Raw genomic sequence first — 144179 nt, 5'->3', positions numbered from 1 at the left:
GATTGGAAAGCTGCTGTGGTCATCCCCCTCTTCAAAGGGGGAGACACTCTAGACTCAAACTGTTACAGACCTATATCTATCCTAACCTGCCTTTCTAAGGTCTTCGAAAGCCAAGTTAACAAACAGATTACCGACCATTTCGAATCCCACCGTACCTTCTCCGCTATGCAAACTGGTTTCCGAGCTGGTCATGGGTGAACCTCAGCCACGCTCAAGGTCCTAAACGATATCATAACCGCCATCGATAAGAGACAATACTGTGCAGCTGTATTCATGGAATTGGCCAAGGCTTTCGACTCTGTCAATCACCACATACTTATCGGCAGACTCAACAGCCTTGGTTTCTCAAATGACTGCCTCGCTTGGTTCATCAACTACTTCTTAGACAGAGTTTAGTGTGTCAGATCGGAGGGCCTGTTGTCCGGACCTCTGTCAGTCTCTATGGGTGTGCCACAGGCTTCAATTCTCGGGCTAACTCTTTTCTCTGTATACATCAATGATGTCACTCTCGCTGCTGGTGATTCTCTGATCCACCACTACGCAGACAACACCATTCTGTACACTTCTGGCCCTTCTTTGGACACTGTGTTAACTAACATCCAGACAAGCTTCAATGCCATACAACTCTCCTTCCACGGCCTCCAACTGCTCTTAAATGCAAGAAAAACTAAATGCATGCTCTTCAACCGATTGCTGCCCGCATCTGCCCGCCTGTCCAGCATCACTACTCTGGACGGTTCTGACTTAGAATATGTGGACAACTACAAATACCTAGGTGTCTGGTTAGATTGTAACTCTCCTTCCAGACTCACATTAAGCATCTCCAATCCAAAATTAAATCTAGAATCGTCTTCCTATTTTGCAACAAAGCTTCCTTCACTCCTGCTGCCAAACATACCCTCGTAAAATTAACTATCCTACCGATCCTTAACTTCGGCGATGTCATTTGCAAAATAGCCTCCAAAACTCTACTCAGCAAATTGGATGCAGTCTATCACAGTGCCATCCGTTTTGTCACCAAAGCCCCATATCCTACCCACCACTGTGACCTGTATGCTCTCGTTGGCTGGCCCTGGCTTTATATTTGTAGCCAAACCCACTGGCTCCAGGTCATCTATAAGTCTTTGCTAGGTAAAGCCCCGCCTTATCTCAGCTCACTGGTCACCATAGCAGCACCCACTCGTAGCACGCACTCCAGCAGGTATATTTCACTGGTCACCGCCAAAGCCAATTCCTCATTTGGCCACCTTTCCTTCCAGTTCTCTGCTGCCAATGACTGGAACGAATTCGAACATTCCTGACGCTGGAGACTCATATCTCCCTCCCCAGCTTTAAGCACCAGCTGTCAGAGCAGCTCACAGATCACTGCACCTGTACATAGCCCATCTGTAAATAGCCCATCCAACTACCTCATCCCCATACTGTTCTTTTTTTCTCCTTTGCACCCCAGTATCTCTACTTGCACATTCATCTTCTGCACATCTATCACTCCAGTGTTTAATTGCTAAATTGTAAATATTTCGCCACTATGGCCTATTTATTGCCTTACCTCTCTTATCTTACCTCATTTGCACACACTGTATATAGACTTTTCTATTGTGTTATTGACTGTATGTTTGTTTATTCCATGTGTAACTCTGTACTGTTGTTTGTGTCACACTGCTTTGCTTTATCTTGGCCAGGTCGCAGTTGTAAATGAGAACTTGTTCTCAACTGGCCTACCTGGTTAAATAAAGGTGAAATAAAAAATAAAATATTAAGGTGTTTGGCCTGCTGTTGGGACTCTGCTGTTTGGACAACTTTATGTAGGCTCAGTTTGTGGGCACTGTTTGTCACCATTATAGTCCAATTCATGTATTGTTTAGTGTTGTGTTGTGGATTGTTGGCATGCATCTAAAAAACATTATTTTAGTTTTCCCCACCAAGATTTACATGCTAAATTATGGTGCAGTTTGGACAAAAAACTCGCGACTCATCATCCAACGGCCCTAAATGGCAGGTTGCCACTGTTCCTACTTAGACTGTGGGCTACCATTAGACCACGCACTTCACACGAGACTTCCCACACAGCAGGAATATGGTGCGGTTTGAACAGAAGTTGGATTCATATGTTTATTTGATAGCGAGGGACACATTTCACTTTATGTCTGGTACGTAGAGTTCCTAGAGATTATATATATGCTTTTGTTGACACAAATCATTTTTTGGGGTGAAGGAGGCTACAGTTATTTTCCATGGCCAACCACCAGAACAATGACCAACTTGTGTTTGTTGGTTTAGTTGGTTTAGTATTATAGTAATGATAACATGATCATGATAGCCCATATCCCGTGTTGATTTGTATTTGCATCAGATTGACGTAAACATTATGTGTATTGCAAGCTGTTTTTTACTTCCGATAAACACAACTTGTAGTTTCTCAGTACCTTACATTAGTGTTATGAAATATTTTCCAATTTTCCTTCTAGGCTTTGGAGAATGGTCCAATTACAAGGGTGTAAAAAGGAGAAGCTGCCATAGTCTGCAATTGTGTTGTTAAGAAAACCTAAACAAAAGGATTAGAATGTGAGAAGTGTTCCCAACATCTCAGGTGGGTAGAGAGAGAGAGAGAGAGAGAGAGAGAACAGTGGCAGAATACTTGACCACTGTGACTGGCCCAAACTTACGGAAAGCTTTGACTATGTACAGACACAGTGAGCATAGCCTTGCTATTAAATAAGTCCACTGTAGGCAGACCTGGCTCTAAAGAGAAGACAGGCTACAGTTGAAGTTGGAAGTTTACATACACTTAGGTTGGAGTCATTAAAACTAGTTTTTCAACCACTCCACAAATGACTTGTTAACAAACTATAGTTTTGGCAAGTCGATAAGGACATCTAATTTGTGCATGACACAAGTCATTTTTCCAACAATTGTTTACAGACAGATTATTTCACTTAGAATTTACTGTATCACAATTCCAGTGGGTCAGAAGTTTACATACACTAAGTTGACTGTGCCTTTAAACATCTTGGAAAATTCCAGAAAATGATGTCATGTCTTTAGAACTTCTGATAGGCTAATTTACAAATAATTTTGTCAATTGGAGTTGTACCTGTGGATGTACTTCAAGGCCTACCTTCAAACTCAGTACCTCTTTGCTTTACATCATGGGAAAATCAAAAGAAATCAGCCAAGACCTCCGAAAAAGAGCAATTTCCAAATGCCTGAAGGTACCACGTTCATCTGTACAAACAACAGTTTGCAAGTATAAACACCATGGGACCACACAGCCGTCATACCGCTCAGGAAGGAGACTCGTTCTGTCTCCTAGGGATGAACGTACTTTGGTGCGGAAAGTGCAAATCAATCCCAGAACAACAGCAAAGGACCTTGTGAAGATTCTGGAGGAAACAGTTACAAAAGTATCTATATCCACAGTGAAACGAGTCCTATATCAACATAACCTGAAAGGCCGCTCAGCAAGGAAGTAGCCACTGCTCCAAACCACCATAAAAAAGCCAGACTACAGTTTGCAACTGCACATAAGGACAACGACCATACTTTTTGGAGAAATGTCCTCTGGTCTGATGAAACAAAAATAGAACTGTTTTGCTATAATGACCATCGTTATGTTTGAAGGAAAAAGGGGGATGCTTGAAAGTCGAAGAACACCATCCCAACCGTGAAGCACGGGGGTGTCAGCATAATGTTGTGGGAGGGACTGGTGCACTTCACAAAATAGATGGCATCATGAGGAATGAAAATGATGTGGATATATTGAAGCATCATCTCAAGACATCAGTCAGGAACTTAATGCTTGGTCGCAAATGGGTCTTCCAAATGGACAATGACCCCAAGCATAGTTCCAAAGTTGTGGCAAAATGACTTAAGGACAACAAAGTCAAGGTATTGGAGTGGCCATCACAAAGCCCTGTCCTCAATCCTATAGAACATTTTTGGGCAGAACTAAAAAAGTGTGTGCGAGCAAGGTGGGCTACAAACCTGACTCAGTTACACCAGCTGTGTCAGGAGGAATGGGTCAAAATTCACCCAACTTATTGTTGGAAGCTTGTGGAAGGCTACCCGAAACGTTTGACCCAAGTTAAACAATTTAAAGGCAATTCTACCAAATACTAATTGAGTGAATGTAAACTTCTAACCCACTGGGAATGTGATGAAAGAAATAAAAGCTGAAATAAATCATTTTTTCTACTATTATTCTGACATTTCACATTCTTAAAATAAAGTGGTGATCCAGTGGTGATCCTGAATGATGTAAGACAGGGAATTTTTACTAGGATTAAATGTCAGGAATTGTGAAAAACTGAGTTAAATGTATTTGGCTAAGGTGTATGTAAACTTCCGACTTCATCTGTAGTGCACACTGCCCTCAAAATTAGGTGGAAACTGAGCTGCACTTCGTACCCTCTCGCCAAATGTATGAACATATCAGAGACACATATTTCCCTCAGATTACACAGATCCACAAAGAATTCAAAAGAAACCCAATTTTGATAAACTCCCATATCTACTGGGTGAAGTACCACAGTGTGCCATCACTGCAGCAATATTTGTGACCTGTTGCCACAAGAAATGGGCAACCAGTGAAGAAAAAACACCATACAACCCATATTTATGTTTATTTATTTTCCCTTTTGTACTTTAACTCTTTGCACATCATTACAACACTGTATATAGACATAATATGACATTTGAAATGTCTATTCTTTTGGAACTTCTGCGAGTGTAATGTTTACTGTTCATTTGTATTGTTTATTTCACTTTTGTTTAATATCTATTTCACTTGCTTTGGCAATGTAAACATTTGTTTCTCATGCCAATAAAGCCCTTGAATTGAATTGCATTGAGAGAGAGAGAGCAAGAGAGAAAGAGGGAAAGGGAGAAAGAGAGAGAGAGAGAGAAAGAGAAACAGAGAGAGAGAGCATGTGTGCCTGAGGCGTCAGGCAGTTTGATATAATGGGAATTTCAGTCGTGTCTTGTTTGTCTGTGAGCTGAGCAGCATCTCTTCCAGAGCTCTGCCTGTGTGTGCTCTAATTACAGTCGAGATTAGAGCGGAGCAGGCACATTAAACTGCTACCAGCCACTGTTTGTAATTGCTACAAGCAAATGTTTGTAATTATTAACAGATTGCTTTACTGTTGATAATTAAAACCACAACAGAACTTACTTAATGACTGTCTGGAGATGGCACTCTCAAATTGACAAAGTAAGCCACAGAAAATATGTTTTTATATTCTCCCTTTCTATCTGGTGTTTTTTCTTGTTCTCTCTCTATTCTATCTCTTCTTTCTACCCAGTTTTCTTGTTCCTGATTTCCCTTGCTTCCTCATTGAAGATCAAGCGATCCTCCTCCAATCAAAAACAAAGGAAGCAAAGACTGTTGGACATAGTACTCCAGTGTTGATAGGAAGACTAGTGACTGAAGAAGCTAAATGAATAACAATATGTACAAACAATGCATTGTTTGCTAAGACAGCTATTAATTTAGCTTCTTCAGTCAGTAGTCTTCCTATCAACACTTGAGTACTATGTCCACTATGTCCACTATGTCCCCCATAGCAATGTTTGGCCATTATCCATGAGGAAAACGATACATTGAGTCCTTGGTATTATTAGCTGCAGAGCCATGTTGGTAATCCAGCCACCTGTTGTTGGGTATTTAGAATGAGTTCTATAATATACAGTTACAGTTTATAAAGTACTGGTACGGTAGTCTATAAGCAGGATGTGGGATCTGTTGGACCATTCAAATCAAATCAAATCAAAGTTTACAGTGAAATGCTTACTTACAGGCTCTAACCAATAGTGTGAAAAAAAAGGTATGTGTGTGTGTGTGTAGGTAAGTAAAGAAATAAAACAACAGTAAAAAGACATTTAAAAATAGGAGTAGTGAGGCTATATACAGACACCGGTTAGTCAGGCTTATTGAGGTAGTATGTACATATAGGTATGGTTAAAGTGACTATGCATATATGAATGACAGAGAGTAGCAGTAGCGTAAAAAGAGGGGTTGGTGGGTGGTGGGACACAATGCAGATAGCCCGGTTAGCCAATGTGTGGGAGCACTGGTTGGTCGGGCCAACTGAGGTAGTATGTACATGAATATATAGTTAAAGTGACTATGCATATAAGATAAACAGAGAGTAGGGGGGGGGGGGGGGGGGCAGGGGGAGGCTAGAGCGTCCGTCTCAGATGCCAGACAGGGATTTATTGTAAATAAATAAACACCTCCCCATCACAGTCAGTAGAGAATGGCTGTATCACCATCATGGCCTGAGGTGGGTCTGGATGTAAACAACTCACTATGGGCTAGGGCCAAGAAAACACTAAGAACAAAACCTAATTTTGGTATTAAAATCAGTATATTGTGTGGGAATACCACATTTCTTGTGCTGATGTGTCATGAATGATGTTAGAGTTTTATTTGAGATTCTACACTTTCACCACTCAATCTCCTCAAATAAAATCCCTTCCATAAAATCCGTTAATAGCCAAATAAACTGGATCAATATACATTTCCAAACGGTATCGCTGACAGTGACAGCATGACAGTGAACATTGCGGTGCACAGTGGAAAGGTGGGGTGTGGTATTATGTCTGAACTGGGAAGGAGCCATGATCTCACACTGTTCAAGCCTATCCTCTGATCACATTCCATTACCTATTGTATTCATTATCCTTGTTGTCATCACAGTGTCTGTTGGATTTTATGTTCTAATAAGGCAGTCTTGATGTGATAACAGATGGTGTTTCATTTCGCCAGGCCCCCACAGCACAAACGCCATGAGTTGTGTGTGTTTGATTTGATTAGAGATTTGATTTAACACATACATGGTACATTACTGCAACAGCACCCCCATTTCTCATCTGCAGGAGAAAATGAAACTGTGATGAAATGTAATATAGTCCACCTCAGGCGAAACTGGAGGGACTGGGAATTGCAGCACAATAAATCGAATGGATATTACTGCACTCAGCCAGCCCTCTGTGTGTGTGTGTGTGTGTGTGCGTGCGTGCGTGCGTACGTACGTGCGTGCGTGCGTGCGTGTGTGTGTGTGTGTGTGTGTGTGTGTGTGCGTGTGTGTGTGTGCTACACAAGCATGAGAGCATGAGTGTGTGGTCGTGCACACAAACACACACTTGGTACTCTGGTGAACACACAGAGAGATATTCATGCACGCACACCATTGTTTGTCTGTCAGGGACAAATGTACATGTGGTTGAAGAATCTTCCCCTGCTTCCATGAAATTCACTTATATTTACCATCAGATCCATTTTACATCCTCCTAATGGATTTCAATAACCAGCTCTGAACTTCAAAGCTAATGAAGTAGATGCTCTCTCTGCCAATGAACGCATTCTAAAAAGCATGACAATTTTAGAACAGAGGATAACATATATTGTTCATTATCAAGGCCATGTAAAATAAATTGCTTTTTTCCAGTCAAGGTTCTCAGAGAGATAATGTAGAAGGAGGACATTGTGGAGTATTATACCATAACGGCAGTTCTAACTAGCTTTAGGAGGGAGCAGGTTTTGACAGAATGTAATAAGCATGGCAACAGTGATGCCTGGACGGGGATGGGGAAGGACAGCTTCTCTCTGTCAGAGTGAGAGTTAAAGGAAGAAGACAGGGATAAGGTCTTTCCTACACAGATCTGACAGATCTGAAGGTTGGTTAGGTTACTGTAGTAGCTGGAAAGGAAGATATTTTGGTCCTTTAGCTCTGATTAAACTTTGGAAACATATTATGCTTTTTGAAAAAATAGAAAATATAAACTTCTTTAAACTACTGTGGTTACAAAACTATCCTTTGAAGATATGAAGTAAGAGATGAATAATTAACTGAAAACAACCAATGGGTGAAACGTGTTTGGTCCTTCAGGGATATTTCCCCCTGTTGAGAGTCAAAGGTCATGGCAGTAGCTCTTGTCATTACTTATGTTCTCATCTCATGAAGATGAATATCTCAAAAGGTAGAGTCTGCTATGTGTGTTCTGAATATGAACATCTCAGAAGATAGAGTTCACTCTCTGTTGAGTTGTCTGAACAGATGTCAGAACACCTATGCTGCATCAGTCTATTGCTCTTTTGTGCTCTCAAATATATATCACCATGATGCTTCACAATCCCTGCTGCCTTCTACAGAGAAAACATGTCCTTTACCATCAGGTTAATTGTTAACCTCCACCAAGACCCCAATTTTAAAAACCAAGAAATGCTTCTGGCCATGCTTCTACCTTACAGTTTAGGAAAGAAAGGCAGAGCAGGAATTTAATGATTCAGAATGTAATGATAAAGGGAAAAGATATCGACTAGCTACAGTTGAGTGGTTGGTTGATTCATGTATTGGTCAGTGGACTGGTCAGAGTGAATCACCATTCATTTTCTGACCCATGTTTTCCCTATTCAGTTAAGTCCAGTGTGATGATCTAACCACTGCTATTTTGTGCCTGGGAGCTACAGAGCTCCTGTCATCCCTTCACCTTTGCCCTTGTCAAGATGCTTGTGCACAAACCACCATGGGAAGTGACATTACCAGGCGCCCCAAACACCTTGTGATTAGACAGACACACACAGTGGTGTGGGGAACTTGGCCTTAATGTATTTGCCAAATTGAGTTTGCTTCAAGTGCTTCTATTGTGTAAGGTTGGAGGAGGATGGTGGAAGGAGGAAAAACACTGAGACCCAATTGAAGTAAATGGATACATCTCAATTACTGTGTTCTTCATGAAAGTGGAAGTGAGTCGCAGAGGGATTATTAAAGTGGATAGGAGGATCAATGTCTGGCTGTCCTCTGCTGGACGCACTCAGAACAGAACAGAAAACCCATACGCACCATGAGCATTATACAGTAGCTGTGTATGCTGGTATCATTATAAGCCTCTATGAGCTAAAGCTGAGTGCAATTAATGACATTAGTAATCATTACAAACACAGCTGCAGCTCTTTTAATGGAAGAATATAATCAAGATTTTGTAATTTACTGTCTTTTTGCACCACACGAATGCATCAGCACTGCCTTGTTTAGCTGCCGCTCGTCACCATGACAACACCATTTGACAGAACCTTGTCAAACAAGTGTTCAATACCTCTCTGTTGAAGAGTCTCAAGCTTTGATCAATGCAACACAAGGTCAATAGATGTTTCAAATGAGACCAAGAGACAATGTTTAGACAAAAGAAATCCCGGAGAAATCCATGGCCACAAACAATAATGTCTGACCAGAGGTTGTAGCTACTCTTTCCTCTTCCTCCACCTCTTTCCCTTGTGTTAGGTCTTCATTAGATCTCTGATAACGAGCTTGCTGGAGATGCTTTTAACTGTGCTCATTTGCATTTAACAAGAAATCAACTCAAAACAGCTGAAACTTGTGTGTCCAATATCCTTGATGCAGAGCCACAATGGATCTTCCAATATATACTATGTCAGATGAAGAAGAACATCTAAACATATCCCTATGGTGACATAGGCATTTTATCCTAGAACCCATATTTTATTACATATCATAATCAGTGAAATAATTTGATTATTGATCTGTTTGATGAATATGCGTTAGAGGAGAATTCAAATAAATGGCTGCCCAATCAATCCCCTTTCCAGCAGGTAACTTTAAAGGAATTTTCAATCACAGGCTAATGCCGTTCGGTGGCTTGATGAGACAATGTCTGAGAGGCAATGTAGATCAATACGGCACAACCAGATCTAACCCCAGTATGATGTGTCAGTGAGTTAACCATCCCCCAGACACACAGACACACTCACGCATGCACACACACGCACTAACAAGCTTGCAATGCTGCACGCAGCTTGATTCTGTGATTGTCATTAAGTTTCTAATTTACACCATATTTTCACATCAACTATTGGTTGAGAGTGATTTAGATTCTCTCAACCAGTGAATCCCATCTGTGTGGTATTAGAACCACGTTGTGAGTCCCAAATGTCACCCTATTCTCTACATAGTGTACTACCTTGTACTACCTTTGACCAGAGTCTTATGGGGCCTGGTCAAAAGTAGTGCACTATATAGAGTGCCATTTGTGACTCAGCCATGCTCTGCTCTGCTCTGCTCCAGACCTGCCAATTCCACTGACAGCTGCAGTGCTAATTAGCCCAAAAGTATTCTCTTCATTACTAGTTAACCTATCACAGAGCACGGCGAGGGGACGACGACGCCATCGCCATCAAATTAGTTTTATTTAAACAAATGTGTTGTTTCAATGTCATCCTATACAAATGAAATATCATTAGCTCACACTTGTTCTTGTTCCTCCCATTTGTATTCAGTGGGCACAACTCCCGTGCAGAGTTAGCTAGGAAACTATGATGAAGTGACAGGCAATTTTCCATCTAGGATATAATATTAATATCCCCAAGGTCGTATTAGTGTGGAGCTGTGTGTCATAGCCTCCAGCGCTGGGCTACTGGGTTATGAGACTACATGGCTGGGCCAGGAAAGGACAGGAGAAGACCTGGGTTCAAATACTATTTGAAATATTTCAAATATTGTAAGCCTTTACCCTTTCCTGCCTGTAGTGCCAGGTGGGTGGGGTTTATGCTTTTGGGATTTTTTTGTGGTTCCATCGCAACAGGCAAACTCAATCAAGCACAGCTAAAGTATTTGAAATTAATTAAAATAGTATTTGAACCCAGGTCTGGACAGGAGGTGAGGAGGGGAGTTTGAGGGTGTTGTCACCATAAATAAGCCTAAGTAGGGCCTGGGAAAAGCAAATCAAGGCCCTAAATCTGAGGAGAGGGTGGACACATGGACAGTTGTTCTCCTCTGAACATTGAACACCCAGATGGCTAGGTCTAGGGGCCATCTGTGGTCTCATCGATGTGCGATGAATAACACCATAGCACAGGGTGAGGTGGACAACCTACACTACCGTTCAAAAGTTTGGGGTCACTTAGACATTTCCTTGTTTTTGAAAGAAAAACACATTTTTTGTCCATTAAAATAACATCGAATTGATCAGATATACAGTGTAGACATTGTTAATGTTGTAAATGACTATTGTAGCTGGAAACGGCAGATCTACATAGGCGTACAGAGGCCCATTATCAGCAACCATCACTTCTGTGTTCTAATTGCACGTTGTGTTAGCTAATCCAAGTTTATCATTTTAAAAGGCTAATTGATCATTAGAAAACCCTTTTGCAATTATGTTAGCACAGCTGAAAACTGTTGTCCTGATTTCAGAAGCAATAAAACTGGCCTTCTTTAGACTAGTTGAGTATCTGGAGCATCAGCATTTGTGGGTTCGATTACAGGCTCAAAATGGCCAGAAACAAAGAACTTTCTTCTGAAACTTGTCAGTCTATTCTTGTTATAAGAAATGAAGGCTGTTCCATATGAGAAATTGCCAAGAAACGGAAGATCCTGTACAGCACTGTATACTACTCCCTTCACAGAACAGCGCAAACTGGCTCTAACCAGAATAGAAAGAGGAGTGGGAGGCCCCGTTGCACAACTGAGCAAGAGGACAAGTACATTAGAGTGTCTAGTTTGAGAAACAGACGCCTCACAAGTCCTCAACTGGCAACTTCATTAAATAGTACCCACAAAACACCAGTCTCAATGTCAACAATGAAGAGGCGACTCCGGGATGCTGGCCTAACATAATTGCAAAAGGGTTTTCTAATGATCAATTAGCCTTTTAAAATGATAAACTTGGGTTAGCTAACACAACGTGCCATTGGAACACAGGAGTGATGGTTGCTGATAATGGGCCTCTGTACGCTATGTAGATTTTCCATAAAAAATCTGCCATTTCCAGCTACAGTAATCATTTACAACATTAACAATGTCTACACTGTATTTCTGATCAATTCGATGTTATTTTAATGGACCGAAAATGCGCTTTTCTTTCAAAAATAAGGAAATGTCTAAGTGACCCCAAACTTTTGAATGGTAGTGTATGTAGCACACCTGTGTCCGCCATCGGACATGTACATTACAAGTAGCCAGTGAAGTTAGCTAACTATGTGACAAATGAAAACATCTGTTCTGAAAAACAAAGTTGTTGAATAAAATGCACACTTTACTTGGTTATTGTTATCTATATTCAGTTACAGCAACAACTTTCCTCTGTGTTTCTAGTAAGTAAAATAGAAAAGATGAAATCATCTGTCACTACTCTTCTCAATAAACAAAACAAGTTTAATCAAGGCTCTAAATGTTCCATCTAAACACTGGTGGTTTTGTATTTGATAAACTTTCATTGTACTCAGTTTGCATTGTTATGTGCCCTCATATTCTTTCATTTCACCCTGCAGCATGCAGACAATAGAGACAAATTGTTGGGTTTTGATAGCTGTGTGTAGCTCAAGAGGTCAGCCATATGCTGATATAATTGCAGAAATATCAAAAGTGATTTCCGTTTGAATACAAAACTAACAAAAAGCCAATCAGCCTTTCACAGAGGGCTCTGTGATTGTGGGGTAGAGTTGGACCCCTGAAATACATTTGGATGGAGAGGCTGGCCAAATGGTTGATTTCTTAACAGTCATATGGACAGGGAAAAGTAGCTACAGACATCCAGGTGTCATCCTCATCACTTTTGAATGGGGGATTGATGGCAGAAAGCATCTCATAACTGATTGAAACAGGACCTAGTTTGGAGCAGATCCATTAAGCATAATGTTTTGTGGAACAAATACCAAGAAGTGTTTGAAACTATAGTAGAAACAATACATTACTGCCTGTTACAGGAGCCTCATCTGGATGGATCATACTGAGTGCGTGTGACCAACCACCATGGGAAAGAAAACTAGCTTGTCTCTAGTCAGCATGCTCACAAGACTGGTTCCAGAACTCACAGGGGTTTGACGTGACGGGCGGATTACAATAATAAAAAAACAGGATAATCTACGAACAAAGCCTTTTCAAAGAACCCCTTTCATATGTTTTCCATTGAATTTTGGTGAATATTCTGTCAGCGTACTTTGGAAGGGCGCTCTGACCGTGCAGTTCAGAGAAAATGGTCATTTACGCCACAGAGTCTTTGTTGTTGTCTTCATTGTGCATTGCTGACCCCAGGCTTCTCCAAAGAAAAACCTCCCACACCTCCGATTACTGGCTCATTAGGTCTGATACTAGCTGTGAGCAGAGGAGGTGCAGGGGTGGGCAGGGAGGCTGTCGTATGTCTATTTAGCCTTCACTCCCACGCCACACTTTAACCATTGAGACATTGTTTAGCAGTCTAAACCTGGGCACTGTTTAACCCCTCGTTTCTCACACTCTCATACTTCATATCAGGTCAGAGGGCAGCTTCAGAGTTTGTTTAGACGTTATCCCTCTAGCTTTATATACTGTATGTTAATCTGACTTATTCTTTACATCTTTTAATTATATTTTCATAATAACGCTAAGTAAAATAAGCTGCTGACTATCAAGATTCTGATTGTTTTTGTTGTTGTTTAAGATAGCTCTGGGGGTGAAACAGCAATATGATTCAGCGCATTGCAGAATATATACTACCATAACATGTACATATCTTACTATAGGAAGACTATAGAAACCTTTAGGGGTTGTGAAGTTGCGTTGTATTTTAAATTGTACCTATATTAATTGAATATACTTCAAGGCTAATGCATTTTGAGAGGTGATAGTGAATACTGGTAGAAGTTCCTATGCAGGAACATCATTCACTATGCTTGTTAAACAACAATAGTATGCACGGTATTAATTACTACATGTTGTATAACAGATGTTGAATTTAAAAGAGCATTTTTGATAGTTTCTCTCCCCCAGGCATTCAGCTGAGATGGAAATAAAAAAAGAGAACAGTGGAAATGCAGCAGGCACTTCAATGACCTTCCATTTCCATGGCTACGTGCCGTTGATATATTATTATACAACTACTATGCCGCTCTGTTTCATTTTTAATATACTCAAAATAAAGTTCTCATTCATTCAGCTCTACAGCTCCTGTGCTGAGTTCATAATTTCACTGTTGTTGTTTGAATAACTCTAAGGGTGAGCCACGGTGGAGGAGAGTAAAAGACTACTCTCTCTATTTCTATCGCTCTCTCTCTTTCTATTTCTCCTTCTCTTTCTCTTTCTCCTTCTCTCCCTTTCTCTTTCTCTCTCTCTCTCCCAGTTTCTCTCTCTCGCCACTTTCCCTCTCTCTCACACTCTCTCTTTCTCTCTCTCATTCCTTCCATGTGATCCATCAGAATTCTTATTTGGGAGACATTATACGTTACTATAGTGCAATTCTCTGCAATGTTAGACAAACTGCGTGAAAGTTGTTCCTGTTGTGGTGTCTGGCATCATTAAAGTGAAGACTGTTATTTTATCAAATCAATTCTCTGTAATTATTATTACGTGATTAAACTAATCATGTAAATGTAATTAACTAGGAAGTCGGGGCACCAAGGAAAATCTTCAGATTACAAAGTTATAATTTTCCTACTATAACTTTTCAGATATTTTAATATCTGATCAATTAGTCTTCTAATTAATGAATTATTCTTTACCTCACGTTAGTCTCATTCCAAACATCGTAAATTGTTGGTTATCTGCACGAACCCAGCCTTCACTAGGAATCATCCATTCATCAATTGTCTTAATCATTTATTTACTAAGTAACTAAATAATCACAGAAATGCATAAACAAACAAAGTAGATATGGTTACAAGGAAATGATAGGGGATGTGCCCTAGTGGGCTAAACCGATATGGCGCTTGGTAGACAAAGGGACTGAGAAGTGTGCGAAAGACAAAAGACACTACACAGTTGATAATTATATTAATTGAAATGCTAATCCTTTGCACATAAATGCTCACTCATTCGGAAATAATTGCAATCAATATATATATTTGCGCTCAGTGTGTCGTCATGATATCTGTTGGAACTGTTCATCTTTCTGTTGGAAAGTTCATCTGAACTTCTCTCTCTCCCATGAAGTCTTTCGTTGTTAGAATGCATACTTCAGAGTTCCATTCAGAAATGTTCTTATAGAATAGATGTTTCGGCGGTTGTCGGTCTTCGCATTCAGTCGACATAAATTCTAGCTGCAGACTAGTAATTAGTATCGAAGATGTGCTCTTATTCTGTCGGTATCGATAGTCTCAGAGTTTAACCATTTCCACCAGTGTAGCCAATGCTCCACGTGGTTTGGTTAGGAATTCAACAATCGTTACAACCTTAGCTCCCTCAGATGACCGAGGAATGCATGGTCTCTACTCAAACCTTAGCCCTCTCGGTAATCGAGGTACGCATGGTCTCTACTCAAACCTTAGCCCTCTCGGTAATTGAGGTACGCATGGTCTCTACTCAAACCTTAGCCCTCTCGGTAATCGAGGTATGCATGGTCTCCAATTGGCTTCTCCAGGTGGGGTTTATATTCAGAACAGCAGAAAAGGGCTGTCCCATGACGCCAGATCAATGTCTGTGCTCATGGGGCAGGCCAATGACTCAGTTAAACTTTAAAGGGAATTGGATTCTCTTTCATTAAACAGTTTAAAATCACATTACATAATTTCACAAATAGTTTCATCTTTACTCATTCATTTTATACAATAACTAGATGCAAAACTCATAATGGAGACTCTTGTATAAACAGAGTTATGGTAATGTAGCTGTATTGTCTCTCATGAGGTCACAAACATTACACAAAATGGACTGGTCGTAGCTGGATTCTCCACCGACCGTTTACACATTCTCCAAAACATGGACATTGTTCAGTTCTCAAGTTCTGTGAGGTAGAAGAAGTTCCTTTGTTCTACTGTGAACCCTCTCTCTATACTGTATGAGGGAAGAGAGTCTCCTCCAGGAATTTATGACCTGAGATAACAGAGCCTGGGTGTAGGGGGAAGAGAGAGGTGGTGAGAGAGAGAGAGTTGGTGCATGCTATATCCAAAGAGGGCCAAGTCATGACACTATATCTGTTGAAATAAACTGTACTGGGATCTGGAGTTGGGAACATTCTGGGTGAACTGTAATAGATTTGCAATGGATTTTTGTATCAGGAAGGGAAGGACAACATGGGAATAACAGCAAGCATTATAGAGATTTGTAGATTAGATTGTGTAACAATAACAAACAGGAATCTAATAAAAGCATGGAGTTGTATTAGTGTAGTATATGCACGATTACAAAACACTGTTCTATCCTACAGTCTTTTATTTTAGACTCAGTATAGTAGATAATCAGTGTATTGTTGGATGTGCATGCTCATTTAATTAAGAGCTGCTGGAGGGTTAATCAAATGGAAATACAACAACACATATTTCTACACTGTTCGATATAAATTATGTACACTGATGTCTATTGATCTGGTTGTGTCAGATGATTGGGTGGGGGTAGTATGGCTGTGCTCCTCAGTGAAGGGCTGGTCTGAGGGATTGTTGTTTGAGTATGGTCCTCTGTCGTCTTCAGCTTCAATTCCACACATGCTTGTGCACACGCACGCACAGACATTGAGAGATTGCTGTTTGAGTATGAAAATGTCGTCTTCAGCTTCAGCTGTACTCAGGAGAACAATCTGTACTTCACAGGCTACCCGGAGAAATAATATTTTCAGACAGTTTCTAATAAATAATGTTGTGTTGGCTACAAGTGTTTTTTGCGTAGCACTGATATATTGTAATACCTATACCCTGTATGCTGTATATGAGTTATTTGAGCATTGTCCCTCACTCTGATTTGTCTATCATAGATATCAACTACCTTGAACAAAAACACTGTATACGTCAATCAGTTTACCATGCTACCATAGCAGTACAATCATTAAGTATGAGTTCTTTAACATTACAATATTGACGTCAATGCAGGGAGGAAATACTGGAGCATTGCCAGTCAACCAACGGTAACACTAGACCATGTTAGCAGACATTACAGAAGTCAAATGGCCTTTTCGTCCATTGTGATTGTTAACTGATCTTGACAGCCAGTCATGAGCACTGCCTTCACCGTACCGCCCACTAAATCTATCAAATAAAACAGAAATATTTGAGGTGTTGATCTGAACGAGCAGGCCCCCTGAATTTAATCTAATCCTCTCTTTCTATTTAAAAAGAAGCAAAATAGCCCTGCCTCTGCGCTCTCTCTCTCTCTCTCTCTTTCTCTACTCCTCTTTTTCCATGGTGGTTATTTGTCATGTGATTAGAGAAAATAAAAAACTAGTCAAACGTGAATTAAAGAGAGAAATAACACTGTGGTGAATGACCTGGATGTCGGTCAGAGAGGGGAGGGGGGGGGGGGGGGGTCGAAGGGATGTCTGAATGTGGCTCAGTCCAAACCGTGTTGCAACAGAGGGGGACTCGTCAAGGCAGCAGCAGGCCCTCAGACAATGGAGCCCATCGCATGCTGATGCAGTTTGACATGTGAACGACATGCTGAATGGTTGCCATGGGTACAAATGTGTTTGGATTTATGCATGAATATTCTGTGGGGATTTTCTTCTCTCATTTTTTTCCGTTCTTTACGGCTGGGGAGATTTGACTAATAGTGTGGTGATCCTAAACATTGTCCCTGAACAGAGAGCTGCATAGTGAGGAGGCTCTTCTTTCTCTCTACTAGATCCACTAGACATTATATTATAGCCCCAGCTTAATGCTAATGCATCAGAGAGTATTAGAGCACAGTCAGTCAGCGCCACTGTCCATAGATTAGATGCAGAGCATGTGAACAGAGAAACAGTGCATTAGGTTCTGCAGGAGGGGGCCTTCCACTGCTAATGATCCAATGACACAGTCTAGTCCACTACTTTGTCAGGCCTCATCCCCCCATAGACCACCACATACTGGTATTCAGTTTTCAGCCACCACTGAGGAAACAGGCAAATATGTGTGTTTCGTTTGTATTCACAAGCATTACTGTGTATGGGTGTAGCATAGCGTATATCAGTGGTTCTCAACCTTTTTCAGTTACAGTACCACCAACCGAATTTAGCTCTGCCCGGAGTAGCCCTGATGTACCCCGTCATGTGCATTTTACCAGTAGGCCTATCGTCTCATGTCATGAGTCTTCTCAAGTACCCCATTGTGGATGGGCCAAGTACCCTCAGGGTCCTAGTACCCCTGGTTGAGAACCACTTGCTTATACAACCTAATGTCGGTGGAAGCCGGTAGCCTAGTGGTTAGAGTGTTGGACTAGTAACCGAAAGGATGCAAGATCAAATCCCCGACTTGACAAGGTAAAAATCTGTTGTTCTGCCCCTGAACAAGGCTGTTAACCCACTGTTCCTAGGCCATCATTAAAAATAAGAATTTGTGCTTAACTGACTTGCCTAGTTAAATAAAGGTAAAAAAAAAAAATGTAAAGCTCAGTGGTGAAATTAAGGTGGTCCGGTACAGCGTACCAGCAAAATAAATATTGGGGGTACATAATACCGGTAAAATGTGAGCCTATTACAATTAACACAACATTCCCAAAAAACTATAGGCTATTACACCCATATTTAACATTACTGCATGTAAGCCGCATGAAAAATTAGCGAATTGACTGGAAAACGGGTGGTATAGGCTCCAAACTGCTTTGTGGTTTGAGGAGAACACTTACATTTTGTCAAGACGGAGATGAGTGGCTGAGACGCTCCTGGACAAGGCAGACATGAGTGGACAACAGTGGATGCATCAATTCAGGCTAGAAGTGTAGGCCTAATGACAATCACAGAATTGCGGGTGCACAGTCCACTGTTGGGGTTTGGATGCAGAAATGATTTTGTGAGTGAACGAATGTGTGCGGGTGGCCTTCAGGAGCGCTTTTTTTACACATTAAAAGGCATAGGCGGTGTGTTCCTAAGGCTAGGGGAAGATATGCTTTCCCTAAAGTAAATTTAATTAAATTGCCAAAATTATAAAAGCCTAATTAGCTTACTCCTGTCTATGCATAAATAAATCAAATCATTCAAAATAGGCTATTACACCAGAAAGCATGATTTGGTCACAGAGGATCATTAGCTTCTTTTTTTTTAAAAGCTGTCACCTAGCCTTAAGAAGTAAAAAAAAAAAACTGTGGATTGTTTTTAATCGCATAGCCTACAGTCGGAAGGGCCCGCAATTTGGGCACCCCATGCTGCTAATACCAAATAGATCATTGCTGAGTTGCGACTGTCAGTGAAAAGCAGAGACCCAGCTAGGCATATATGCAATATCTAAAAATAGCCTACAATCACAGAAAAACTGTTTGGAAAGCAAATGGCTATTGCTGTAAAGAGATGACAATGAAAAGACTCCAATCTGTCTTTTAGTTATCAAAATTCTTAACTTAATTGAACAAACAGTAGCCTATCTTATTGGCACCAGCGGAGAATATCGGCCAAATCCCCAGTGAGAGTGCATACTCACTGGCTTTTTGCATTATTTATTTTTTATATTTGAAACATACAATATACTTGCAGTGAAGCCGCTCAACATCTACATCACATTAGTCATCTAACAGACTCCCATCCAAAGTGGCCCACAGAAGCAAACAGGGTCAACGCCCTGCTCAAGGGCACATCGACAGATCTCCCACAAGGTCAAAAATGGGGACCCAAACCAGGGACCCATCAGCCACCGGCCCAAGCTCCCAAACGCTAGGCCACCAGCCCTCCAAGATCCCCCCCACAGTTCCCCAAGAGCTGTTCCTCAACCATCTGAGATCCCCCCCCCCCCCCCCCCCAGGGGATAAAATAAAATAATTTCCACCCCAAGACCCACCCCCAATGCACCAACAACCAACAAAATGAACAAAAGAGAAAAAAGACAAAGACAAAGGAAAACAGAAAACCACAATGCAAAAACTAAACAAGAACAACAAAAATCATAACAGCAAGGCCAACTGAATACGTTTGTGTGCATGTATGGCACTATTTACATGTGTGTATGTGTGTGTGTCCGTGTATGTGCACATGTGTGCATTTGAATGAGAGTGAGTCTATATGCGCGTGTACAAACACCTGCACGGCATCAGCCTCAGGCAAACAGGCATTAGCTGTAACAACACTTCCCCTCAGTGTCATTCAAACTTACTTTTTGTTATGTTTTATTTTGACTTTATTTTTTTACTTTTATCTTTGACTGTGATTCTATCCCCCGCACAGCAACTCCACTCCCACTTATCTCCAATTCCACATCCCAACACTCAGCTTCCCTCAGCCCATCCCACCTGTCTCTGCTGGCCACCCTCTTCGGATTTCTACGCACCATATATCTTTCAACTATGCTGTGATGTTTAACATACAATTTGAATCTATCTAATCAAATAAAATCCACAGAATGCGAGTTGAAGATAAACACTTTTACTAAGAGTATTAGTAATTTGGTAATTGACTGACCCTGTCTCTCCAGATCTCCCAACAACACTATTTCTAGGGTCAATTTTAGATCAATGTTATGCATTTTCCGCCATTCCTGAACCTATGATCAGAAACAGCCTACCTGAGGGCAATACCAAAACAAATGGTCTATTGATTCTGTATCCTCATAATAAAATCTGCAGAGCTGCGATGATTATTTGCCCTATTCAACATTTTGTTGGTGGCAAGAATTCTGTACAATAATTTTAGCTGAAAAGCACAAAGTCTTGAATCTTACTTCGTTTTACACAGTTGAAGTCGGAAGTTTACATACACCTTAGCCAAATACATTTAAACTCAGTTTTCACAATTCCTGACATTTAATCCTCGTAAAACGTCCATGTCTTACGTCAGTTAGGATCACCACTTTATTTTAAGAATGTGAAATGTCAGAATAATAGTAGAGAAAATGATTTATTTCAGCTTTTATTTCTTTCATCACATTCCCAGTGGGTCAGAAGTTTACATACACTCAATTAGTATTTGGTAGCATTGCCTTTAAGTTGTTTTAACTTGGGTCAAACATTTCGGGTAGCCTTCCACAAGCTTCCCACAATAAGTTGGGTGAATTTTGGCCCATTCCTCCTGACAGAGCTGGTGTAACTGAATCAGGTTTGTAGGCCTCCTTGCTCGCACACACTTTTTTAGTTCTGCCCAAAAAATGTTCTATAGGATTGAGGTCAGGGCTTTATGATGGCCACTCCAATAACTTGACTTTGTTGTCCTTAAGCCATTTTGCCACAACTTTGGAAGTATGCTTGGGGTCATTGTTAATTTGGAAGACCCATTTGCGACCAAGCTTTAACTTCCTAACTGATGTCTTGAGATGTTGCTTCAATATATCCACATAATTTTCATCTCTCATGATGCCATCAATTTTGTGAAGTCCTTTTAGAGAGAGGTTTAGTGCTATTATATTTAATATTTTCAGTTCATATTCATTATAAAGATCATTATATAGATTGGAACGCTTTAATTTGTCATAATTAGGTTTTAAGTTCCGAGAGTCCAGAAAGGTTATCTAGATCTTCAATGAGACATTGCAGGGATCTAGCTTGCGGACTTAATATAAAACTTGAGTCATCGGCATACATGGACACCTTTGTCTTTAAGCCTTGAATTTCTAATCCTCTAATTATTCTTGTTATTTGATCTGATTTTAATAGCTAGCATTTCAATGGCCATAATGAATAGATGTGATGACAGCGGACACCCTTGTTTAACTGCTCTTGACAATTCAAAATTCTCTGAGAAGTAGCTGCTATATATTATTTACGCCTGGGGTTGCTATACATTCATTTTACCCATTTTATAAGAGAATCACAAAAATTGAAAAAAAATCGACTATACATACCAGGCATGGTTTCTTAGACGTTTCGTGTTGTTCTTGTCACATTCTGACCAGTAAAGGTGTTATTTGTTAGTGTTTAGTTTGGTCAGGACGTGGCAGGGGGTATTTGTTTTATGTGGTTCAGGGTGGGTGTGTGTATGTGTCCATGTAGAGAGGGGTATTTTATTTATTAGTCCAGGGTTTTGGTTATTGTTCTATGTTAGTTTATTTCTATGTTCTGTCTAGTCATTTGTATTTCTATGTTAGTTAATTGGTGTTGGGGCCTTCAGTTGGAGGCAGCTGTCTATCCTTGCCTCTGATTGAAGGTCCTATAATTAGGGGTGTGTTTGTATTGTGGATTGTGCGTAGTTGTATTCTGTTTTGTGCTTGTCACATGACAGAACTGTTAGTGTTGTTTCTGTTAATTGTATACGTGTTTATTTTGTTTCTCCTTCTTATATATTAAAAAGAGAAGATGAGTATACACTTCCCTGTTGCGTCTTGGTCCTCCACACACGACAATCGTTACAGTTCTATTATTTCTAGTAGTTGTCATATATTATCTCCAATGTATCGTCCATGTAAAAAACCTGTCCGATCAAGATGAAAAATACCTGGTAAAACCTTTTTAATTCTGAGTGCTATGCATTCCGCTGGTATTTTTGCATATATATACACTGCTCAAAGGGAACACTAAAATAACACATCCTAGATCTGAATGAATCAAATAATCTTATTAAATACTTTTTTCTTTACATAGTTGAATGTGCTGACAACAAAATCACAGAAAAATAATCAATGGAAATCCAATTTATCAACCCATGGAGGTCTGGATTTGGAGTCACACTCAAAATTAAAGTGGAAAACCACACTACAGGCTGATCCAACTTTGATTTAATGTCCTTAAAACAAGTCAAAATTAGGCTCAGTAGTGTGTGTGGCCTCCACGTGCCTGTATGACCTCCCTACAACGCATGGGCATGCTCCTGATGAGGTGGCGGATGGTCTCCTGAGGGATCTCCTCCCAGACATGGGCTAAAGCATCCGCCAACTCCTGGACAGTCTGTGGTGCAACGTGGCGTTGGTGGATGGAGCGAGACATGATGTCCCAGATGTGCTCAATTGGATTCAGGTCTGGGGAACGGGTGGGCCAGTCCATAGCATCAATGCCTTCCTCTTGCAGGAACTGCTGACACACTCCAGCCACATGAGGTCTAGCATTGTCTTGCATTAGGAGGAACCCAGGGCCAACCGCACCAGCATATGGTCTCACAAGGGGTCTGAGGATCTCATCTCGGTACCTAATGGCAGTCAGGCTACCTCTGGCGAGCACATGGAGGGCTGTGCGGCCCCCCAAAGAAATGCCACCCCACACCATGACTGACCCACCGCCAAACCTGTCATGCTGGAGGATGTTGCAGGCAGCAGAACATTCTCCACGGCGTCTCCAGACTTTGTCACGTCTGTCACGTGCTCAGTGTGAACCTGCTTTCATCTGTGAAGAGCACAGGGCGCCAGTGGCGAATTTGCCAATCTTGGTGTTCTCTGGCAAATACCAAACGTCCTGCACGGTGTTGGGCTGTAAGCACAACCCCCACCTGTGGACGTCGGGCCCTCATACCACCCTCATGGAGTCTGTTTCTGACCGTTTGAGCAGACACATTTGTGGCCTGCTGGAGGTCATTTTGCAGGGCTCTGGCAGTGCTCCTCCTGCTCCTCCTTGCACAAAGGCGGAGGTAGCGGTCCTGCTGCTGGGTTGTTGCCCTCCTACGGCCTCCTCCACGTCTCCTGATGTACTGGCCTGTCTCCTGGTAGCGCCTCCATGCTCTGGACACTACGCTGACAGACACAGCAAACCTTCTTGCCACAGCTCGCATTGATGTGCCATCCTGGATGACCTGAGCCACTTGTGTGGGTTGTAGACCCCGTCTCATGCTACCACTAGAGTGAAAGCACCGCCAGCATTCAAAAGTGACCAAAACATCAGTCAGGAAGCATAGGAACTGAGAAGTGGTCTGTGGTCACCACCTGCAGAACCACTCCTTTATTTGGGGTGTCTTGCTAATTGCCTATAATTTCCACCTGTTGTCTATTCCATTTGCACAACAGCATGTGAAATGTATTGTCAATCAGTGTTGCTTCCTAAGTGGACAGTTTGATTTCACAGAAGTGTGATTGACTTGGAGTTACATTGTGTTGTTTAAGTGTTCCCTTAATTTTTTCGAGCAGTGTATATATATATATTGCATTTTTGCAATATTGAAGTGTAAGAGGCCTCCAATTTTTTAGATTGACAGGATATTTATATTTGCCATCTGGGTCTTGTTTTATTAATAATGAAATCAGACCTTCCTACTGAGTACCTTACAGACTAACATTTCAATAGGAGTAGTTAAAACAATCTAACAATGGAGCTTTGAGTATATCAAAAAAGGCTTGATATACCTCTACCTCTATTCAGTGTCTTTATCATTGGGTCAGTGCCACTTTTGTTTGTTTTTGGACCATAATGTACTCGTCCAGGTTAGATGGACATCATATTGTATTTGTGTCTACCCTTTTTGTAGGCCGGTTATGTGGATCAGACAATGTCGTTTTTATTGATCTGTTTGTCAGTGACAGCAGAGTAGGCTACCCTGTCATTTTTGTAGTAGGCCTATTAAAAGAAATGTGAGTGCACTTGGGTGTCCCTTACCGGTAAGAAATGTAATCTACTTTCACCCCTGGTTAAACTGTAATCATAATAAGCTCCAGCATAACCTGGTATCAGAGGATAGATATGGATATATAGGATAGAGAGGTAGGATAACTCCCAGATGTAGTATGTCTTTTTAGCCTTTGAATCCTGATCATTTCTTGTTTCTGGTTGAAAGTCCAGTACATACAGTATAGTTACCACATTGAGAGCTGATCTACACATAATTTGGAATGTATTAATATGGAGTTCTTTGGTATTCAGAGAGACAGTGGTAGGCTACGCTGACTGTGAGTGTGTGCTACTGTTAACCCGTCCTCGGGGCAGATTAGATGGTGGGTCGTCCTCCACCAAACCCTGCTGATGAGATGGGAGAATTGGCACTATTTACAACAATACCACTGTCACACTCACTGCTACATAATGAAATTGTGTGTGTGTGTGTGTGTGTGTGTGTGTGTGTGTGTGTGTGTGTGTGTGTGTGTGTTTGTGGCAAAATACCCCTGTAACACATGTGATGGTGACATCTTAGACATTTATCATCATTTATCAGTCTTTGATAATAGAAGGGGATCTTACAACCTATGATTAAACCACCTAGAAGATCATTATGTCGTGTAAGGTATAAAGACATGGTGTGTGTGGACAGGACTGATATATGAAATGTCAATCTTGTGGAGAGCACACACTAACAAGCCAATACTGGTAAAGGATACATGACAATATGTTCCATATCTCTCCAGTGAGGAGAATGCCCTGTGAATATTTTATTTCACTGACCGAAGATCTACATTTAAATTACACCAGAGAAGTAAGAAATCTCTACCAGTATGATGACAGATATAAGACATGCACACAGCTCACTGTACACGTTACCAGCACAATAACCATCAGTGGAGCTTTATAGGCTACTGTGTATTTACAAATATACAGTGTAATACAATTTTAGATACAGTATGTCCAGAATTTTCTCTTTACTTTATTGGCTAATTATCCTTAGAGACAGGCCAGCTCTGTTTGAAATGAATCAATGGATTGTTACAATGCGTGGCGATGATATCCCAGCAAATGTAATTTTTCATTGGTCAATTAGGTCCTTTGCTTCTTGTTGTACAAATTTTGCTTCTTTACTGGAAACCTGGCTGCCACGCTTAGAGTAATATCAATATGAGTGGTCATAGATAATTTATAACGTGATACACTACAGCTGTGTTTTGCGTTTACAGAGAGAGAGAGAGAGAGAGAGAGAGAGAGAGATGGGGGAAGGGGAGAGAACACACCATTGAATGTCCCAAGCCATTAGAACAAGGGATATTTCTGCTTGACTGAGCAATTCATTCTCGACATGTCACATTGAATTTCTTCCATTATAAAACACTGCTGCCTTCTCCACTCTAAAGGCAGATTGCCTGCTCCTGTTTCACCCAGTAAAATATTGCCTCTCCCTCAAACAATATTTTTTTATCCTAGTTATGAGGAAATTCAGAACATAAGATTGATCTGTCTGTGTTCATAATGTGGACTGATTATTTGAAATAGTCTCACATTATTTTATTAGATGGATAAATATTGAAAACCCTAATGTTATCATGCCATCATGCCATCATTCTTATGAAATACATGTATACCATCCTTGTATAAAAATATCAATTGTAAGCCTTACATTTGTTCACATTTTAAAAGAAATAAGCAATCCAAATCCATTTACAGTAAAGCCAGTCTGTGTACTGTCATTTTATGACATGGTTTCTGGTGTTGTACATCACACGCCTGTCCATTTTCTCTGTTATTGATGTGTTATTGGACATCAAAAAGAGAATCTATCTGTAACTGTCACCATGTATGGGGCTTTAGTGCTAAAGTCTGTTTTTCACTGAACCTGCCCCATGACACATGGAGTAAAGAGTAGGCTTGAGTCTCTTCTATCTGTCGACCAGTGGTATCATATCCTCTCATCCTCAGCAACATCTTGTGGTTAGCTGTAAGCTCCACCACTTCACAGCATCTCTCTTTTAGGAGCCAGGCTTTATTCTGTGACTCAGACAGTTCTGACAGCCCTGCAATACAGATTGATGTTGCCCAGATCGAACCGGGAAGGAAAGAATGCCAATTATGTCCGCCTCAGAGAAACATGTGTCTGTGTGTGACGATACAAAGGCCTCCTCACTACATTGTTATCATTCTCAATAACCCAAACAGTGTTTGGGAGTAAATTGACTGTCTGCAGACATCTTTCCCTCTATCGTCTTCTCCTCCTTTCTGTGTCTTCCACCTCTATTCTATAATGAATCTTTCTCTCTGTTGCTTTGGGTAACATGGAGTCTTTCTCTCTACAAGAAATTGAATCACAGATAAAAAAATGTATAGTTGTTGGACACGAGTTTGCAGATTGAATACTATTGATACACACACACACAAGACATCCTTGTACGAGAATTGGGTTTATATACAGTAAACAAACATGTATGCTTAAACCTGACCATAAAATGCTTGAATGGTTGTCTTTATCTACAATAAGCCAATACATAAACTAAGACAAACAAGAGAAGTTGTTAGTTCTGGATAAGTACAAGCCCTTTATCTGTGGGTAGCTGACAGCATACTGTATATGGGATTTATGATACATTATGTTCTAAACAGCTATTATTATTCCAAACCACAGATTCCATCAGTTAAGAGCACATTTTGGATAGTGTCCAAGTTGTAGTCTGAATATGCTCTCATCTCTGTTAGTCGTCATTAGAATAACAAAGGTCACATGAGATAGTTCTGCATGATATGTACACTATTCAAAGGACTAGTCAGAAGCCTATAGCTGACTACTGAAAATATAATAAACCCTAAACATCAAATCCTGTACAAATCCTGTACAAATAACACACTAACACACAATGGGAGGGGTGACTCTGAATGTATCTGACTGAGCCTCTGATCTTTCTGTGCTAATGGAAATGACAGTTGGGAGAAACAGAGACAGTAGCAGTAGGATCCTGGCTAAGATCCAGATCCATCCATCCACCCCTCTGGATGCATCCCAAATAGAACCCTATCCCCTAAATAATGCACTATTTTTGACGAGAGCCCTAAGGGTTCTGGTCAGAAGTAGTGCACTAAATAGAGAATAGAATGCAATTTGGGACGCTAATCCTGTGTTTTTCCCCTGTCTAAACATGGCTGCCCTCCCTCTCTCCTGACCGAACCAGTTCTCACAGAGCTTAATATGACACTCCACTGGTGTCATGGCAACCCTAACGCCACACGGTAATTACTGCTATTGAAATCAAATATCTGTATTGGGAATCAGATTAGATTGGTTGTCATAGAAAAACATTACCAATTTGTTCTGACTTGTTAGTTATATTACCATACAAGATACAACCTTATCGGTTTGTGCCCTCAACAGTGTAGCTACTATTTACCTCAGCATGTTGCTTGTGTTTAGGAGCGATACACATAGAAATAGAATTACAGATGTAGGATTTTAATTTGATCACCCCGTTGCAGAACAACTTTCCTGCCATTTCAAACTTGATTTTCCCTTACGAGAAATGTATCAACCCCTACAAAAATGTCCATTAATTATAATCCACATAATAACTAATATTTCCTGTTGCTCCAGGATTATTTTGCTGCTGTAGCATACTGGCTCAAATTAGGATCATACATCTGTACATAATTTGAATAGAATGACAGTCAGAATGACATTAGTCAAATAGAATGGCACGAGTCCAGAGGACAGGATTCTATTCCATTCTATCAGTAGGAATGACAGAATGTTGAGTTAAATGATAGCATGCTGGATTAGGATTGAAATTAACTACTTGCTACAAATCAAATATGTGTCACTCAAACAGGGACAAGTCTGGGGCTTTCTTCTCTGGCAGACTCATCGATTTCAGCAAATGACACATTTACATACAACAGAATATGAAGTCACATTTTGTTTTACACTTGTGTTGACATTTAATTCAAAAGACAACAGGCCAAGAGGCCAACTCCATTCTCAGGCTACTGTTTAATGTGTTTGAATGGCTATCGTAAAGACAAGCCATGATCTCATTGAGATAATGGGCAGAAAAGTGGATTCATAATTGGTTTGTAGTTTAATGTATTATGTTGTAAAAAATGTAGTTCAACGCCAACAGGAAAACATATCAAGATGAGACATTTATACAACCAAGTAGGCAGTGCTATTCTATTGCTCTTCTATCTATTGAAACAGTACAATTAAAGGGTCCCTTTCCAAGACCAGTGTCCATACCATATCACATATAATTTCCATGTGATCAAATTGCATTTCCTCAATGCTCAGGGACCAACACTACAGTAATAGTCAAGGCCATGGTAAAAGCACAAAATAAAAACACCATTCAACAGCTATCTCTACTGGACACCTATGGGTAAGATAAAGTCTTCATGTATTGTTTTAAATGAGTTTCAGATTAATCCAGCCTACAGCCGCTAGACTCCTGTGAGCTTTTCCATCCAACGGGCAATATAGAATATTCAACGCACAAGGCAGAACAGCTAACAGCAAACAGCCCTCAAGCTGTGCAATAGTGAGGGGTGAGTAGTGTTCAACTGCAGTGTTGCATAAATATTGATGAGATTCCTAGCTACAAACCTATGATATAAACATCAGAATATGACCAGTGACAGCCATTAGAGAGCGGTCACACTGAATCAAACAGAATAGCCTGTCTTTGATGCCAGTTGTCAGCATTATCACTGCCATTAGTGGACACATAAGAAGAGAAAAGGAATTTCTAAATAGACTCTGACTCTGGCCTTAGATTTAAAAAAATTGCAGCACCTTTCATGTGTGCTATGGAGATGAGAGGATTTAGCAGCAAGTGACCCTGGCAACTCTACACTCTTAGAAAAAAAGGGTTATTCGGCTGTCCCCATAGGATAACCTTTTTTGGTTCAAGGTAGAACTCTTTTGGGTTCCATGTAGAACCCTCTGTTGAAAGGGTTCTACATGGAACTCAAAAGGGTTCTACCTGGAACCAAAAAGGGTTCTCCTATGGGGACAGCCGAAGAACCCTTTTAGGTTCGAGATAGCACCTTTTTGTATGTTAAAGTGATGCCAACACTGACTATTTTTATTTTACCTTTATTTTACCAGGGAAGACATATTGAGACCTAGGTATTTTTTTCAAATATGCCCTGCACAATACAACACAAATATACACATTATACACAAAATATACACATACAGTACCAGTCAAAGGTTTGGACACACCTACTCACAAAAGGATTTTTCTTTATTTTTACTATTTTCTACATTGTAGAATGATAGTGAAAACATCAAAACTATGAAATAACACATATGGAATCATGTAGTAACCAAAAAAGTGTTAACCTGTTTAGGATAGGGGGCAGTATTTTCACAGCCGGATAAAAAACGTACCCGATTTAATCTGGTTATTACTCCCGCCCAGAAACGAGAATATGCATATAATTGTTTGATTTGGATAGAAAACACCCTAAAGTTTCTGAAACTGTTTGAATGGTGTCTGTGAGTATAACAGAACTCATATGGCAGGCCAAAACCTGAGAAGATTCTAAACAGGAAGAGCCCTCTCTGACCATTTCTTGGCCTTCTATAGCCTCTTTATCGAAAACAGAGGATCTCTGCTGTAACGTGACATTTTCTAAGACTCCCATAGGCTCTCAGAAGGCACCAGAACGTTGAATGATGACTCTGCAGTCCCTGGCTGAAAAACAGTAGCGCATTTGGATAGTGGTCGATCTGAGAACAATGAAACGGGTGCGCGCGTGCACGTGAAGAGTCCATTTTACATTTTCAGTCTTTGAACAAAAACAACGTCGCTATTTTACGAGAAAAATCGCATAAAAATTGATTTTAAACAGCGTTTGACATGCTTCGAAGTACGGTAATGGAATATTATGAAATTTTTTGTCACGATACGTGCCGGCGCGTCACCCTTCGGATAGTGTCTTGAACGCAAGAACAAACGCAGCTATTTGGATATAAGTATGGATTATTTGGAACCAAACCAACATTTGTTGTTGAAGTAGAAGTCCTGGGAGTGCATTCTGACGAAGAACAGCAAAGGTAATCCAATTTTTCTTATAGTAAATCTGAGTTTGGTGAGTGCCAAACTTGGTGGGTGTCAAAATAGCTAGCCATGATGGCCGGGCTATCTACTCAGAATATTGCAAAATGTGCTTTCACCGAAAAGCTATTTTAAAATCGGACATAGCGATTGCATAAAGGAGTTCTGTATCTATAATTCTTAAAATAATTGTTATGTTTTTGTGAACGTTTATCATGAGTAATTTAGTAAATTCACCGGAAGTTTCGGTGGGTATGCTAGTTCTGAACATCACATGCTAATGTAAAAAGCTGGTTTTTGATATAAATATGAACTTGATTGAACAAAACATGCATGTATTGTATAACATAATGTCCTAGGACTGTCATCTGATGAAGATCATCAAAGGTTTGTGCTGCATTTAGCTGTGGTTTTGGTTTTTGTGACATTATATGCTAGCTTGAAAAATGGGTGTCTGATTATTTCTGGCTGGGTACTCTCCTGACATAATCTAATGTTTTGCTTTCGTTGTAAAGCCTTTTTGAAATCGGACAATGTGGTTAGATAAAGGAGTGTCTTGTCTTTAAAATGGTGTAAAATAGTCATATGTTTGAAAAATTGAAGTTTTTGGATTTTTGAGGAGTTTGTAATTTACGCCACGCCCTATCATTGGATATTGGAGCGGTGTTCCGCTAGCGGAACATTTAAACATATCAAAATATATTTTATATTTGAGATTCTTCAAAGTAGCCACTGTTTACTTCGATTACAGCTTTGCATACTGCTTTGCATACAGCTTCATGAGGTAGTCACCTGGAATGCATTTCAATTAACAGGTGTGCCTTGTTAAAAGTTAATTTGTGTAATTTCTTTCCTTAATGCTTTTGAGCCAATCAGTTGTGTTGCGACAAGGTAGGGGTGGTATACAGAAGATAGCCCTATTTTGTAAAAGACCAATTCCATATGGCAAGACCAGCTCAAATAAGCAAAGAAAAACGACAGTCCATCCTTACTTAAAGACATGAAGGTCAGTCAATCCGGAAAATGTCAAGTGCAGTCGCAAAAACCATCATGCACTATGATGAAACTGGCTCCCATGGGGACCACCAAACGAAAGGAAGACCCAGAGTTACCACTGCTGCAGAGGATAAGTACATTAGAGTTACGTTAGAGTTACCGAAGTTGCAGCCCAAATAAAAGTAACAGACTCATTTCAACATCAAATGTTCAGAGGAGACTGCGTGAATCCGACCTTCATGGTCAAATTGCTGCAAAGAAACCACTCCCAAAAGAACACCAATACGAAGAAGAGACTTGCTTGGGCCAAGAAACACGAGCAATGGACATTAGACCGGTGGAAATCTGTCCTTTGGTCTGATGAGTCCAAATTTGAGATTTTAGTTTTTTGTGAGACTCAGAGTAGGTGAACGGAAGATCTCCGCATGTGTGGTTCCCATCGTGAAGCATGGAGGAGGACGTATGATGGTGTTGGGGTGCTTTGTTGGTGACACTGTCAGTGATGTATTTAGAACTCAAGACACACTTAACCAGCATGGCTACCACAGCATTCTGCAGCGATACGCCATCACATCTGGTTTGCGCTTAGTGGGACTATCATTTGTTTTTCAACAGGACAATGACCCAACACACTCCAGGCTGTGTAAGGGCTATTTGACCAAGAAGGAGAGTGATGGAGTGCTGCATCGGATGACCTGGCCTCCACAGTCACCCGACCTCAACCCAACTGAGATGGTTTGGGATGAGTTGGACCGCAGAGTGAAGGAAAAGCAGCCAACAAGTGCTCAGCATATGTGGGAACTCCTTCAAGACTGTTGGAAAAGCATTCCAGGTGAAACTGGTTGAGAGATTGCCAAGGGTGTGCAAATTTGTCATCAAGGCAAGAAGAATCTAAAATCTAAAATATATTTTGATTTGTTTAACACTTTTTTGGTTTGATTGGCGGAGTCAGGGTTTAGACCTGAGCCAACTCCCCGTGCTTACCATGGGGAGCGTGTGACCGGTCAGGCACCGTGTTATGCGGTGATGCGCACTGGAGATACAGTGCGCATACACAGCCCGGTGCGCTCGTTGCCGGCTCCTCGCATTTGCCGGGCTAGAGTGGGCATTCAGCCAGGACGGGTTGTGCCGGCTCAGCGCTCCTGGTCTCCAGTATGCCTCCTCGGTCCAGGATATCCTGTGCCGGCTCTACGCACTGTGTCGCCAGTGCGCCTTCACAGCCCAGTGCGTCCTGTGCCAGCACCCCGCACTTGCCGGGCTAAAGTGAGCATCCAGCCAGGACGGGTTGTGCCAGCCCTACGCTCCAGACCTCCAGTGCGCCTCCATGGCCCAGTTTATCCTGTGCCAGCTCCGCGCACCTGGTCTCCAATGCGTCTCCCCAGCCCGGTACATCTTGTGCCTGCTCCATGCACCCGGTCTCCAGTCTCCAGTGCGTCTCTCCAGCCTGGTACGCCCTGTGCCGGCTCCACGCACCAAGCCTCCAGTGATGATCCATGGCACGAAGCCTGCAATGATGATCCATGGCCAGGAGCCTGCAGTGATGATCCATGGCCCGGAGCCTGCAGTGATGATCCATGGCACGAAGCCTCCAGTGATGATCCATGGCCCGAAGCATCCAGTGACGATCCATGGCACGAAGCCTGCAGTGACGATCCATGGCACGAAGCCTCCAGCGACGATCCATGGCCCGGAGCCTCCAACGACAATCCATGGCCCGGAGCCTCCAGCAACGATCCATGGCCCGGAGCTTCCAGCGATGATCCATGGCCCGGAGCCTCCAAATTCTGTGTTTTCTGTTTCTTTGTTCCCAATCAGAGGCAGCTGTATATCGTTGTCTCTGATTGGGAATCATACTTAGGCAGACTGTTTTCCACCTGAGTTTGTTTGATCTTATTTTCTGTTTAGTGTCTGTGCCTTACAGAACTGTTCGCTTTCATTTTGTTGCTGTAGTTATTTTGTTTTAGTGTTTCTTGAATGAACTAATCATGAACACTTACCACGCTGCGCCTTGGTCCACTTCTTCCACCAACTAGAGCCGTAACATGCATTTGCCTTGATTAGAGCAGGTATTCCCAAACTGGGGTACACACAATGTCGTCGAGGTTACGCCAAATAAAAATGTGATTTACATTTCTTTTTACATAAAAAAAATAAGCATTTCTTCACATTTTCAAACAGTACATTTATATTTTCCAACGGGGCTATATATTTTGGTGAGGTTTTTTTCTCTCCTGAGTAACCTTGTTTCACTGCCAATTTTTTTTTTAACCATCTAGTGTTCAGCGAAATAACAACACAATGTCCAATCACATTAACCTTTACTCTCTCATGGGAAACCTTCACTATTGCACAGACATTTAGAAACCAAACATGACAATTTGAAAAATAAGCCACGGGAGTTTATTGAGCAAGAATAAAGACGACATTCAAGTAGTAAACCATGTATAAAAACAACAGATACCATTAATATGGAGGGGCTAGAAGCGTCTTAAACATATTTTTGGGCTAATTTGTTGCACCCGTGAGTGAGAGTGCTGTGCCAATTTAACTGATATGTGGTAGTAGTGCCCCATCAATTTAAATTATATAGGGGACAGATTGGAGTGGCATCACGTCTTAAACCTTTAACGGTTGAGCATTTTGCCATGTCCTTGGTTTGTTTTGCACTGTAGTCGCTTTTTTCCATCATTGTATGATTTTTGTGTGCAAATGAACTCAAACTTACGCACGATGTCAAATGTGATATAGCAAAGCACCTGAGTGAGCTGGGTGCACAATTACACAGGTACTTTCCCGAAACGGATGACACAAACAACTGGATTCATTATCCCTTTCATGCCCTGCCTCCAGTCCACTTACTGACATCTGAACAAGAGAGCCTCATCGAAATTGCAACAAGCGGTTCTATGAAAATCGGGCTGTTAAGACACTGATGCCCTTTGCAACCATGTACCTATGTGAGAGTGGATTCTTGGCCCTCACTAGCATTGGAACTAAATACAGGCACAGACTGAGTGGAAAATGATTTAAGACTGAGACTCTCTCCAATACAACCCAACATTGCAGAGTTATGTGCATCCTTTCAAGCACACCCTTCTCATTAACCTGTGGTGAGTTATTCACAATTTTTGAACAAATAAGGTTTTATATGTAAGACGGCTAAATAAAGAGCAAAATTATTGATTATTGTGATGTTATTATTTGTGCTCTGGTCCTATAAGAGCTCTTTGTCACTTCCCACGAAGTCACGTGTGCTCCTTCTCTGGCAACTAGGTCACCAGGCTGCTCGGACTCACCTGGACTACATCACTTCCCTGATTACCTTCTCTAAATATGTCACTCCCTTTGGTTCCTCCCCTAGGCGTTATTGTTTCTGTTTCAGTTTCATGTCTGTGCATTGTTTGTGTCTCTTGTTTGTATTATGTTGCGTTTATTTATTAAAGCACTCACTCCCTGTACTTGATTCCCGACACTCAGTGCACATCGTTACATTGTGACAAAAACTCACACTCATTCTTATGTTTAATAAATGTATTGTATAGTGTGTGTGCGGCAGGCTTACAATGATGGCAAAAAACAACATTTGATAGTGCGCTGACCCTGGTGCTAGAGGGGGTACGCAGCTGGAGGTTGAATGTTTGAAGGGGTATGGGACTATAAAAAGTTTGGGAACCACTGGATTAAACAATGTCATTTACAAAATAGCCTCCAACACTCTACTCAGCAAACTGGATGCAGTCTATCACAGTGCCATCCGTTTTGTCACCAAACCCCATATACCACCCACCACTGCAACATGTATGCTCTAATCGGCTGGCCCTCGCTACATATTCGTCGCCTTTCTGCCGATTTGCACACCAGTATTTCTACTTGCACATCATCATCTGCACATCTATCACTCCAGTGTTAATTTGCTAAATTGTAATTACTTGCTACTATGGCCTATTTATTGCCTTATCTCCTCACGCCATTTGCATACACTGTATATAGACTTCATTTTTTTCTATTGTGTTATTGACTGTACGCTTGTTTATTCCATGTTGTAACTCTGTGTTGTTGTTTGTGTCACACTGCTTTGCTTTATCTTGGCCAGGTCGGAGAACTTGTTCTCAACTAGCCTACCTGGTTAAATAAAGGTGTAATAAAAAATAAAATAGAGGGACAATATAGTGCTGAGTACCAGGCAGTTAGCAAGTTTGGTAGGCTACTAATGGCCATCAGCAGCTTCAGAGCTTGGAGAAGCCTAGTTACCACGACTAAACGGTCACGTGGAATTTGACTGTGGTCATGACTCGTGACCGCCGGTGTGGCGGTAATATTGTCACCGTAACAGCCCTAGAAGGGCCTTGTCATTCTATTAGCACTGTTGTACAAACTGAACAAGAACATGTTGCCATGAAAGTCACTAACAGAATTCATTGCTTACCATTATGGCAGAAAGAATGCGTTCACATGACATACTTGAATTATAGACAACAATAGGATCAATGTAGATGGGTATTTATGCAGGAGGGTGACAGCAAGCCTGTAAACATGCTAATTTGCTTAGTTAACGATGAGATGAAGAGAATACATTTTCATTCAGAGCACTGATGGGGAACAGACTACACAAAGACGTGACAAAGCAAATTGTGGCAGAATAATTGATTTAATTTACCAAAATGGCAACCCCAAACTATCCATCAAAAGAGGATGTGGGTAGAAATCTTATTATGCTGCAGCATTTGGAAAACAAGCTCTTTGGGAGATAGCTATTTCTTATTTTACCTCAAGCCAATCTTTAGTTTCTTGCATTTGTCAATATTGTGGGTAGATCAGATTGTATACAAAGAAGTGCAGGCGTTACCCTTATACAAAAATACCAAGTAAAAGAGTCAGATAATAGGATTCTTTGCCTTTAGTATCACGCTGACATTAATATGAAGCCCTTGTGGAGGGATCTCACAATTATATGTTTTACACACAAATTGCTGAAAGCCTTGTGAAATATGAAATTATTATAAAAACACTGAAGCATATAATGTAATTACTTCCCTGAGTTTTTACAGAATGTCAATCAGGATCATATCTCTGCATCATTTAATGGGATATTGAAATATCCTCTTCCAGCATGAGGCACTGGAGGCTGCTTTACTAATTAGTATGAATGACGAGCGCTAAGATGACTAATGCTGCTGAGGACAGGTTTTAATTGAGAATAATATAATGAAGTATCCTGTAGATTTGTCAGAGTTCTCTAGATTACTTTTCATTGGTCTACTTGGGGGTTATGAGAGGGGTAGCTAGTGTTATTTAGGTCCTGTATACAGTAATAACTATATAATAACATAATATTAACAGTAACAGTAGTAACTGTGTAACATGTTACTTATAAACAATATTTTTGTCTTTGTTTAAAAGGGCAGGGGAAATCAATTTGGAGAGGTTGCAATAGCCTCTTTGGACTAGGGTGCAGTATTTTCACGTCCGGATGAAAAGCGTGCCCAAAGTAAACTGCTTGCTACTCAGGCCCAGAAGCAAGGATATGCATATTATTAGAAAACACACTAAAGTTTCTAAAACTGTTTGAATAATGACTGTGAGTATAACAGAACTTATTTGGCAGGCGAAACCCCGAGCACAATCCATCCAGGGCAAAAGAAAATTGAGCTCAATGTGTTTTCCATTACTTTTCTATGGTAAGCCCTTTTTAATAGAAATATGCTTGCAGTTCCTATGGCTTCCACTAGATGTCAACAGTCTTTAGAAATTGGTTGATGTTTTTCTTTTGAGAAATGAAGAAGTATTCCTTTCCTTTCCCTGTGTCACTCAGATGGACTCAAGTATTTTGTTGCGCACGACCTGGAACGCGCTTCACTTTGTTTTCGTCCGGTATTGAGCACAGTATATCCCATCTTAAATTTGATCGATTATTTACGTTTTAGGATACCTAAGTTTGGATTAGGAATGTTGTTTGAAATGTTTGGACCAAGTTTACAGGTAACTTATTAAATACTTTGAAGTAATGTTGGGCGAGTTGGAACCGGTGTATTTCTGAATCAAACGCGCCAATAAATGGACATTTTGGGGATATAAAGAAGGAATTTATCGAACAAAAGGACCATTTGTGATGTTTCTGGGACATTTTGGAGTGCCAACAGAAGAAGATCTTCAAAGGTAAGGCATGAATTATATCATTATTTCTGACTTTTGTGTCGCACCTGGCTGGTTGAAATATGATTTGTATGTGTTTGTATGCGGGGTGCTGTCCTCAGATAATCGCATGGTTTGCTTTCGCTGTAAAGCCTTTTTGAAATCTGACACAGTGGCTGGATTAACAATTTATTTTAATGTATTACACTTGGGATTTCTTGAAAGTTAAATATTTATAGTAATATAATTTGAATTTGGCGCTCTGCAATTTCACCGGATGTTGTCAAATCGATCCCGCTAAAGGGATTTGATCCCTATTAATTTACTGTATGTGTGGCTCGAATAGGGGATGGCTTACTTTGAATGATTAAACTGTCTCTGAAAATAAATACAATGCTGGCCACTTAGGAGGGAACTCAAGTCATGCATATTAATTAGGGTGCTAGTATGCACTGTATTTTGGGATGGGGTGGGGCTGAGTGGAATGGAGTTTCAGCACCTTAGTATATAACATCATTCAATGAAAATTGAATAGGTTTCTGGTAGACATAATTTTTACATTTACGTCATTTAGCAGACGCTCTTATCCAGAGCGACTTACAAATTGATCATCATTGAAAAGCTACACATTCTAGAGACAGATTCATCTCCCATTTCATGTTCATGTTTGAACATTTCAACAACAGTCAATGAAAATAACTGTTTCAGTAACAAATAGTTCCTAGAAACTATCCTTTGAGGCATTAATGGTATTACATATGTTCAAATGCAAATGTAGGGGGCCGCGGATATGATTCAGCATTGAAAGAAATGTTTCACAAACATGCCCTGTAACATTACCGCATAGGCCTATCACCTTAGAGGAAGGGGATGGTTCAGTTTGGCTTTAATCTTTAATCTTCTCATCATTACCGAGTAGTGTAATAGAGGCAATGATCCCCAAGAGCATAGCATGAAACGCAAGCACAGCACAGCACATCTAAATCTATCTCCTGCAGGATGAACGATGCTGGCTGTAAGATATACTCAGGCCAAATGGTACTCTATTCCCTATATTGTGCACTATTTTTGACCAGGGCCCATAGGGCTCTGGTCAAAAGTAGTGCAGTATATAGAGGATGAGGTGCCATATGGGACGTCGTGTACCAGTCAGAACCAAGTCCTCCGGTTGCATTTAAAACAGACAATCAGCTCAGGAGACATTCAGGTTGGACTGGAAATATTACAGCCGTATGATAGGCAATGAGCTCATGTCAGACTGCATCATGACAAATCTGAAACCTTTTAAGGATCCGTCCTTTTTTTTCAATTTTCGCCTAAAATGACATACCCAAATCTAACTGCCTGTAGCTCAGGCCCTGAAGCAAGGATATGCATATTCTTGGTACCATTTGAAAGGAAACACTTTGAAGTTTGTGGAAATAAGAAAGGAATATAGGAGAATATAACACAATAGATCTGAAAAACCAACTGTACTTTTGTATCATCATCTTTTAAATGCAAGAGAAAGAACATAATGTATTATTCCAGCCCAAGTGCAATTTAGATTTTGGCCACTAGATAACAGCAGTGTATGTGCAACGTTTTAGACTGATCCAATGAACCATTGCATTTATGTTCAACATTTTGTATCAAGACTGCCCAAATGTGCCTAATTTGTTTATTAATTACTTTTCATGTTCAAAATTGTGCACTCTCCTCAAACAATAGCATGGTATTCTTTCACTGTAATATCTACTGTAAATTGGACAGTGCAGTTAGATTAACACAAATTTACGCTTTCTGCCAATATCAGATATGTCTATGTCCTGGGAAATTTACTTGTTACTCACAACCTCATGCTAATCGCATTAGCCTAGGTTAGCTCAACCGTCCCGTGGACGGGACACCGATCCTTTAAACACACATTCCTTTTTTTAGAACACTGTAGCTGCACTTACAAAGGCAGAGCAATTCTGATATGATCTGATTGGTCAAATGACTGTAAATCATGGCACAGTATCTTTTTCCATGGTGGAGGTATTCAAAAGGAGGTAGGGATTAGAAAGATGCTTAATAATGACTTAATGACTGTCCACAGCTCAGGAGGCTGTCTCTTTCTCTCTGTGGGGTTTGGGTCTGAATTATCCACTTCATGTTTACTCCTCAGTGGCTAGCTGCAGGCCACTATTTATCTCCTAGGAGTGTGTGTCAGGGAGGTGTATATGTGTGTGAACTGACTGAGTGATCACCAGTGCACAGTAATAGAAAACTGTCATTTATATGTTAATTTGGGGTATTATTAACAATAAAATACAGTGAAACGGGGAACTGCAGCATTCTGTAAAGAATTGCAGTATTTCAAATGGTACTGTAATTCAATCCCACAGAATACAGTACCATACTGTATTATTGGAGCAGCAAAAACCTTTGACCAGTAGTGGGTGCATGGTATTGTTGTTTCTGGGTCATTAACATATTTTTTGGCTAAATTTGTTGCACCCGTGAGTGAGAGTGCTGCACCAATTTAACTGATATGTGGTAGTAGTGCCCCATCAATTTAAATTGTATAGGGGACAGATTGGAGTGGCAGCAAGTGTTAAACCTTTAATGGTTGAACATTTTGCCATGTCCATGTTTTTTTTTTTGCACTGTAGTTGCTGCCAAGTGGAAGCTTTTGATCAGGCCTCTAGAAGTGCAAGTGATATAAAACACCAAATATCTATTGATATGCTGTGTTACACATTACCTAGCAGCCAACCTGCATGCACCATTCCCATATAATTAAAGTAAAAAAACTGAAATACAAATCTCCTCTCAATGAATTCTCCTCTCAATGAATTTAATTTATTCATCCATTCATTAATTACAATTACAGTAAAATGAAGTCCCTTCTACAGTATTACCAGACACTACTTGTTGTGATACTACCGAGATTACAGTAGGTGTCCTACAATATAAAATACACAAACTAACTTACCATTAGCTGCCTGTAACGTACAGTAAAATTCACGGCAACCCCTTTACAGTGTGTACAGTCACCTTATGCATGTCTTACAGAAGCACTGCTAGCTCATGGGCAGCCATTGTCCTCTCCCATGACAGACTCTCCTGAACATTTAGTGTTCTCTTTCTGTAAGTTAGCTCATTGTCCTGGTGTGGTGCTTCTTAACCAAGCATGTTCATTCTATGTTACACAGCATGTACAGTTGAAGTCTGAAGTTTACATACACTTTGGTTGGAGTCATTAAAACTAGTTTTTCAACCACTCCACAAATTTCTTGTTAACAAACTATGGTTTTGGCAAGTCGGTTAGGACATCTACTTTGTGCATGACACAAGTAATTTTTCCAACAATTGTTTACAGACAGATTATTTCACTTAGAATTCACTGTATCATAATTACAGAGGGTCAGAAGTTTAAATACACTAAGTTGACTGTGCCTTTAAACATCTTGGAAAATTTCAGAAAATGATGTCATGACTTTAGAAGCTTCTGATAGGCTAATTGACATAATTTGAGTGAATTGGAGGTGTACCTGTGGATGTATTTCAAGGCCTACCTTCAAACTCAGTGCCTCTTTGCTTGACATCATGGGAAAATCAAAATAAATCAGTCAAGACCTCAGAAAGAATTGTAGACCTCCACAAGTCTTGTTCATCCTTGGGAGCAATTTCCAAACGCCTGAAGGTACCACGTTCATCTGTACAAACAACAGTATGCAAGTATAAACACCATAGGACCACGCAGCCTTCATACAGCTCAGGAAGGATACTCGTTCTGTCTCCTAGAGATGAACGTACTTTGGTGCGAAACGTTCATATCAATCCCAGAACAACAGCAAAGGACCTTGTGAAGATGCCGGAGGAAACAGGTACAAAAGAATCTATATCCACAGTAAAACGAGTCCTATATCGACATAACCTGAAAGGCCGCTCAGCAAGGAAGAAGCCACTGCTCCAAAACCGCCATAAAAAAGCCAGACTACGGTTTGCAAGTGCACATGGGAACAAAGATCATACTTTTTGGAGAAATGTCCTCTGGCCTGATGAAACAAAAATAAAACTGTTTGGCCATAATGACCGTCGTTATGTTTGGAGGATAAAGGGAGAGGCTTGTATTCCGAAGAACACCATCCCAACCGTGAATCACGGGGGTGGCAGCATCATGTTGTGGGGATGCTTTGCTGCAAGATGGACTGGTGCACTTCACAACATAGATAGCATCATGAGGAATGAAAATTATGTGGATATATTGAAGCAAGATCTCAAGACATCAGTCAGGAAGTTGAAGCTTGGTCGTAAATGGGTCTTCCAAATGAACAATGACACCAAGCATACTTCCAAAGTAGTGGCAAAATGGCTTAATAAGGACAACAAAGTCAAGGTATTGGAGTGGCCATCACAAAGCCCTGACCTCAATCCTATAGAACATTTGTGGGCAGAACTGAAAAAGTGTGTGTGCGCAAGGAGACCTACAAACCTGACCCAGTTACACCAGCTCTGTCAGGAGGAATGGGCCAAAATTCATCCAATTTATTGTGGGAAGCTTGTGAAAGGCTACCTGAAACGTTTGACCCAAGTTAAACAATTTAAAGGCAATGCTACCAAATACTAATTGAGTGTATGTAAACTTCTGACCCACTGGGAATGTGATGAAAGAAATAAAAGCTGAAATAAATAATTTTCTCTACTATTATTCTGACATTTAACATTCTTAAAATAAAGTGGTTATCCTAACTGATGTAAGACAGGGATTTTTTACTAGGATTAAATGTCAGGGATTGTGAAAACTGAGTTTAAATGTATTGGGCTAAGTTGTATGTAAACTTCTGACTTCAACTGTACATTAAGATCCTATATTTCAACTGAATGTGCACTGAGTATACAAACATTCAGAACAATTTGCTCTTTCCATGTCCTAGACTGACCAGGTGAATCCAGGGTGAAAGCTATGATCCCTTATTGATGTCACTTGTTAAATCCACTTCAGTCAGTGTAGATGAAGGGAAGGAGACAGGTTAAATAATATTTTTTAAATCTTAAGAAAATGTACCGCCACCATTAAGCCTTAAAAAATATTATTTAACCTGTCTCCTTCCCTTCATCTACACTGATTGAAGTGGATTTAACAAGGGGTATGGTAGTAGGTGCTAGTTTGTATCAAGAACTGCAACGCTGTTGGTCCACCACCCAAAGGACATCCAGCCAACTTGAAACTGTGGGAAGCATTGGAGTCAACATGGGCCAGCATCCCTGTGGAACACTTGTGACACCTTGTAGAGTCCAAATTATGAGGAAATCAGTCAATTGAAATAAATTAATTAGGCCTTCATATTTAATCGATGAAATGCAATTGTGTTCATTGTCCATAGCTTATGCCTGCCCATACCATAACCCCACCGCCACCATGAGGCACTCTGTTCACAACGTTGACATCAGCAAACCACTTGCCCACACAACGCCATACATGTGGCCTGCGGTTGTGAGGCCAGTTGGACATACTGCCAAATTCTCTATAACAACGTTGGAGGCGGCTTACGGTAGAGAAATAAACATTAAATTCTCTGATAATAGCTCTGGTGAACATTCCTGCAGTCAGCATGCCAATTGCACGCTCCCTCAAAACTTGAGACATCTGTGGCATTTTGTGTGTCAAAACTGCACATTTTAGAGTGGCCTTTTATTGTCCCCAGCACAAGGGGCACCTATGTAATGATCATGCTGTTTAATCAGCTTCTTGATATCCCACACCTGTCAGGTGGATGGATTAACTTGGCAAAGGAGAAATGCTCACTAAAAGGGATGTAAAGACATTTGTGCACAACATTTTAGAGAAATAATCTTTTTTTGCGTACGGAACATTTCTGGGAATTTTTATTTCAGCTCAGGAAACATGGGACCAACACTTTACATGTTGCGTTTATATTTTTGTTCAGTATACAAAGAGAAATCAAATGGATGAACGCTATGGTGCACATGCACAAAACAACCATTGGCTGGATAGATAGAGGGTTAATTAACCAATGGCCCGACAGAACAACCACAAAGCACAGGAAGCTTCCAGGTGTCCCATGTTAAATTGAGGTTGTAGCCTTGGAAATAGTGTTACAGTAGGTTGTGGATTTAGTAGAATAGTATGGAGATAATACATTTGTACATTGTTATTGTGTACATGGTGCCCTTCAGTAAGGATAAAAGCTTCTGCAATGAAATCTACATTTTATTTTGCTGTACATGTAACAGTATTATGTTATATGTTTTGATAAAATCATCTATTCTCGTCTTAGCAGATGTAGCTTGATAATAAATGTTCTACACATCACATTTGGTCAGGTGTTAGGGTTGCATATCTTATGTCCAACGCATGTCAGTAATTCACGTAAGTTCTCCACTTTCCTCGAATAGATTCACATTCTAACACGTATGCTGATGCAGCTGTATCCATCATGCACAATATGTTCTCAATGGGTGAATGAGATGGTAATCATAACAGCTCTGGGTATTAAATGTACCTGAGCTGTTTTTAATTTGAGATGGGAAATAATGAGCATTTGATTTCACTGACGCCCTGGCCATAGAGAGGGGTTTGTTGTTCTTTATTTTGGTTAGGCCAGGGTGTTACATTGGGTGGGCGTTCTATGCTCTTTTTCTATGTTGGTTTGTTTTGCTGATTTTGGCCGTGTGGCTTCCAATCAGGCACAGCTATAGAGTATTGTTGCTGATTGGGAGTCACACATAAGTGCCTGTTTTTCCGTTGGGGTTTTGTGGGTAATTGTTTCTGTTAGTGTTTTGCACCTGACAGGACTGTTTGGCTGTCGGTTTTCTTATTTTTGTATAGTGTTCTTTCGTCTATTAAATATTCAATGATGAACACTAACTCCGCTGCACCTTGGTCTACTCTCTCTCACGACAGCCGTTACAGAATTACCCACCACAAAAAGACCAAGCAGCGGAGAAGAGGGCAGATGGAAGTCAAGGAGGACTATAGGAAGCAGCGCGCTCGGGAGGAGATGGCATCCTGGTCGCTGGAGGTGTTGGAGTCAAGGATTGACTGGACATGGGAGCAATTGCTGGACCACTGTGACAACCTGCCTGGGAGGCAAGTAGAGCCCGAGAGGCAGCCCCCAAAAAAATTTTTGGGGGGGCACACGGGGAGTGTGGCAGAGTCAGGTTGGAGACCTGAGCCAGCTCCCCGTGCTTACAGGAGGCAATGTAGTACTGGTCAGGCACCGTGTTATGCAGTAAAGCGTACGGTGTCCCCAATACACGTGGAGAGCCCGGTGCGCTACATCCCAGCTCCTAACATCTGCCGGGGGAGATTGGGCATCGAGCCAGGACGGGTTGTGCAGGCCGTGCACTCTAGACCTCCAGTGCGTCTTCAGGACCTGGTCTATCCTGTGCCTGCGCCCAGAACCAGGCCTCCTGCATGTCTCCCCAGCCTGGTGAATCCTGTGCCGCCTCCACGGACCAGGCCTCCAGTGGGTCTCCCCATCCTGGTCAGTCCTGTGCCTGCTCCACGGACCAGGCCTCCAGTGGGTCTCCCCATCCTGGTCTCTCTTGTGCCGCTTCCACGGACCAGGCCTCCAGTGGGTCTCCCCATCCTGGTCAGTCCTGTGCCTGCTCCACGGACCAGGCCTCCAGTGGGTCTCCCCATCCTGGTCTCTCCTGTGCCGCCTCCACGGACCAGGCCTCCAGTGGGTCTCCCCATCCTGGTCCATCCTGTGCCGCCTCCTAGGACTAGGCCTCCAGTGGGACTCGCCTGTCCAGAGCCGCCAGAGCTGCCCGCCAGCCGGGCGCAGCTATTGCCACCCACCAGCCGGGCGCAGCCATCGCCGCCCACCAGCCGGGTGCAACCAGGGTCGCCCGCCAGCTGGGCGCAGCTATCACCGCCAGCCGGGCGCAGTCAGGGTCGCCCACCAGACCTTCGGCGCGGCCAGGTGCGCCACCTAAGAGGGCGACGCCGAGGGTAGAGCAGAGGCCACGTCCCGCACCTGAGCCGCCGCCGTAGAAGGCCCACCCAGACCCTCCCCTTCAGAGTCAGGTTTTGCCGGAGTCCGCACCTTGGGGGCGGGGGGGGGGGGGGGGGGGGGTACTGTAACGCCCTGGCCATAGAGAGGGGTCTTTTGTTCTTTATTTTGGTTAGGCCAGGGTGTTACATTGGGTGGGCGTTCTATGCTCTTTTTCTATGTTGGTTTGTTTTGTTGATTTTGGCCGTGTGGCTTCCAATCAGGCACAGCTGTAGAATATTGTTGCTGATTGGGAGTCACACATAAGTGCCTGTTTTTCCATTGGGGTTTTGTGGGTAATTGTTTCTGTTAGTGTTTTGCACCTGACAGGACTGTTTGGCTGTCGGTTTTCTTATATAGTATAGTGTTCTTTCGTCTATTAAATATTCAATGATGAACACTAACTCCGCTGCACCTTGGTCTACTCTCTCTCACGACAACCGTTACACACAGGATGAAAAAAAAGCACGAGAATTCATTTACAAATTTCCAACAGCAGTTATTTGTTCAGGTTGCCGCACAATGGAATCCCATACTTAATATGAGGAGGATCATAAATAAAGATTATTAGGTTAATTAATTATTTTGCATTTATTACTCTTTTGTACCTCCACATAATTACTCAGCACTGATTTAATTGAATTTGAATGAGAGCCAGCGGAAGATAATTTGTTTTCAGGTTACCAAATGGTTCCAATGTTGCCTGAGAGAGCTGAGAGAGGGAGAAATGACACATGATTGCATCCCAATTGGCACACTATTCCCATCCCTGGTCAAAAGTAGTGCACTATAAAGGGAATAGGGTGCCATTTGGAACATATCCATGGTAGCAAGGCATAATTCATCAGGCTGGGACACTGACACCCAACCAACAATACGGAAATTAATTCAGCTCCGCAGCTGCATGGGCGAACAACATTAAACACAGAAATAAATAACAACACCAACCCAAAGACCTGCCGGAGCCAGAGCACAGCCGTGCCGTGCTTTATTCAAAACCAAAACATATCTAATAACCATGAGCTATTGAATTAGAAATGTAGTGTGGCAGGCGGTGGCACTCTTATCTGATAAATTATGTGGGAGATTGTGTGGGTTTTTATGTATGTATGTGTGTGTGTGTGTGTGTGTGTGTGTGTGTGTGTGTGTGTGTGTGTGTGTGTGTGTGTGTGTGTGTGTGTGTGTGTGTGTGTGTGTGTGTGATAGTGAAAGAAATCTGATTGAGTGTATATATGTGGGTGTATCTGTATGTGTGCATGCATAATGCTTTTTTAGGCATGTTTGCAGTTTAATCATCCAGGAACTTAACATAAAAACATCCGCCTTGGGTCAACGTATCCATAATTGCAAAGTATATTTTCTTGGCGAAGCTACATTGATTTTTGTACATTTTGTTAACCATCTCAAAGCAAGCGTTGGATCGTTGGACAGCGCTCAAAACAAGGATTATCTTCTAGCATGGGCATACAGTGATGTACAGTATTTCTTTGATTCAGTCTTCAATAACACATGCTGAACACCTCCCACATTCAGAATATCTTATAAAATGAAAACATACACCAAACCTTCACCCACTTGGGACCACAAAGGAACCTTAGATCTGAGATGTTCAATAACGCAAGCTCTTCATTTCTCTAACACGTATGGCAGCACTCCATGTTTAGGTATATGTGTAGGTTTATGTTTACATACTTGAAGAATTTCTTTGTCCTTAGATGTTTATGTGTGTGTGTGTGTGTGAGAGTGAGTGAGTGAGTGAGTGTGTGAGGGACAGAAAGGTAATAGAAAGCCCTTTGTCCAGGGTCTCTTTGTGGTTGCTAATAAGTGATGCCCCTCATTTTCATCTCTCCATGGGTCAGTATGTATGCAGTAGGCCTACTATCCTGAAGAGATAGATGTGCAGGCAGGTGGTTGAAGTATCTAATAGGCTATGTCTCTACATGGGGCCATATATGTTTGACTCGGCCTGACAAGGAATCAGGTTATCATTAAATACATAAGAGGCCGAGCACACATAAAGTGCATCTCCTCCAATCCCTGTAATGGGAGATTCTGACTGTTAGTTCAATCTTTTCAGAGGAGAAAATAAACAAGTAAGGCTACACATCATTGAGACATTATGATTATTGTAAATAGACTGTTTGTATTCATTCATTCTGTCCCATGTAGAATGAATACATTCTACTTCCCTGTAGCTCAGTTGGTAGAGCATGGTGTTTGCAACGCCAGGGTTATGGGTTTGATTCCCACGGGGGGTCAGTACAGGAAAAAAAATTATGAAACGTATGCATTCACTACTGTAAGTCGCTCTGGATAAGAGCGTCTGCTAAATGACTAAAATGTCAAATGTAAATGTGGTCATATTAGGGAGGGGGCCAACAAGCTGCTATAACTATCCCTAAGATTGGATTGGATTTCAAAACCCATGTTTGTTTGTTTTGAAGAGATTTTCATTAAGAACAATGTTTGATTTAGTTAAGCACATAGAAACAATTATGCTAATACGGTTTATAAGGTTAATAAGGTTTTTGGGGCAGCAGGTAGCCCAGTGGTTAGAGCATTGGGCCAGTAACTGAAAGGTTGCTGGATTGAATCCCTGAGCTGACAAGGTAAAAATCTGTCGTTCTGTTCAGGGGTAGGATGTCATTGTAAATAAGAACTTATTCTTAACTGACTTGCCTGGTTAAACAAAATACATGAAAAAAAATATGACCAGTATATTATAAAAAAAAATCAATTCGAGCAACTGCTGTAAAAACGTGTATATTCCTCATTAAGTATTTTTATATAAAATCTGTTAATCAAAGTATCCCCAGAGACTGAAAGCAGTGTAAAATGTAACTATCTAGTGTTTTCATTGAAGCAGATGCTGGTTAAATGGGAGTGGCGTGCTGTGTTCGGGGAGTAGCCCGGGTTGTTCACACATTGTTCATCAACAGAGCCAAAGACTGAACCAAGCATCTATCTAGTGTTGTATAGCAAATCTACTAATTCCACATTATTGGTTGACCACAAATGTATCATTTTTTGTCCCGAAACCCCACTCTCCACTGGTCGAACACTGTAGCAGAATTTCAGGGAATACAATATCCTCATTGCTTTATGCTACATTCGCCAACTACTGTGCAAACTTGAGGAAAAACAACTTTTGGGGGGAAACGAGCGCTTTTTACGTGGATAGTCAATCTCCTGCGAGCCGGACGTCTTATTATACACATATTATAACGTTAGATCTGTTTTCAATTTTGTTTCGCAAGCTGAATAGGAGAAAGACGATTGTGCAGTCTGTCCCTGCCGGTCGCGTGGCTTCTTTGTGTACAGCAGCTGCCTCTAAATGCATGGGCAAACACCACGGCTTGGCGCAGATATCATAAACCTTGAGGACGAGCTTGGACATAGCTCAACCGTTATTTTGGTTTCAAAACTATGAAAAGCTTCTTCAACAAGTAGAAGAGGAATAACAAAACGTCGTATTTTACCCCTTACCCCTTCTTATCCGCTTTCTATTTCTTTGATTTACGGTCCTGATAAAGCTTGCCCGCTTCGCCGCCTTTCTCTCACTCTGTGCGCGTGGATTGTAAAAAGGTAGAAACAAATTGAGCTCTGTTCACAGTACAGCTGCGCTGTTGCCTGATACATCATGGATGTACGGTTTTATCCGATTGCCGGAGGAAATCCTATTCCAGGAGACCCACCAAACCTGGATTTTTCCCACTGTTTGGGCTACTACAACTATAATAAGGTGAGCAATTGCGTTCTACATTGTTTTGCGTACTTCTATCTTGTTTCTGCACACTGTATTCAAACCCCATTCCTCTGGAGTCCGGACAGACTAATATAATGACAAATGGTGTTGTACACGATTGGGAATGTTTTCTTTGATAATTAATTAGGCTACTCCATAATCTAATCCTATTCTGCATTGGCATTGAAAGCTTTTATAAAATAGACAGAATAACAAGAGGTAGTTTTGCCAGTGCATTACACACTTTTATCAATTAGGCAAGTTACCATCTTCCTTTGGTGCTGGAGTTCTGCATGCCATAATGTTTACGCGTTGAAATGCTTTCTCATATAGCACATCTCTCTGTTGGACGAAGTTTTGGTATCCTGTCTCTTGCAGAGTAAGCTATGCATGCCAGGTGGCAGTAACACTGCTACTTTACAATGAGTGATCAACTTGATTACATGTGTGACAGAGCCTTTAAAAAGTGACTTGATCCATAATCATTTAATCATTTAATGAGTGTTTATAATTTCTAATTCCATCATCATCAATCAACATGCAGTTCATATGTTTTAGATTCACTGAAGGCACATGATAAAGTGATGTCACTACCTATAGAGCTGGTCATATTTCAGGGCAATTCATGAATTGTGAAATACATGAATTATCCTTGAAGTGAGCAGGTTGTTTATATTGATATCTGATGTCTGATTCAACTGCTCTTGTTTCAGATCGTGATCCCTTCTTTTGCTCAGAGATAATATGTCCCTGTTTACTGATGTGTTGCAGTGTTTTGAAAAAATGTCATACTGTACCTAGTAGGGTTATCCTATGTGAGATATCCTTACACAAACAGTCCCAGACTGACAGGTGGTTTGGTACACAACCAGCAGCAGATATTTGGTATTTTTTTATCACAAGCACAAAGGAGTATTCGTTTTGAAAAGGATAATGGCTCTATTTGACAACACCTTCAGGATGTGAAAGCATGGTAAGCTGCCAAAAGAGAGAGACTGTCCATATCAAATGAGTTTCCAGACTTTTCCCCAGAACATCCTCTAAAACTGTTCTGAGAACCAGTAGAAAACATACTATAATCCTGTTCTGAGAACATTCTGAGACCAGAGCAGTGTTTGCGTCTGCTTGGCCAAATAGCCCAGGCTTGTTAAAGCTCCTAAGTGCAACCACATTTGTTTGACTGTCCTATAATAGATAAAGCGTGGTTTTGTGTTTGCTTGAAAACTCCCCGGGCCAAAGTTTGAGAAAGGAAATAGTCTTTCTGTCAGGGATAGGCCAAAATGCAATTGTAGTCTGAGAGAGAGAGAGGAAATGAAGCACTCCCTCTGCAACATGTCTCATCACAAACCACATATCACATGCCAATTCAGAAGCCTCTGCATACTGAGTGGAAGAGAGATTTGCATGTGTTTGCATAATGCAAGACACATCATCCCCAAATTGATTCGACCAAACACATTGAGAGGAAACATTAGTCATCCAGATGATGTGTCATGTTTTCAAGTTGTATAGACTCAAATTAACTTAGGTTGATAACAGAGTTATTTATTATAGCTTTCATGTCAAGTTCCCACTCCAAGAAGCTGTGACAGTGCCTTGGTCAATGTCAATGTGTACTCAATGTGATGTATAAACAGTAACACCCTCAAAATGTTGTCTGAGGAAATAATTCAGATTTAATTACAATGGGGCCCAGAGGCACTTTCAAACATCACAGATTCTTTTAAATCTACAGAAACATCCAAACGAGTGGCACAAACTTAATTAGGTACTACAGTCATCATGATTCATGACTAATGAATCCAGCAGTGATTTGGCAATGAGATGAAGGGAATATGTTAATATCATGTACTTTACAAGGGAAAATGAGCTGCTAGTAATCTAGTAGAATTGAACCTCGGACCCTTGATGATAAATGTCATTAAGAGCTGATTTAAAGCACACTTCATATAGGCTACCTATTACTCTATACCTTTTTAATATTTAATGGTGTGGATTATGTTCAGGTGTATGACAGGGCAGTCTCAGCAGGGGTGCCTTTGGTAAAAGTGCTTTGATTTAAGCTGGGACACAAGGCAACTATGTTTAGGGGTATATACCCACAGGGACTCTTTTTAGCCACTGATTGGTTGGTAGTTGGTGCTTCAGAAATTGTGTGCAGTCTTACATTACATTCAATTTATCTGGGATAATGACTTGGCTTTTACTGGCTCTTTGGTTTATACTGAGCACATGTGGTCTTAGTCAGTGAAATTTACAAGAAGCCCGGCTTCACTTCTGAAACCTTATGAAAACATGCCTAGATTATTTTTTGTCATCAGGGTGTATTTTCTCTCCTTTTCTGTCGCAAAAGTTGAATATTTTATATGTCCCCCTTGGTTTAAAATGTGGGACATTTTGTGGTCTACATAACTGTGCAAGCTCTTCAGATTGGACACTACTAAAGTCTGTGAGCTTTTTTGGTATTTTCTCAACTGTACTGGTTTACATTTAGCATGTCTAAATGATTTGACCGTTTGATTGACTGAAATGCCTTTGTTCATGAGCATGCCCCCCACCCCCCACGTCCCCTGTTACTGGCACATTTATAGTCCTGTGCTATACTCCCCTGAAGTTTAATAATGTTTTAGATTTAATATACATTTCATTAGCTGCGCTGGTAGAGGTAATTAGTTGGTTGTTACCAGATGTAACTGAGGAATGGGTTGCACCTGCAGCACTGCCACTACTACAGAGCTTTAGTTTGTGAAACTATTACTAATACTCCCAGTAAGTGATTATAAATTGTGGATGGCTATGTTCAGATCCAAAGATTATGTAATATGCATTAGCATTGTGTTAACTGTGATTGACTGAATTTTTCCGCTGTTCCATAGCCATACTTTTCTGTTGGTTTAAAAGGTGTCATTATGGAAGAGTGATTGATTGTCTTCCAAGAATCCTTTCAGTGACAACCGTTGTAAACAGGAAGTGTGTTTCACTAAGTAGGGTTGATAGTAACAGCTGATTGGCTCTGATGACAAATGGCCTCTGAGACTCTACCAAATAGATATGTTTCCTCTTATTCAAGGAAGCGCTTATCAATGGATTATATTTCAACTTTGAGTAGTATTAACCACTCATCTGTCATACGTAATAGACTACATACACTGTAAGAACAACAAATGGGAAGTTATTCACAGCATAACACATGAGGATGGAAGGCTGCAGCTGCAGTCGGCATACTCTAGGACTTTATTGAGCCTTTAAATGACTCATGTAGGTGAAACAAAAGCCTGATTGAGGATGGGTTGGATCCTATTGTTCCTTGCATATGTATAGGAAACAAAGCAGAAATGACATAAATAGACTCAGAGATGCTAAATTACAGTCCCTTCACACCAGAAAACCCTTGGGGCAATATCTCCCCATTGTCCCCTACAGCCAGATTGGCCTAGCCTCCCGTGGTCTTTGTTGTCCCGTCTGTGGAGTGGTAGTGAAGGGGTTAAGATGCTCTTCAAACACAGTGGGCCATGTGCATCTTGTCAGTGTACACAGCTGGTGCCATTTCACCACAAACACATTGTAAACATATCCAAACACTACTAGGACTCTAAATTGCTGGTACCCCGAGAAGCTGCTTACTTTGCCGTTTTCTAAAGTTGATGGATGTAACCGAAGTTATATGTTTAAAGGTTTAAATGTTGAGGAAGTGAAAAGCTGATGTATTTCCTGGGCATTTTAATTGCAGCTTGTCGGACGCCTAGGACGCCTAGTTCAACAGATTTATTAAAGACCCGGTTTTCCATTTGAGATTGGGGAAGTTCATTTTTAGCTCACTCACTTGAAGTACAGTACTTGGAACACCTGAGCGAAAGTGAGTTACTCTGCTAGGGAGTCCTCCTGTTTGTGTTTGAATCTCTCTGCGGTGTGCACTTTTGAATTTTACACTGACGTAAATCAACACTTAAGAGGCCTCGTCTATATGTCCACTGAACCTGTGTGCAACATTGGGACCGATTGACTCTTTACAAGGTGGATTTGGAAAGAGAGGCTGTGGTTGGTGTTGAATATGTAAATCTCATGCTGACACAGTCCATTACCCTGATCTGCTCTCGTGAAGACCATCTTTAATCCAACCACCACCCAGTGCTCATGAATCCATTCCATTCAATCTCCTCCTCTCACATCACCATCATCAGCCAGCAGGCTGCATGTAGATAGAGTTCACACAGTATTGCTACATTTGAATATCCACACTAGCATACTACTTAGAATTAAACGATGTAATGGGCATGCACGGCAAGCGGTACCGATGCACCAAGTCTGGAACCAGCAGGACCCTGAACAGTTTCTACCCCCAAGCCATAAGACTGATAAATAGTTAGTTAAATAGTTAACCAATAGCTACCCGGACTATCTGCATTGACCCTTTGTGCACCAACTCTTCTGACTCATCACATACACTGCTGCTACTGTTTATTATCTAACCTGTTGCTTAGTCACTTTATAGCTACCGATATGTACAAATCTACCTCAATTACCTCGTACCCCTGCACATCGACTCAGTACTGGTACTTCCTGTATATAGCCATGTTATTACCTCGTACCCCTACACATCGACTCAGTACTGGTACTTCCTGTATATAGCCAAGTTACTCATTGTGTATCTATTTTTCTATTTTCTCTCTTTTCTTTCTCTCTGCATTGTTGGGAAGGGCCCATAAGTAAGCATTTCACCTGTTGTTTACCAAGCATGTGACAAATAAAATGTGATTTGATTTTGGAATGTCCACACTAGCCTACTACATAGAACACATGCCCGATACATTGCTTCCTTTTAAGTAGTATGCTAGTATAGACATGGGAACAGAGAGACTGTCTCAGAAGGTTCTGTTTTCTCTCTGGACAATCCAACAGCCGTGTCACTGTTACAGCTCCACAGCACTCAGATATAATAGACGGGTAGTAGCTCAGAGCTGAGGTGTCATGCTCGGTGTAGGGTTACGGTCATTTATCATGACACACCTGCAAGTGAATGAGAGAGAAAGGCCTCATTTAACCAGTATTGCTTAAACTGTCAAAGTTCTGAATCATTTAACAAAGGTGTTGTACCCTGGAAACTTGAGCTGTAGCATGTCCTCTGCCTAAGGGTCCTAGATGGACCTTCTTTAGGCTTTAAAACCACAGCCAAGCATTTGCCTGGCTACCCATCCGCATCGCTCCGGCCAACTGATGTTTGTTCTCCACGTTGAGTCTGGATTTGCCTCTCTCCCCAACAATTTCTAGAATGTGAACACATTCTGACCGTTCTGATTGGTCTCAGAAACCGATGGATTGGTCCAGAGCTGGCCTACATGATGACATCATTAACTTTGGTACTCTGATTGGTTAGACTTATTAGAGAAGATCCAGTCTCTGATTAATTTGTTCTGTACAACGCCCCTCATTTTGAAGTCACACAAACAACAATTTCAGACTGAATGCATGGAGCGATTAATAGAGCAGAGAAATGAAATTCAGGGTGAGTCGTTAGGCAAGCCTAACATGTCTCTTTATATCACACCAGGGTCTACTAACTCGCTATGAGACCTACTTTTTTCACCAGGAGAAACCATTTCAATCTGTCTTTGTCTCGCTACATCTCTGACAGCATCAACCTCACTGACTTATTAAAGATAGAATCTGTTCACCCCAGCGCCATTGTTATTGTTTTTGTTTTGTCGACTAAACGGAGGTGAGTGGCGTCCAAATGGAAATGAGCAGCGTGGTACAACAAATTGCACTACATCAGTGGAGACTGCTGAGGGGAGGATGGCTCATAACCATGTGGAAACCACGTGTTTGATGTATTTGATACCATTCCAGTGATTCCCCTCCAGCCGTTACCACGAGCCCATCCTCCCCAATTAAGGTGTCACCAAACTTCTGTGCAGTACGTATTCTGCTGTTCTATCGAAGCATGCAGTGATGTTCGAGGCAAAACAACTGTGTTCGTTGTTTGCTGTAACTTCTTTGGTGTTACAATATCCCAAATTGACGTGGCAGTTTCACCATTAAGGATTCCATCTTTTAAAGAGAATCATTTATTCTCTATGTGCCACAGAAACGGCTTTTTACTGTGAATTAAGCAGTGGGACCAGTCAATCAGTTCTGGCTGGGTGATTCAATAAATTGTGTCCTATAAATGATTAGCCTTGCAGTTAAGACACTTACATTTATTTTTAAAGCGCTGTTGCAGTGAGGTAGCCATCACATTTTTCACATACCTAATTTCTAATGCCCTGTAATGGGCTGACGTAGGACTGTATCAAAACATTTAACTGATCTCCCCTGGATTTAACCTTTAATCCAACACAGATTTAATTAGTAGATAGATTAGAAATGTGACGTTTTACAAAATCAAATATGCATGACCCCCTTCACTCAATACGTGAATAGGAGGTCCTGTCAAGAAAACGAGACTTAAAAGTTCAATTGTTAGAATTTTTGCCAGTGCTATTTTTCAGACCATCCCTTACTGTTCAGAAAGGAAGTATTTTCCGTCTCATCAAGGTATTGCTGACTGTTATTATTACATTAATTTTCAGGGCAATGCGTTGTCGTGACTGTAAGTGTGAAATGTCACCTCATTAGTGAGCTATGTGCTGTTGGGACTGAGAGAGAGATATTACATACAAGGCAAAGGAGATTTATGTGCATCCAAAATGCCACCTAATTCCCTTTGCACTACTTTTGAAAGGTCACTGGTAAAAAGAAGTGCACTATATAGGTAATAGGGTGCAATATCAGACGCAGTCATACTGTGGTGATTAGTCCAGCTATCCTTTGTTCAGCTGCCCGTAGCACAACCACGACCATGCAACATTCCCAAAATGCTCAGTGTGTGTCACCACCAGGTCGTCCTTTAGGGAGAAGACAATGGCAGCAGGTGGGCAAATATCCATAAGACCTGCTGAACAAAGAGCACAGAAAATGGAGTAATACAACAGCTATTTGAATGTTTAAATGGAAGACTGAAATGAACCACAGTAACAACGTACTGTTTTTCAATAGGTGATTTAATGTAACTTGGACCTATGCCTTGGTTACTGTAATACAGTAGTAACCAAATAATCTGTGTCACGTTTAGAACACATTGACTTTAACGGCTATGTTTATCTTCTTTTCCAAACTGTTTTCTTACATTTTCCCAACCAGTGCAGAGGTCCCCAAGCCAACAGCTGGAGTCAGTGTTATGGAAATAGGGGAGCCATGTTGGCCTCAGAAGGTCACAGTCGTCGATCATAGATCGCCCCTCCCCCAATATTATATATGTGGTAACAGGGTAAATGTTAAAATCTCACTCTGCTAATCCAATTTTACTGCAGCGTTAATACTGTAGCATTTAAAGTCATCTTCACCTAATAAATACACTTTAATAGTCTCCTCAAAAGCTAATATAAATTGGAAAAGCGCCATCACACTCTGCCAGATTTTAATTGGATCTTTTATAGACGTGCATTAGAATGATAAGAATATTCTATTGCAGAAAAGTCCTTTGTTTTTCCTGGAAATTTAATTTGCCATCATTTATGTTAGAATTAAATGGTAGCAGAGATCTACAGTACATAGACACTGTGCTGACATGGCCTTGTCTGTCTCTCTGCTCTGTGTAGGCCTAGCTCTGAGAGTTTTGAAAGAGCTGTTCTTGGAAGAATGTCTCTGTTTCTTGTTGTTTATTTATGGGTTTAAATTGTTGATTGTGTCCATTGTTCTTTAACTGGATAGTAGTGCCTATTCATAATTTATCCTCTCTGTCAGAAAGAGTTCATCTCATATATGGATACTTTGTATTAATTTCTTTGTGTACAAGTGTAACCGATGTGAAATGGCTAGTTAGTTAGCGGTGGTGCGCGCTAATAGCGTTTCAATCGGTGACGTCACTCGCTCTGAGACTTGAAGTAGGGTTTCCCCTTGCGTTGCAAGGGGCTGCGGCTTTTGTGGCGCGATGGGTAACGATGCTTCGTGGGTGTCAGTTGTTGATGTGTGCAAGGGTCCCTGGTTCGAGCCCAGGTTGGGGCGAAAAGAGGGACGGAACCGACACTGTTACATTGATGCTGTTGACCCGGATCATTGGTTGCTGCGGAAAAGGAAGGTGGAAAAAAGGGGGGGTGAGTGTAACCGATGTGAAACGGCTAGTTCGTTAGCGGTGGTGCGCACTAATAGCGTTTCAATCGGTGACGTCACTCGCTCTAAGACTTGAAGTAGGGTTTCCCCTTGCGTTGCAAGGGGGCGTGGCTCTTGTGGCGCGATGGGTAACGTTGCTTCGGTGGGTGTCAGTTGTTGATGTGTGCAAGGGTCCCTGGTTCGAGCCCGGGTTGGGGCGAAGAGAGGGACGGAACCTACACTGTTACACAAGTACACAATTCTAGTTACAACTCCTGCCTGTAGTTTCCAAAGCAATCAGTTCACAGTGATGCCTAGAATGTTTTTCTGAATAAAAGTACTTGACTGTACAACCCAAAACAATTCATCATTATGCCAACATATGAAATAAGACACATGGTGAGTGAGCCCCAATATCAAAACAGGGAAAGAGAAAAAGCGAGAGAGAAAAAACGATATTTTACTAAAACATCAAACTCTCTAGCATATTCAATAATCATAAAGTTGTTGTCAGCCTATGGGGCTCCATTACTCTCAATAAAATATCACGTCTGGCAACCACACAAATCCCTTTCACATATCCGCTCTGAACCCTTCTTTTGAGATTTAACATACTCCCCCCCCCCCGACTAGCATTTCCCTATCTGTTCTCAATGTACCACACATTTACTGTAAATCACTATTTAGTTGGAGGAGTGCACTTTTATATATTGGAGAAAAGATAAAGACATGTAGCGTTTTGTAGAAAGCACTAGCCTATGGATAGATTTTTTTATCCACCAAGAAACATATGGTTTCTCTCATGCTCTGGCTCGGCTCTAATATTTATTTCATACGCATATTAAAACTGGAAAGTGGTCTCTTTGTAGATGGTTTCCAAACATTGTACAGTGATTGCTTCATTGCTTATTTTTATTGGCCTCAGAAGTACTGTCTTAAACAAAAAGCGTGCCTCCCCTTTCCCCTGCCGTAATTCAATGTTGCATTTAGGATGTACCAATAAAGGCCCAATAAGGGGACACTTTGCTGCTGGCCTCCATCTGGATCTCTGAAAGCAGTATTGATGTGGAGGGAGAAGATTCTGAAAAGTCATCCTCTAGTTGGTTAAGTTCTCTTTTGTTTCTTGGCAACCATTCTTGTGGGGTTTAGAGGTCGCTGGTTGCAACCTCCAATTGTTTGCAAACTGATGACTTGATGAGAGGGTTCTACCATGTATTTGTCTTATGAAGACTCCCCTGGTACATTTGGGAAAGGAGCTGATATTTTAGGCTTTTTGTTGGAGCTCATCTCTTTGTGGCAGTGCATTGCAGTGGGACTTAATGCACTGCCACTGCACTGTGACCCGGTGAACACTTCCTCACAGGTGGCTGTGGTGTGGGATGGCAGTGGTAGGAACCAGGCCAAGGAGAAAGAGCCCTCAGCATTGAGGAGTCCTTTAGTTTCCTCCTGAGATTACATGCTATTGACAAGTCTGTCATACTCCATTCCTTTCTAGGAAAACGATCTAGTTTCTCTGACAATGGGCAATAACCCTGAACCTTCCTCTCTCCTCTTCGGAAGCTCTTACTCACGTGTGTCTTTCCAGACAAATGCAGATCCTGGAAAAAGAGCTTGCTCTCTTCTTTTTCTCTCTTTTTCTCTCTTTCTCTAATGAAGCACAGGTATGATTTTCCTTCCTACCCGCTGATAAATGAGAAGTAGAAGCAGAATGATTACATTGTATCAGAGACATTACAGGCAGTTGATTAAAGCGTTAGTTGGGGAGTTAGCCAAGGTTAACAATCCATAATGAAACACTGTGAAAATAATGATACGCTGCATGGTTTTATGAAGGCTTGTGGCTGCTCAGCAGAGCTGCGTTGACCTTCAGCAGTTACTCGAGCTAATCGTGGTGAACCTTCAGCCCCCCTGTAGTTTCCAGCAGACTCCATTAGCTTCTGATATGCATCTTCTAGGAGAGCAGCCTAGACTTTATAGAGTTTTGGCTTTGGGACTGGGATTGTTCTAGTGACATTGAGATTACGGGCTATTCTAAAATAGCTCTGGTAGGTAGTATCATAAGTTGTTCTTCTGACGTATACCAATACTTAGGGATTTGATACACCACACTTCCTTTTACATGGGTGTGGCTGGCTTGAATGGCAACAGTTATTTAAAGGAATCAAGTATGTCTTTGTTGTTGTGGTTTGTTTTCAGTGAAGTCTATTAGAGCGCCATTGATTCTCCTGGAGAGAGCCAGAGATTGGTCACTGTCCAATGTCAGATCCTTTGTGTATGTTGAAAGCAGTTGTCTGGTGTTACAAAGGTCTCAACTTATGATGCTGTCAAAACAGCAGCATATCTGTATGCTTTGGACAGTAGCTTGGATCATGTTCCTACTGCTTTATCCAGACCATTTGCTACTCAACAGGCCATAGTGCTAGCGGCCTAGCACCATTAGCTTTGATCACTGACTAATAAAGCGTTCTACTATCTAGGGATCCTGTTGCCACAAAACATTGAGGATGTCAGGTGATGTCATATTTTGATTGGCCTGTAAGGGTAAGTCTTTCCTATTGGCTAATGACAACATTAACCTGTTGCTGACCAAAATAGTAACTGTAAGACATCATGGATTACACCTACTTCTCCTCCACAAACTATCCTCCAGATGCAAATAAGATATTTAAGCAATACTTAGCCTATATAGCGATTAACTATTGCTTCAAAAGATAATACATTTTCTCGGCCCAGATGTGTGAAATCACAGAAAAAAGGCATTGTTTACTGAAGCATGTTCCAAGCGAAGCTTCATGCATGTTTACCAACATCTGTGAGTAGTGAGTATTGTAATAAACTGTGGATAAAATGGAATTAAGATGGTCGTTAATGAGGCGATATGCTAAAGTTAGACGGAGGAGCGTGAGTTACGTCTACCTTTCTGTAATTACCTCAGTGATTGTCTGCTGCTTTGGTTCTTATCAGACGTAAACTTGAAGCACATTCCTCTGTGTAATTGTGCTGGCCATTATTACTGCAATTACTGTAAGTTATTACTCATATTGTTCTCTGTTGGACTGGTAGTTTGCTAGTTGCCAAATATGGACTCTAGGGTTGGGGAGTATTCAGGTTTTCATACCTTCATACCGTTTCTGTAACCTCCCAAAAACATTTATTTTATTTTTGACACACAAAACAATTTAGGCAACAAAGATCTTCATCCAGGGGGGAATTGAATGTCTCTGCTATAACCAAGAAGCTTGATCTTGACATCTAGTGACTTAGCCACCAAACCAAATGCATTGCTGGAGCCGTGAGCTGGATATAATTTATTTGACGCATCTTAGATTTCATATAGTTATACTAAACTTATAGTTATAAGCAGTGGTGTAGCATGCACCCCCACAGCCACCACGAGGCAGGGGTGCCCCCACATTTCCACTTAACAATAACAGCACTTACAGTTGACCGGGGAAGCTCTAGCAGGGCAGAAATTTGACAACATGACTTGTTGGAAAGGTGGCATCCTATTTTAGTGCCACGTGGATAATCACTGAGTTCTTTAGTAATCCCATTCTACTGCCAATGGTTGTCAATGGAGATTACATGGATGTGTGCTCGATTTTATACATGTGGCTGAAATTGCCTAATCCACTAATTTGAAGGGGTGTCCACATGCTTTTGTATATATACAGTGCCTTCGGAAAGTATTCAGACTTTTTCCACATTTTATTACGTTACAGCCTTATTCTAAAATGGATTAAATAAAAGAAAATCCTCAGCAATCTACACACAATACCCCATAATGACAAAGTGAAAACAGGTTTAAAATTTGTTTTGGAAATATATAAATATATAAAACAGAAAAACCTTATTTACATAAGTATTCAGACCCTTTGCTATGAGACTCAAAATTGAGCTCAGGTGCATCCTGTTTCCATTGACCATCCTTGAGATGTTTCTACAACTTGATTGGAGTCCATTTGCAGTAAATTGAATTGATTGGACATGATTTGGAAAGGCACACACCTGTCTATATAAGGTCCCACAGTTGACAGTGCATGTCAGAGCAAAAACCAAGCCATGAGGTCGAAGGAATTGTCCGTAGAGCTCCGAGACAGGATTGTGTTGAGGCACAGATCTGGGGAAGGGTACCAAAACATTTCTGCAGCATTGAATGTCCCCAAGAACACAGTGGCCTCCATCATTCTGAAATGGGAGAAGTTTGGAACCACCAAGACTTCTAGAGCTGGCCGCCTGGTCAAACTGAGTAATCAGGGATGAAGGGCCTTGGTCAGGGAGGTGACCAAGAACCCGATGGTCACTCTGACAGAGCTCTAGAGTTCCTCTGTGGAGATGGGATAACCTTCCAGAAGGACAACCATCTCTGCAGCACTCTACCAATCAGGCCTTTAGAATGGCCAGACGAAAGCCACTCCTCAGTAAAAGGCACATGACAGCCCGCTTGGAGTTTGCCAAAAGGCACCTAAAGACTCTAAGACCATAGGACACAAGATTATCTGGTCTGATGAAACCAAGATTGAACTCTTTGGCCTGAATGCCAATCATCAGGTCTGAAGGAAACCTGGAACCATCCCTACGGTGAAGCATGGTGGTGGCAGTATCATGCTGTGGGGTTATTTTTCAGCGGAAGGGACTGGGAGACTAGTCAGGATCGAGGCAAAGATGAACGGAGTAAAGTACATAGAGATCCTTAATGAAAACCTGCTCCAGAGCGCTCAGGACCTCAGACTGGGCGAAGTTTCACCTTCTAACAGGACAACAACCCTAAGCACACAGCCAAGACAATGCAAGAGTGGCTTCGTGACAAGTCTCTGAATGTCCTTGAGTGGCCCAGCCAGAGCCCGGACTTGAACCTAATCGAACATCTCAGAGACCTGAAAATAGCTGTGCAGCAAAGCTCCCCATCAAACCTGACAGAGCTTGAGAGGATCTGCAGAGAAGAATGGGAGAAACACCCCAAAAACAGTTGTGTGCCAACCTTGTAGCGTCATACCCAAGAAGACTCAAGGCTGTAATCACTGCCGAAGGTGCTTCAACAAAATACTGAGTAAAGGGTCTGAATACTTATGTAAATGTGATATTTAAAAAATGTCTAAAAACCTGTTTTTGCTTTGTCATTATGGGGTATTGTGTGTAGATTGATGAGGGAGAAAACAATTTAATCAATTTTAGAATAAAAAACACCAATCTCAACGTCAATAGTGAAGAGGCGACTCCGGGATGCTGTCTTTCTAGGCAGAGTTGCAAAGAAAAAGCCATATCTCAGACTGGCCAATAAAAATAAAAGATTAAGATGGGCAAAAGAACACAGACACTAGACAGAGGAACTCTGCCTAGAAGGCCAGCATCCCGGAGTCGCCTCTCCACTGTTGACCTTGAGACTGGTGTTTTGTGGGTATTATTTAATGAAGCTGCCAGTTGAGGACTTGTGAGGTGTCTGTTTCTCAAACTAGACACTCTAATGTACTTGTCCTCTTGCTCAGTTGTGCACCGGGGCCTCCCACTCCTCTTTCTATTCTGGTTAGGGCCAGTTTGCGCTGTTCTGTGAAGGGAGTAGTACACAGCGTTGTATGAGATCTTCAGTTTCTTGGCAATTTCTTGCATTGAATAGCCTTCATTTTTCAGAACAAGAACAGACTGACGAGTTTCAGAAAGTTATTTGTTTCTTGACATTTTGAGCCTGTAATCGAACCTACAAATGCTGATGCTCCAGATACTCAACTAGTCTAAAGAAGGACCGTTTTATTGCTTCTTTAATCAGGACAACAGTTTTCAGCTGTTCTAACATAATTGCAAAAGGGTTTTCTAATGGTCAATTAGCCTTTTAAAATGATAAACTTGAATTAGCTAACCCAATGTGCCATTGGAACACAGGAGTGATGGTTGCTGATAATGGGCCTCTGTACGCCTATATAGATATTCCATTAAAAATCAGCTACAATAGTAATTTACAACATTAACAATGTCTACAGTGTATTTCTGATCAATTTGATGTTATTTTAATGGACAAAAAATGTGCTTTTCTTTCAAAAACAAGGGCATTTCTAAGTGACCCCAAACCTTTCAATGGTAGTGCATATATATATAAAAAAAAACATGGTGGTAGTGGGCTCCCCTGCCTCGTGGGCTGCGGAGGTGCGTGCTACACCACTGATTATAACTATAAGTTAAGTGTAACTATAAGAAATCTAAGCTGTGTCAAATAAATTATATCCAGCTTAGGGCTCCAGCTATGCATTTGGTTTGCTAGCTAATATATAATTTGTTTTTGTGTTTTGGAAAATAATACCGTCTGTATTTCAAAATACCCCAGTATATGGTGTAAACGGTATATCGCCCAAGCCTAGTGGACTCCCTCGAAGAATTAAAGCATCTTTCCAATTATTTACAGATTGGACATGCTCAAAGAATTCAAGCATATTTACATTTTTTTCTCTCCAATTTATATATTATTTTGCCTGAGGATAGTACATTCAGCAGATGGACTAATGATTACTTATATAGCATCCAGGGGCTGCAGGTAGCCTAGTGGTTAGAGTGTTTGACCAGTAACCGAAAGGTTACTGGATCGAATCTCTGAGCTGACAAGGGAAACTTCTGATTATTCTGCCTCTGAACAAGGCAGTTAACCCACTGTTCCCTGGTAGGCTGTCATTGTAAATAAGAATTTGTTCTTAACTGACTTCCCTAGTTAAAGGTTAAACAAAAATATTTTTTTAAATCCACCATGCAAGATGTGTAATGTTTTCATAACGTTAACACATTTTCCACCAGTGTCCACCACATACCAGGCCTATTTATTCAATTCCAGGATCTCTTTCATTTTATGAACTAGCCTAATGTGCAGGGGGTTTCAGATCACGTTAGCGGATCAAAGCACAAATTCCCTTTCTATGTTTTTCTCTCGCATGTCTAACTACAAACAAGCCCTCATATTTTCCGGTTGCAGTTTTATTTTGTTTACTCAAAACAGATGAAGAGGTCCGTGACACTCCAGCATGAAAGTGGGCTGTGCTAATATCTCTCCAGGCTAAACGGAGGTCTGATAGAGCCATGATATTGAGGCTAAATCACAAGTGTGTGCGCTCACATTAGCAGGCTACAGTTGGACAGCCACAAGGTTGAGTGCTAATTAGTGTTTTCAAAAGCCAATCAGTTCCGCACGATGGCTGCTTACTGCCATCCAAAAGTGCCATTTTATTTAATCTAGGTATCAAAGTTTATCCAGCAATGGAGTGTCATTGCAAATACAGGCAGATTGTTTTTGGTTTAATTGTGAGAATGCGGAGACTGGGAAACGATAGGACAGAGAGAGAGAGCCTTATGTTCAGACTGGCTGTTGTGGTGTATTGTGGGTATTGATATTTTCAGAGAGAATATATTCTTAACAGGAGCTAATTAACAAATAAGAGTAAATGCTCCATCCGCATATTCATCACCAGGCAGGGTCATCTCACTCACAACACAACAGGCAAGCCTTAAGCAGGAAAAACAAAGTAGTACATAAATCAAAGAGGTTTTCTCTGGCAAGGCGGAACCCCCTGGGACCTACCTTGGTGCTTCATTAGACTCCAGAAGGATCATGTTTTAAGTGGAGGTGAGCGAGTTCTGAATAACAATGACAAATCATGCCTCAGAGCATTGGGTGTTTAGGGAACATAAAAGCAACATATCCCTTTTCCTAAAAGTGAATAAAATATTATTTGAGAGAAAGGATATTCACTGCACTACATCATATACGTACAGTAGGGATATAGACTCTAGTTAACGTAACGGCTAATATTGCTGTTTCTGGCAGAGTTTCCCAAATTGAGGTTGAGCATTTTCCTTTCATAATTACCCATATGGGATTACAATGAATATATACTCTTTATTAGACTTCAGTGTGATGGCTTCACGTTTTAGCAATTTAAATTGTTGTCCTTTTTTGCATCTCGTCATATTTGACCACATAATTCTATTCACTTAACTCACCCCACGTACAGTACTTATGTGAGGAAACACTCATGATAATATATGATCAGTATCATCTTTCTCTTCTAATTATAAAAACATTATGTTTCTCTGTAGAAAGTGATACCAACATAACTGAGAGAATATGCAGCACTCTATGTAAAGCTTGTAAGATAAAAATACGTCCAGAGTTTGGTACACAGGCTGTCAAAACAACATACTGTAGCTACTGGGTGCTGACATAGAGGCTTTTAGAGCCCAGTCAGGCAGGCCTCTGGCTATTGTTGTTCCTGATCTTTGAATTCCTGGATCTGTCAACTCTGCACTGACCAGCCTAACCAGCACTGATGTCTGATGGTCTGTGGGCTAGAGAGAGTCAACAACAAATCTGAGGGTAACAAATCATCATATTAAAATGATATGGATTAAGGATATGGATTCAGATGATGCTAGTGAGAAAGAGTCACTGAATTATAATATATCACAATTTGCGATGTGCGGCTGCCTGTCTAGAAAGGCCTTTACAAATGAGTAATACATTAAATAGAAAACCTTGTGTAGCCGAGTTATAATAAGAAAGCCTTTTCCAGAGTATAAATCTGCTCAATTACAGACAGACAGGAGAGATATGCTGGAGCAACATTCCCATGGCTATTCAGTCACACTGAATATCCACACATGGCATATTTGAATAAAGAGATCGGAATTATTATTGCTTCCCAGTGTGATGGTAGTATTGTTTTCCAATCCAGGCCTTTATTTGGATTTTGGGGACAGCATGATAGCAGTAATGCTCCCGATTTAATAAAAACTGTGAAATACAAGGAGCTATAACAGTCAATACTGTTGGAGAGCTGATTTTGTCGATATCTTCAGTTTATATGAATGAAGAGATTAATTATCTCTGTGTCCATTGAATCTGCCCCTCTCTCTCCAGGTAAATTGGCTGATGACAGGCAGGGTGACAGCTTGTTCTCTCCCTCTCTCTCTCTCTCTCTCTCAAAGAAAGTGGCGTTTTCTCACCACCTGTCCAGCACAACTGTTTAAAAGCCTCTCACTCTCTGTGTCTTTAAAGAAGGACTTCTGTGAAGGATAGTGAGTAGGACATTGTAGAGTAGATGAGATGTGGGCTGCTACAGTATGAAGGAGCTGCAGCTGCTCCCAGTAGACTCTATACTTACAGAGACGTGAAGAAACAGTTCAAACACAAGCTTAATGAAGACGAATGGAGAGGCATGTTGGTACACACATATACACACACACACACACACAGTGAGGAAAGTGCTTGAGTACGTTGTAGAACGTATGGTGGAACCCGACCTTAACTGAACTGTCTCATTTATTTTGGTGCAGAAACTCACAGCGCGGTTCCCATTTGCCCCTAACATAGAGGCCAAGGCTCAAATACAGCATATGTCACTGTCTGACCCCTTTCTCATCTTCCTGAACTGTTAGAAATTGAATAAAACTGCTCTGAGGGAGTTCTGGTCAATGACTTATGTTTCTATAGACACTTAGCAGACCTTGCTTCCTCAGAGGTGGAGTAGTGTACAAAATCAAATGTGCAGTGTTATTTTTAAGCGTGGAAAAACGGATACTTCCTATCTTAAGAGTAGTTGTTTAAAACACACTGTACACTACTTAATCTCTGTAGTCAACTTAATTAATACCCAGAATTAAACTGTCCATTAAAGCACCTCTACGTTGCAATAAGTAGATCATCATGTTCTAGAACACACTAACAAATTTAATTGAACCATGATCTTAATATAATGTATTTCACTTCATCTATTATACTCAATTGAAAGGGGTTGGATAGACTAATGACATTACCATGACTCTCCTACTTTCCATTCCAGACCCAGATGCTGGTTTATGGTTGTAATGTACTGTATGCACACATGACTGACTTTATGAGTTATACCATTGGCTCATACATTAGTCGTAAAGGCAAACGCTTAGCCTCATATTATCCTGAGGAAAATCCACACTTTTTAGTGTCATGTCTGTATTTGATAGGTCACATGCTTTTTACGTGTCAGCCTCACCAAGGATTTTTTTGAGAGAGAGAAAATCACACAGACACACAAAGAATTTGAAAACAAATCAAACATTGATAAACTCCCATATCTGTGCAATCATGGCAGCAAGATTTGTGGCTCGTTGCCATGAGAAAAGGGCAACTAGTAGAGCACAAACAACATTGCAAATACCACCAATATTTATCTGTTTATTTATCTTCCCGTACTATTCGTACTACAACTATTTGCACATTACTAAAACACTGTAAATAGCTGATAATAAAATACTTGAAAAGTATTTATCTTTTTGAAACCTTTTTGAGTGCAATATTTACTGTTAAATTCGAATAGTTTTTTGTTAATGTTTTGTGTCTTCTCACCTTAGTTTATTGTTTATTTCACTTGCTTTGACAATGTAAACATATGTTTCTCATGCCAATAAAGCCCCTTTGAATTGAATTGAGAGCGAGAAAGACGGAGAGACAGACAGAGAGAGAGGTATATTTTCTCCTTCACCTTTTTCAATACTTTGCTAGCTAAGTTTAGCTGCTCTTTTTTCCTTCCCTGTAAAAAAGAAATCCTCTAAAACATAGTGGGGTTCCATTAACTCTGTGGACTGTCATTTTCAGGTTCACTTTGATCTCGCTGTTCTTTCTAACATTGAAGAACGGAATAATTTTACATTGTGTCTAAACAGATGCGGCTTTCTTCTTAAGATCTCTAAATGTCACTGGCTGCTGTGATGTGAAATAAATAGTGAAGATTAAGTCTTTGTAATTATTCAACAGTAGGTATCATAATGTTACACTTCCTTTGAAAAGTGAAATGTTAAAATGGCACTTCAGGTGTAAATAGAGTGAAAAGCATGAACGGAGCATTTAGTCTTGATGGCTCCTGTCACACAACGAAAACAATATCTGAAACTCAACAGACGCTTGTTTTTTTTTAAATGTTTTTTTGAAGGCCCTGTTGCCAAGAATTGTCAGTCAAGTTGCTGAATGGAGGGTAGTATGCTGGAAAATACATATTTGAAATAGCTAATATGCAGGTCTAAACAGCTGTTTTTTGTCCACAGTTGTCTTTTGCAGCTGTCCTTTCATTGTGGAATAAAACAATTCATAACATGCTAGGCAGTGTATTAACATTGCTATAATGGGTGTGTATGTGATCTTACACACCAACCCCCAACGATTGTGTAGGAGAAAGATACTGTAACAACTAACAACGACTGGCAAAAATGGCAGGTATATGTCGCTCAACAACCCGAAAGAAAACATCCTTATCCGTAGCATTTCCATAATTTCAGCTAATTTGCTCCAGTCATTGCGTTAATCTGCGCCGACCTGTTGATTGTCAGTTTTCCAGACACATTTCTGTAGCTGAACACAAACAGTATTTGCAGCAGGACCTCTCTCTGTTCTGTCAGTAGTGCCAAGCAACACAGCCACAAATTGGAATGTGGTAGAGCTCTGGGAAGGCAGCCAAGATTGAAATTAGACAATAACCTCTGCTCCCCTATACTGGCTCTCTCCTCCAGCTGCAGGCAGATCCATTTGTTTAATACAGTCAGCCCTGTAGTGTATAATAGACTGATATATGAGTCACCGCTCAGCAGTTTGTGTTTCTCAGATTTATAGAGATTGAACAACTGGTCGGTTTCTACTTACTGTAGTCTTATCGAGAAAAATACATGGAAAGGAAGGATGCATGCAGCCAGCACAGCACAGCACAGCACAGCACAGCACAGGGTAGATTGATACAGTACACCCACGCCAGTTTACAGCTGTATCTTTACAATACATGCATGGAGAAAGACACAGGTATTTACCTAATCCATTACTAGCCTAAAGAGTTTTGTTTTTGCGAGTAAGAAGAGAAGCATGAAAGCTTAACAGGTAATAGTACAGATCCTACTGATTGTACACAATGAATTTTCTGGATGAATAATTTGTTGGTACATCAGATCAAATTTACATAAGCATTGGATGGTAAAATACTTTCATACTGTCACTTTTAATCCAGGAAGATTTTCTGCCTGCGTCAAATTATAACGGTAGCCTGGTTTATAAACGTTGTTTCAACCTCCTGAGTTAAATAGAATTTTCATGCAATTATACTCAAAGAATTAGAGGATTAGTTTACAGTGAGTCCCTGAAACAGTGACTGGTGCCTGCATTTTGCAGTGTGTACAGAGGCAAAACCGTTCTAATGAGTGTGTTAACCAGTAATAGTGTCCAGGGAATAGAGGAATGTGTCTGTTCTGCCAGCGCAATAGGAGAAGACTCCATTCTCCCCAGCTCTCAATAGGGATGGATCCAGGTCACTAAGCCCATACCTACCTGTCATATCTAGTACAGCAACACCACCATCAGAACTAGAGGTCGACCGATTATGATTTTTCAACGGCGATCCCGATACCGATTATTAGAGGACCAAAAAAAGCCGATACTGATTAATCGGCCGATTTGTTTTTATTTATTTGTAATAATGACAATTACAACAATACTGAATGAACACTTATTTTAACTTAATATAATACATCAATAAAATCAATTTAGCCTCAAATAAATAATGAAACATGTTCAATTTGGTTTAAATAATGCAAAAACAAAGTGTTGGAAAAGAAAGTAAAAGTGCATTATGTGCCATGTAAGAAAGCTAACGTTTAAGTTCCTTGCTCAGAACATGAGAACATATGAAAGCTGGTGGTTCCTTTTAACATGAGTCTTCAATATTCCCAGGTAAGAAGTTTTAGGTTGTAGTTATTATAGGAATTATAGGACTATTTCTCTCTATACGATTTGTATTTCATATACCTTTGACTATTGGATGTTCTTATAGGCACTTTAGTATTGCCAGTGTAACAGTATAGCTTCTGTCCCTCGCTCCTACCTGGGCTCGAACCAGGAACACATCGACAACAGCCACCCTCGAAGCAGCGTTACCCATGTAGAGCAAGGGAAACAACTACTCCAAGTCTCAGAGCGAGTGACGTTTGAAATGCTATTAGCGCGCACCCGCTAACTAGCTAGCCATTTCACATTGGTTACACCAGCCTAATCGGGAGTTTTCAGGCTTGAATGCATTGCGAAGAGCTGCTGGAAAAAGCAGTAAAGTGCTGTTTTGAATGAATGCTTACGAGCCTGCTGGTGCCTACCATCGCTCAGTCAGACTGCTCTATCAAATCATAGACTTAATTATAACATAATAACACACAGAAACACGAGCCTTAGTTTCCGGATTCGACCATATTAATGACCTATCACGTTTATTCTTTCAGTGAAATACGGAACCGTTCCGTATTTTATCTAACGGGTGGCATCCATAAATCTAAATATTCCTGTTACATTGCACAACCTTCAATGTTATGTCATAATTACGTAAAATTCTGGCAAATTAGTTCGCAACGAGCCAGGCGGCCCTGACTCTGCGTGCAATGAACGGAAGAGAAGTGACACAATTTCACCTGGTTAATATTGCCTTGTCACAGTTGTTGTCGGTGAATGAGGACCAAAACGCAGCAGGTACGTGAATGCTCATCTTGATTTTTAATTATCTTCAAAATGAACGTACAAAATAACAAAACACGAACGATCAACAAAAACAGTCTGGTAAGGCACAAGGCAAAACACAGAACAATCACCCACAAATCACACATACAAACACACCCTAATATATGGGACTCTCAATCAAAGGCAGATAGACAACACCTGCCTTCAACTGAGAGTCCCAACCCCAATCAACCAAACATAGAAACACACAACCTAGACTAACCATAGAATTAACTAAACATAAACCAAAACCCGGAATTACTAAATCAAACACCCTTTACACAAACACACCACCCCGAACCACATAAAACAAATACCCCCTGCCACGCCCTGACCAAACTACAAAACAATTAACCTTATATACTGGCCAGGACGTGACAGTACCCCCCCCTTAAAGGTGCTACCCCAGAAGCACCTTAACAAAAAATAACCCCAAGCAACACCAACAAAAAGTCCCCTTTTCTAAAGGGAGGGAAGGGAGGGTGGCTGCCGTCAACGACGGCACTGTGCTACACCCCCCCTCCCCAACCCACCTATTTCTGGAGGTGGCTCTGGTTCCGGCCGTTCCAGGCTGTCGGGCCACTCTGGCATCGCCGAGGGGCAGTCGGGCATCGCCGGGGGGCAGTCTGGGCAGTCTGGCAATTCGGGAGAGTCTGGGCAGTCTGGCAATTCGGGACAGTCTGGGCAGTCTGGCAATTCGGGACAGTCTGGGCAGTCTGGCAATTCGAGCCAGTCTGGGCAGTCTGGCAATTCGGGACAGTCTGGGCAGTCTGGCAATTCGGGACAGTCTGGGCAGTCTGGCAATTCGGGACAGTCTGGGCAGTCTGGCAATTCGGGACAGTCTGGGCAGTCTGGGCAGTCTGGCCACTCCGGCAGTTCAGGGCAGTCTGGCCACTCCGGCAGTTCAGGGCAGTCTGGCCACTCCGGCAGTTCAGGGCAGTCTGGCCACTCCGGCAGTTCAGGGCAGTCTGGCCACTCCGGCAGTTCAGCGCAGTCTGGCCACTCCGGCAGTTCAGCGCAGTCTGGCCACTCTGGCAGTTCAGCGCAGTCTGGCCACTCCGGCAGTTCAGCGCAGTCTGGCCACTCCGGCAGTTCAGCGCAGTCTGGCCACTCCGGCAGTTCAGCGCAGTCTGGCCACTCCGGCAGTTCAGCGCAGTCTGACCTCTCTGGCGACTGTTGACTGGCGGGCAGCTCTGACGACTGTTGACTGGCGGGCAGCTCTGACGACTGTTGACTGGCGGGCAGCTCTGACGATGACTGTTGACTGGCGGGCAGCTCTGACGATGACTGTTGACTGGCGGGCAGCTCTGACGATGACTGTTGACTGGCGGGCAGCTCTGACGATGACTGTTGACTGGCGGGCAGCTCTGACGATGACTGTTGACTGGCGGGCAGCTCTGACGATGACTGTTGACTGGCGGGCAGCTCTGATGATGACTGTTGACTGGCGGGCAGCTCTGATGATGACTGTTGACTGGCGGGCAGCTCTGATGAAGACTGTTGACTGGCGAGGCTGGGTTGACGCACTTGTAGCCTGGTGCGTGGTGCTGGTACTGGGCTTACCCGATTATGTACACGCACCTCCAGGCTTGTGCGGGGAGCGGGAACAGGACGAGTCGGACTGGGTTGACGCACTTCCGGGTCCGCACGAGAGACAGGAGCTGGAAACCCAGGGCTATGGAGGCGCACAGCCGGTCTAGATCTTACCTCCTGCACAACCCGCCTTGGCTGGATGGAACTAGTAGCCCTGTACGAGCGGGGTGCTCGTACAGGGCAGACTGGGCTGTGCAGGGGCCTGATGGTAGCCGTGCGTAGAGCGGGAGTTGGGTAGCCTGGTCCTCGGAGGCGTACCGGCGACCAGATGCGCTGCGCAGGCATCCTCCTACCAGGCTGGATGCCCGCTCTAGCACGGCACCTGCGAGGGGCTGGAATAACGCGCACCGGACTGTGCGTGCGTATGGGTGAGATAGTGCGCTCCTCAGCGAAACATAGCGCTCTCCACCCCATACGCTCCTCCATATAACCACGAGTAGCTGGCTTCCGGCTCTTCTTACGCCTAGCCAAACTACCCGTGTGCCCCCCCCCAACATTTTCTTGGGGGTGCCTCTCGTGCTTCTCCTTCAGCGCGTACTTGGCCTCGTACCACCGCCTCTCTGCCTTGGCTGCCTCAATTTCCCACTGCGGGCGTCGATAATCCCCAGCCTGATGCCAAGGTCCGGCCCCGTCCAGAACTTCCTCCCAAGTCCACTTCTCCCGCCAGTCCAACTCGAACTCCGTCTGCTCCTTCCTCTGCTGCTTGGTCCTTTGGTGGTGGGTGATTCTGTCACAGTTGTTGTCGGTGAATGAGGACCAAAACGCAGCAGGTACGTGAATGCTCATCTTGATTTTTAATTATCTTCAAAATGAACGTACAAAATAACAAAACACGAACGATCAACAAAAACAGTCTGGTAAGGCACAAGGCAAAACACAGAACAATCACCCACAAATCACACATACAAACACACCCTAATATATGGGACTCTCAATCAAAGGCAGATAGACAACACCTGCCTTCAACTGAGAGTCCCAACCCCAATCAACCAAACATAGAAACACACAACCTAGACTAACCATAGAATTAACTAAACATAAACCAAAACCCGGAATTACTAAATCAAACACCCTTTACACAAACACACCACCCCGAACCACATAAAACAAATACCCCCTGCCACGCCCTGACCAAACTACAAAACAATTAACCTTATATACTGGCCAGGACGTGACATGCCTGCTAACCTGGATTTCTTTTAGCTAAATATGCAGGTTTAAAAATATATATTTCTGTGTATTGATTTTAAGAAAGGCATTGATGTTTATGGTTAGGTACAGTCGTTCAACGATTGTGCTTTTTTCGCAAATGCGCTTTTGTTAAATCATCCCCCCGTTTGGCGAAGTTGGCTGTCTTTGTTAGGAAGAAATAGTATTCACACAGTTCACAACGAGCCAGGCGGCCCAAACTGCTGCATATACCCAGACTCTGTTGCAGAGGTGACACATTTTCCCAAGTTAAAAGAAATTCATGTTAGCAGGCAATATTAACTAAATATTCAGGTTTAAAAATATATACTTGTGTATTGATTTTAAGAAAGACATTGATGTTTATGGTTAGGTACAAGTTGGAGCAACCTTTTTCTCGAATGCGCACCGCATCGATTATATGCAACGCAGGACAGGCTAGATAAACTAGTAATATCATCAACCATGTGTAGTTAACTAGCTAGCTTCCCTGTGGCTCAGTTGGTAGAGCATGGTGTTTGCAACGCCAGGGTTGTGGGTTTGATCCCACGGGGGGCCAGCACAAAAAAAGAAAAACCAATGCATGAAATGTATGCATTCACTACTGTAAGTCGCTCTGGATAAGAGTGTCTGCTAAAATGTAAATGATTGATTGATTGTTTTTTATAAGATTAATGCTAGCTAGCAACTTACCTTGGCTTCTTACTGCATTTGCGTAACAGGCAGGCTCCTCGTGGAGTGCAATGTAAAGCAGGTGGTTAGAGCGTTGGACTAGTTAACCGTAAGGTGGCAAGATTGAATCCCCAAGCTGACAAGGTAAAAATCTGTTGTTCTTCCCCTGAACAAGGCAGTTAACCCTCTGTTTCTAGCCCGTCATTGAAAATAAGAATGTATTCTTAACTGACTTGCCTAGTTAAAAAATATTTATATATAAAAAAAAAATTAAAAAACGGCAAATCGGTGGCCAAAAATAACGATTACCGATTGTTATGAAAACTTGAAATCGGCCCTAATTAATCGGCCATTCCGATTAATCGGCCGACCTCTAATCAAAACTAATACCACTGAAACAAACCCATCTACTGTGGTGAAAAGCTTTCTTGTATGGCAATTAAACAATGCATTATCTCAGATAATGACACCTAAAACCACAATAGCCATAGACCAGAGAGCTAAGAGTGCAGTAAAAGTAAGCCTGGTTTAAATGATAGCATCTTGGAGCTGGAGTTACTTCAAAGCTGTCCCAAAGTAAACAGCATCTAGACATTCAAGGTTTAGAGGCGAATGCAAGACAACACCACCACCAAGCTGATTTGGACTACTCTCATGTCATTTCCTTAAAGGTCCAATGCAGCCGTTTTTATCTCAATATCAAATCATTTCTGGGTAACAATTAATTACATTACTGTGATTGTTTTAAATTAAAATAGTCTTTAAGAAACAAAAATACCTTCTTAGCAAAGAGCAAGCAAGAATTTTGCTAGGGCTGTCTGGGAGTGGTCTGAGTGGGGAGGGGAAAACGGAAAACTAGCTGTTATTGGCAGAGAGGTTTGGAACTCTCTTTCTTATTGGTCTATTAAGTAATGTACATCATGGTGATGTCACTAGGCAGGCCAAAACTTCATCCAGCACAATAAGCTGAAATTTCAGGCGGTCTTTTCAAACAGCTCTTACATTAAAAGGGCATTGTCATCATTTTCACAATTTTACAGTATTATTCCAACCTCATAGTGTGGAAATACTGTATATATATAAAACAGGGAAATCACATTTTTGACTGCACTGGGCCTTTAACAACTTGTGTGTCTGTGTCTGTGCTGCTAACAGCAGGCATTGTGGGAAAGCTTCCCCATGTTTCTGAGGCCTTATACTCTTCTCCTCAGCCCTAAGCCCCTTTGTGGCGGCGGGCCAATGGCTTTGCACCCCGCTAGATCAAAGATGAAACCCCTCATTCAGCTACTGCTTTCTTTTAGGATTTGCTCTCGGGAGTGTGGACCAGACCAGACTCAGTGGTAAAGGGAGAAGAGGAGAGGGTGGTTCATCTACATAGTATGTAGACTAGCTGGATTGGACCCAGGCTAAGGACACAAGTCCATGTAGGCCTAGTGCTAGAACGGATGCTTTTGGTCATTATTGTGTTGGTATCAACTAGGGCTGTGGCGGTCACCAGTTTGTCAGCCGGTGATTGTCAATCAAATAACTGTCGGTCTCACGGTAATTGACCATTCATTAACATAAACACATTTAGCATCTCCTGGCTTCCACACATAGCCTACAAGCCACTGATGCTGACCTTTGCAACATATACATTTGAAAAAGTCTAATAAATCCATGTAATATAGCCTACACCTTCACAATAAATATATTATTTATTTTAAACAGGTTTAAAAAAACATGATAAGAAGAAAATGTAGTCTATTTTAGAAGAACAGAATAGCATACTCTGAGTTGTCCTTATGTTAGTGTAACAGTACTCTTCTTGCGTTGTGTACAATCAATCATCGACACGAACTCCAACTTGTAACACCAGTCGTGGAGCTTTATTCTTATAGGAACAGCACAGAATTGCACGTCATGCAATGCATGGCTCACCATCCAACTCTGCACTCACCCACGCTGGTTTGGTGCTTGTTCACAGGGCAATGTAGTTACCAAAATAATACAATTACAATATACAATATAATATCTTTAACAATGTACCTGATAGGAACAGCACAAAATTGCACGCCATGCAATGCACGGCTCACCATCCAACTCTGCACTCACGCACTGTACAAAATATACAACCCCCCCCACCAGACACAGTAAGTTGCTAGCTAGTATTAGCTGGAATTCTCTACAACAAAATGCACAACAAATAATCACCAAAAACCGCTGCATCTTACATCTTGTGATGTTCGAATAACATTTACAAACAAATTGATATAAATTGTACATTTAAATCATCACTTGGGAGTATAAAAATCACTTTTGATGTACAGTGCTTTGTAACCAACAACTTACCGCTGGTTTGGTGCTTGTTCACTGGGACGATTCTAACTGAAACATCCTCCCTCGTAAGCAAGCTACGCAAACCAGCCAATAAGATGCCATGTTGAGTAGGTGAAGGCAAGACAAAAATAAAACCAAAAACCCATTGGCTTAACAATAAAGTGGCAAGGGGAATCACCAATATAACACTGTTACATTAGGTCCTGATCTGGCTATGCCAAATGGCTGTAGGCTACACTAGTCCATTTAGCAGACAAGATTTGCTTAGAATTCCGTGCCATTATTTTATAGTATGAAGAATACAATTGAACATAGCTGAATAATTCTCCTGTAAGGGGTGCAATCTGGCAGCAGAGAAGTCAGACGCAGGAGAGCAAAAACTGTTTCCAACGGCACAGTTTAATAATAAAAACCCACCGGATTACAGAACAATAAATAAATGGGTACATAACCCGACTCACACCAGACATAACGTGCACAAGCACTTACAATAAACAATACTGGACAAGGACATGGGGGGGAACAGAGGGTTAAATACACAACATGTAATTGATGGGATTGAAACCAGGTGTGTGGGAAGACAAGACAAAACAAATGGAAAATGAAAGGTGGATCGGCGATGGCTAGAAGACCGGTGACGTCGACCGCCGAAAGTCGCCCGAACAAGGAGAGGGACCGACTTCAGAGGAAGTCGTGACATCTCCAAATGATTTGACGGAGTGCGCTCATGCGGCTATTCTGTATTGAGCGGTTAACAAAGAAATAGTTATTCCTATATGCTTAATTTAAAGTTATTAATGTAACTTTAGTTGTTCTACAAACGTTGGGCTATGTGTTTTGACTTTTTATACATTGTAAGGCTGCGTGATGCGACTTTAATGATGATTTGAAAAAAGTTGCTTGAAAGGCATGATCTCTGCTTTGTTTTTTGCGCAGGCTGTACACACTTCATCAGTCACTCATTCACAATTTGACAAGCACTTGATAATGCCTAGAATTTAACGGCGGCATCGCCTTTGTGTGGCCGTAATGCACCCTAAAAGAAATCCATGCCTTTTGCAGCCAGTGGCTGTTGTGCCCTCGCTGAGTGCGGCGCGCTCCATCACGTGATTGGGTCTTTCTCACAGGCTGCAAGTGAAGACAGACACATCGGGGACACAACTGCACGCGTCCTTATCCAATTCCAAGGTGCATATTGAAGATATTGGAAGAACTGTCCACATTTACTTTTCGTCAGCCAACAACATGAGTAGGCCTAACGAACAGCAAAAGCACTAGCCTATGTCAATCTAGTATTCCCCATAGTACAAAGGTCGACCTACTCTATTCTGTGCAAGAAATAAATATTCCAAACATAGTCTGGGACAGTTGTGGGATGCGATAGATCCCAAATTAATACAAACACTACAATCAAAAAAACGTAGCTGATGCAACAGCTCAGAATGTTTAGCTAAAAATGTTGATAAACTATTAGGCTATTTCTTCACATTATAAGTGCAGCAAGGCTATAAGCGCGAATGTTCCATCAGTGGAAAACACCATTATCAAAAGTGACCGCAAATGCAATTATGCATGTAATGCTTTTATTATAAAGGTGCATTTTTATCGTGAAAATTATCTTCCCCAAACTTGAAACTCACATGCAGCTTATGTATGGCCGTTAGGCTCTACACCCCTTGTGAAGCGCAATAATGTGCTTAATTTTAAGAAGTTTGGCAACTTTAGTTGTGATAGAAACCTTATTAAAACATATAGGCCTATGGGCTAGGCTCCATGAGGTGTGTGACTATGATTTTTTTTAAATCGCAAAAAAAGGCAGTGTTTCTTATGCTGGGCATCATTCACAAGTGATAATATATAATTCAGAAGTGATAGGCTAATATTGATTTAATCGTGTATTTAAATATACTAAATAATACATATGTGTGAAATTTGTTTTGATTTAGAATGGACCATTATCATGCACCTGTATCTAAACAGGGGCAGCGTAAAAAAATACATGTCATCTATGCATTTAAATAGCGAATGGAGGACACTTTTCCCCATGGTTCATTTTCATGCCAGCCATGTAGGCTATACTCCTGCTGTAAATATAAGCAATGTGCTTAATATTAGGAAAGTTGAAAAATAAATAAATATAGTAGGCCTAGCCTATAGAAAGCTGATCCTCCTATTTTCAGTAGAGGCCATCACTCTGTTTTCTCATGCAATTGCACAGCCTATTGAAATGTTGGGCAACATGAGCTCATGGGCTCTCATTAAGTGTTTAGTTTGATTTTCGAAAACATTTGCATTGATGTCAGAGTGATTAGAGGGACAATAAAGTGTTGAGTACCAGGCAGTTAGCAAGTTTGGTAGGCTACTAATGACCATCAGCAACATCAGAGCTTGGAGAAGCCTAATTACCATGACTAACGGTCACATGGAATTTGACTGCCTTCATGACTCCTGACTGCCGCTGTGACGGTAATATGGTTACCGCAACAGCCTTAGTATCAACTACAGTGTTGAGGCTTTGGTGTGCATCTGTCACAGATCCAATGAATTTCTGACATACTTTGTGAATTGTTTTGACTGTAATGGAAGTAGCTTTGTGTCATCATAATTCCGAACATGTGGTTGATTGATACAGCCTATTTATCCACATATTCCGTATTCCTGGAACAGATCAAGCATGGTTTGAGTCGTAGGGGACATTTTTGAATATATGACACAAGAGTAATAACAAGAAAAATGTAGCTACCTTTAGCACTGGCCGTCATACGGAACCAAACCACAACTCTCCTTGGCCCAGTGTTTGTTATGTTTGCTCTGCAGAGAACATGACAAAAGATGCCTGTGTCACTAACCTCAGACTTTTACTTACAGTCTCTCTCTCTCAACACTACCAAAACAAGCTGGCCCAGAGAAGAAACTTGAAAGCGAAGTACACTATAATATCATTCAATCTCATTTCCTTTATTTTCTTAATTGACCACTTCAGTTTGTTTCCAAGTGTAGCCCATGTTCCTTAAGCCAGCAACAAGGAAGAATGAATGTTCTTAGTTATGCCATGTACTGTAACATAGTACCTGGGAGGCTCTACTTAGGTTTAACTCCCGTCCCAAATAGACACATCTATATTAGGTGCGCACACACCCTTGAGAGCACCCTTGGGACTGTATCTTTCAAATACATTAAATTGAACTTACACAAAATCTTTATGCCCATGAAGTCTTTCTGAGGGGACCTGCACCTGAGACCTGAAACTCAGTTTTATTAATACACTCAACTCCACCGAGGCTGCTTCCCAAATGGGACCCTATTCCCTACATAGTTCATACTGCTATATAAGTAATAGGGTAATATTTGGGACGCAAGACATCAAACACTGGTAGAGTATAAGTGAACAGTGAACAGGTGGTCTTTTATAGCCATGTTGATTTCTCAGCATGGGGTTAAACAATTCCATCAGGTCTGGTCCAGATTTATTAAAGCAAACAGGGCAGACTGACGACACAATGGGCATGTCCCAAATAGCAACTTATTTCCTATATAGTGCACTACTTTTGACCAGAGACCTATGGAATAGTGTTCCATTTGAGACGCAAACAATGCCGGGCCAGAGCAGAAGAGAGTGGACATGCTGTGAAAGAGAGAGACAATCAGGACACAGACTGAATAAAACTGTCATCTGTTAGATCCAGACTTCGGATAACACCAAATCTTTCTCTCTCAGACCTGTTCTACTGATCCGTTTTAATCTAGTGAGGGGTGAGAGATAGGCTTGAATGGTATACCGTATATACCGTATACCGTGATATTTGAAAATAGCCACGGGATGTTTTTTCAATACCGTGAATACCATTGAAACTTTCTTTTAAGTTTAAATACATTTAAATATTTGTAGCTACTTTTTAAGTAAATACTTACGGTCAACTTGTGCAATACTTTAGGAGATTAAGAAGATCGTGTTCTTCATTTCACCTGTCACGTAATCTTTCATTATATTCCCCAGTCACGTGGTGATTGTTTACAAGCACACAACAACGAGAGACTGGAGCCTTGTGAGTCACTCACTGTTGTGCATCATGCGCCAGGTGATCTAGTTACAGCATGGAATTCACAACTAAATGTTTGCCAGCTAGATATCTTATAACTATTAAGTTAACTGTCTAAAATGTTTTAAATGCTATGCAGTTGTGCTTTTGATTTGATTTGCTAGTTAACTATCTAGCTAAGTGGTTATCTTCTTCCAAAATCAAGCTAAGATTGGTAACAGCAGAAAAAACCCTCCTGGAGCCATGCTGTCTATTATTTGTTTTGTGCGTGCATGAGTAGCATGAGTAGCATGTTTTTGTATAACTTTATGAGCTGGGATGTCTGTCCTGCAAATAATTTAGGTCAGAGACTGTATAAAATGTTCGCAATAAGCTTTTTAGCATTCACTATGCGATGTTACAGTTGAAGTCAGAAGTTTACATACACTTAGGTTGGAGTCATTAAAACTCATTTTTCAACCACTCCACAAATTTCTTGTTAACAAACTATAGTTTTGGCAAGTCGGTTAGGACATCTACTTTGTGCATGACACAAGTAATTTTTCCAACAATTGTTTACAGACAGATTATTTCACTTATAATTCACTGTATCACAATTCCAGTGGGTCAGAAGTTTACATACACTAAGTTGACTGTGCCTTTAAACAGCTTGGAAAATTCCAGAAAATGATGTCATAACTTTAGAAGCTTCTGCTAGGCTAATTGACATAATTTGAGTGAATTGGAGGTGTACCTGTGGATGTATTTCAAGGCCTACCTTCGACCTTAGTGCCTCTTTGCTTGACATCTTGGGAAAATCAAAAGAAATCAGCCAAGGACTCAGAAAAAAAATTGTAGACCTCCACAAGTCTGGTTCGTCCTTGGGAGCAATTTCCAAATGCCTGAAGGTACCACGATCATCTGTACAAATAATAGTACGCAAGTATAAACACTATGGGACCACGCAGCTGTCATACCGCTCGGGAAGGAGATGCGTTCTGTCTCCTAGACATGAACGTACTTTGGTGCGAAAAGTGCAAATCAATCCCTGGACAACAGCAAAGGACCTTGTGAAGATGCTGGAGGAAACAGGTACAAAAGTATCTGTATCCACAGTAAAACAAGTCATATATCGACATAACCTGAAAGGCCGCTCAGCAAGGAAGAAGCCACTGCTCCAAACCACCATAAAAAAAGCCAAACTACGGTTTGCAACTGCACATGGGGACAAAGATCGTACTTTTTGGAGAAATGTCCTCTGGTCTGATGAAACAAGAATATAACTTTTTGGCCCTAATGTCTATTGTTATGTTTGGAGGAAAAAGGGAGAGGCTTGCAAGCCGAAGAACATCATCCCAACCGTGAAGCACAGGGGTGGCAGCATCATATTGTGGGAGTGCTTTGCTGCAGGAGGAACTGGTGCACTTCACAAAATAGATAGCATCATGAGGAATGAAAATTATGTGGATATATTGAAGCAACATCTCAAGACATCAGTCAGGAAGTTGAAGCTTGGTCGCAAATCAGTCTTCCAAATGGACAATGACCCGAAGCATACTTCCAAAGTAGTGGCAAAATAGCTTAAGGACAACAAAGTCAAGGTATTGGAGTGGCCATCACAAAGCCTTTACCTCAATCCTATAGAAAATGTGTGGGCAGAACTGGAAAAGCGTGTACAAGCAAGGAGGCCTACAAACCTGACTCAGTTACACCAGCTCTGTCAGGAGGAAGGGCCAAAATTCACCCAACCTATTGTGGGATGCTTTTGGAAGGCTTTTGGAACCAAATACTAATTGAGTGTTTGTAAACTTCTGACCCACTGGGAACGTGATGAAAGAAATAAAAGCTGAAATAAATCATTCTCTACTATTATTCTGACATTTGACATTCTTAAAACAAATGGTGATCCTAACTGACCTAAGACAGGGAATGTTTTACTAGGATTAAATGTCAGGGATTGTGAAACATTTAGTTGAAATGTATTTGTCTAAGGTGTATGTAAACTTCCGACTTCAACTGTACATGTACTTGTTAGCATTGCTAACCTTTGGATTTTTTATTTATTTTACTAGGCAAGTCAGTTATCTCTTATTTACAATGAAAAATTCTTATGTACAACGAAAGCCTAGGAAGAGTGGGTTAACTGCCTTGTTCAGAGGCAGAATGGCAGATTTTTACCTTGTCAGCTCGAGGATTCGATCTAACAACCTTTCGGTTACTGACCCAACGCTCTAACCAATAGGCTACCTACCGTCCCGGATTATAGAGGCTCAGTGGGATTTTGTTCATTGCCGGTATTACAGAATATTCCGGGATGGCACATGGTCGGTATGAAAATCTGGATACCGCCCAAGCCTAGTGTGTAAGGGAGAGAGAGAGGGTGTAAGGGACAGAGAGAGAGAGAAGTAGAGAGAAGGAAATATGGGAGACAGACAGACAGAGAGAAAGAAAGAAATTCACTTTAATGTTACTTCTTGTGTAGTCCTGGACCAGCAGTCAGTTAGTTCTTATGGGAGGGAACAGTCTGCTGTGCTGTGGGAGTAATGATTTTAGCTTTAAACTGAATTACGGATCGATTCTTCCTGCAGATCAGAACACAGCTTGTGAGCTGACTGTGTGGACACGCTGTGCACTGGAGTCGCTTTACAAATTGACTGCCAAACACATAGTGAGGAATATATATCTATATGTGCCAGCTTGGCACCGCATGTATGGGGGCATGCTGGGGGTGAATAGCCCCTATAATCACAGGAGGGTCCAGCTGCAGGCTGTTTACGCTGAATTGGGTGGTAAATGAGCATGTATTTGGTGAGGAGGACCCAGGGAATCAGAGATTGGTGTTTACCCAAGCTGCAACTGGCCTGGTGGAGGTTCTGCGGAAAGGAAAGTGTTCCGTTTGTATTGCTAGTCTTGGTCTCCTCCCCTTCTGCTAAATGAAAGGGCCAAAGCTACTGTGGCTGGCATCTTAATGGAAATATTAAAATAAATAGAAACAACAGAGCAAATTACTTGTGGTTATACTCTGGACTGAACTGGAGGCGTAGTGTAGTTGCAAGTTGACTGGTATTTTATCCTTCTTACAGAGAGATGACTGGACTGGAGATACATTAGCATAGGCATCGTGTCCCAGAGAACAGAGGCTATGCTGTGATTACTGAGCTCATAGTTGAACTGTAAAATTGCTTGTCAGCAGCTGATATGTTTCTGGCAAATGTCTGCTCTTGATTGAATTAGTTTTTGGTGTTTCTGTGAGGAGGAGGGAGGAGGAACACGGCCAAGGTGCTTACCTGCTGTCAAGCGGGGACTGATACTGATGGCTTTGGATTGTATTGTGTAACCAAAGTAGCCTATTTTCTGCTCATTCTGTGTGTCGTCCATCACAGAGTAGACATTGTTTTTTTTACATAGCCAATCACTTATTGTGAGGTCATTTCATTTTGATTTATTCATGAGAGTCAACTTTGGAATTGAATAGTCTAAAGTGCAGATGGAAAAGGAAGATTCTAGACCCTTTGTATTAAATTTAGTATGGAATTTTGCAGTCCAAAACTTAAGCGGAAAAAAATATTTGATTTATGTTTAGAAAATTATCTTTTCGATGTCTTCTCTCTCTGTTCATGCTCTTGTGAATCTGGACTGTATATTGACCAAACCAGCACAACAGTCCAAGCTGACTATACCAAACAGTTATCTTATTTTATCTCCACATTTATGAACATCATCATATGACACTTTAAACATTCACAAGGCCGCAGGGCCAGACGGATTACCAGGACGTGTACTCCGAGGATGCGCTGACCAACTGGCAAGTCTCTTCACTGACATTTTCAACCTCTCCCTGTCTGAGTCTGTAATACCAACATGTTTCAAGCAGACCACCATAGTCCCTGTGCCCAAGAACACTAAGGTAACCTGCCTAAATGACTACCGACCCATAGCACTCATGTCTGTAGCCATGAAATGCTTTGAAAGGCTGGTCATGGCTCACATAAACACCATTATCCCAGAATCCCTAGACCCATTCCAATTTGCATACCGCACTAACAGATCCACAAATGATGCAATCTCTATTGTACTCCACACTGCCCTTTCACACCTGGACAAAAGGAACACCTATGTGAGAATGCTATTCATTGACTACAGCCCAGCGTTCAACACCATAGTGCCCTCAAAGCTCATCACTAACATTTACATTTACGTCATTTAGTAGACGCTCTTATCCAGAGCGACTTACAAGTTGGTGCATTCACCTTATGATATCCAGTGGAACAACCACTTTACAATAGTACATCTACATCTTTTTTTTGGGGGGGGGGGGGGGGGGGTAGAAGGATTACTTTAACCTATCCCAGGTATTCCTTAAAGAGGTGGGGTTTCAGGTGTCTCCGGAAGGTGGTGATTGACTCCGCTGTCCTGGTGTCGTGAGGGAGCTTGTTCCACCATTGGGGTGCCAGAGCAGCGAACAGTTTTGACTGGGCTGAGCGGGAACTATGCTTCCGCAGAGGTAGGGAGGCGAGCAGGCCAGAGGTGGATGAACGCAGTGCCCTTCTTTGGGTGTAGGGACTGATCAGAGCCTGAAGGTACGGAGGTGCCGTTCCCCTCACAGCTCCGTAGGCAAGCACCATGGTCTTGTAGCAGATGCGAGCTTGAACTGGAAGTCAGTGGAGTGTGCGGAGGAGCGGGGTGACGTGCAAGAACTTGGGAAGGTTGAACACCAGACGGGCTGCGGCGTTCTGGATGAGTTGTAAGGGTTTAATGGCACAGGCAGGGAGCCCCGCCAGCAGCGAGTTGCAGTAATCCAGACGGGAGATGACAAGTGCCTGGATTAGGACCTGCGCCGCTTCCTGTGTAAGGCAGGGTCGTACTCTGCGAATGTTGTATAGCATGAACCTACAGGATCGGGTCACTGCCTTGATGTTAGCTGAGAACGACAGGGTGTTGTCCAGGGTCACGCCAAGGCTCTTAGCACTCTGGGAGGAGGACGCAATGGAGTTGTCAACCGTGATGGCGAGATCATGGAACGGGCAGTCCTTCCCCGGGAGGAAGAGTAGCTCCGTTTTGCCGATGTTCAGCTTGAGGTGGTGATCCGTCATCCACACTGATATGTCTGCCAGACATGCAGAGATGCGATTCGCCACCTGGTTATCAGAAGGGGGAAAAGAGAAGATTAATTGTGTGTCGTCTGCGTAGCAATGATAGGAGAGACCATGTGAGGATATGACAGAGCCAAGTGACTTGGTGTATAGCGAGAATAGGAGAGGGCCTAGAACTGAGCCCTGGGGGACACCGGTGGTGAGAGCATGTGGTGCGGAGATGGATTCTCGCCACGCCACCTAGTAGGAGCGACCTGTCAGGTAGGACGCAATCCAGGAGTGAGCCACGCCGGAGATGCCCAACTCGGAGAGGGTGGAGAGGAGGATCTGATGGTTCACAGTATCAAAGGCAGCAGATAGGTCAAGAAGGATGAGAGCAGAGGAGAGAGAGTTAGCTTTAGCAGTGCGGAGAGCCTCCGTGACACAGAGAAGAGCAGTCTCAGTTGAATGACCGGTCTTGAAACCTGACTGATTTGGATCAAGAAGGTCATTCTGAGAGAGATAGCAAGAGAGCTGGCCAAGGACAGCACGCTCAAGAGTTTTGGAGAGGAAAGAAAGAAGGGATACTGGTCTGTAGTTGTTGACATCGGAGGGATCGAGTGTAGGTTTTTTGAGAAGGGGTGCAACTCTCGCTCTCTTGAAGACGGAAGGGACGTAGCAGCAGTCAAAGGAGGAGATAGACAGATGGGTCAGGGGAGAAAGAGAGAATGTCCACTTGGGAGAGATGAGGATTCCAGTCCTGCCACCCCGCTGACCAGATGCTCTCGGGGTATGCGAGAACACGTGGTAAGACGAGGAGAGAGCAGTAGGAGTAGCAGTGTTCTCTGTGGTAATCCATGTTTCAGCGCAAAGAAGTCGAGGGACTGGAGGGTAGCATAGGCTGAGATGAACTCTGCCTTGTTGGCCGCAGATCGGCAGTTCCAGAGGCTGCCGGAGACCTGGAACTCCACGTGGGTCGTGCGCGCTGGGACCACCAGGTTAGAGTGGCAGCGGCCACGCGGTGTGAAGCGTTTGTGTGGCCTGTGCAGAGAGGAGAGAACAGGGATAGGCAGACACATGGTTGACAGGCTACAGGAGAGGCTACGCTAATGCTAAGGAGATTGGAATGAGCACTCAATGACACTCAATGACACTCAAATATAACTTTCCAACTTCCACTTTAGAAATTATAATTGATGTAAACTACAGTGGTTCAATGTTGCCAGGAATAGGCTCAAACTTAGTTTATTCAGCTAGATAACTTGGTACAGTATTCTTCCAGCTTCTTCCAGTGCACCGTGTCCTATGACGCCGTAGCTAACTAGCATGCTAGCATCCAATAACACACGGTTAGCACCAATACTTGGTTACAACAAACTACCAATGGATCATTCGTGTCCATGTCTGGTACCTTTCATAATGCAAAAGTGATTAAACGTTGGCTAGCTAATGCAAAGTCAGTCCTGCTAGCTACACAAGTGGACTACACATCTCGAATGTTCAGAAAGTTAAGCTTACGTTGCAAAAATCTTGTTGACTAAAATGATACAGTACTGCTCGCTGGTAGAGTTGGCTAGCTAGCAGTGGCTGCGTTGTTGACTTTGTTTGAAAATGTAGCTGGCTAGCTAACCTCGATAGCTACTCTGTACGACACCTTAATCTATGATACAAAGACAACTATGTAGCTAGCTAACATTACACTAATCAAATCATTCCGTTGTAATGTATTTTGTTTCTACTGTACTGCTAGTTGCTAAAGCTGGCTAGCTAGCAGTGGCTGTGCTGTTGGCTTTGTTTGTAAAACGGCGTCGCTGAGAACGAGTACAGCTGGCTAGCTAACCTTGTTAGTTTCTCAAAGCTACACCTCTATCCTTGATGCAAAGACAGCAAAGACAACTATGTAGCTAGCTAACATTACACTAATCAAATCGTTCCGCTAAGGACTCTGGGACTAAACACCTTCCTCTGCTATTGGATCCTGGACTTCCTGACGGGCCGCCCCCCAGGTGGTAAGGTTAGGTAACAACAGATCCGCCACACTGATCCTCAACACAGGGGCCCCTCAGGGGTGCGTGCTCAGCCCCCTCCTGTACTCCCTGTTCACTCATGACTGCACGGCCAGGCACAACTCCAACACCATCATTAAGTTTGCTGATGACAGAACAGTGGTAGGCCTGATCACCGACAACAATGAGACAGCCTTTAGGGAGGTAAGAGACCTGGCCGTGTGGTGCAAGGACAACAACCTCTCCCTCAACGTGATCAAGACAAAGGAGATGATTGTGGACTACAGGAAAGGAGGACCCGAGCACGCCCCCATTCTCATCGACTGGTCTGTAGTGAAGCAGGTTGAGAGCTTCAAGTTCCTTGGCGTCCACATCACCAACAAACTAACATGGTCCAAGCACACCAAGACAGTTGTGAAGAGGGCACAACAAAACCTAATCCCCCTCAGGAGACTGAAAATATTTGGCATGGGTCCTCAGATCCTCAAAAGGTTTTACAGCTGCACCATCGAGAGCATCCTGGCAGGTTGCATCACTGCCTGTTATGGCAACTGCTCGGCCTCCAACCACATGGCCCAGTACATCACTGGGGCCAAGCTTCCTGCCATCCAGGACCTCTATACCAGGCGGTGTCAGAGGAAGGCCCTAAAAATGTTCAAAGACTCCAGCCACCCTAGTCATAGACTGTTCCCTACTGCTACAGCACGGCAAGCTGTACCGGAGCGCCAAGTCTAGGTCCAAGAGGCTTCTAAACAGATTCTACCCCCAAGCCATAAGACTCCTGAACAGCTAATCAAATGTCAAAGACTCCAGCCGCCCTAGTCATAGACTGTTCCCTACTGCTGTACCCAGACTATTTGCATTGCCCCCTCCCACCCTCTTCTATGCTGCCGCTACTCTCTGTTATTATCTATGCATAGTCACTTTAATAACTCTACCTACATGTACATATTACCTCAATTACCTCGACACCGGTGCCCCCGCACATTGACTCTGTACCGATACCCCCTGTATATAGTCTTGCTATTGTTATTTACGGCTGCTCTTTAATTATTTGTTATTCTTATCTCTTACTTATTTTTTATTTTCTTAAAACTGTGTTGTTGGTTAAGGGCTAGTAAGTAAGCACTGTAAGGTTGTTCGGCACATGTGACAAATAAAATTTGATTTGATCAATTTGGTTCCTACCTCATACTGGGGGTAAGATGGGGTCATACTGGTGTAATGGAAAGTCTTTCCAAAAAAAAAAAACAATCCAATGAAGTACTATGGTATTTACAGTACATTTACATTTACATTTACATTTACGTCATTTAGCAGACGCTCTTATCCAGAGCGACTTACAAATTGGTGCATTCACCTTATGATATCCAGTGGAGCAACCACTTTACAATAGTACATCTATGTCTTTTTTTTTGAGGGGGGGGGGTTAGAAGGATTACTTTATCCTATCCCAGGTATTTCTTAAAGAGGTTGGGGTTTCAGGTGTCATGGAGTACATGGAGAAAGCAAATGCATCTCAGCAAATGAAGATGTAAACAGCCACAATTTCCCCTCCTCCTCTTCCAGCTCTCACAAGAGCTCATCATTGCACTATAATGTGAGAGAAGACTGCCAATTGCAAAGGATTGGGTATTCTTTCCCTTCTCAAAACACAGAGAGAAATTAAATTCATCTCTTCATCTGATTCTCTGTGAGGAAAGCTTAATGCTTTTCTGTCTCTCTCTATGAGTGTTTTCCCAGACAGTACAGCCTTTACAGTCTTTTCACGGCAGGATCAGGATCATGTAAGCTCTTTAATTCTCTCTTCTCTGAAACATTTATTGAAGAAAGAAATGTGCTGCTAGTGCAGATAGAGAGGAAGTGGCTGGGAGTGAAAACACTAGGTAGATGGCCGGTCAGTCAGTGTGTTTGCTCTGCCGTTTCTGTCTCTCTCACACCATCGAGGCTCGTGTTACACATAGCTCCTTTGGCCATGGATCCACTCTGTTAATAAAAGCCTTCTATCCCAAGGCTATTTTAAAGCTCTACTTTACTCTACTGCTGCTTGTTCCCCTCTGCCAGATAGAGCCTTTAGGAGATATAGAGAGAGAATGACAGAGAAAGAGAGATTGGGAGAGGGAAAGAGAGACATCACTTGTTTTTCCAAACATGCTGAGCTTGGAGCTTGGATGTGCAGGGCTGTCTAATGCTTAGTAACAGGTTTGCCTGGCCTGTTGCTGCTGTGCTCTTATGTTCCTACAGATTTTTCACCCCCAGTTCCCTGGTTCCTGTAAGAACACCCCATGATAACATTTCTGTAACATTTACTCTGTCATGTTCGGGTGATAATACTCCAGACAATCTTAGTTCCACCAGTGGCAGATTTCACTGCTGCCAAAAAGCTTCCCGTTTAACATAGCATGGTTTGATTTTGTCCTAACGAGGACTGTAGCAGGCAGAGTTTGCTCATCCATCCTGCTCATCTCATCATTTTAATTACAGAGCGCTCATTGTCTGCTCTGACCCATTTTAGTGCAGGCTCTGCCATCAGCTGCACAGTCCTTCCAATCACACTTAATTTCATCTGGCATTTGACTCAATCAGAGCCTGCCGTGAAACATGAACATTAAACGCCGGCGTTCCACCAAGATTAATTGGGAGCAACAATATAACAATAACAAGATCCGCTCATGTTGCTACTCGCTGTCCACTGAGGATGTGGCCAAGCGACTGCCACGGTAGGGTAGAGCTCTTAATGGTCAAGATTGATACTGGTGGCTGGGGACCATTTCCAATGGTGTTGGTGAGAGACTAGGATGTGTCCCAAATGGCACCCTATTTATTTTATAGTGCACTGCTCTTGACGAGGGCCCAAAAGTAGTGCACTACATAGGGCATAGGGTGCCATTTGGGATACAATCTAGTTCTCAGAGGGGAGTTGGACTTGTACCCAATGTGCCCTAGAACTGGAAGCACAATAAAACACACCTCATGGAAATGGGGAAGTCTTCCTAAAGAGTTGCACAATACTAATTAATGGCCTTTCCTTATTGCAGTGTTTTCTCTGTAGCTAATTTACTGGAACTCAGGCCAGTATCAATTGTTGTTGGTTGTTTTCCTATTGTCTCACCTTAGAGCGTGGTGTTTGTGTTATTGAGGTATAAATTCACCATGTGTTGGGAGCACACACCACAGAGGCGGTAGTTTACGGATCTTAATTTGACCTGTATGGTCACAGCAAAATAATCCTGTGCAGCAGGATTTTAATGTTTAGTCCATAATGTTGCTTGATCTGTGGTTAGGCTATTAGCTGGTCAAAATGAGGCTACATGACAAGTGGAATACTGTTAATATAACCACGTGTTAGTGCTGGTTTTCAGTGAATTTGTGTATATCACGAAGCTCATCTGCATTTTCTGCGGCACAGAAAAATATTCAGCATCAAAAGAGTGATCAAATTAAGATCCTACGTCTGTATGTTGCAGGTAGTAATTGCATTGGGAAACGGTTGGATGTTGATGACGTTAATGAATAACTAAACACTGACAACCAACCCACTCAAATCTACCTGCATGCTCTGGGAAGACATAGCCTACCTCCGCATCAGTTCTTGCCATTAGAAAGCCCACAATAACAACAAAATGATGTATTCATCTTCTTAGATCCTTATGTTCCCTCTCAATTTCCCAGAATGTTCAGAGTTCTCTTGGTTCCAGAGCTATTGTTTGTTCACCCCCTAACGTCTCACTCACCAGAAAAAAACCCAGGGGGGTTAGGAAGAGGTAGCACTGCACAAAACCTTCCTATATCTTCCCACATCAACACAATGTTGCCTGTGTTTCAATAGAGAGCGATATCTCTGAGGCTTCAATTTGTAATCTAAAAGAAGAAGGGGACAGTGTAACACTTCACAGTTAATCCCAGGCTGCGTTGAGGTTAATTACTAGCCGAGTGCTGCTCAGAATGCCAGATGTGTGTGTGTGTGTGTGTGTGTGTGTGTGTGTGGTGTGTGTGTGTGTGTGTGTGTGTGTGTGTGTGTGTGTGTGTGTGTGTGTGTGTGTGTGTGTGTGTCCGTGTCTGTGTGTGCTTCTCAGAATGCCTGATGTACCCTGGCCATGTCAGGTCTGAAAGTACAGAAGGGGGAAGGGAGGACCACTCCTTATTGACAGAGGTTTCACAGTTGAGGTTATCTGCAACTCTCTGTGGCGTGTGTGTGCGTGTGTGTGCGTGTGTGTGCGTGTGTGTGTGTGTGTGTGTGTTTGAACTCCAGTGCTCAGATGCAGTTCAGTGGGACAGCTCCAGGTAAAGAGGTCTACAAACGGGTTGTGTTGAATGTATCAAACCACCTGCTTTGCCAACTGCTAGTGGGGCTTGTGGCTTCCCTTCTCATTTGTGCATTACGCTGTTAACTTCACTAGGGTAGGGGGCAGCATTCGAAATTTTGGATGAAAAGCGTGCCCAAATTAAACTGCCTGCTACTCAGGCCCAGAAGCTATGATATGCATATAATTGGTAGATTTGGATAGAAACACTCTAACGTTTCCAAAACTATTAAAATAATGTCTGTGAGTATAACAGAACTGATATGGCAGGCGAAGACCTGAGGAAAATCCATCCAGGAAGTACTATTATTTTGAAAGGCTGTTTTTCCATTGAAAGCCTATCCACCATACAAAGACTTAGGACCCAGTTCACGATCTCTATGGCTTCTTCTACATGTGGCCAGTCTTTAGGCATTGTTTCAGGCTTTTACTCTGAAAAATGAGGGAGATACAGCACTTTCAATGAGTGGACAGTGGAAATTTCCAGACATGAGTCCAGCGCGTGATTGGGAGCGCACCTTTCTTGTTTCTCCTTTTCTATTGATGAAGCTTTTGTTCGGTTGAAATATTATTGATTATTTATGACAAAAACAACCTGAGGATTGATTTTAAACATCATTTGACATGTTTATACGAATGTTTATTGTAATTTTTTTACTTTCGTCTGGATGTTGAGAGCGCACTTTGTGCCTTTGGATTACTGAACTAAACGCACCAACAAAACAGAGGTTTTTGGACATAAAGAGGGAAATGATCGAACAAAACAAACATTTATTGTGTAACATGGAGTCCTGGGAGTGCCACCAGATGAAGATCATCAAAGGTAAGTGGCTCTCCTTGGCTGGAAAATGTCTGTATGGTGTTTTGTGGCTAGGCGCAGTCCTAACATAATTGCATGGTGTACTTTCGCCGTAAAGCCTTTTTGAAATCTGACACAGGGGCTGGATTAACAAGAAGTTTATCTTTAAAATGGTGTACAGTACTTGTATGTTTGAGGAATTTGAATTCTGGGATTTCTGTTGTTTGAATTTGGCGTCCTGCAATTTCACTGGCTAGCGTCCCACTCATACCAGAGAGGTTAACATTGCTGCTGATTCTACACGCTCTCTCTCCAAGGCATAGGCTAATTAATGGATACCATTCGTAGTTGATTAGCCACAGTTCTTTCGGTAATTACATTCGCATACTAACCACTCACAAGAAAACGAGGGGAGAAAAAAACAAAGGAGTGGAAAATAAATTAATGCACTTCTCATCTCGCTCTGATCTTAATTTGTTTCCACTATTGTTTGGCTTCCCCTTAAGATAAGAAACCATTTTTTCTCTCCCTCTATATTTGAGTTGTTCCACTTTCATAATGTTTCACTAGAATGACTTTGTAATAAATACACAAAAGGAGATTATTCCAGTGCTTTGTGAAAATGGAGAAAGTGTCTCACAGAGGGAGGACCCATGAAGACACAAACTTCTTCCCCTCTTCCTCCCTGCCCAGTGTAGGCTGGGGTTTGTGGGGTTTGTGCTGCTGCTGTAGCCTGGTCACAGAGAGGTGCATTGTGCTCTAGAGCCCAGCTGCTAGTGCATAATTCTTCATTCTGTGTCCCATTGTTCCTACCTGTCAGCACGCTTGTGTATCAGAAGAAAGGAAGTGGCAGCCATTTTGCTAGGAGGGCTATGTGTGTGGGTTTACGGGGCTCGTCATGAACGCAAAACACAGCGCTGTTGCTATTTCTTAACTAAACTAAAGGACACATTTTTTAATAGCTCATCTAGCTACACTTACCCCCCCCCCCACTCATGCTTGCCTTTCACCAATCCAAAAAACCACAACCGCTCCATGTCCTATTGGTACTCTCACACCATCTTTTTTTAGTTCCTTGGCAGCATCCTCCTCCCTTGGGTTACTTGAAGTTAATAACCTGCCAGAGCATCTTCATACTTTGCTTTGTGATGCAAACCCATGCTTAATTACCATCCCATAAGGCATGAATAGCCAGCCCAGATTTTCATTACCTTGCAGTGAATTGGCTACAGCCTCTCGAAAGACATATTTCTACTATGTGACAATAGAGCAATGTCACCCAAGCAGAAACAACTAGGACTAAACTCAACACGTGAACGTGAAAAACGTATACGCAAGTGACACTAATTGAATGGATCTGTGAAAGGAAATATCTATGTGACACTGATTTGACATAATCTTGGTACGAGGCCAGAGGTATAATGATGATCTGTTCTCTTCTCTTGCAGTTTGCCAACAACAACAACTACATGAACATGGCAGATGTCTCTGGTGGTGGTGATGTAAGTATCCCTTCTCCACTTTCCTCAACTATCCCTTCTCCACGTTCTGATCTCTTCTCCACGTTCTGATCCCTTCTCCACGCTCTGATCCCTTCTCCATGTTCTGATCCCTTCTCTACGTTCTGATCATGTAAAGGCCAATAATGGAGATGTAGGGAAGTCAATTAATCAGATGTCAAAGATAACAACTACTATTTGTCCGAGAGTGGACCGGCATACAAGCTATAGTAAATGATAGACTACAATTGTTTTTAACATCGAGTAAGGCTTTGTTGTATTGCTGTTAAATTGCTTCATACTGAAGCAAGACCCTGCATAGATTGATAGTAAGATTAGTTAAGTTCAATATAGAGCCCTCTCTTCTGAAAGCCTTGTGATGTGTCTAGCTTGACAGGACTCAGCAAGCCAAGGTGAGGTGTCAGAAAGTTAGGGATGTAAACACCTGTTTTCCCTCATGTTCCAAGACATGATCAAGGAGCCTGAGGAGAAACACGTGCCATCACTCTCAAAACCACTCTCTGTCTTGCCTTGCAGTTCCAATGCCTTGAATGTCATGTGGCATGACTTTAGAAGTGTCTGAATGATCTGTGTATGTTATGGTAAGGACACATAGAGTAGGTTTGGGACTACTTCTGATGAGCTGCCGAACTCACATTTCATGTCCCTCTGAGCATTGGTGACTGAGGATTCAACAGTGTGCTAAATATACCAGTGTAGTCGACCTCCACCCTCTCTCCTGCCCTGTCATTAGGGAGAAGTGCGCCAAAAATACCCATCATCCCTCCACAATAGTTCAAAACAGGGCAATCTCATACTGTTTAGTGTACCAGGGTGCTGTCTAAAGAGAGACTGATATAGCCTGCTCTCTCAACCATGTACCAAGCAACCACAGTATTGCCATAGAGAAGAGGAAAACAGATGCCTTTGTAATGTTACACATCACATCTCTCTCCGTGGTTGAGAAAGCTATAGTTTCTTAACTCATTAGCTCAATGGTGATCCTACTTAGTCAAGCAGTTACAGTACAGCAGGGACTGCACCGACTGACCCAACTACAAAGCTTTAATAGAGTCTTATAGGGAGATGTTTCATTTGCCAACACATTTGCTAAAACTGGGTGCATCCATCCTCCATGTCCAGGGGCTGCTGAGGCCAAAGAAATATAATTACTAGAACCGGCATCCTCATGCAACTCAATGTGCCATGGTCAAAGGGGCTTTTTTTGACCCAATCTAGTTACTCTACTTCAATGGCTGAGGCCCTCTGTGGTGAGGCGAGTGGAGGCCACGCCATCACAAGCTGTTCAGAGATCATTCAGCACAAGCTGTGAAAGCCCAGTGTGGCTGGACTGGCTGGGTGGGGGCTGGGTGGGTGGGGGCTGGGTGGGGGCTGGTGGACTGACTGGGTGGGGGCTGGTGGGCTGGTGGTAGGGGGAAGGCAGGAGAGTTGATAGAACAGCCAAGCAGCTCATTTGCATTTGATCAAAAGGAGCAACTGTTTCCAGTGTTACGGCGCAGATGGCATTGTACTTCAGCCCACATTTTGTGTGTGTGTGTGTGTGTGTGTGTGTGTGTGTGTGTGTGTGTGTGTGTGTGTGTGTGTGTGTGTGTGTGTGTGTGTGTGTGTGTGTGTGTGTGTGTGTGTGTGTGTGTGTGTGTGTGTGGAGAGAGATATATAGTAAAATATGTCTGAGTGTAACCACAAACAGTGCACAGATTATTTATTTTTTCTAATGAAAAAAAAAAGGATTGGAGTGTGTGAAGTATTGTTTCTTGTAACCTGAACTGAAGAGAAATTTAAGTGACTTTCCACTTTGAATGGTGTAATTTCACACTAACATGAGATTCCTCTCTACTGTAACGCTGTATTAATCAAGTTAATGTGACAGGCCTTGGCTCTGGGTGCACTGGAAGGGAAGGCTTCTGTACCAGCACCAGCCAAAATGGATCTGGCTCCATGATGAATGAGTGACTAACAGCAGCTAAATATATACAACTGCATTCTGCATAGACAATTGAGGCTAACGGTAAATGTAAAAAAAAAAACATCCAGTTCTCTTGCAGCTCTTGTATAATGCAGAACACTGAGTCATCTTTACACAAACACTACTGGCTATTTACTCACTGGTATACTCAAACTCAGAGAACATCATTAAATTAGCCAATATGCTTATTCAAATAGATAAAACAATATTAGATAGTTAGATGACTAGTGTATCAAAATAAACCAATATGCTTATCCAATAGATAAAATAACATTGAATATGTAGATGGCTGGTGTATCAAAATCAACCAAAACGTCATATGCAACAGATAAAATAACATTGGATATTTACTGTAGATGGCTAGTGTGTTATTACCTTCTGCACTTACAGAATGAGATAAGATGACCTTGGTGTGCTCCTGTTAAAACACCCATCCTAACAGGGAGGCTTGACTGCTCTCCTTAGAGAGTATGATACTGTACACCGGGATTCAATTCCACTCAACGGTGGGTATCACTTCTCCCTTCCAATCAAATTAGACAGGAGTAATGATCTATGCAGAAATGGATTCGAGATGGTTACAAATTTGTAATGTTGATTGCGGGCCCACCGTGATGTTATCATTTGAGTATCTTTATGCTCCTCTGCCTCTCTAGATGTTGGAAACTGGAGTCTCAATCCTGGCTCTATTGATCCCAGGGCCTATTATATTCAGTAATTGCATGGCTCTGCCTTTAACAAGTCTTGGTTATTGCATCTGTGAATTGGATTACAGAAGTTTATTGAAAGGGTGGAGATATTGCCTCAAAAGCTTTTTCTTGCTGCTGTCTTTGATATTGGGATTGAGAACACCATACATGTTCTAGATCGAAGGAATATGAGATAGATTGGAGTCCTCGATGGTTCACAAAAACACATCAGATCAGAAGCATCTGAAACTCAACCATTAATCGTCTCATGCTTTTCCTGAACATTTCCATAATCCTTGCCTGTTAACTCCAATAGTCAACACTTTAGCAGTGAGCCAATGTGTTTGTCATAAACCTGATGGCCTTTTCACCATGCACGTAATGCTGCCTGTGTATTAACAACACATTACATCATACAACACTGGGGGATCTGTGGCTGCCTGGGAGATTCCCTATATATCTGCCCAGACATGCTGGATTGATCTGGTCTGGCCTCAGCTCCCTCTTACAAGCCCTGCTCTGCCCCCTATGCCATCGGACCCTACGCCTGCCCATGGAACGACCCGTCACACATGCACGCACACATAACACAAACAACACATACACACACAGTGACCGACATGGACACACACACACACACACACACACACACACACACACACACACACACACACACACACACACACACACACACACACACACACACACACACACACACACACACACACACACACACACACACACACACACACACACACACACGACAAACATGAAGCCAGCATCTGGTTTGCTTGGCACTTGGCTGTGCTGAGCTTTCATAACAATGTAAATGGATAACCAGGCTGCTGATGTGAAGGAAGCGGATTGTGCGTCTCTTAATCTGAGATCAGAGCCCCTCTAAACTGCTCCTGGTGCAGAATTAGCCAGGCTTTATGTGAAGTGACACCAGGCAGTGATGCTGCAATGCTGTGACACTCTTGGCTCCACCAGCCATCCAGCCAGGCAGGCAGGCAGACAGGCACTCCTAGTCTGGCACCTCTCCCCCCTGAGGAATTGTTTTATTTTTTTTATTTCACCTTTATTTAATCAGGTAGGCTAGTTGAGAACAAGTTCTCATTTGCAACTACGACCTGGCCAAAATAAAGCAAAGCAGTTCGACACATACAACAACACAGAGTTACACATGGAATAAACAAACATACAATCAATAATACAGTAGAAAAATCTATATACAGCATGTGCAAATGAGGTAGGATAAGAGAGGTAAGGCAATAAATAGGCCGTGGTGGCGAAGTAATTACAATATAGCAATTAAACACTGGAATGGTAGAATGTGCAGAAGATGAATGTGCAAGTAGAGATACTGGGGTGCAAAGGAGCAAGATAAATAAATAAATACAGTATGGGGATTAGGGAGATTGGATGTGCTATTTACAGATGAGCTATGTACAGGTGCAGTGATCTGTGAGCTGCTCTGACAGCTGGTGCTTAAAGCTAGTGAGGGAGGTAAGAGTCTCCAGCTTCAGAGATTTTTGCAGTTCGTTCCAGTCATTGGCAGCAGAGAACTGGAAGGAGAGGCGGCCGAAGGAAGAATTGGCTTTGGGGGTGACCAGTGAGATAAACCTGCTGGAGCGTGTGCTACGGGTGGGTGCTGCTATGGTGACCAGTGAGCTGAGATAAGGCGTGGCTTTACCTAGCAGAGACTTGTAGATGACCTGGAGCCAGTGGGTTTGGCGACGAGTATGAAGCGAGGGCCAGCCAACGAGAGTGTACAGGTCGCAGTGGTGGGTAGTATATGGGGCTTTGGTGACAAAACGGATGGCACTGTGATAGACTGCATCCAATTTGTTGAGTAGAGTGTTGGAGGCTATTTTGTAAATGACATCGCTGAAGTCGAGGATCGGTAGGATAATCAGTTTTACGAGGGCATGTTTGGCAGCATGAGTGAAGGATGCTTTGTTGCGGAATAGGAAGCCGATTCTAGATTTAATTTTGGATTGGAGATGTTTAATGTGAGTCTGGAAGGAGAGTTTACAGTCTAACCAGACACCTAGGTATTTGTAGTTGTCCACATATTCTAAGTCGCAACCGTCCAGAGTAGTGATGCTGGACGGGCTGGCAGGTGCGGGCAGCGATCGGTTGAAGAGCATGCATTTAGTTTTACTTGCATTTAAGAGCAGTTGGAGGCCAAGGAAGGAGAGTTGTATGGCATTGAAGCTCATCTGGAGGTTAGCTAACACAGTGTCCAAAGAAGGGCCAGAGGTATACAGAATGGTGTTGTCTGCGTAGAGGTGGTTCAAAGAATCACCAGCAGCAAGAGCGACATAATTGATTTATACGGAGAAGAGAGTCGGCCTGAGAATTTAACCCTGTGGCACCCCTATAGAGACTGCCAGAGGTCCGGACAACAGGCCCTCCGATCTGACATACTGAACTCTATCAGAGAAGTAGTTGATGAACCAGGCGAGGCAATAATTTGAGAAACCAAGGCTGTTGAGTCTGCCAATATGAATGTCGTGATTGAGAATTGAAAGCCTTAGCCAGGTCCATGAATACGGCTGCACAGTAATGTGTCTTATCGATGGTGGTTATGATATTGTTTAGGACCTTGAGCGTGACTGAGGTGCACCCATGACCAGCTCTGAAACCAGATTGCATAGTGGAGAAGGTACGGTGGGATTCGAAATGGTTGGCAATCTGTTTGTTAACTTGCCTTTCGAAGACCTTAGAAAGGGAGGGTAGAATAGATATAGGTCTGTAGCAGTTTGGGTCTAGAGTGTCTCCCCCTTTGAAGAGGGGGATGACCGCGGCAGCTTTCCAATCTATGGGAATCTCAGACGATACAAAAGAGCGGTTGAACAGGCTAGTAATAGGGGTTGCAACAATTTTGGCAGATCATTTTAGAAAGAGAGGGTCCAGATTGTCTAGCCCGGCTGATTTGTAGGGGTCCAGATTTTGCAGCTCTTTCAGAACATCAGCTATCTGGATTTTGGTGAAGGAGAAGTGGGGGAGGTTTGGGCGAGTTGCTGTGGGGAGCGCAGGGCTGTTGACCGGGGTAGGAGTAGCCAGGTGGAAAGCATGGCCAGCCGTAGAAAAATGCTTATTGAAATTCTCAATTATAGTGGATTTATTGGTGGTAACAGTGTTTCCTAGCCTCAGAACAGTGGGCAGCTGGGAGGAGGTGCTCTTACTCTCCATGGACTTTACAGTGTCCCAGAACTTTTTTGAGTTTGTGCTACAGGATGCAAATTTCTGCTTGAAAAAGCTAGCCTTAGCTTTCCTAACTGCCTGTGTATATTTGTTCCTAACTTCCCTGAAAAGTTGCATATCACGGGGGCTGTTCGATGCTAATGCAGAACGCCACAGGATGTTTTTGTGCTGGTCAAGGGCAGTCAGGTCTGGAGAGAACCAAAGGCTATATCTGTTCCTGGTTCCATTTTTTTTGAATGGGGCATGTTTATTTAAGATGGTGAGGAAGGCACTTTCAAAGAATAACCAGGCATCCTCTACTGACGGGATGAGGTCAATATCCTTCCAGGATACCTGGGCCAGGTCGATTAGAAAGGCCTGCTCGCTGAAGTGTTTTAGAGAGCATTTGACAGTGATGAGGGGTGGTCGTTTGACCGAACCACAGACCCATTACGGATGCAGGCAATGAGGCAGTGATCGCTGAGATCTTGGTTGAAAACAGCAGAGGTGTATTTGGAGGGCAAGTTGGTTAGGATGATATCTATGAGGGTGCCCGTGTTTATGGATTTGGGGTTGTACCTGGTGGGTTCATTGATAATTTGTGTGAGATTGAGGCCATCAAGCTTAGATTGTAGGATGGCCGGGTGTTAAGCATGTCACAGTTTAGGTCACCTAGCAGCACGGGCTCTGAGGATAGATGGGGGGCAATCAATTCACATATGGTGTCCAGGGCACAGCTGGGGGCAGAGGGTGGTCTATAGCAAGCGGCAACGGTGAGAGACTTGTTTCTGGAAAGATGGATTTTAAAAGTAGAATCTCGAATTGTTTGGGTACAGACCTGGATAATAAGACAGAACTCTGCAGGCTATCTCTGCAGTAGATTGCAACACCGCCCCTTTTGGCAGTTCTATCTTGTCGGAAAATGTTATAGTTCGGGATGGAACTTTCAGGGGTTTTGGTGGTTTTCCTAAGCCAGGATTCAGACACGGCTAAGACATCTGGGTTGGCAGAGTATGCTAAAGCAGTGAATAAAGCAAACTTATGGAGTAGGCTTCTAATGTTAACATGCATGAAACCAAGGCTTTTACGGTTACAGAAGTCAACAAATGAGAGCACCTGGGGAGTAGGAGTGGAGCTAGGCATTGCAGGTCCTGGATTAACCTCTACATCACCAGAGGAACAGAGGAGAAGTAGGATAAGGGTATGGCTAAAGGCTATAAGAATAGAGGCCTGCCCTGCACTGACAGCTGACACACTCCCTCCGTACCCCAGACGAGCCTTAGCTAACTTCATGTCTCAATTTTCAGCTCCCAACTCGTGCAGATGTTAATTTGGATCATCATTAAGGACGGGAGACGAGGAACACAACCACAGTCTTTGATACCGATCTCACTTCCTCTCTCCCTCCCTTCCTCCTTCCCTCGCTCCCTCCCTCCGTTACACTATTTAGCAGTATCTAGGAAAAAAACATTCCTCTATTCCTGCCCTCCAGGGGCAGGTCTGTTTATCTTAAAGGTCACCGTCACATTTGCTGTGTTTTACTATAAAAATGGAACTCACCTTTGCTCACCTTCATCTTAGGGAAGGCTGTCTCAAACCCCGTCCTGCTTGCCTGTATAATTCAGGCTACAATGCATCAGCCTACGGTCCAACATCCCTATCCAGCTCTGTTCACTGTCCTGGTTTAGCTTCTTCCACACAGATCTTGGCAAGTTGTACCCATATGAAAAGGTCAGAGAGTAATACAAATGAATGTAATGGTGATGTCCTTTTTTCCTCCCCTAAAGTATCCTTCTGAGGCCTGTGAACCCAGCCAAACAAACAGAGAGGCCCTTTTTACTGCACATCATTCTTCTCTAATGACAGGTTCAGATTGGTAATGAAGCCTGTGATGATGATGTTCTCTCCTGATCACTGCCATGTGGCCCTGGCTATAGCTCTACACCGTTGAGTCATGACAGTTCCCCTTTTACACTATTTATGTTTTAAACACTTTGTGTTTTCATTGTTAGGCATGGAGACAAAACAGGTTCCAGTGCTTTTTCAGTGACGTTAACATGAAATAAGATGGCAGTAGTAGAGTAGTGCACAGTAAATTGTTTGTTTAAAGCTTTCTGTAATTTATCCTGCTCTCCTCTACACTCTTAGAAAAAATATATATCACGAACCTTAAATGGTTCTTTGGCTGTTCCAATAGGAGAACTCTTTGAAGAACCCCTTTTGAAAAAAAGGGTTCCAAAAGGGTTCTTTGGCTGTCCCCATAGGAGAACCCATTTTGAATCCAGGTAAAACCCTTTTGGGTTCTATGTAGGACCTTTTCCACAGAGGGTTCTACATGGAACCCAAAAGGGTTCTATGTGGAACCAAAAATGGTTATCCTATGGGGACAGCCAAAGAACCCTTTTGGAGCCCTTTTTTCTAAGAGAGTATAAAAGTGTCCGTATGCTTCCCAACTGAAACAGTTCATGCATAAATTATGATGACATTTTATGACATTTTTGTTTGTTTTGGCCTTCGGCAAGGGTTTTTTCGGCTGTTCATAAACACGATATTTTTTCTCAAGGCAAGCCGAATCTGTGCCCTTTCGTCTGTAATTGGTCAACAGTAGGGATTGTTCGATGAAGTGTTTGTTGTCATTCAACGATAGACGACTCGTTTTCATGCACATTTTTTCACTTGAGAAATACTAAACCCAACATCCTAGTTAGATGTAAAATTGCACGACTAAGATCTCCTTGGTAAAAACATCAAAATTAATGACCGATTTTTTTTGTTATCTTAGATTAGTCTTTCATTTTGAGGAATTCTATACTGGCTACGGCGTCTCAAGATGGACTAGTAATATTGGCATTTTTTTTCAAATTTTTCAAGTGAAGGTCTTTTCAAGCAAAGGTCGAAGATATGCGAGCACACTAGTTTGGTGCGCCTAGCCGAGTTCTGCTAGGCGCCCGCCAAACCGAAGCATGAGGAAGCCTTAAGCCAGAGTCCAGAGCTGTGATGAACATGCAGTGGCTCCTTCAGAAAGGAGAACTGATTGAACAGCTGTGAAACAAGCGTCAGAAAGTTGAAAAGTGGTCTGAAACTAGGGGAACAGGAAAATACAACTCTATTAACTGTCTCTGCCTCTGGAATTCATCAGTGCTTGTCAAGACAGCTGCCCTGAGTAGGCATTGAATTAGTTTCAAGTGTCTGTGTGCTAAAGCAAGCAACAGAAACATTACTACTCTCTAATCAAGGACTAGGCTGGCATATTCCCTCTGCTGCCACTGCCTTGGGTTTTTTTCATTGCCTGTTCTAGAGAAAGAGAGAGAGAAAAAGAGAGTGAGAGAGACTGATGGACTTCTGTTCTGCCTCCCCTCTAAGCTTGCCCTGGTAAAAAGTGTATTAACACTGATATCAACACACTGACCTAAAGCTAACAGAAATATGTTTTTCAAATCGATTTAAGACCTTTGATATTGAGAAAAGAGTATCTTGACTGCCATGCTAGTAGTTGCTATATCCAATTGTGGCGCGTCCTATATGCATGTAACTCAGATGTGGTCATTGTGGGTCGCTATGTGAATACGTTGGCCTTTTACAGAGTGGCTTAAGGAATGTACCAATGAAGACAAGACCAGCAGTAGGTGAGCAGAGCAGTTGGTACCGTCTCCAAGAATCCAAATAAGCTAATTAAGTGTGACCAAAAGCTTGAATTCTGCAGGCAGAGGGATTAGACTGTTTGATGAGCAGATTTAAAGGTTCAACCAAGGGGAACAATGAGAAACCCTTCTGGCCAAGCATAATATTTCTCAGAACATTTTCTTTAAACCCATGTTTCTGTGACGTGAATTTTCTTTGCACTTCAGACCCAACATCTTCCATCCCTGAGATTAAAGGGCTTTTATCATGTATCCTCTCCTCTCTCATGATTTCTTAACTTTTTTGCAGTTGCTTTTTTCCCCCTCTTCACTCCTTACTTTGCTCAGAGTGGACTTTAATGGGTTTTAAGAAATGTTACATCTCTGTATGGTTATAGATAAGTGTTAGTACCACTCCACCTAACTTCTCATCCTTTAAACAATAAATCCCTGAAAGGAAGGCTTCATGCAGGTATGAGAGATAAGAGTGATTCCAACTCGGATGGAAACATCTGTTTTGTGCGTCTGATTAAATCCCCATGGGAGCATAGGAGAGTTGCAGATATTCCTTTTTTCCTTTGATTATAATTAATGTACATTTATGTAGGGGTTCACACATTTTTCATAAGGAAAAATCTACTCTGAAATTTTGAAGTGGAAATTACAAACTTCAGAATCATTTTTACACCTCAAATACACTACACGTTTAACATTTCCTGCATTGCAGGAAAGTTCTCTGTAACATGATCATTGGGATCATTCCAGAGTTGTTGTCATGCCCTGACCCGAGAGAGAGGGTTTGTTTCTCTATGTGGTTAGGTCAGGGTGTGGGGTGGACATTCTATGTTTTGTATTTCTTTGTGTTGGGCCGAGTATGGTTCCTAACCAGAGGCAGCTGTCTATTGTTGTCTCTGATTAGGAACCATACTTAGGCAGCCTTTTTTCCACCTATGTTTGTGGGATCTTAATTTTGTATTGCTTTGTGTGCCTACAGAACGTGCCGGTCGTATTTTCTTTGTGCATTACTTTTTATTCGTGTTCTGAGTAAATAAATCACAAGATGAACATATTCTACGCTGCACCTTGGTCGACTCCTTTTGACGAACGTTACAGAAGATCCCACCACAAAAAGACCAAGCAGCATGGGCAGGATGACTGGACCTGGGAGGAGATCCTGGATGGGGCAGGACCTTGGACAAGGCCGGGAGAGTATCGCTGCCCGCCGGAGGAGATAGAGGCAGCAAAGGCGGAACGGCGATACTGGGAAGAACGGCTAGGCAAGCAACAGGAGGCCGAGAGGCAGCGGCAAAACAAATTGGTGGGGGGCACACGGGTAGATTGGCTAAGGCGGTTTTAAGACCTGAGCAAACTCCTTGTGCTTACCGTGGGGAGCGAGTGACCGAGCAAGCACCGTGTTATGCGGTGATGTGCACTGTGTCACCAGTGCGCACTCACAGCCCGGTGCGCTCGGTGCAAGCTCCTCACCGTTGCCGTGCTAGAGTTGGCCGTCAGCCAGGAAGAAGTGCGCCGGCTCAGCGTATCTGGTCTCCAGTGCGTCTCTACGGCCCAGGTTATCCTGTGCCTGCTCTACGCACAGTACCCCCGTTCACCAGCGCAGCACAGTTCGTCTTGTACCAGCGCCCCGCCCGTGCTGGGCTACAGTGACCATCCAGCCAGGACGGGGTGTGCCAGCCCTGAGCTCCAGACCTCCGGTGCGCCTCAGCGGCCCAGTGTGCCCTGTGCCTGCTCTGCGCACCCAGTCTCCTGTGCGTCTCCCCAGTCCGGTGACACCGGTTCCAGCTCCACGTAGGAAGCCTTCAGTGATGACCAATGGTCCCATGCCTCCAGTGATAATCCATGGCCCGGAGCATGTAGGGATGATCCATGGCACGAAGCCTCCAGTGATGATCCATGGCCCGGAGCCTGTAGGGATGATCCATGGCACGAAGCCTCCAGTGATAATCCATGGCCCGGAGCCTCCAGTGATGATCCATGGCACAAAGCCTCCAGTGATGATCCATGGCGCGGAACCAGTAGTGAAGATCCATGGCACGAAGCCTGCAGCGACGGTCCCCAGTCCGGAACCTACAGAGACGCTCTCCAGTCCGGAGCCTCCAGCGACGCTCTCCAGTCCGGAGCCTCCAGCGATGCTCTCCAGTCCGGAGCCTCCAGCGATGCTCTCCAGTCCGGAGCCTCCAGCGACGCTCTCTAGTCCGGAGCCTCCAGCGACGCTCTCCAGTCCGGAGCCTCCAGCGACGCTCTCCAGTCCGGAGCCTCCAGCGACGCTCCCCAGTCCGGAGCCTCCAGCGACGCTCCTCAGTCCGGAGCCTCCAGCGACACTCCCCAGTCCGGAGCCTCCAGCGACACTCCCCAGTCCGGAGCCTCCAGCGACGGTATGCAGCCCGGAGTCTTCAGCGGCGGTCAGCAGCCCCGAGTCTTCAGCGGCGGTCTGCATCCCCGAGTCTTCAGCGACGGTCTGCAACCCCGAGTCTTCAGCGGCGGCCTGCAGCCCCGAGTCTTCAGCGGCAGTCTGCATCCCCGAGTCTTCAGCGACGGTCTGCAGCCACGAGTCTTCAGCGGCGGCCTGCAGCCCAGAGTCTTCAGCGGTGGTCGGCAGTTCAGAGCCTCCGGCGCTGATCCACGGTTTGGTTCCTCCGGCGACACAGAAGTGGGGGGATCAGCGGGCGGTGTGGGGGCTACGCCCCGAACCAGAGCCGCCGCCAAGTATAGATGCCCACCCGGACCCTCCCCTATAGGTTCAAGTTTGCGGCCGCACCTTTGGGGGGGGGTACTGTCACGCCCTGACCTGAGAGAGAGGGTTTGTTTCTCTATGTGGTTAGGTCAGGGTGTGGGGTGGGCATTCTATGTTTTGTATTTCTTTGTGTTGGGCGGAGTATGGTTCCTAACCAGAGGCAGCTGTCTATCGTTGTCTCTGATTAGGAACCATACTTAGGCAGCCTTTTTTTGGGGATCTTATTTTTGTATTGCTTTGTGTGCCTACAGAACGTGACGGTCGTATTTTCTTTGTTCATTACTTTTTATTCGTGTTCTGAGTAAATAAATCACAAGATTAACATATTCCACGCTGCACCTTGGTCGACTCCTTTTGACGAACGTTACAGTTGTGGACATGTATTCTTTCTTTGATACGTTCTTCTGGCCTGCACCTGATAAATTGGATGTTCATATTTTTCTATTATTTCCATGAATTATAATCCACATAATAATTCACATTTCCTGTTGCTGCAGGATTATTTTCCTGCTGTAACAAACTGGCTCAAATTAAGATCTTACATCTGCAGATAGTTTTAGCTAAATGTCATTATAAAGTATCTAGGCTTGTAGCGACAGTACACATACATTGATCATAAATTAATCCATTGATGTGACAGTGTGCTTTTCCTTCCTTTTTCTCGCTCAGCCAACTTTCACTACTAGTTTCCTATACAGTACAGATGATCTGTATTTATTCGTAAACATGAATCCAATGATATGACCGTGTTCTTCCCTCTCCCTATCTGCTCTCTAGACATTCCACACCCCCAGCCTGGGAGACGAGGAGTTTGAGATCCCTCCCATCACCCCTCCTCCAGAGACAGAGTCTGGCTTGGGCCTATCGGATGTGGACTCCCCCTTCCCGGGGCACCCGCTCCAGCACAGGGGACCCTTCACCCCCCAGTTCCCCCCTCAGAGCCTTGAGCTGCCCTCCATCACCATCTCACGCAACCTCATGGACCAGGAGGGGCTCTCCAGTATCAACGGCCTGCCATTGGTGAGTACTAGACTGGACCAACACTTAGGGTTGAGGGGTTTAATAGATACTACGGTCACATGCATAGGCATCAAGTACAGCGTGCAATTAGGTCATGCACCTCTTCAATAATTATAGGGGTAGGGCGGGTATAAGGTGTCAATCTGATAGATCTGTTAATGCACAGAGAAAATAGAGTACCAAGCACCAACACTTGGGTACAGGATCAAGGTGCTGTCATATAAACAGGTCAGGAGAGCGCATGTGACCATTACAGTATGATCTGAGTACCAGGAGAATACCCTTACCCTTTATTAGGCCATAGAGTAACCTTCACTGCACTCAGTGCACACCTCCAGTTGTTACTGCATCTGGCACAGCATCTGGCCCGTTTATAAAGCTGGAGGATGGAATAGTATCACAATGCTAGCTAGACAATGGTCGCAGTATGTAAATACTGAATTCTGTTTGGGTTTATAAAGGAAAAACAAAGCCTACCAAAATAACCCTATTTGTAATAGGAAAATATATTAATGGATCATGGGCATGATGGCACAATGTATTTTTTCCCCCACAGGGAGTGGTGAAAGTGAGTCCCCAAAAAGTGCCACTGTTTCATGGGTCCGTATACAGTATTATCGATGTTGGTTCCAGAAACTCTGTTCTGTAGATGCTGATGCATCATTCTGTTCTGTCCTGTCCCCTCCACTGTCACATGATGTGTTTCCATGCCTTTATCTACATGTTGTTATGTTCAGAGCCTGAATGCACTCAGTCAACTGACAGACAGAGCTTTGTTTGAGTTCAGAATCCCAGGTTTTGTATTTGGTTAAATAACACAATGCTACTAGAATTAACCTTTCGGTGTGAGTACTTAGAAAGGGAGTCAATGAATGGATCTCCAGCTTAGCCTTCCTGTCCATTGATGTGGATGAGAATGTGGAATGGTTCCGGAACCCGGTAAACACTTTCTTTATGTTGATAGAGTTCTATGTTATAGATTCAAAACATTTTGATAGAAAAAGCATTCTTAAATGCCATTGAGGATGAAATGCATTGAGGAGGAAATGTGGAAATGTCACTTGCTGTGAGATGATGATATTGATGCTGTGTTTTTTGTGGCTGAACTGCAAAAAAATCATTACATTGAACAAAAATATCATGACAGTTTTAGCCATATTATCCATGTAAAAATGTATTTCAGACCCCCCACTTTTAAACCAGACACATATGGTGAATCGCATATGATATTACAGAATATATATTTACGTTCCGATATGGGCAGGCACTAGAACATTTTATTGCCTTTTTTCCTCCATTCCATGCTGCTGGCATGTAAAATAATTGCAGCTTTTAAAATATCTGTGCTGCATAAGCGAGCCCCGGAAGGCTTTTGCCTAAAGAATTTTCATTTCATGGTCAGTTAAGCTTTTTTACATCTGGAGAAGAAACGGAACCTTGACACAATTACGGTCCTGACTGTTCTCACGACTTGGTGGAGGATTAGATTTGATTCTCCAACATTATTCCTCTTTAACACCATTTGCATGGCTCATGTCTCTGATTGTAAGGAGACTCTATTAAAACTACAGGGAAAGAATGTGAGGTTTCTGCTCCTTTGCCTTGTGGCATTGTCACTGGGAGACTGTTGCACACTGCTCTGCTCCTTTATCACTCAGCAAACATTGTGCCACAGACAGAAAGGCAGAAAGGCTTACCGACCGTGAACTCCATCCATTATGTTCTGGATATGGGATTGATCCCCAAAAGTCCTGAACACAGAGACAATGCAGGGAAATTACATTGATCTATGCCATTGTCTTTGGTTTGAGATTTGAAAAGGGTTGAGGGAAGTAACTATTTTAATTAACTATATAGTGTTTATAAAAGTGTAATTACGTTTTAGGTTTATTTTGTCAGTGGAATGACATTGGGGGACAACATTATGTAGACTACACTGATGTGTATCTCTTATTTGAAACGTCTGCAAGGACATATAAATAAACCATGCAAATAAACCATAGTAAATACGTTTCCCAACCAGCCACAGTTTTCATATTCCCCAAATAGTTTTCTCTGTTCTCTTAGCTCTGTGGCAGTGGGTAATTCGGAACTGTGATAGCCTCTCGCTACACCACCATGACAGAAAAAACAAACCAATGCGTGTACAATGTACCTGTACTATTTTCAAATCCCCCTCCATGTAGTTGCTCTGCCAAGTGTTCCACTAATTCCCTTCCCCTAATGCTCCATGTATGTCTAGCAAATTGGCCACAGATGCTATGGTTCTACAAAGAGAAATACATTTCTGTGGGCTGCAGACAGTCAGAAACGGCTGGCAGAAAGCAAGTCATTATTTATTTAATCTGCTCTCCTAACAAGCTTCTGACTGTCATTTGTGTCTCGCAGCATGTGTCCTCCTGATTTGTGATTTGGTCTCTGTCAATAGTGCCAAATACTATTGGAGGTGGAACTGCCAGTATCTATTTATTTAGAGCTCCCTTCATTCATTCTCTCTCTCTCTCTCTCTCTCTCTCTCTCTCTCTCTCTCTCTCTCTCTCTCTCTCTCTCTCTCTCTCTCTCTCTCTCTCTCTCTCTCTCTCTCTCCTCCTCTCTCTCTCTCTCTCTCTCTCTCTCTCTCTCTCTCTCTCTCTCTCTCTCTCTCCGATGCACTGCACAGGCCTCTGGGTGCTATTTCAGAAAATCTCCTTGTCTTCTCTACTGTATCTTTGCACAGAATTAGACTTTTCCCGTGTTTCCTCCCTTGTAAGAAAGTAAAAGCATGGGTGGATATGGCTGTCTATAAAAAGGTCCCTTCTATGTGTCATATCTTCATAATTGGATTAGAAATAGCCCAAATATCCCACTTGAGTAGAAATTAATATGGAGTAAAATGTATCTTTCTAGGTTTGTTGCCAAAAATTGATGCAGAGATGCATGTTTATTGTATTTACATGAATACATACTGACTATTGGCCAAAGTCTAGTCAGTAGGAATCTAATCTGAATCATTTGTGCTACATTCACCCTAATGACTTATTACACACAAACATTTACCCAGCTAGACTAGTACATTCATCCACAGTTGTTTTGCTCTATAGCCAACACCCAGCAATGCCATGCAATTGGGTCTGACCTGGGGATTTGTAGCTGACTGTATGTACAGTATGGTTAATTACACCCTGATAGTGTACAGATAGTCTATGAATGTAATCCCCTAGATTCTGACCCATCACAAACCACTGTGTCTTGAATAAAATGGAAAATATGACCAGTGTTGCAGAAACAATGTTTTTTTTTACACTCTCTTATCTTCCTTCCAAGCTGAGTAGCACTGACATCAGTTGTACATCAATTTCAGAGAGTGGATTTTTTTGTAATTTTTTTCTTCGTCCTGTTTCTTTTCTCTTTTTACTTTCAGCCAGACAGATGTTGTGACATATTGGGTCAGTCAGAAATGAAAGATATTCATGCAGGCATGCAATACTTGTAATGAAGTCTCAACCTGACCTTCTGTATGATTGATTCTGTAATTTAGTTTTCTCAGGCAGCCAGCGCTTGAAATGAAATGATATCATGTTGAACAACTTTTAAATACCCACAGTGCACCGGGGAAAATGGGGGAAGGTTGTGGAAGGGAAGAATTTGTTTTTGGGCTTGGGGGTTGGATAGAGAGGGGTTAGTCAGTGGACGGACTGTGACTGTGTATATGCACAGCAGTATAACGTGAGGTTTGTTAAAGCCAGAGACAGGAGAGAGGAGTCGAAAAACAATTTATCTTCATACTATTATAGCCTTTACCAGCATTCTAAATTCCATTTTTCTCATTTGGCTTAAGCACCAAGTTTCTGCGGCCAGGTAGCCGAAAAGGGAGTAAGAAAATAAGATGTACCCGTTTAAAAGCACATGCAATAAAGGACTATGTGCAGAGGACTGATAAACTATCTTTAATAGGACTGACCTTTCATGCTGGCGAAAGTTACTGGGGGATTCATCCTTATAATTACCATATAGATGATTTTACCCCTCTTCTGCAATGGAACATTTCCAAGAGCCTCTGTCGTTGATTGAAGGGAAATTGAACTTGTTAACATTCTTTTCAGCCTGTTACGGCTCACACAGTGCCACTGGTAATAAATTTCCCACCTCCCCAAATTCTGATTCCAATATCTTCAAGAACAGACCGAAGGCTCTTTTCATTGACATCACTGCTATTGAGATTTTATCTCTGGTACTTCTGAATGAGTAATATTGCATTTTCAGTCCAGCTGCTGTGTTTATTAGCCAGTGTGTTGTGGAAGGGTCTCGGCTATTGTTGGGTTTTTTATTGCATCTTATACATAGTTGTTGGGATGCTTTGGTGCAGGGGAGAGGATAGGATGTGTAGTCAAAGCCAACAACCTTCTATCAAACAAGCCAATATACTTGTGACGGCTTGACAGGTACACATGACTTGCTGTGTATCATTTTGCTGCTGGCTCCTTGAGCTTGAGGTTTTTTAAAAGGCATAGATGTTGAGAGACTCCATCTCAATATTTCCATCACAAGCCTTATTGATTGGAGAGTAGATTGCATAGACTCTGGGTTTACTTGTGGTGTTTGATACACATGTCCATGTATACACACACACACACACACACACACACACACACACACACACACACACACACACACACACACACACACACACACACACGTTGGATGGAGCCTGATAGGGGAGAGAAGAGAAGGGATTGGCTTGTCACATCTGGCCACTGTGCATTCGAGATAAGGACTTATTTACAGATTTATGATGACTATCAAGCTATCTTCTTAGATGTCTGCTGTGACTGCAGACAATATCTGCGTCCCAAAGGCACCCTATTCCCTACATAGTGCACTTTGGGCCCTGGTTAAAAGTATACACTATATAAAGAATAGGGTGCCATTTGGGATGCAGCCAATATTCCAATTAAAATGCAAATGAGAGGACAGAAGGACATAAATTAACAGACTTGTTGCAGATTCACACATTACAATCACAGCCACTGTAGCTGGAAATGATGTATTTCCTTTTTCACGGACTAGTATTATCCAGGGGTGTTTTGATAGCATGGTTAACATAGATGTGTTAACATTAGGCCTAAGCTAGGGTATGTTCGCCTACTCTATAATCACTAACTCCTCTTCGGAGGACAAAAGTAACTTTGTTTGTACAGCTTTTTTGTTACAAACAGCATATATGTTACACACATTTTACATACATGGTACTTTTTTAACACAGTAGTTACATAGCAAATATATCGTTTTTTCATATAGATTACATTAATCACTCACTCTTTTAGGTAAATAGTTGTGAGCTGTAAAGAGCCGTAGATGTATTTATAGTCACCAGTCCAGTTTATTAGATTATACCACTATAGTCTGTTTAGCAATCTGGGTTATGTGATATTATTGTAACACTAGTGTAAGCTATTTCACCACAAACCCATTTACAAAAAGGCCAGCTATCACTAAAGCCAGCAAACACAAGATACATTTTGAAAGGCAAACGATCTTTGAATAGGGCAGGGACATTATGAAGAAAACTCAACATTTGACACAAATGGCAGGATGTGTCATTGCTCTAAGTGATATTGCATCATTGTGATATTGTGTAGAAGTGTTGAAATGTTGTTACATAGATAGTCATGGCTAAAGAGCTCAGTGTGATGCTCTCAATGAGCAGAGAGTCATTCTGAGAGCACTCACTTCCTGTAGCTCACTACTGGAGGTGACAATGAGACTTGCACATCAAGTGGAACAGTTTCAAACTGAAGATATGTAAATCAACATTACATCGCTATCCCATTGCTCAAGTTTATTTCACCATTTATTCAAAGAGCGAATTGAATGGTTGGCATGTTTTATTTAACCATTTATTCAAAGAGAGAATTTAATGATTTGCATCATCAGAAAAATATGTCTATAAATTGTATTCTATTGCATCTCTGGTGGAGTATTTCTATGTAAATATTGAATACAATTCTGCCTTGTACTGTTTTATGATAAGTAGTAGACATGGCATATGAGAAAGATGGGAGACATGGATTGTAAATTCAATATGTTTCTGTTCTGAGAAGGTGTTTGAATATTGTTTTGAAGACAGGGTTGGTAAGGTTCTCTCAATAAAGCAAGGTGTGTGGGTATATGATGTGTTGATGTTGGGAGATATGGAGTTTGTGCTGCTGCTGAATACCAGATGGATGTTACTCAGGGAGAACACACGAACACACACATACACACACCACACAAACACACACACCTCCCAAACAAATCACATTTTTGTTGTGTTCGGTTATTTTTCACTATTCCCTGTCAGCTCTGCTGCACTGCTGATCATTCTCCCCTCTGAGAGAATGGCAGGCCATGTAATTTCATCCTCAGTGCAATCAATGCAAACACCTACCTCTCCCTCTCTTTACACAAAGAGCTTTTGAAAACCATAATGTTTTATCTGGAAAATATATTAGAAAATATGAAGATGGTATGATATACCCACAACGGTATAAAGAGGAAGAAAAATGCCCATGACATGCCAATCATATCCCTTCAGCCAGTTGATTTATAGAGTTGATTATATATAAATATTTTTTCACTCTTTGGCAGTTAAAGTATGATCTATGAAACCTGCCAGCAGATAGCATTTAATCTCTAAACATACTGGAGGAGGTATCGTTTTGTGCCCCCATCTGCCAGCCAGGGGAAATGTATAACCTTCAAAATGTCAGACTTCACAGAAATGTATAGCATTTTTATTTGTTGCATGGGCATTAAATCCAAAATGTCTTCGGGGTAGTCATTGTGCATACAAATGTTTTTGTCCTGGCATTTGAGGTTATGTAGCTTAACCATCTCAAGGGTGCTAACTCAGTCCATTATACACCAGGGTATGAGCATTCAAAGCTGTGCCACAGATTTCCATACAATAGAGTGTTGTGAACCGTATCAATTGAGCTGTGAAGCCATCTATTAATGGCAGATCGAACTGGCACTCAGGTTTCAAGATAATTCATCATAGTTGATAATGGGAGACGTTAAAGACCCAGGGCCATGTGTTATGTTATGTGATGCATTGTGGCCATGTGACAGTCTGGAAGAATGTGATCAGATTCTTTTACTGCTATGCTCTGGTCCAATATATGTTTGTGCTGTATAGCCAAGTCCTACTTGGTTGTGATGACAAACAAATGGCTATATAGCACAAACAGATCTGGGACCAGGCTACAGATACAGTACAGTCTCTTAAAAGATGCTGTCATATTTACTGACTTTTCCCTCTCTTTCTCCTCTGATTCAGAACATGCAGGGCCACCTCCGCCAGTACCCCCCTAACCCCGCCATGGTCATGAGATCCATCATCAGCATGAACAACCCCAATGGTATGATGTCCCGGAACCAGCTGACCACCATCAACCAGTCCCAGCTCAGTGCCCAGCTGGGCCTGAACATGACAGGACCCAAAATCCCCCATACTTCGCCCTCACCACCAGCCAGCAAGTCGGCCACGCCCTCACCCTCCAGCTCTATCAACGAGGACGACCAAGACCAGGACAATAGGGTGAGTGAGGAAAACTCTATGAAAGGGCCTTAAATAAAAACACATTTTAAAGAAGGCTGCACTAAGACTGTGCTCACTTTAGTGTGAAATAGACCTGATTGAATAGCACAGTGATTGCTTGATATTCATATACATTTGTTGAGGGTGGTTGTGTTAGTAAAGTGTCACATGCACATTTGGGCTCCTGAGTGGCGCAGCATCTCAGTGCAAGCGGCGTCACAGCAGTCCCTGGTTTGAATCCAGGCTGCATCACATCAGGCCGTGATTGAGAGTCCCATAGGGCGGCGCACAATTGGCCCAGCGTCGTCCAGGTTTGGCCGGGGTAGGCCGTCTTTGTAAATAAGAATTTGTTCTTAACTGACTTGCCTAGTTTAACAAAATAAAATTCCTTTGGCACTACAACAAGTTACCGTTGAATTACATTCATCTGTCTAAACCAGATCACTCTTCTTGTAACAGGTAATGGCAGGAGAGAAGCGCCCAGCACCAGATGCTGGGAAGAAGCCCAAGACCCCCAAGAAGAAGAAGAAGAAGGACCCCAACGAGCCCCAGAAGCCAGTTTCAGCCTACGCCCTGTTCTTCAGAGATACACAGGCCGCCATTAAGGGTCAAAACCCCAACGCCACCTTTGGAGAGGTTTCCAAGATAGTGGCCTCCATGTGGGATGGCTTGGGAGAGGAACAGAAGCAGGTAATCCATCACTATTTGTCAGAGCAGTCCTACACTATGACGTTTACACCACTGGGTCTGCATTCACAAAGGCTGTGTTTACACAGGCAGCCCAATTCAGATTTTTTTTCTCATTAATTGGTCTTTTGACCAATCTGAAAAAGATCTGATGTGATTGGTCAAAAGACCAATTAGTGGAAGAAAAAACAAATCTGAATTGGGATGCCTGTGTAAACGCAGCCATAGCACCTCAGACTAGGAGAGCTGATATAGAATCAGTTTAGCCTTTTAGATCATACTGAATACGATTATATATGAACAGGCCAGGGGAGACTTACCAGATCCTGAATGAGCACTTCTACTCTGAGATGCTTTGTGAATACGGGCCCTTGAATTTTATATCTGATTGGGAAGCAAATGCATGATGATCAGTAATTAGCAGTAATTGCTCTAAAGGGATGCATGAAGTCAGATTGTATAATTTCTCCCGCCCGCTCTTTTCCCAATCAATATGTGGAGAGCTACAGAAATAAATAGATGAATATAGACATCAAAAATAGAAGGCTTTTTAGTCTGTTATATTGTGCTGCCTATGCCTGCATTTAGATGTTGTATCTCTTTACAGAGTGATCCTTTGTTTGTCACCTGTCATTCACTCCTGTCGGTCTTGTCATAACAGGGCTATAAAAGCAAAACAGAGGCTGCTAAAAAGGAATATTTAAAAGCCCTCGCTGCCTACCGCGCCAGCCTGGTTTCAAAGGTGAGACACTGCTTTCACTTTTCACCCAACAGAAGTGTGAACTGCTGGAAAGAAGCCCAAGACCCCTACTTTTATTTCTGACTTTCTGACTGTTATATTTTTGATTTGACTTGATTATTATTGATATTTGTACTGCAGTGTTGAGAAGCGCTTGCAAGGAAGCATTTCACTGTACCGTTTATACATGCAGTATTCTGTGCATGTGACAAATAAACATTGATTTGATTTTAATTTAATTGTGACAAGTAGTAAACTTACAGTTGATGTCGGAAGTTTACATACACTTAGGTTGGAGTCATTAAAACTCATTTTTCAACCACTCCACAAATTTCTTGTTAACAAACTATAGTTTTGGCAAGTCGGTTAGGACATCTACTTTGTGCATGACACAAGTCATTGTTCCAACAATTGTTTACAGACAGATTATTTCACTTATAATTCACTGTATCACAATTCCAGTGGGTCAGAAGTTTACATACACTAAGTTGGCTGTGCCTTTAAACAGCTTGGAAAATTCCAGAAAATTATGTCATGACTTTAGAAACTTCTGATAGGCTAATTGACATCATTTGAGTCAATTGGATGTGTACCTGTGGATGTATTTCAAGGCATACCTTCAAACTCAGTGCCTCTTTGCTTGACATCAGGGGAAAATCAAAAGAAATCAGCCAAGACCTCAGAAAAACGCCTGTAGACCTCCACAAGTCTGGTTCATCCTTGGGAGCAATTTCCAAATGCCTGAAGGTACCACGTTCATCTGTACAAACAATAGTACGCAAGCATGAACACCATGGGACCACGCAGCCGTCATACCGCTCAGGAAGGACACGTTCTGTCTCCTAGAGATGAACGTCCTTTGTGCGAAAAGTGCAAATCAATCCCAGAACAACAGCAAAGGACCTCGTGAAGATGCTGGAGGAAACAGGTACAAAAGTATCTATATCCACAGTAAAACAAGTCCTATATCGACATAACTTGAACGGCCACTCGGCAAAGAAGAAGCTACTGCTCCAAAACCGCCATAAAAAAAAGCCAGACTACGGTTTTCAACTGCACATGGGGACAAAGTTCGTACTTTTTGGAGAAATGTCCTCTGGTCTGATGAAACAAAAATAGAACTGTTTGGCCATAATGACCATCGCTATGTCTGGTGCACTTCACAAAATAGATGGCATCATGAGGAATGAAAATTATCTCAAAACATTAGTCAGGAAGTTGAAGCTTGGTTGCAAATGGGTCTTCCAAATGGACAATGACCCCAAGCATACTTCCAAAGTAGTGGCAAAAAAGCCCTGACCTCAATCCTATAGAACATGTGTGGGCAGAACTGAAAAAGCATGTGCGAGCAAGGAGGACTACAAACCTGACTCAGTTAAACCAGCTCTGTCAGGAGGAATGGGCCAAAATTCACCTAACTTATTGTGGGAAGCTTGTGAAAGGCTACCTGAAACGTTTGACTCAAGTTAAACAACTTAAAGGCAATGCTACCAAATACTAATTGAGTGTATATAAACTTCTGACCCACTGGGAATGTGATGTAAGAAATAAAAGCTGAAATAAATCATTCTCTTTACTATTATTCTGACATTTGACATTCTTAAAATAAAGTGGTGATCCTAACTGACCTAAGACAGGGAATTTTACTAGGATTAAATGTCAGGAATTGTGGAAAACTGAGTTTAAATGTATTTGGCTAAGGTGTATGTAAACTTCCGACTTCAACTGTAGATTTTCAAATGTTCCTACATGAGCTGCATCAACTTCCTGAATCTTTTCAAGATTACAATCTTAGAAAAGTAAGAGGCTTTATAGCTTTAAGTTGTTACCTCAGGCTATTGTCGAAATAAACATATTTGTTTAGTGAGTAAGTCTAGTGTCCATTCCTAGTCTGTATCTAACATCCTGTTGTTTCGCTTCCAGGCTGCCCAGGAATCAGCAGAGGCTCAGACCATCCGTTCAGTCCAGCAGACGCTGGCCTCCACCAGCCTGTCCCCAGGTCTGATGCTGCCTTCGCCACTCTCCCAGCACCCGTCCATGTCCTCCATGTCCTCCATGGCCCAGGCTCTCCAGAACGGCATGCCACGGGCCATCGCCCCCAAGCCGCTGCAGATGAGGCTGGGGGGCAACCAGATCGTGACCTCGGTGACGGTGCAGCACCAGAACATGCCCAACGGTGTGCCATCCCAGCTGCTGAACCAGATGGGTGGAGGTGGTGGAGGAGGGGCCATGGTGGCCGGAGCCCAGCCCACGGCCGTGTCCCAGATGAGCCCGCCCATGCAGGGTGGCGTGGGGGGGCACATGCAGCAGCTGCAGCAGCAGCAGACACAGCAGCAGCAGATGCAGCAACACCTGCAGCACCACCAGATGCAGCAGCAGCAGATGCACCACCAGCAGATCCAGCAGCAGATGCAGCATCAGCATTTCCAGCACCACCTCCAGCAGCAGCTGCAGCAACACAACATGCAGCAACAGCAGCAGCAACAACAACAACAGCAGCAGCAGCAGCAGCAGAGGCATGACATGCAGCAACAGCAACTGCAACTCCACCAGATGCAGATGCAGCAGCTCCACCAGCAGCAGATGCAGCAGCATCTCCAACAACAGCAGCAACAGCAACAGCACCAGTCCCAGTGTTCCCCACCACAGCACTCACCCAGCACGCCTCAATCAGTGGGGGGCTCCGCCTCAATGGGCAGTCCCCAACCCGCCCCCCAGCAGCCACACCCCTCCCAGATCCAGGCCCACGCCCAGGTTCTGTCCCAGGTCTCCATCTACTGAGCCAAATGAATGGAAGATATCTATCTTATCTCAAAGAAGAGGAATAGAAATAAAAGCATAATTTCCACATTGCTTTTCTAAGTTACACTTAAGAAGTGTGTAAGAATTAGAATGTTTTACAAAGAACTTGTCCATTGTTATAGACGGATATGAATACCTACGTAGATATGTAAAGGGGCAGATACCTTAGCTGGATTTTGTCTATAAAATAGGCTGCGCTATGAGGAAAAGTCGGTAGGCAAATGCCCATTGATTGTTTATTGTTTGTTTGTTTGTCTTTCTCTGCTCAATAGTCAATTCAAAACTGACTTTGGGCACATTTGTGAAAAGACTGGTATACCTGACTCACACAGGGGAAGGAATGCCCTGTTTTTATTTAACGATAGAGCTTTATTTATGAGGTCAAAGTTGTCAGTTCAGCTCAACTACTGGACACATTGAATGGATTTCAACAGGCATTTTTTGCAGCTCTAACCTCTCCCAGAGAAGAACACCTGAACTGAATGACTTACAGGTACAATACTGGAGACCAGTAATCCACACATTAAACTTGTTTCCACACTGTCCATTATATTATGAGACTTTCTACCTTTTTCCCATTTTTCTCTTGCTCTACATTCCTGCAGATGTAACTGTTTAACAAATTGCCTAAGGGAAATTCTCCATTAAACCATCATGCATTTCAGGCCAATGTGATATCTGAGCGCATTCATCCTATGGCATGAAGGCAAGAGACAATATCTTAAGGAAAAAGGGAACTGAAAAATGTCTTGGGGATGGAGGATTGTGGGGGTTGCTGGATGGAGGGATGGAGGAATGAACAGACTGAGAGACATAAACTGCCATAAGATAATTTATGTCATCATATGTCATCAAACTGTAAATGTAACCTACTGTAAGTGTTTTGTAGAGTTGGGGACCTCCTCTTTCCACTAAAATACCCATTTGCTCAAAACGTGTGTTTAAAACTGACACTCCAAAAAAATCCTCCTTTTATGTATTTGTTTTTACCTCAGATGTTTAATAATTAAATTATGTTTTTTTTTGGTGTGATAAAGGGGATATTTTATGGTAAATGAAAAATTCCACGATCAAGGTTGATGGTTTCATGATTGATTGATGTATTTTTACACTACGTACTCCTTGATACTACAAAACGTATCAAAAGTAAGAAGAAGTAGCAGAGACACTTTGTTGCACTGTCAGAGCTAATTGAAAAGGCAATGGGGGTATTTTCTTGCCAGATGAAGTGATATATCCATGATGAAAAGTTGTACATTTTTCATATCACCTGTTGTAAAGTTTTAATATGTGAGGCTGTAATTAAAACATTGGTAAAAATGACCTGTATGATTACTATATCACGTAGTGCATTTCTGCTCTTTTATACTTTTTTATGAGTTATAATAGCATCAATTCATTTGTTTGTATTTTGCTTACAGATAAAAATCCAACTGATTTTTGAAAACTGTCCATAGAATAAATACATTTCAGTATGAATATTCTACTTGTTTTTGAGCTCTTAATAGGACATTTAATGTAACATTTGAGCTTAAATGAAAACAACCAGAGACATTCCATCTATTATATGATACTAGCCATACTTTTGTATGACGTCTCCTTATTGTTAGCTATTGAAAAGTTTAAAGAGAAAAACAATATTTATGTATATAATTATTTCAAGATAATAATAAAAAAAGAGATTTGTATGCTTTGTATGGAGTAACTAAGACGTATAATATAATAATAATAACGATGCAGGGATATAAAACCTACTTTTCATGTTGCCATTATTATAGTGTGTATATGTTTCTCTGTGATTTCAACATGGAGTACCAACCATTGTAACTGTGTCAAACAAACAGTGTTGAGACTGGGAAGAGTCAGCATGTAACTGGTGCTTGTCTCAATAACAGTCCTCATTCTCACTGACAAATGTTTTGGATTCTGACTCTTTCTTCACCAGGAACTAACCGTTTCGTACCACCACATATTAACTACTTCATTTCTAAGATAGCCTATCCTCAGGGGGCTCTGAGCTTACATCAACATGGTGAGTGAGTGGGGGAGGGAAGGCTGGTAAACAGTAATTATCATATATCCACAATGAGCAGCAAAGCCATTAGACTATGTAGGGGGGAGGGACATTTATGTTAAACCAATTGTAAAATATATCTGGACCTGTAAAAGAATTGTGAAATAAAAGTCATGCATATTTTATATCGCTGATTTATATAATTTTCAAATTGTGGCTTTGTATTCAATTAGTTAGTTTGAAAAGGCATTTATAATTTCGGTTTTGAGGGCTGGCTGCTTTTGCTTAGTCTGTAGTGATTGGCTCTTCATCTCTGTGTGGAGCAACGAAGTCCATTTCTCCGTCCGGCGTGATTAATTGCAGCATCTGTCCTGTCAGAAGGCAGTAGTGAAGAGGTCCGCAGAAACTGCAAATAAGCTCTGGCAATAGTCTAAAAGCGCTTATGATGAAATGAAAATTAAAAACAGCAAGTGCCGTCCATGACCTGAATCTTAATAGGAGGGACGTGGGGGGGAAGGAATGAGAGAAAATGTAGAGTGGGGTGTCCATGGCGACCAAACACATGCTTAAAAACACAGTAATGAGGCGGAGGGAAATGGCTAATATTATTCTGAACAGATTCACGACGGAGCTTTCATTAATAATGCATGGAGCTCCTTGTTATTCCATAACCCCACAGCACGGTCACTGTGTGGACAAATATCTCACAGCCAGGGATGGGAGTTTTGGGACTGTTCAATAAAAAGGTTACAGATTTATTTTCAAAACATTGTTAGTAGCCTACATCCTCAACATACATTTTAAATGATTAGTTGAGTAAGTCTTCTTTGGGAGACTGACTGGATTAGATTTAAGATCTAGCTGAATATATTTCATTTGCTTTCAGTGGACTTCCATTGAGGTTTTCTGCAGGCATTTCCACTACATCATAACCAGTGTATTTATCTACATTTGCAGAAGTAGGCAAGTGCAAAATTTATAATAAATGATTCCTCCTCACAATTTGGCCGTTTTGATAACAAACATAACATAATAATAAGTAATATGTTAGGCTATATCAGGGATGGGCAACATTTGAAGGCCCTCTGATAGATTTCCACCAAAAAAAACCTCAGTCGGGGTCTCAACTTACTGTTACAAGTTAGAATCGTAAAATACAGAAGGTGCCATTTCAAAATGTGGCTGTGCATCACCAGTTTTTCTCTTGTTATGTCAGTCACTGATGGTCACTCAATTAGCCCATGTCAGCTAATTTGTTTTCGATTGGTAAGTTATTCTAGCGGCCAGCTATCTAAACTTAATAAATTATGGTTAAATTACCGACCGGAGGCCCCCATTGATTTTGTTAGTCAGTCTTACTCAGATATCATATCAAAAACTGCAACCATTTCTCTCCACCCTATGGCAAAATGTGTAGAATCTTTGTAAATTAGCTGTAAAACATCACATTTCCCCCCCCCCAACCCATTGCAAAATAAGTAGAATTGCATGAAATGTTGCAAATTCACTCCGCCCTATGGCAAAATGTGTAGAATTGCAGCAAACTTGCTTTAAAACTACAAAATTGTCTCTACGCCCGATGTCAAAATGTGCAGAAATTAACTAAAAAAAATGTCTCTGTTCTCTCAAGGGGAGGGGCTGCTAAAATGTTTTGCTCGCAACTGCTGCCCCTCATGATGCGTTCAGATTTTTTGTGGCCCCTACCACCATCAAAGTTGTCCAACTCTGGGCTATATACTTCATGCATAACCTGAGCTAGTTGCCTTCATCCTTATTCGGGTCTTATGCCTCATATGCTTGGCGTTGTGTTAGAGGAAGCCTGAGGAGCCAGACAAGGAACCTGTATGATCCCTATATTTTAATGATTTATTTGGGTCCTGTGTTTTCCTGTTCAATGCACAGATACAATGTAGCCATAACAATAGCCCTGCTGCTACTGACTCCTAGTCCCCCAAACACCCAGACCCACATAGGCTTGGACCATACCCCACACCCAAGCTACAGCCAATATCTGTGTCTGGACTTGGACTCCAACTCCGGTATGCAGAGTTACTGACCTGACACTTTGCCCATCAAAACTATGTCTAATTTAAAAAGCACGCAGCCTTTGGGTGTGTCTGAAATTGCACCCTATTCCCTTTATACAGATGCAGGATCTTAATTTGATCACCCTTTTGCAGGAGAACTTTCCTGCAATAGAGGAAATGTAAAACGTGTAGTGTATTTGAGGTTTAAAAAGGCTTCTGAAGTTTGTAAATTCACCTTGATTTCAGATTTGATTTTCCCTTACAAAAAATGCATTAACCTCTGATAAAATGTCAGTTAATTATAATCCACATAATAATTCACAACGCTGTAGGATTAGTTTCCTGCTGTAGCAAACTGTCTCAAATTAAGATCATACATCTGTAGTGCACTACTTTTGACCAGAGCCCTATGCGAACCCTGGTCAAAAATTATTTTCCTGCTGTAGCAAACTGGCTCAAATTAAGATCCTACATCTGTAGTACAATACTTTTGACTAGAGCCCTATGCGAACCCTGGTCAAAAATAGTACACTATATAGTATTAAATAGAACGTTGCGGCCCCGCCCGCATGTAGAGAAAACAACCCATGGTTACCTAATTGGGTCACAGCAAACACGTGACCTATTTCAAACACAATTTTATTTGTGTCTGCTTGTTTTAGTCAATTACAAAACTACATTTAAGAAAAATACATGTCTAAAGATTACTTTTCAACATTGCCTGCTCCCAAGCGTTCTCACTACCTAGAAAAACGTAATATTGTAGGGCCTCCCTCATGCCCCATTTTGTGATGGCGCTAACCGTAGCCACGCAAGTCAAAAACAACAACACAAACAAACGGACTATAAAGCTACAAGTAGTGAGTGGAGTTACAAACGGACTATACTAAACGAGATAAATGTCTTACCTGTGATTAAATGTTTTCCCTACTGTGTTTCCTGACACCGGGTCCCCACAATTTCCCAGTCTTCCACATTGAAAACCTGAAGACACAGCACTCTTCTCGCAGGGTCTATTTCCCTACGTGGGATTTTTTTACCTGGTTACATTGACCAGCACAGCAGCTTTTAGGCATTTGTTGTTATTTCTGTATAACAAAAAATCTACGCCAAAGTTGGCTCTTTTACAATGGGTCAATGGGAAAGAATGTTTGTTTTCCCCAATTTGTGGGCGAGGTCGAGGGGAATATCGACTCGGGGTATAGAGAATTGGCTGCCATTTCAGATTCTGCCTTTAACTCCTAACACCTGGTCCTGGAGAGATGACAGTTGACCCTCCAAGTCCAATGGCAAAGCTTTGTTTAAGGGAACCGTTAAGCTCACACTGGTGATCTTTGTTTAGAGAACTATTGACCCCATGGTTCAATGATGAACTTTGTTTAGGGGGGCTCGCTGACTCTTCAGGTTTTGGGAAGATGAATTCTTGACTCCCCTGACCAATGGTAATCTTTGTTTAGGGAACTTTTGATCCAGCAGACCATGGATGGACATAGTTGAGATGATAAGCAACCTCTCAGGATGATAAGACTAATTTAGTGTCTGTGGGAAGCTTGTGATAACCCCATACAACCCCTGTAAAACTTTCACTGATATGTATCCATGATGTTAGTGTGTGGCATTTGCATTTTATTATCGCTATAATGAATTTAGACATACAAAAAAATATATAATGCCTTGGGTTAGGGTCCTTTGCACTGTTTTTTGTAAAGCAAAATAAACCACAGCATTAGTTTGCCGTGTTGGTAGTATAACCAGCACATTGAAACCTAGCACACACACATACACACACAGGACACACACTTGCACACACACATTCTCAATCATTGGTGACAGTGATTCAGTCTTTAGGCTCATCCCCTCTTTTGTTGAATTCAGTGAATGTAAGGCTGAACTGGCCACTTTACTGACCCTGGTTGGTCTGAGATTCATGCTATGTCACACTATATCACAGGCCTGCTATTTGCGTTAGTTTACCATACAAATATAAAATACCATATCTAGAGGGCTACCCAGCTCCAGACGTGATTTAAAGGTTTGTAATCAGACAATAATGTAGGCTTACAAACATCCTTACTAACCCAGCGTAGAGGCTACCTCCTGAAATAGAACCAAATACAAACTGGAAATCCACTCTGACAGTATACATTGAGCATACAAAACATTAGGAATACAGTTGAAGTCGTAAGTTTACAGACACTTAGGTTGGAGTCATTACAACTCGTTTTTCAACCACTCCACACATTTCCTGTTAATTAACAAACTATAGTTTGGCAAGTCGGTTAGGACATCTACTTTGTGCATGACACAAGTCATTGTTCCAACAATTGTTTACAGACAGATTATTTCACTTATAATTCACTGTATCACAATTCCAGTGGGTCAGAAGTACACATACACTAAGTTGGCTGTGCCTTTAAACAGCTTGGAAAATTCCAGAAAATGATGTCATGACTTTAGAAGTTTCTGATAGGCTAATTGGCATAATTTGAGTCAATTGGAGGTGTACCTGTGGATGTATTTCAAGGCCTACCTTCAAACTCAGTGCCTCTTTGCTTGACATCATGGGGAAATCTAAAGAAATTAGCCAAGACCTCAGAATAAAAATGGTAGACCTCCACAAGTCTGGTTCGTCCTTGGGAGCAATTTCCAAACGCCTGAAGGTACCACAATCATCTGTACAAACAATAGTACGCAAGTATAAACACTATTGGACCACGCAGCCGTCATACCACTCAGGAAGGAGACACGTTCTGTCTCTTAGAGATGAATGTACTGTGGTGTGAAAAGTGCAAATCAATCCCAGAACAACAGCAAAGGACCTTGTGTAGATGCAGGAGGAAACAGGTACAAAGTATCTATATCCACAGTAAAATTAGTCATATATCGACATAACCTGAAAGGCCGCTCAGCAAAGAAGAAACCACTGCTCAAAAACCGCCATAAAAAAGCCAAACTACGGTTTGCAACTGCACATGGGACAAAGATCATACTTTTTGGAGAAATGTCCTCTGGTCTGATCATGTTGTGAGGGTGCTTTGCTGCAGGAGGGACTGGTGCACTTCACAAAATAGATGGCATCATGAGGGATGAAAATTATGTGGATATATTGAAGCAACATCTCACGACATCAGTCAAGAAGTTAATGCTTGGTCACAAATGGGTATTCCAAATGGACTATGACCCCAAGCATACTTCCAATGTTGTGGCAAAATGGCTTAAGGACAACAAAGTCAAGGTATTGGAGTGGCCATCACAAAGCCCTGACCTCTGTCTCATAGAAAATGTGTGGGCAGAACTGAAAAAGTGTGTGCGAGCAAGGAGGCCTACAAACCTGACCCAGTTACACCAGCTCTGTCAGGAGGAATGGGCCAAAATTCACCCAACTTATTGTGGGAAGCTTGTGGAAGGCTACCTGAAATGTTTGACCCAAGTTAAAACAACTTAAAGGCAATGCTACCAAATACTAATTGAGTGTATGTAAACTTCTGACCCACTGGGAATCTGATGAAAGAAATAAAAGCTGAAATAAATTATTCTCTCTACTATTATTCTGACATTTGACATTCTTAAAATAAAGTGGGGATCCTAATTGACCTAAGACAGGGAATTCTTACTAGGATTAAATGTCAGGAATTGTGAAAAACTGAGTTTAAATGTATTTGGTATGTAAACTTCTGACTTCAACTGTACCTGCTCTTTCCATGACTTAGACTGACCAGGTGAATCCAGTTGAAAGCTATGATCCCTTATTGATGTGACTTGTTAAATCCACTTCAAATCAGTGTAGATGATGAGGAGGATACAAGTTAACCTCTTACATCTAGATGTGCCGCTAGCGGAACGCCTCGCCAATATCCAATGATAGAGCGTGGCGCGAATTACAAACACCTCAGAAATCCAAAAACGTCCATTTTTCAAACATATGACTATTTTACACCATTTTAAAGACAAGTCTCCTTTATCTAACCACATTGTTCGATTTCAAAAAGGCTTTACAACGAAAGCAAAACATTAGATTATGTCAGGAGAGTACCCAGCCAGAAATAATCACACACCCATTTTTCAAGCTAGCATATAATGTCACAAAAACCAAAACCACAGCTAAATGCAGCACTAACCTTTGATGATCTTCATCAGATGACACTCCTATGACATTATGTTATACAATACATGCATGTTTTGTTCAATCAAGTTCATATTTATATCAAAAAACAGCTTTTTACATTAGCATGTGACGTTCAGAACTAGCATACCCACCGAAAACTTCCGGTGAATTTACTAAATTACTCACGATAAACGTTCACAAAAACATAACAATTATTTTAAGAATTATAGATACAGACCTCCTTTATGCAATCGCGGTGTCCGATTTTAAAATAGCTTTTCGGTGAAAGCACATTTTGCAATATTCTGAGTAGATAGCCCGGCCATCATGGCTAGCTATTTTGACACCCACCAAGTTTGGCACTCACCAAATTCAGATTTACTATAAGAAAAATTGGATTACCTTTGCTGTTCTTCGTCAGAATGCACTCCCAGGACTTCTACTTCAACACCCAATGTTGTTATTGTTCCAAATAATCCATAGTTATATCCAAATAGCTGCGTTTTGTTCTTGCGTTCAAGATACTATCCGAAGGGTGACGCGCCGGCGCATATCGTGACAAAACATTTCAAAATATTCCATTACCGTACTTCGAAGCATGTCAAACGCTGTTTAAAATCAATTTTTATGCGATTTTTCTCGTAAAATAGCGATAATATTCCGACCGGGAGACCTTGTTTTCGTTCAAACACTGAAAATAGAAAATGGAGTCTTCACATGCACACGCGCATCCGTGTCATTGTTCTCAGAACGACCACTTTCCAAAAGCCCTACTGTTTTTCGCCCAGGGACTGCAGAGTCATCATTCCCCGTTCTGGCGCCTTCTGAGAGCCTATGGGAGCCTTAGAAAATGTCATGTTACAGCAGAGATCCTCTATTTTCGATAAAGAGGCTATAGAAGGACAAGAAATGGTCAGACAGGGCACTTCCTGTATGGAATCTTCTCAGGTTTTGGCCTGCCATATGAGTTCTGTTATACTCACAGACACCATTCAAACAGTTTTAGAAACTTTAGGGTGTTTTCTATCCAAATAACATAATTATATGTATATTCTAGTTTCTGGGCAGGAGTAATAACCAGATTAAATCAGGTACGTTTTTTATCCGGCCGTGAAAATACTGCCCCCTATCCTAAACAGGTTAATGAAGGATTTTTAAGCCTTGAGACAATTGAGACATGGATTGTGTATGTGTGCCATTCAGAGGGTGAATGAGCAAGACAAAATATTTAAGTGCCTTTGAACGGGGTATGGTAGTAGGTGCCAGGCACACCGGTTTGAGTGTGTCAAAAACGGCAATGCCGCTGGGATTTTCACACTCAACAGTTTCCCGTGTGTATCAAGAATGGTCTACCACCCAAAGGACATCCAGACAACTTGACACAACTGTGGGAAGCATTAGAGCCAACATGGGCCAGTATCCCTTCGGAACGCGTTCAACACCTTGTTGAGTCCATGCCCCGACGAATTGAGACTGTTTTGAGGGCAAAAGGGGTGCAACTCAATGTTAGGAAGGTGTTCCTAATGTTCTATACACTCAGTGTATGTAGGCCTAATGAAACTATTCAATGAACACAGTCACTACACATCACTTCAGTTTGTTTTAGTTCTCATGTCTCTTTAAATCCAAACATCATGTGAAAGCAGCAGCTCCAGAGGAAACTTTAGGGCGAACACAAACAAGAATGAGAACACATTCCTCAAGTACAAGGCAAGGGAACATTCCACAATCATTACTGTCAACTTCTGCAAAGATCATCGAACAAACATCTGAAGTCAAATATCAGTCGGACAAAAATGCCATCAAGCCTGCCTATAGTCCAACCATGCTGTGAACTGAATATACATTGAGACCCACCCACTGGGCACAGACGTCAGTTCTATGTCTAGTTTTGATAGACATTTGGTTGAGTTGTCAACTAACGTGAATTCAACCAAAAATATCACAATTGTCATTGGATTTAGGTGAAAAGTTGGATAAAAAAATAATAATAATTCCCTTACGTTATTGAGTTTTTGCAAATCCAATCAGTTTTCCACGTTGAGTCAACGTCATCACATAGAATGTTTTGGTTGAAATGACTTGGAAACAACGCTGATTCAACCAGTTATTTTTCTCCTGGGCTTGACTGGCTACCCATCCACATTGCTCTGGCCAAACGCCACACCCTCTGGATTTGTTTCCTCCCCGATGACTTCTCAAACTGATCTGATCGGTCCCAGAAACCGATGGGTTGGACCAGAGCCGGTCTACGCGAATCATGAATCACATAATTTTTACGTCAGCACTAACAATTTCTATGATGGTAGGTTGAGACTGATGTATGGAGCAATCGATAGAGCAGTGGAATTCAATTCAGGATGAGTTGTCAGGCAAGCCTTCTGAAGTTCTAATGTATTTTGCAGTATTTATTTTTGTAGCTACGAGTGACTAGTTATTTATGTCAGTGATTTGAGAACTCTGGCTACAGTATACTGTGACAGAACATCATATCCCAGAGGTGTTCTGCAGAGTTGCCCATACTCTGACATTGCCTTTTTTTGCAACTTACTTAGCCTGTTTATAAGCTATTACCGAGCTCACATGTTTCTATGGCAACAAAACCAGACCAAAGTGATAGCTTACATGTGCGTGCTGTGTCATATCCAATTAAGTCAGACTGACTATACACCACCATTATGTGTTCCTCTGCTCTGGAGGAAAATCTATAAATATGGACAGTGCCCAACAAGGTCCCCCTTGTATCTTTTTCTTATCCACTTTGGACTAGCAGGGAAACAGGGAGACTAAGATAGATTATGTCACTAGGATTTCTCTGATGCTACAAGAGGCAGGTGCTCTGTAGACACCATTCAAAACTTGGCCTATTCAGTCCAAACTCCTCTAACGTCCATTCATGCACAGAAAAACACCATCTGCTGCTGTTTTGCCTGGAGCAATCACAGCTGACCAAAAAAAACATGATACCAGCTGTTGCTAAACAAAAGCCAAACAAAGGGGGCAGGAAAAGGTTAGACACAAGTTCGACCGCGCTGAAGATTACTCAGTGGAATGAGGGAGAGAGCGAGAGAGGGGATAGATGGAACATTTTTGTTGACTCCCTCAAATCATCAGAGTAAGAAGGGTCTATTCAGGAACAGTGAGTGTAAAGGGTTAAACATGAGATATTTAATCCCTTAGTTTAGAAGAGCCTTAAAGCATCAGCGGGTCAGGTGATAATAAAGACGGAGACTGTGGATGAGGATGGTTTCACAGTTCACACAGTCACCGTCAGGGGTGAAACATCATGGTATATTATCACTGTCCTGGTGCCTGCTGTAGCACGGAGGGGCTAGTAGGAGAGCATGTAAAACACAGGTGTTAAATGAGACTGAATTTAACAAGCAGAGGGCCAGAGGGGGAATCACATGATAGAGAATTATTCTAGTGAATAAACTAGAAATGTGTAATAGTTGACAAACCTGAGAACTAATTATAAGTCCATATCAACAGATTAATTCACATCCAAAATCAACAAATAGAAGGAAAATCGAATGATCCACTGAAGGAAAACTGGTATTTTCAGTGAATATAGAAATGTCTAATAGGTAACATACCTTGTCAACAGACCATATCAACATATCTTTATACTTAAGCTAAACAAACAGATTAGGTAAACTAATATAAATACAATTAGAGAGGGCTGGGTCACAACCTAAAATCAGTGCATCACATTGCTTCCTTCCTTATTAAGGGGCTCTATTTGTCCCCATCGGTGTGATGCTCAGTGCTCTGTATTGTAGAGTGATTGGCACCAGTTCCTGGACCCTGTGAGACTGATCCTGCTCTAATGTATGGCTGGTTGACCTGGGGGAGGAGCATCAAGGAGATGTGAAAGACTGAACAGCTTGCGTGCCTTCAGACTTCAGCTGTCCATGCAGACTGTGCCTGCATGTGTCAGAAATGGCACCCTATTCACTTGTGCACTGCTTTTGACCAGAGCCCCATTGTGGCTCTGGTCAAAAGTAGTGCACTATATAAGGAATAGTGTTCCATTTCGGACACAACCTGACAGGGTTGGGCTCAATTCAGAATTTTTAAATGGACTCCTATTCAACTTATGAGTTGAAAATTGAATTGGCCACACCCCACAGGATGTAGAATAAAATGTTTAGTGACAGGAAGTAGAGTTTAATTCGGTGCAATTCAAAGAAATTCCACCCACACATAGAACATGAGAGTTTTAATGAATCTGACAGATCACACTTCCAGATACCAACGAATACATAACTTTTGTCTAGAAACAATGTTCATGTACTCTTTTAACTTTAGTGCTTAGAATAGCCAATTATACTTCCACCAACCATTTAATTTGTTTGGCTTCTTTTTGAAGGCCTCAGGGTCAACTTGAGAGTTAAACTAATGCGTTCTGGGAAATGTTGTATTTTCTCCCATATTGAACAAAATGGAGGAAGGGATTTATGAAATTAAAAATCACTTAGAATATTCATATTCAGGTTTTGTTTTCCTTGATCATTCATTTTAAGAGTTTTTTCTGAAAATCAAATGTTCAAAAAATATTTTATATGCATGTATATAACGACATGTTTGATGTTTTATGTACCCAATGTATATTTGTATAGGCTACACCTAAAAAAGAATAGAAGAGGTATTTGGAATTAATTAACTGGAATTTAATTGGAATTTGAGGCATTTTCAATTCAATACTGAATTGTGCCCAACCCTGCAACATGTGAGCTGTAAAAACACTATTAGAGCCACACAGACCTGTTGTCAGAATAGGGCAACCATCTACAAAAGTAACAAGGTGTCACAAATAAATGCAGTGCAGTGGGCACTAACAATATAACACCACCAGTACACAGAGAGGGAAAGGGGAAAGGGATACCTAGGTCAGTTGCACAACTGAATGCATTCAACCAAAATGTGTCTTCTGCATTTAACCCAACCCTTCTGAATCAGAGAGGTGCGGGGGGCTGCCTTAATCGACGTCCATGTCATCAGCGCCCGGGGAGCAGTTGTTGTTTGGTATTAACTGCCTTGCTAAAGGGCAGAACGGCTGGGTCAGGGATTCAAACCAGAGACCTTTTGATTACTGGCCCAACGCTTCCTAGAAGGTGTGTGTGTGTGGGGATACTGAAAGTTTGATTCATGTTGACAGTGAATTGTTTTTAATTTACATTTTTAAATGTTACCTTTATTTAACTAGGCAAGTCAGTTAAAAACAAATTCTTATTTTCAATGACAGACTAGGAACAGTGGGTTAACTGCCTTGTTCAGGGGTAGAATGACAGATTTTTACCTTGTCAGCTCAGGGATTCAATCTTGCAACGGTTCAGTTAGTAGTCCAACGCTCTAACCACTAGGCTCTAACCACTAGGCTACCTGCCGCCCGAATGAATGGTGCTATTTCCTTTTCCATCTCAGGCTGTAAGAGAGGTGTCTATTGGTGGAACTTACATTTACAAACAGACATTGTTGATAATGCAATTTGACTAACAAATGCAATTTGACTAACAAATGCATGCAGGTGCTGTTTTTGCATCTGATTGTCAGTTTGTTATTTATACTGTCTCTTCCAATAGTCCAATAGATGTATGTTGTTCAATAGATTGATCTTGGAAATTCTGTTTCAGGAAAAGGAGTATGTGGGAAAAAATACAATTGAAATTAGGAATCTTACATAATTAGATCAACTTTCTCCTTATTAATTTCTATATCTACTGTAGCTAAGTTAAATGACACTATGTCTGTATGCCTGGAGTGAGAGGGGAGAAGGAGGAGAGAGGGGACAGGCTCCAGTCTGTTACCATTAGCCTATTAGAGGTGATTTGGATGCTGTACTGATTCCAGTGCCTGCAGTTTTATCAGTTTAAAGCACAGGCAGCGTCCATTATTTCTTTGCCGGGAGGGTCAGCCTCTCTTCAGCAGAACAAGTGTGGGTTGTGTTTCTGTCAAAAAGGGGGTTTAGTGCTTGACCCGCAAAGCCATTCAGCTCTCAGAGTGATCCATTGTTTGTGTCCTCTCTTTGTTTGCACTGTACAAAAGAGAGAGAGAGGGAGGGAAGGGGCCAGTGCAGGGGGAGGGAACAAGGGAAAGAAGCCGGGGTCTTCAGTGCAGTGCCAGAGATTTGCACTCTTCTTCCCACTCTACACACACAGATCCAAGACTACAGTAGGCCTACACAGTTTACAAGTCCATGCTCTGTGAATGTCAGCCTGAACTCCTAGTAGGCGTGATTATCAACTACGACGAGACAGCCTACAAGGAGGAGGTGAAAGCCCTGGTAGAGTTGTGTCAGGAAAATAACTTCTCCCTCAATGTCGACAAAACGAAGTGGCTGATCGTGGACAACAGGAGACCGCAGAGAGAGCACGCCCCCATCCACATTGACAGGGCAGCAGTGGAGAGGGTCAAAAGCTTCAAGTTCCTCGGTGTGCACATCACTGAGGACATGAAATGCTCCCTTCACACCGACACCGTGGTGAAGGCATAACAGCGCCTCTTCAACCTTAGGAGGCTGAAGAAATTTGTCAGGCAATATCACCGCCAGCAACCGCAGGGCTCTCTAGAGGGTTGTGCGGTCAGCCCAATGCATCACCGGGGGCACACTGCCTGCCCTCCAGGAAATCTACAGCACCCAGTGTCACAGGAATGCCAAGAAGATCATCAAGGATCTTAGCCACCCGAGCCATGGTCTGTTCACCCCACTAACATCTAGAAGGTAGAGACAGTACAGGTGCATCAAAGCTGGGACCGAGAGAATAAACAGCTTCTATCTCCAGGCCATCAGACTTAAACAGTCATCACTAGCCAGCCTACGCCCAGTACCCTGCACTGCACTGTAGGGACTTCTGCCCTATGTAGTCATTCAACACTGCAGTGACGGTCGGTGATGTTTAAGATGAGGGAAGACGATACATTTTTTTAAGAGCATAGCCTTCTTTCTATTACAGCATATTGTATTATGTAAACTCTCCTTTCAGACTCACATTAAGCATCTCCAATCCAAAATGAAATATAGAATCGGCTTCCTATTTCGCAACAATGTAACGGCCGTCGAACGGAGTAGACCAAGGCGCAGCGTGGTGAGTGCTCATCATTAACTTTTAATAGAACACTTTCAACAAAACAAGAAAACGAACGACAGCTAAACAGTTCTGTCAGGAACATGAACTAAACAGAAAGTAACCACCCACAAAACCCAAAGGAAAACAGGCTTCCTAAGTATGGCTCCCAATCAGGGACAACGAATTACAGCTGTCCCTGATTGAGAACCATACCCGGCCAAAACAAAGAAATACACAAAACATAGAAAAAAGGACATAGAATGCCCACCCTACTCACACCCTGGCCTAACCAAAATAGAGAATAAAACCCTCTCTATGGCCAGGGCGTGACAGTACCCCCCCCCCCCCCCCAAAGGTGCGGACTCCGGCCGCAAAACCTGATTCTAAAGGGGAGGATCCGGGTGGGCCTTCCTTATGGCGGCGGCTCTGGTGCGGGACGTGGACCCCGCTCCACCTTCGGCTTGGCCCACTTAGGTGGCGCCTCTGGAGTCAGGACCCTCGCCGCCGACCCCGGACTGGGGACCCTCGCAGCGGGTCCTGGACAGGCAGGCAACTCTGGCAGCTCCGGACTGGCGGGTGACTCTGGCAGCTCCGGACAGGCGGGCGACTCTGGCAGCTCCGGACAGGCGGGCGACTCTGGCAGCTCCGGACAGGCGGGCGACTCTGGCAGCTCCGGACAGGCGGGCGACTCTGGCAGCTCCGGACAGGCGGGCGACTCTGGCAGCTCCGGACAGGCGGGCGACTCTGGCAGCTCCAGACAGGCGGGCGACTATGGCAGCTCCGGACAGGCGGGCGACTCTGGCAGCTCCGGACAGGGAATGCGCACTGGAGGCCTGATGCATGGGACTGGCTTTGGAGGTCCGCAAACACACTTCACTTTTTGTCACGTCTACTCCCGCTCCTCCCCTCCTGCATTCGACATCGCCGGTTTACTAACCACCGATCCTGTGAACCATCATTACGCACACCTGCGCTTCATCATTAAGCACACCTGGACTCCATTACCTAACTCATTACCTCCCCTTTACCTCCCATTTACACTTCCATAGCAGCCACATACAAACAGCATAATAATTTTGGTCGTTGTTTAATTCCTTCTCGAATCTACAAGTTCTCCTCCTCTCACCTTTTCCCTTCGCTTGTGGACTTCAGTGCACAACATATCAGCTGTCTGTAACCAGGCAAAAAACCTTTCCAAGCCAAACCTTCATATCATAACCTCTAACCGCTACACACAGCCTAAATAGTTTCACCATATTAGCTAACGTCATAGTCAACATAGCTACTAGAACTAACGCGTTAGCAAACACACTACAATCATGCAGTACAGTGCACAGTCAGCAAGCAGTTTAGCAGTTACACCGGAGGGCCACAGTGGCAATAAATTAATAAAACCAAAAGCTTACCTTGACTTGGAAGAGTTCTGGTGTTGGATAGCCATAGACAGCTAGCTAACATAGCATCCCTCTCTGTTTGAGCTGGGTGTTTGAGTATGCTAAACTAGCTAACTGCATATAGCTAAGTGAATGTGTAAAAAACACACTGAAATCTTTCTCTCTCTTGCTTCTCCTTCATTTTTAAAGAAATTCATTTGAAAACTGTTCAACTATTATCTTTCTCTCTTTGACTCAACTACTCACCCCATTGTATGCACTGCAGTGCTAGCTAGCTGTAGCTTATGCTTTCAGTACTACATTCATTCTCTGATCCTTTGATTGGGTGGACAACATGTTAGTTCATGCAGCAAGAGCTCTGATAGGTTGGAGGATGTCCTCCGGAAGATGCCATAATTACTGTGTAGGTCTTGTTACGTTCCCCAGTTTCTGTGTTGTGGGTTTGTATGTGTTTTTGTGTGAATTTCAGGAAATAGCTTCCTGAAGTCCAAAGAGCTTCTGGGTATGCCCCAGTATTGTTTGTTGCTCAGGGAGAGCTTATTGGTATGTCCTGTGTTGGTTGTTGCTCAGAGGCAGGTTTTGTAAAGTATTTTGTAGCCGGTCCTGCAGACGTGTATGTCAAAAGGACTGTTTTTGATTATTGAAATTTTTACTTACGGTTGTAATTATTCTGTTTTTGTTCCCAGGGGGGAAGGGGAAGGCACCTTGGGAGGACGGACCATCCCCTGTATTTTGGTTAGGGCGCCAGGTGGTGCTAGTTAGGTAAGTTGTGGGTAGGTAAGGTAGGAGAGGGGGCTCTTTAACTTTTAATTTCTTTGCTTTGGTTCCGTCCAGCCCCCTTTTCCCAGAAATTATGTTACGCACGCCTCTTGGAGGAGGGAATGCAACACACTGCTACACTCAAATCTCAGTGGAGTGAAAGAGGTATGACTGTAGGTGCGGGTAAGGATGACAGAGGCAGAGAATATTACCGTTAACAGGGAATTTATTCCTTCACACGGTAATTTTGGGAAAAAGGGGCTACCTTCAAAGGCCTACCTTCAAACTCAGTGCCTCTTTGCTTGACATCAGGGGAAAATCAAAAGAAATCAGCCAAGACCTCAGAAAAATGCCTGAAGGTACCACGTTCATTTGTACAAACAATAATATGCAAGTATAAACACCATGGGACCACGCAGCCGTCATACCGCTCAGGAAGGAGATGCGTTCTGTCTCCTAGACATGAATGTACTTTGGTGTGAAAAGTGCAAATCAATCCCAGAACAACAGCAAAGGACCTTGTGAAGATGCTGGAGGAAACAGGTACAAAAGTATCTATATCCACACTAAAACGAGTCCTATATCGACATAACCTGAAAGGCCGCTCAGCAAAGAAGAAACGACTGCTCGAAAACCGGCATAAAAAAGCCAGACTACGGTTTGCAACTGCACATGGGGACAAAGATCGTACTTTTTGGAGAAATGTCCTCTGGTCTGATCATGTTGTGAGGGTGCTTTGCTGCAGGAGGGACTGGTGCACTTCACAAAATAGATGGCATCATGAGGGATGAAAATTATGTGGATATATTGAAGCAACATCTCAAGACATCAGTCATGAAGTTAATGCTTGGTCACAAATGGGTATTCCAAATGGACTATGACCCCAAGCATACTTCCAATGTTGTGGCAAAATGGCTTAAGGACAACAAAGTAAAGGTATTGGAGTGGCCATCACAAAGCCCTGACCTCAGTCTCATAGAAAATGTGTGGGCAGAACTGAAAAAGTGTGTGCCAAGCAAGGAGGCCTACAAACCTGACCCAGTTACACCAGCTCTGTCAGGAGGAATGGGCCAAAATTCACCCAACTTATTGTGGAAAGCTTGTGGAAGGCTACCTGAAATGTTTGACCCAAATTAAAACAATTTAAAGGCAATACTAATTCAGTGTATGTAAACTTCTGACCCACTGGGAATGTGATGAAAGAAATAAAAGCTGAAATAAATCATTCTCTCTAGTATTATTCTGACATTTGACATTCTTAAAATAAAGTGGTGATCCTAACTGACCTAATACAGGGAATTTTTACTAGGATTAAATGTCAGGAATTGTGAAAACTGAGTTTAAATGTATTTGGCTAAGGTGTATGTAAACTTCCGACTTCAACTGTAACTACTGGTGTACACACCTGTTGACATACTGTCCATACTGTCTATACACACACCATTCACATAGTGTACATATACATACAGTACCAGTTAGAAGTTTGGACCAAGAGTGTGCAAAGATGTCATCAAGGCAAGGGGTGGCTACTTTGAAGAATTTCAAATATAAAATATATTTCGATTTTTTTAACACTTGTTTGGTTACTACATGATTCCATATGTGTTATTTCATAGTTTTGATGTCGTCACTAATATTCTACAATGTAGAAAATAGTACAAATAAAGAAAAACCCTTGAATAAGTAGGTGTGTCCAAACCTTTGACTGGTACTGTTCACATATTTATATTCCAGACTCTGGTCCGGAAGCTACATTCCTGCAATTCTATCCATTTTGCACTGTGCATTTAAATACTGTATTCTCGAAATAGCACGTTGTAATATTTATTCTACTGTACATTGCATTTTACAGTAGTTACACTGTTTATATACACCACATATGTATTTATGTATTGGGTTCTTAACACCCCTTGACTTTTTACAGCCTGAATTTAAAATGGATGAAATTGAGATTTGTTGTCACTGGCAAGATCCCAAGATCCCATAATGTCAAAGATTAATTTTGTTTTCGGATATTCTTACAAATTAATAAAAAATGAAAGCTGAAATGTCTTGAGTCAATCAGTATTCAACGCCTTTGCTATGGCAAGCGTAAGTTCACCAGTAGAAATGTGCTTAACAAGTCACATAAGTTGCATGGACAATAATAGTGTTTAACATGATTTTTGAATGACTACCCAATCTCTGTATTCCACACATACAATTATCTGTAAGGTCCCTCAGTCGAGCAGTGACTTTCAAACACAGATTCAACCACAAAGACCAGGGAGGTTTTACAATACGTCACAAAGAAGGGTACCTATTGGTAGATGGGTAAAAATAAAACATAAAGCAGACATTGGAAATTCCTTGAGCTTGGTGAAGTTATTAATTACAATTTGGATGGTGTATCAATACACAAAGATACATGTGTCTTTCCTAACTCAGTTAGGATTTCACCATGAGGCCAATGGGGACTTTAAACGGCCGTGATAGGAGAAAACTGAGGATGGATCCACAACATTGTAGTTGTGAAAAGAAGGAAGCCTATACAGAAAACATATATCCTGTTTACAATAAGGTGTCACGTTCTGACCAGTATGAGGGTTATTTTGTTAGTGTAGGCTGGTCAGGACGTGGCAGAGGGTATTTGGTTTATGTGGTTCGGGGTGTGTGTATTATGTAGAGGGTAGTTTATTTATGTATTCCGGGGTTTTTGGTCACTGCTCTGTTAGTCTATGTTCTTTCTAGTTAGTCTGTTTCTATGTTTAGTTAATTGGGGTGTGGACTCTCAATTGAAGGCAGGTGTTGTCTAGTTGCCTTTGATTGAGAGTCCTATATATTAGGGTGTGTTTGTATTTGTAATTTGTGGGAGGTTGTCACTTGAATTGCTGTCGTTTGCCTTCAAGTCTGTATTCGTCGTCCATCGTTTTGTTTTGTTTGTATAAGTGTTTTCATTAAAAAGTTAATTATGAGCACTCAACCCGCTGCGCCTTGGTCCATTCCTGACGACCGTCGTTACATAAGGCACTAAAGTAAAACTGCAAAAAATGCGGCAAAGAAAACAACTTTATGTCCTGAATATAAACTGTTATGTTTGGGGCAAATCCCACACAACACATCACTTAGTACCACTCTTCATATTTTCAAGCATGGTGGTGGCTGCATCATGTTATGGGTATGCTTGTCATCGACAAGGACTAGGGAGTTTTTTCATGATAATAAGAAAAGGAATAGAGCTAAGCACAGGCAAAATACTCTAGCAAAACCTGGTTCAGTCTGCTTTCCAACAGACACTGAGCGACAAATTCACCTTTTAGCAGGACAATAATCTAAAACACAAGGTCCAATATACACTGGAGTTGCTTACCAAAATGCCATTGAATATTTCTGAGTAGCCTAGTTACTGTTTTGACTTAAATTGGCTTAAAATCTATGGTAAGACGTGAAAATGTCTAGCAATGATCAACAACCAACTTGACAGAGCTTGAAGAGTTTTTTTTCAGGTGTGCAAAGCTCTTAGAGACTTATCCAGAAAGGCTCACAGCTGTAATCACTGCCAAAGGTGATTCTAATATGTATTGACTCAGGGGGTTGAATACTTATCTAGTCAAGATACATTAGTGTTTAATTTTTTTATTTTTTACAAATGTTAGATTTTTTCTTCCACTTTGACATTGGAGTATTTTGTGTAGATCATTGACAAAAAAATGACAATTAAATCCATTTCAATTTTACTTTGTAACACAACAAAATGTGGAAAAGTCAAGGGGTGTGAATATTTTCTGAAGGCACTGTATGCTAATGCTGTAAATATCATTCTTAGTATATCATGTCTAAATTCATCCAGTGAATATACAGAAGGCATAGATTGCATTTGGATTACTGTTATAGTGCTATTTGGGTTGTTCATTGGATTCGTTCCAACATTTCAAGATTATTATTCTTTTTTTATTATTTGTGTACTTTGACATTTTACTGCATTGTTAGGAGCTAGTAATATATGAATTTCACTGCACCCGCTATAACATATTAAACTGTGTACCTTGAATGACCAATAAACTTTGATTTGATTATTAGATTTTGGCCTAGTATGACTTCTAGGCTGATATAAACCAAGCAGGTAGGTTAAAATTAAACAAAAATAATAAAATATTTGGAATTCAATGAACAGCATGAACATTTTTAGGGTCCAATACAAACCCGGGTAGCCTAAAATCACTCTTAGTTAAAGAGTAACTTTCATTATTTATTTAATTTTCTTTGATAACCAGAAGACGTTTTAGGATTTGTTATAGTGAAACTTGTCAATTCTGGTCTTCATTTTGACAGCTCATTACAAAAGTCATATATTTGGTCTTTTAGTATTAAATCTAGCTCTTTTTGCCCATAGAGGTTCAACTACTATTGAAATCGTGATGTAGAGCCATTTAATCTCAAGAGATGTGCTGGGTGGTACCACCTCAAGGCTTACTATAAAAGCAGGTGACAGGGCGCCTTATTTGGTAATGGTCTTGGTAAGTGGAGAGTGCCAATACATTAAGCATGATGCTTCCTTGACTAGACTACTGACGGTACACAAAATTCAAAAGGCAGTGAGGCACATTTTCGCATTTGACCAAATTCAACTTTTTTGCTTACTATTTCATACACATCTATGTGCTTTTACGAAGAAAAAAAACATGTAGGCTATATGGATTACACCAAGTTAGGCATAACTAATTTCAAAATAGGCCATCATCACTGTCAATTGTAAATTATTATTATTGACATTTTACTGGTGAAACTGCAACAGCATGCCAATTATTTGATTGATCTCAATCAGTTTCATGGGAATAGCTTATGCATTTTGATCTTCTTGAATTACAGTTTCATGAGTGAAAAAATTCAAGCTTTTGGGGTGGTGTATTCATGCATCTCAATGTGGCGATATTTTAACATGTAAATCTTGGTGGGTCAAACTCTATTTTTTGGGGGATTCATGACAGCAAAGCCACAACACAAAACTGAACAATACATGAATTGCACTATAACAGTGACAAATAGTGCCCATAAACTGTTAGGGCCTACATGAAGCTGTACCAACAGATGTCTTTTCCACACCATGGAGTGAATCCTTACCATTGCTACAACTGGCTATCAGCGGAGCCTTGTCTGGCAGCAAAACAGTTCATTCAGCATCATTTACTGCCTTTTAAAAAAACATAGCTGATATGGCTGACTTGCTTCAACAAATGTGGTTTGCACTGACAATTGAGATGTACAAACTACGGCATAAGAGGACAAAGAGCAGATAAGTGGCAATGTGTAATTTCGATTAAGACATTAATGAGCGAGCTAGGACGGACGTAGTCAATATAACTATTTGTTCAGCACTTTTGAAATGTACAGCGACAGAATTCAGAACATGGTCTGTTCTTACAGTATTCTCCCTGTACACCAAGTCAGAACCGTAGGATAAATAATGGTGGAATATAAGCAGACAATGAAAGCAGACAATATTTGATGATGACATTTCTCTAAAACAGGCTATAGGCTACATGTGCACCACCAAGTCAGAACAGTGGGCTAAGTTAGGAGGGGGAAAGGGACCAAATTATTAGGGTGAGGCACATGGGCTACTAATAGTTTACTACAGAACATACACTTAGTATTACTTTCTTAGCTACAGTACACATATCTCCCTGGCATATTACATCCTTTATGCAGCAGCATTCAATACTTCTTTGGACTCAACTTGTTGTGCTGTGCTCACTTGAACAGGAAGGATAAAAACAAGGTTGAATCATGGAGTCAGTGATCTTCAGGTCAGAACTCTAGAAAGAGGCCAGAGTTCCCAACTTGGAATTCGGAGTTGGATGACCGTTCAAAAGTTATTTTCCCAGTCGGAGCTCATTTTTTCAGAGTTCCCAGTTGTCTTGAACTCACTGAAGTCTGAAATTTCCCAGTTCAGAGTTTCCAGTTGTTTTGAACACAGAAGAAGTCATGCTGGATTGACAGGATGGCCAATATATTCAACCTTTTCTGACCCATCTTGTTGAATGTTTATCCTTTTAAGCTTAGAAAAAAGACCCTTAAACCCAGACATGGACCTCACACCCACTACACTGAAAAGCAGGATAGTGATTGCTTTGCAACGCTTGCAGTTAGCCAATGATTCCTTCCAAACCACTCATGGCTGAATTTGCAATTTCCAACTTGTTGTGTAATGTTTATGTCCAATGACCGACGAGCACCGATACATTTTATCTATAATTTCTCTTCATAATTTCTCTTCATATGACAAGGATTGAAAATTATTTGCCAGTAGATTGTCGACTTGATTCATAATGATGACTGCTAGCTACGATTTTTAAAGTATGATGTTGACATGATCAGTCCAATCAAATCTACAGTAGATATAACGTGATTGGACGTCATTTTATCTGAGGCCAATGACCTTGAGCCTTCTTGGATGGGCACTTTTAATGTACAGTGCATTCGGAAAGTATTCAGACCCCTTAACTTTTTCCACATTTTGTTACGTTACAGCCTTATTCTAAAATTGAATAAAACATTTTTTTCAAAATCTAACCGGGCTGTCATGTGCTTTTTACTGAGGAGTGGCTTCCGTCTGGCCCCTCTACCATGAAGGCCTGATTGGAGGAGTGCTGCAGAGATGGTTGTCCTTCTGGAAGGTTCTCCAATCTCCACAGAGGAACTCTGGAGCTCTGTCAGAGTGAAAATCAGGTTCTTGGTCACCTCGATGACCAAGGCCCTTCTCCCCGATTCCTCAGTTTGGCCGGGCGGCCAGCTCTAGGAAGAAACTTGGTGGTTCCAAACTTATTCCATTTAACAATGATTGAGACCATGATGTTCTTGGGGACCTTCAATGCTGCAGATATTTTTTGGTACCCTTCCCCAGATCTGTGCCTCGACACAATCCTGTCTCCGAGCTCTATGGAATTCCTTTGACCTTATGGCTTGGTTTTTGCTCTGACATGCAGCGGCCTGAGGAGAGACACATGGAACGAGGGGTTAATACGATAATCAGGGGGAGCTGTAACCTATAACAAACCTTGTTCAGTGTCCTCAGGACTTTAAATGGCCCCACAAACCGCGGACCCAGCTTCCGGCAGGGCAGGCGAAGGGGCAGGTTTCAGGTCGAGAGCCAGACCCGGTCCCCCGGTGCACACACCGGGGCCTCACTGCGGTGGCGGTCGGCGCTCGCCTTCTGCCGCCTGATGGCCCATTGCAGGTGCACATGGGCAGCATCCCATGTCTCCTCCGAGCGCCGAAACCATTCATCCACCGCAGGTGCCTCGATCTGGCTCTGATGCTACGGTGCCAGGACTGGCTGATAACCTAGTACACACTGAAAAGGAGATAGGTTAGTGGAGGAGTGGCGGAGGGAGT

General features: G+C 42.1%; 1 protein-coding gene across 1 annotated transcript; it reads left to right on the top strand.

Annotated features, from left to right (window-relative positions):
- Positions 1-48445: 48445 nt before the first annotated feature.
- Positions 48446-120915, top strand: LOC106587588 (TOX high mobility group box family member 3). Its single transcript, XM_014176114.3, has 7 exons — positions 48446-49264; positions 94343-94396; positions 107408-107650; positions 114948-115208; positions 115668-115898; positions 116557-116637; positions 118558-120915. Exons 1-7 carry the CDS (start codon positions 49163-49165, stop codon positions 119413-119415), a joined length of 1830 nt encoding a protein of 609 aa, XP_014031589.1. The 5' UTR covers positions 48446-49162; the 3' UTR covers positions 119416-120915.
- The last annotated feature ends 23264 nt before the right edge of the window (positions 120916-144179 follow it).

The sequence above is a fragment of the Salmo salar genome, chromosome 26 (assembly GCF_965601325.2).
Source record: "Salmo salar chromosome 26, fSalSal1, whole genome shotgun sequence".
Classification (NCBI taxonomy): domain Eukaryota; kingdom Metazoa; phylum Chordata; class Actinopteri; order Salmoniformes; family Salmonidae; genus Salmo; species Salmo salar.
Note: the sequence above shows the minus strand (reverse complement) of the source record. Positions and strands in the feature narration are given on the sequence as shown.

What these genes read in the sequence shown, in the direction of transcription:
- LOC106587588 (XM_014176114.3), top strand. Translation starts at nt 49,163, where the DNA reads ATGGATGTACGGTTTTATCCGATTGCCGGAGGAAATCCTATTCCAGGA. An exon ending in GTATCAACGGCCTGCCATTG is followed by an intron (nt 107,651 to 114,947) that starts GTGAGTACTAGA and finishes CCTCTGATTCAG; the next exon opens with AACATGCAGGGCCACCTCCG. An exon ending in GCGCCAGCCTGGTTTCAAAG is followed by an intron (nt 116,638 to 118,557) that starts GTGAGACACTGC and finishes TTTCGCTTCCAG; the next exon opens with GCTGCCCAGGAATCAGCAGA.